General features: G+C 40.5%; 6 protein-coding genes, 1 long non-coding RNA gene, 1 other non-coding gene and 1 pseudogene across 9 annotated transcripts in view; 4 read left to right on the top strand and 5 right to left on the bottom strand.

The window, feature by feature from the left end:
• OR9Q2 (olfactory receptor family 9 subfamily Q member 2) overlaps positions 1-4,929 on the bottom strand; it is a 7,554-nt gene extending 2,625 nt beyond the window's left edge. The window contains exon 1 of the mRNA XM_035262775.3: positions 1-4,929. This exon is cut by the window's left edge and continues 2,625 nt beyond it. Within this exon, the coding sequence (XP_035118666.1) occupies positions 1-870 (870 nt within the window). The 5' untranslated portion in view covers positions 871-4,929.
• Positions 4,930-8,585: 3,656 nt separating this feature from the next.
• Positions 8,586-16,203, bottom strand: OR9Q1 (olfactory receptor, family 9, subfamily Q, member 1). The gene has a single exon (XM_035262776.3). The coding sequence runs from the start codon at positions 11,987-11,989 to the stop codon at positions 11,063-11,065; it is 927 nt and encodes a 308-aa protein (XP_035118667.3). The 5' UTR covers positions 11,990-16,203; the 3' UTR covers positions 8,586-11,062.
• Positions 16,204-37,764: 21,561 nt separating this feature from the next.
• On the bottom strand, positions 37,765-50,774 carry LOC100392608 (olfactory receptor 9I1-like). Its single transcript, XM_035262772.3, has one exon. The coding sequence runs from the start codon at positions 48,249-48,251 to the stop codon at positions 47,223-47,225; it is 1,029 nt and encodes a 342-aa protein (XP_035118663.3). The 5' UTR covers positions 48,252-50,774; the 3' UTR covers positions 37,765-47,222.
• Positions 50,775-70,560: 19,786 nt separating this feature from the next.
• On the top strand, positions 70,561-73,041 carry LOC100391741 (olfactory receptor 9I1). The gene has a single exon (XM_009008157.5). The coding sequence runs from the start codon at positions 70,561-70,563 to the stop codon at positions 71,503-71,505; it is 945 nt and encodes a 314-aa protein (XP_009006405.4). The 3' UTR covers positions 71,506-73,041.
• A 9,181-nt stretch (positions 73,042-82,222) lies between these two features.
• LOC100392236 (olfactory receptor 9I1-like) lies at positions 82,223-84,103 on the top strand. Its single transcript, XM_009008207.5, has one exon. It carries the CDS (start codon positions 82,773-82,775, stop codon positions 83,739-83,741), a length of 969 nt encoding a protein of 322 aa, XP_009006455.1. The 5' UTR covers positions 82,223-82,772; the 3' UTR covers positions 83,742-84,103.
• A 10,574-nt stretch (positions 84,104-94,677) lies between these two features.
• Positions 94,678-106,019, top strand: LOC103796319 (uncharacterized). Of its 2 annotated transcripts, none has more exons than XR_004730660.3 (3): positions 94,678-94,822; positions 95,365-95,472; positions 101,146-106,019. It is a non-coding gene; the product is annotated as an uncharacterized LOC103796319 (long non-coding RNA). The 2 variants fall into 2 exon arrangements; XR_004730659.3 differs by having other exon boundaries at positions 96,843-106,019.
• A 9,071-nt stretch (positions 106,020-115,090) lies between these two features.
• On the bottom strand, positions 115,091-119,158 carry OR6Q1 (olfactory receptor family 6 subfamily Q member 1). Its single transcript, XM_002755300.7, has one exon. It carries the CDS (start codon positions 117,957-117,959, stop codon positions 117,006-117,008), a length of 954 nt encoding a protein of 317 aa, XP_002755346.4. The 5' UTR covers positions 117,960-119,158; the 3' UTR covers positions 115,091-117,005.
• A 4,105-nt stretch (positions 119,159-123,263) lies between these two features.
• On the top strand, positions 123,264-123,367 carry LOC118145920 (U6 spliceosomal RNA). The gene has a single exon (XR_004731404.1). It is a non-coding gene; the product is annotated as a U6 spliceosomal RNA (small nuclear RNA).
• Positions 123,368-141,576: 18,209 nt separating this feature from the next.
• Positions 141,577-142,143, bottom strand: LOC108593928 (cytochrome c pseudogene; annotated as a pseudogene).
• Positions 142,144-144,179: the final 2,036 nt, after the last annotated feature.

The following is a 144,179-nucleotide window of genomic DNA, read 5'->3' as shown; positions in this document are numbered from 1 at the left end:
GTAGATGAGGGGATTCAGCATTGGGGTCACCATCGTGTAGAGCACAGACACCACTCGGTCTCCCTCCAAGGACTGGCCCACGTTGTCTCGCAGGTACATGAAGATGAGGGTGCCAAAGAAAAGAGTGACGGCAGTGAGGTGGGAGGCGCAGGTGGAAAAGGTCTTGGCCCGGCCTCCAGCAGAGTGGATCTGCAGGATGGCCATGATGATAAACAGGTAGGACACCAAGATCACCAAGATACAGACAGGCATGACGAAAACAGCAAACACAATAATCACCACTTCCTGAGTGTAGCTGTCCCCACAAGAGAGTTTTAATAGAGGAGGGAGGTCACAGAAAATGAAATTGATCTCATTGTTTCCACAAAAGGAGAGAGTGAAGGCTGTGACCGTTCGAACAAAGGCACTGAAGAAACCAGCAACATAAGCCCCCGTGACTAAGCCCCAGTGGGCCTTCTCGGTCATGATGGTGACATAAAGCAGGGGCTGGCACACGGCTGCGTAGCGGTCATAGGACATGATGGCCAGAAGGTAGCAGTCAATGGAGGCAAAGAAGGTGAAGAGGAAGAATTGAACGGCACAGCGAGCCTGGGAGATGACTGCACCATGCTCCCACAGCACAGCCAGCATCTGAGGGATGATGGTGGATGAGTAGCAGATGTCCACCAAGGAAAGGTGGCTGAGAAAGAAGTACATTGGGGTGTGGAGTCGACGATCTCCGCGGATCAGGATGATCATGGCTGTGTTCCCTAACACAGTGGCAAGATAGAAACTCAAAAATATGAGGAAAAGAGGAAGCCGCCACTCCGGATGCTCAGTAAATGCAGTAAGGAAGAACTCCGTCACTACGGTGTAATTCCTTTCAGCCATCCATCCAGTGGTTCACCTGCCGTGGCTAAGACAAGAGCCAGACGAGGAGACCCCTCAAAAGGAATTCAAATGATTTCAAGTAACAAAAGCTTTAAATTGAGTGTCTTACATGTTGGCACTCAACTTCAACAAACTTTGCAGTCGAAGACATATATAGATATAGAGCTCACTATAATTTAAGATAAAAAGTGATGGATGCTTCTATTACAGAAAGAACAGAGAGCAAGTGATTCCCTGACTTACAAGTCCGCTCTTGTATTTGTAGCTTTGTCCCCAATTAGCTGTTTGATCTTACACAAGGCACTTAACCTCTCTGAACCTCAGTTTCCTCCTCTGCCAAAAGGGGATCATAATGCTTTCCCTGCTTATGACATACGGTTAATGCATAGATTAAAACAGATGCAAAAGCACATTGGAAAGCTAAAAGCACTCCACGTATATAAGGTGGCTATTTAAAATTTTAAATGAATGTTTTAAGGAAGGAAAATTTATATTCTCTCAACAAAAACATATGAACAAAAAATCTATCAGCAATCAGCAATGGGCTCTGCTTGTAGGAATATTACTATTCTCAGTCTAACAACATGCAAGTTTAATGAACAGCTGTTATCCTAATTAGAGTTGGCTGGCTTATTAAGGGTGTGCATACACACACATAAACACACCCTCAAGCATTAACCTTGAAATCAAAAGAGCAAACATAAGTTTTTTCAGGCACCTAACAAAGCCCCATAAGCCTTGTTTGGTTGTTTTCAAAGCCCCTAATAAAAACAGTAGCTTGAAAATAAACAGCATCCAAAGCTGAAAGCAGAAATATTTTTGTAGTCTGGTGTTGTCTGAGTGCTGTTAGAGGAAATTGGGTTCATAAATTTGGGGGTCCTTGGAACAGTTCTAGAACAGGGCTGTAAAGGAGGGCTTTGATCGTGTTTGAATACCTGATGCACCTGCAGCCAGACCAGTACTGAGCTGACCCATTAAGGAGAACAAGAAAGAAAATAAACGAGATCTGAAAGCCATGAGCTGGGCACAAACTGTGCTCACCTGAATTCTAATGACCTCTTCTTTTGGATAGTGTGTTGTCTGCCCATCACCTGCCAATCCAAAGGACACCTGGCTTCTGGTTTACCCACACGGCATGTAAGACCCTGGGCAAGTCACTTTTCCTCTCTGGGTTTCAGTTACCTTGTCTTTGTTCCCATTCCAGAAAGAAAATTGTACATATGCCCATAATCATAGCAACCTTGTGAGATGGGGTCACTTTCAATACTTCTGTGTCTTATTAACACTTCCAGGAGTCTCTCTCTTTCCTCTACCCCTTGACAAAACAATATATCCCTGACACGACCATTGCCCTAGATTTTTTGTATACTTACTTCGAAACACAAGGATATGGGGCCAACCTTTCTCCCTGAGCTTCCCATCTAGCATGATACCTTGCTGATATGCTTCTTATATTCACTGTCCCAGCATCACATCCTAATTGGTTCTTTAGGTGACTCTCCAGGGGGGGGTGATGTATCTTCGTATGACTTCCTAACAAGGTGTCTAATTAATGTCTTTGAAAGTCTCTCTTTAATTTCAAACTTCCAAAGCCCCATCCCTCAGCAAGGTCTGATGGAGCTGGTTCCCAGTCTTGCCTTCTTCCTGCCTTATATGAAAAGATATGTACTTCTTTGAAGGTTTCCTATATTTCAGTTAGCAATTTCGTCAGGGGTTTCACACAGTGCCACCCTAGCCAGCTATGAACTGATCCCTGAAGGAGGTTTTCATAAGCATAAGCTTTTTTCTCCCCATTGCCAAAGCATGCCGTAATTGGTGACTTCGAAAGTTCACCATTTGGCAGAAGCAGAGAATGGTGCAGGTGGGGAATCATAAGATAAAATGTTGGAGAGGCCGGTGTGGGCGGGCTGTGAACAGACTTTCGCCAGGCATGCTGAGCAAATTCTTGATAGTGACCAACTCCTCTACCACAACACTAGCTCTCAAACTTCAGTGTGCATAAGAATTTGGTGACAGAATTTGTTTAAAATGTGAATAGTAGCAGCCCTCCTCCATAGATTGATGCAGATGAAGTACATCTGACATGGGAGCAGTATCTACATTTTGATAGGGGATTTTGATACAATTAATCTCCAAAAATTGTGGGAACAATGCCTTGTGATTGGGAGCTCTAGGCCTGCCTAGCCCTCTGTGTGTCCTGCCATAAACTAAAGTAAAATAATAAAGACATGTTCTTGAAAAGCATGATTACTCCCAAGCCCTGTCAGTGCCTTTCTTCCTCACAGAAGACCTGAGATAGGGTGAATGTGATGTTTCCCTGTCTTATAAATTTTAAAAATCTAGATACAGAGAGTACTGTGGAGCTTCTTGGTGACAAAACAATGACTTGGACCAGGTCAGTGCTCAGTTGACTGAGCCTATCTGGAATATGGCGCTAGACAAAAGGACCCCAGGGCAGTGGTTCTCAAACTTCACTGCACATTAGAATCACCTGGGAAGCAATTCCTGAGGCCCAAATTATCCCCCTTAACAATTGAATCAGAATACCTGAACGCAGGAGCTGAACACCAGTAATTTTTGTAAATTCCCTGGTGATTATAACATGTAGCAAGTTTGAGAACCATACCGGAGGCTTCTACTTTGAAGGCTTTACCTTTCCCCAGGTGTCATAGGTAAATGTTCCAGCGAGAAAAACAGGTTCACTGTTCTCATAAATCTGGAGACCACTGCATACTATATTCTTCACATGGAAAATCACATTACATGTTAGCATATTAAAGGATCTATAAAGTCCTATAATTAAGAAGCCTTGTCAAACTAACGCAGGAACAGAAAAACAAATACCACATATTCTCACTTATACATGGGAGCTAAATGATGAGAAAGCATGAACGCAAAGAGGGGACCAACACACACTGGGGCCTATCAGAGCAGGGAAGGTGGGAGGCGGAAGAGGATCGGAAAAAACAGCTAATGGGTTATTAGCCATTAGTCTTAATACCTGGGTGATGAAATAATGTGTACAACAAACCCCCATGACACATGTTTACCTTTGTAACAAACCTGTACATGTGCCCCTGAACTTAAAAGTTAAGGAAAAATAAAAATAAAAAAGAAACTTTATTAACTTTTTCTTCACCCACCATCTCCCAACAGAATTTGAGCACAGAACCTCTTTTTCATTAGCATTCTACAGAACTAGAGTTATAAGGGAAGGATGTTCCTTAGGCAGTGTGGTTCTAAAGAGGCTCAGAAACTGTCCAAATGCCAAACAGCAAAATAGTAATTGTTCCAAGAAACAGCATCTCCTGATGACTCATTTCAGGATCTGGCTCCTTGAAGTCTCTGACTGGCTCCCCCAAGAGCAATAGGGAAAAGAATTAGGAGGGAGTCTGGGGGAGCAGCATCCTTCCAGATGGATCCCTCAGGAACAAGGGAAGAGAAAACCACCTTGCCCTTTAAAGAATGCCTCCCTCTTTGATTGTGAAGTGGATCCAATGGCTGAGTCCCTGTAGTTCTACTTTATAATTACAGCAACTCCCTCATTTCTACCCCATATGAAATAGACTGTGAGGCCATCATATCCTGCTTTCAGGAAACCATAGCCAATTTTAAAACAACCGGTTTAAGTGGCTTGATTGAATCATTCTATAATGTATACATGGACTAAAACACTACATTATACCCTATAAATATATAAACACAGTTATTATTTGTCAATTTAAAATTTTTATTTAAAAAAATGCTGTCAGAATGATTATTAAGATGATTCAGTCACCGTTTGGCCAGTCCCAGAAGAGAAGCAAAATGAACCTCAGAGTATAGACCAAAATTTCATATACCATGATTATTAGAGCCTATAAAATTAACGTAAAAGAAGTTTAGAGTTTTTTTTCTAAGACCTATAGATCTGACCAGAATTTAGAAAGGAAAGTCTAACAGAAAATCCAACAGCAAAGACCATTCTAAGAGATTATAGATGATGACAAATCAGATGACAGATATAGTTGATAGATAACAAACGGATAGATACATAGATGATTAGGTAGATAGATAATAGATGATAAATAGATGATAGACAATAAATAGGTAGATGACTGATAGTAAAAAGACAGATTAGATAGATAGATAGATAGATACATAGATACATAGATACATAGATGATAGACAGACTCATTTAATCCACAAAAAAATTCCATGAACTAGGCATCATTATTATCTTCATTTTAAGGAAATGAGAAAATTTAGGCACAGACTGTTGAAGTGGACCACCAATAATCCCACAGTAAGTGGCAGAGCTAGGGCTTAACCCAAGTGCTCTGTCTCCAGAAGGCACACTCCTAATTCCTATAGTGTACTGCAAACTCTCATGAAGATGTCTCTGAACTCCATGTTTGGGAATCATTGAGGGGTTCTTCCTTTTATGTCTGTATTTTCTTTCTAGCTTTTTAGAATGAAGAAAACTCAGCTGACAGAGGAGACTTAAGTCTCAAACTGAATAGACTGTGGTAGGAAATTCTTGGTGCACTTGACCAGACAGGCCCTCACTCCTTCTATGAAGTATTACTATGCCCACTGGTGAAGGGCTGGCTTCACCTTTCCAGCCATAGTCGACTGGATCTGGAAAAGACCCAAGATGACTATATTTCAAGGGATAATCATCTCTTCTTCCGAAAAGATCTTTTATTGAGTTACTTTAAGTGTTTCTTATAGCTGAGAAGTCATGACTTGTGGCCTGGAGCAGGTACTAGGAAGTATTTAAGGAGAACGTTATCTTCGGCTCTTGACCTGAAATTCATCCTCACTACCTTCCTTCCATCCAGACATGGATGGATCTCATGCCAACTCAAGGCTGAGGAACACCTAGTGCCTATAAATTTGCTTTAGAAGGACTTTGGAAGGACTTATCCTACTGCAAATGTTCCCCTCTCAATTCGTCATTGGTATCCCTGCCCTCACTTTACATATTGTAGAACTGCGGAATTGTTTTAGGCTCCATAAGATGCTGGAACTGAAGGGGACATTAGAGGTCAAATAACCCAGGCTTTTCAACTCACAGATGAACGGACTGAGGCTTCCAAATAGGAAGATGTTTAATGATTACATCAGTAGTTAATTTGATTCTCAGTCTGTGACTTTTTAATGCCAAACTGGTTACACAGCACTGTACCCAGTGGTCCCTTCTTGCTCTTAAATGTAGACGGGGCCTCAAATAAGGATGACCAAATAATCAAGTGCATTAATCTTAATTTAGTCCAGTGCATATTTGTGCTTCTTCCAAATCCTCTCAGAGGTGTGCAATCCTGAGGTAAGCATCTTCCATTTCTTCCCTTATAAGGTACCTCCAAGTGTTTTCAGAGCCTTCATGTCTGAATTTTCCAGAATGATGAAGCTAAAAGGAACTTTGGAATCCAGTGAACCTTCTCATTTTACAGATGTGGAGAATGAAATCCCAAAGGAAGAATGACTTACAGTGCCAGGGTTTCTTAATGAGAATTTCTTAGTTGTAATTAGCAGAAGCCCAGCAGGTAACATGGCTTGAACCCATAAATGAATTCACTACCAGATTCTCAAACCCATCGGGAGAGCAGGCAGGGATGCAGCTAAGTCACGGGTCACACGCACAACTGTGACCAGCAGCTCCCATGATCCCAAGAATGTCTCTGTTGTCTATGATTGTTTCTATCAGCATTGTTTTCTTCAACAAAGTGGAACAAAAAAAAATACCCACTGGTTGTTTCTACTCTTCAAATGTTCTAGCTGTTTTGCCACAAAGAAGATGAAAATCACATTTTTAGGTTCCAACTTTTTAAAAATCCCAAGGAAGAACCCAGATGTTATGTGGCCAAAAAAAGGGGTACCAGGATTGGCCCGATGTCGGTCAGTTGCCAGTCAGTGAAGACCAGGAAGATGGAGTACTTATGTGACTCACATAGTTAAGTAAAGAATGGAGCATTTCCTAGATAAGAGAGCATACTGTTCTGGAAACGCAAAAGAATAGATTTTTACCACACAAAGATAAGAAGGATCAGAGAAATTTCCACTGCACCTGTGCTTCAGGGAACCCCACAGAGCTGTTGGCTGAGCAGTGGCTGAGGGAGGCAACAGGTGGCAGAGTGAAAAGCATGTCAGCCACTGGAGTCCAGTTTCTGTCACATTCTATCTTCCATGGACAAGGCATTGGGAAGACGATGGCTGCTTGATAATTCTTTTAAGCTTAAGCTCGATGTCTATGGCCAATGTAAGATGCAGAAAGTTTGTCTCTGGCCACTCCACCTTCCTTAGCCTTAGCCATTCCCATACTTCCCAGTTTCCAGGTTCTCACGTGCTCTCTCCATCCTAACCCATGCTCTGAGACAGCTCTCAGACATTTCCCTTCTGAACAAGATGACTGGCAATGCTTTATGCGAGATCTCTTCTCAAATAATTTAAAATTTAACAGGGCTAAATCTCAAACAGAAAGAATCTGAGACCACAGAGGGACTCAGAATTCTCTTAATCAACCTGATCCTTCATTTTTCAGGTGGAGAAATTGAGATACAGAACAAGGAAGTTGTTTTGTGGAAGGAGACACAGCTGATCTGGGACTGTCATCACCCAACACCTTCTATCATATCCTAAAGTCTCCAAGAAAAGGCCAAGCAGACAAATTTAAAGCAAAGAAAATGGAAACAAAAAATAGGGATTTAAGATGGACTCAGGCTCATTCTTGGCTACTCAAAAATCATGCCATATTGCTCATATCCACTGCAATCAAAATAAAGTAATATCTGCCAAATCACACTTGCCGGGGGAGGGTTATGGCTTTTCCTTTCTCCTTCTTGTATCAAGTAGTGTGGTCCCCAGAATATCTCATTCATGTTTGGGGAAGAAAAGGGTGGGAGGGTCCCCTGAGGTCCACTAGAAAGGTCATGCCACCACAAGTCCCTTCTTTGACAGCTCCTGAGGACCTGGCTCCTGATAGTGGAGCTCTCCTTGAAGGGCACCATGTATTGGCAGACTCTTGAGAAAGGTAATGGGAGGACCCAGGCTGAGTGCCTGGTGTGAGACCAGGCAGGATGCATGTGGGTGCCACCATTGCTATTACATTATGAGCTGGATGTCCAAGGCTTCTCTTTGGAAGAACTTGTTATTCCCCTTTTAAGTACTATAGCCACATTCAAAACGTTCCAGTAGATGGTGTTTCCTGGTTTGAGTAGCCCAGATTTCCCTTAAACAGGTATATCCAAAAGCAGATATTTTAAAGTTTCATTGAGATATAATTGCTATAAAAAAATTACAGTTATTTAATATATATGTTTTGATGAGTTTGGACATATGCATATCATATATCTGTCATCTCCAAAAAATTTCTAATGTTCTTCTTTGGGTTTTCTTTTTTGTTGTTTTCTGGGTTTGTGGGTTTTGGTTTGGTTGCCTGATTGGTCTTTTGGTGGTAAAACTACTTAGCATAAGATTTATTCTTTTAACATATTTTAAAGTATTCAACATATTGTTAACTATGGATATTACGTTGTACGACAGATCTCCAGAACTTATTCATCTTGCATAACTGAAACTTTATGCTGACTGGACAATCTCCCTGTTTCTTCCTCTCCCTAGCCAAGGCAATCACCATACAACTCTCTGCTTCTATAAGCTTGACTTAGGCTGGTGCAAAAGGAATTGCAGTTTTGCCAATGAAAGAAATGGTAAAAACTGCAATTCCTCTTCTTTCATTGGCAAAACTGCAATTCCTTTTGCACCAACCTAGTATTTTTAGATACTTCATATAAATCATGCCATATTTGTCTTTCTGTGACTTGCTTATTTAACTTAGCATAAAATCCTCTAGGTTAATCCATGTTGTCAGAAATGTTAGGATTTCCATTCCAGAATTACAATAACTGAACAAAAAGAATCAGAGGGTTTTTGTTTGAATGAATTCAACACAAGGTGTAGCAAAATGTAAGGAAATACTAACACCCATTTACAATCAGGTAACTTCCCTATTGTCAACTTTTCTTAAAAATTTCCTAATTGAACCCTTACTCACCTTCCATATATAAACCGAAAGCATTTTTTAAACTTTTCCTGAGCTCTACTTATAGACTAAAAGGTAGATGATGTTCCATATACAATGTGGGGTTACACAACCACTAGTTCCTACAGCCTTTTCATTTAATCAGAAGGAAGCATTATATTTTTTTCTTAGACCTGGCAACTTATTCTTAGTACCCCCTTCCCATTCATTGTGTACTTCCCAACTTCTGGTAGATTTAAGAGAGCAAATAACCCCTTAGAATACTGTTCTTATTCACACAGACACAACGTTGTCTTTTCCAACCAGGATGGAATTTCATATAACTGATTCACGCTTTCTTACATTTCCTTAACATTTTTTACACCATCTGTAACAATCGACACATATACTATTTATTAATATCCCCCTTAGTGAAGCTATACATTTTAAGCCTGGGTTTTAACAACCAGACAAAATACTATTAAAGGGATAAAATATTTCTTGTGAAAATTTCAATATATATATTTTTAATATCCTGTCTTCTAGAATAAACTTAATGTCTTTAAAGCTTCGGGCATGTTTTAGTTTGTTATAAATCACCTTCTATTGAATATCCTTTGGCCACTTGCGTGCTGAATCTCCTACCTTTCACATATCTGCTTCTTCCCATTTAAGGTCCTGTGACTGAAATTCCATGTTTGCCACAGCATTTTTGCCTGGCTGAGTTTAAATCAGCCTAGGTTTTGAAGATACTGTCACCCCTCTCTCCACATTTCCCCTTCCGCAATTGTTTACATCATTCACATACAGAGTTTTTGGTTTTTTTGTTGTTGGCTTTTGTTTTTGTTTGTTTTGTTTTTGGTAATCCAGGAAAAGAAGTGTGAGTTCCAGGATAAAAATTTGCTTCAATGAAGAAAAGATGAATTGATGGAGCCTATTGCCTTCCAGTGCCTTTGATTGAGACAAGTCCTCTGTAATTAGAGAAGTAAAAATTAAGAACAGACAGATTTTGTGAGGCTTTGGATGCAGGCTGAGCTGTTGCAGAGCTCAGGGACCCAGGATAGGCAAGGATCACCCTCCTGTCTATCCCCATGTGGAATTCAGCAATGTTCTGCCTCCCTGAGGGCGAGCTTTGAGAACACAGAGTCAATACCTATGATACAGACACTGAACACACCATTATGGGCAGTGGGAATGGTATAACTTTGCCAAGTGGATTTTTAGTTATGCCATAGGACAAGAGAGAGCTGGAATAGGTAGAGAACAACAACAACAAAAAAAAAACATAGCATATATCCAGAGGTGATAGCAATTGACAGACATGTTTTTATAGGCATTGTAGGCATTGTTTAGAACTTTGTATGAAGGCTTCTTGAGAACTACTACCAGTATATGAAAGAATACCTTGAGCAGGGTCAGCTTTACTAATAGGATCACCAAACAACCATAGTTTGATCATTAAAAATAAACGTAATCTAGGCTGGTCTGAAGGTAGTATGTTGCCTCAATTGATTGTTCACAGATCAAACTCCTTGTTCTACTCTTTCCCCCTTCTCACTACTGCACTTGACTAGTCTTAAAATAAAATAATAAAATAAATAAATAATAAATAAATAAGTGTAATCTAAATATTGAATCCTAATTGATGCTATAATTCCAAAGTGCATAGAAGCAAAGGGTACTAATGCTGATGTCTGTAACTCACCTTGAAAGGTGGAAAAAAGGTGGTTTGATGATGAATAAACTCATGGATAGACTACATCTATGTAACCAAGTAGAGATAGCAAATATTAGCAATTACACAATCTTAGTAGTGAGTATAGGAAATTTATTATACATTATTTTTAACATTTTTATATAATGAAAATCTTTCATTAAAATTTTTCTTTAAAAAAACCTACTGTTATAATCACAGACAGGTGAGGTGTGCCACATTTGGATTTAATTTCACAGGATTTAATTTCAAATCCTTTTGTCACTTGTCCTGGGAGTCAAGACTCCCACTCCAATCTCTTTTCAGACTGACTTTTCCTTGTCTTTCTTCCTCTCCCTGCAAAAGTTCTGGTTCTTTTTTACACCTTGTACCATAATATATTCATTTAAACATGGAGCATGCTATAAATAATGAGCATCCAGAACGCTGACACTACAGAGTAGGTGGTTCTCGGGATTTTCCAAGTTTGGAGATGGTTAGGACAACTTGACTCTATTGAGAAATTTTCTCAGGGCCTCCTTCACTTCCTTGTTCCTCAGGCTGTAGATGAGGGGATTTAACATGGGGATGACCCCTGTGTAAAGCACAGACACTACCTGATTCTTCTCCGAAGACTGGCCCGAGTTACCTCTGAGGTACATGAAGATGAGAGTACCAAAGAAGAGTGACACAGCAGTGAGGTGGGAGGTGCAGGTGGAGAAGGTCTTGGCCCGGCTTCCGGCAGAGGGCATCCTCATGATGGCCACAATGATAAACAGGTAGGACACCAAGATCACCACCATGGAGGCAGGGATGACAAAAATGGCGAACACAACAATCACCACTTCCTGAGTGTAGCTCTCCCCACAGGCCAGCTTTAACAGAGGAGGGAGGTCGCAGAAAATAAAGTCAATCTCATTGGCTCCACAGAAGGAGAGAGTGAAGGCCGAGACTGTCCGCACCAAGGCACTGAAGAGACCAGCAATGTAAGCCCCAGCCACAAGACTCAAGCGGGCTCGCTGTGTCATGATGGTGACATAAAGCAGGGGCTGGCACACAGCCAAGTAGCGGTCATAGGCCATGAGGGCCAAGAGGTAGCAGTCAATGGAACCAAAGAAGGTGAACAGGAAGAACTGAGCAGCACAGCATGTGTAGGATAAAGCTGCCCCGTGCTCCAGCAGCATGGCCAGCATCTGGGGGACAGTGACAGATGAGTAGCAGATATCCATGAAAGAGAGGTGACTCAGAAGGAAGTACATTGGGGTGTGGAGCCGGTGATCCATGCAGATCAGAATAATCATCCGTAAGTTCCCCAATAAGGTGATGAGATACATAAATAAAAACAAGAGGAAGAGAGGGAGTGCCCATTCAGGATATTCAGTGAATGCAATGAGGAAGAACTCAGTCACCAAGGTGAGGTTCATCTCTGCTGTGATGCCAGTGATCCCTGAGACATGTAGAATGGAAAGCAAGTTAGGAAGTTGCAAATAGGATTTGCCTGTATTTCTAGTTTACATTTATTAAACATATACTGTGGACAAAATATGCCAGGTACACCAGGCACAGTGGCTCACATCTGTAATGTCAGCACTTTGGGAGGCAAGGTGGATGGATCACTTGAGCCCAGGAGTTCGAGACCAGCCTTGCCAACATGGCAAAACTGTGTCTCTACTAAAAATACAAAAAAAAGATTAGCCATGTGTGGTTGTATGCACCTATAATCCCAGCTACTCAGGAGATGGAGGCACAAGAATTATTTGGTCCTAGGAGGTCAAGGCTGAAGTGAGCCAAGATAGCATCACTGTACTCCAGCCTGGGTGACAGAGCAAGAACCTGTCTCTCTCTCTCCCTCTCTCTCCCTCTCCCTCTCTCTCTCCCCACCCCCTACCTCCATATATATATTTTCCAGATGCTATGTGGGGCTTCAGAGATGACTGATCTTAGCTCCTGCCATCAAGGGAGTCCTGTGGCATAGAGTCATCTTAGCATGTCAAGAAAACAGGTACAGTTCAACATTATCAGAACAGGGGTGCACACTCTCCCTCTATTGCTAAGTAGCTGTGTGAGCCCTGCAAGCCAGAGCCATTCAGAGCCAAAACTTCCTTACTGCTCCACTAAGTGCTGACACATGGACCCTTGTCTACCATGGGAATATCCGTGTCAGGATTCTGTCCCTTTTTCCCCATGACCTCAGCTCCTCCCTGATATCAAATCCTCTTCAGCTCTCATCTGGATTAGAACAACAGCCATGGAACTAACTATTCTCCTTGTCTGTATATTTGCTCCTTGCAAATTCTTTCTCCTCACTATGATCAGAGTGATAATTCTAAGACTTTAATTTGATCACCTCTGATTCCCCTGTTAGAAACGCTGCCATGGTGCCCATCATAGAGAGGATATTTTTGGAAGGTACTTATGATAATTTAATGCATCCATATAATTTGTAAAGATCAAATCAGAGTAATTAGATGTCCATCACCTTAAATATTTATATTTTTAATGCTCTAAATATTCACATTATTTGCCTCTAGCTATATCAAAATATGCAAAGGATAACTGTAATCTAGGATGGGATGTTAGTTAGACTCCTCCACATGTTGGACATGCCCTCCATGAGATCTCCTCTGCTTATTTCTTCATGCTCCTTTTTTGCTTCTAAATCCTCATACCCACAGCCACAACTCACCCTCTCACACTTTTCTCCAAATGTACTGGATTATTGGCACCTTCTCTAATCTCCCCCAGGTTCTCCTACATCTCTGACTTTCAGCAGGACAAACCCTTTCTGCTTGAAATGCCTTCTCTTTTGCATCCTCCAAGTCCTTGTCAGCTGCTACCTACCCTACCTTCAGATCTCAGCCCAGATTGCACTTTGTACAGGAAAACTCTTTCCTGTCTGCCTTCCTTGGTCAGAGCATGTGCTCCTGAAGCTCAGCATATAGTAAGGGCTTAATATTTTCTCATGGAATAAAGTTACCAAATGATATATAAAGCATCTTGCAAAGGGAAGTGTGCTATACACATGTTCAACGGATTACTTTTATATTTGTGAAAGTGTTTAAAAACAGAAAATGCCTGAAGTCTAAGAACTCACTAAAATTGACAGTCACAAAGGTCATAAGCCTTTCTTGGGTTTACACTTCTATTCTCAGCCTAACAATGTACTTACTTAACAGATGGCTGTTGTCTTAATTAGAGCCTCTTCATTTACCAAATACAGTTTTATAAAAACTAATATTGCCCTTAATAACATAAAACCAATAAACACTCTTCTAAATGATTTATATATTAACTCATTTAATCCTCACAACCACTACATGCGGCAGGGACTTTTCTTATACTCATTTTATAGATAGAACTGAGAAAGAAAGGGTTTAAGTATCATTCCCAAGGTTGCAGAGCTCATAAGTAGTGGAACTGCCATTAGGAACAAAACTGCACACAGACGCTCTATATAGCTTATAACAAGATTTCGCTGCACCACCTGGCTATTCCAACAGCCCCTACTCAGAAGGGGTCCACCATTAATTAAACAAACTTAAATACCAGCTCTGCAGTCTATTAATACCTGAAGGCTGATAGAGGCTTTTGAGCTAACGGTAAGTTCTTTGGCAGAGTTGTAGTGCAGCAGGATAGAAAGGACACCGGATCATCATCTTTAAAGCATAAGACTTTGGCAGCTATGCTCGTGTCAGACTGACCGACTGGAAAAAATGATAATTAAAGGAAATTGGATCTGGAGATGTGAATGGGGCAAGAACCAAGAAAACCAGCTCAGTTTCTTCACCTGAATTCCACATCTTTAGCTGGCAGGTCCTCTTCTCTCTTTGTCTACTATTTTTCCTTAATATCTAAAAGGTCATTTCTTGCCCATTGCCTGGAGAAGTCCTAAGGGTGTAAGGGCAAAAGTATCGTGCTGAGCATCAGGAGGTGGGTGGTTCTTGTTGCCTTTGCAGACCTGCTCAGTTATAATGCTAAGCAAATCTCGGAGCCACGGTGTCCTCTGCCCTGCATTCCTCACACACTTGCACAAACAATGTGTGAATCAATATGGGGACAATAATAGCCTTGTGGAGTGAAAGTCAATCCCTGAACCCTACCATCCTCAAGATCCTTCTAGCCAGTTATTTTCTGCCAAAGATGCCATTTTATTCTTTTGGTTTCCAGATCTGCAAAATCTGACTAGGATGCATTCTTCACTCTGGTTTTTGTTCAATTCCAGGCAGGGACAGCCTCTTCTTGTGGGCTCCAACACAAATCTCTTTGGAGAAGACACTAATCAATGGCTAAAGTGGTCTCTAAGGAAAGGCAATTATTGCACATGTGGGTTTCTCACTACGGACCTAGTCCCTCTCATGGGAGGAGAAAAGACTTTCTTCCCAGTTAGAGTTTCCAAAGCCCTGTCATACACCCATTGAGTGGGGTTTAGAAGGCCTGAATCCTAGTTCTGCATGGTCCCTTGAGGAGTTAGATGTATCTAACTTTAATTTCTCCCATCAGAACAATGTCAGAAAATATACCCATTGCCATCCTCACCACTGTGGCCATATTTTGGAAGAAGAGTGCTTTGGAAACACAGAACTTTGCTCCACATTATCCGGGGGGCCAACTGGGTAGGCTACACAGTAACCTCAGCCTGACGCTCATGTCTTCTGTTTGCCCTCTCTGGGAGTCAAGTGCCTCATTAAAATCTCTCCCTGCTTTTTCTTTAAATGCAAATGAAAACATAGGGAAAACAAAAGCCTGGGATAGTGTGTGCAGAAGAGAAATGGACAAGTCCTTCTTGTTGGCGTAGCCTTTGCCAGCATTCCGAATCTTTAACACAATAGTATTGTTTTAGCCCCAAATTCATAGGCATTTTGTTAAGTCATTGAATTTCAACAAGTCTCGATTCAGAAAAAGAAATAAAAAGGAAGATAAGGAAAAACAGAGTAATTGCCCTCTTTGACAGTCACGATAACCAAGAGAAAATGGAACCATGTGGTTCATTGACTCGTCACTGTGCTAAGAGTTCTAAATGAGAGCAAGAAATGTGAAATGAAACAAAAAGACAGCCCAATACCTGCCTATGAGGAATATGCAGCCTAATAGGTGAAATTCGTATCCATTCTATAAGGCAGCAAGTACTAAACTCTTAAGCAAGGAGTCAGTACAGTACTATGCGAATACTATTCCCTCTACTGTGGGAATAGTAGTAAACAAGCAAGGAGCAGGTAAGATATGAGGCCAAGATTACTTCCAGGTAAGGTAAAGTGGGGAGGGCTTTCCAGAGGAGGTGGACTTTGACAGTTTGGACAGAAGAGAGAGTAGGAGAATGATGGGCAAAGCTCTCTGGGGAAGGGGGTTAGCACGGCCAAATGCGTATGGGCAGGAGAGCCCAAGGGCTACTCCAGGGACAGTGAGCGGCACTGCTCCTGACCTTGAGCTTGTCTGCTATCATCTGACTCCATTGCTTTCTCTACTGAGATCATCTTTTGTTTGTATCTCTCTTTTCCCAGTTCCAAAATCTTCCAAATCCCTATCTTACCCAATCTACTGAGAGACTAAAAATTCTTTATATGTTGGTAGTCTCTACATAATAATCTAAATAATCTAAATAGTCTGTACATAAGAATCTAAACCTTTTTTTTTTTTTTTTTTTTTTTTTTTTTTGAGAGTCTCACTCTGTCATCCAGGCTGGAGTGCACAGCACGATCTCAGGTCACTGTAACCTCCACATCCCAGGTTCAAGCAATTCTCGTGCCTCAGCCTCCCTAGCAGCTGGCATTACAGGGATGTGCCACCATGCCCAGCTAATGTTTTGTTTATTTGGTAGAAATGGGTTTCACTGTGTTGACAAGGCTGCTCTCGAACTCCTGGGCTCAAGTGATCTGCCCGCCGTGGCCTCCCAAAGTGCTGGGATTAGACGCATGACTCACTGCACCCAGCCTTAAATCTTTAAGTTCTAAATAGTTCCAATTTAGACCTTGCATTGGAAGCCCTTAAATTTCATGATGAAGATATCCTTTAAGATATTTTCCTCAAGAAAGGGGAAACTTTTTTCTACTACAGAAAAATTAAGTCAAACAAGAGTAATTTTTTTTTACTTGTAACATACCAAATAGGGATTCCGCAGTATTTCTGAAACCCTACCAGTAAAATATTGCTATGCCCTCCCACCCTGAGATAGAAAATATGTCTTGTTAGGCCATGAATCTGTTCCCTTGGCAGAGGGGGTGAGGGCTTAGGGGCCAGGAAGGAGCTCTCAGCTCAGTGTTTCTTGTGACTCTTAGAAAATACCATAACCGTGATGATTTTTTCATACCCAAGAGTACTTTAATACTAAATGTAAACAGCTTTTATTTTTTTACTTGTCCTTTTAAACCAGTAATTTTTTTTACCACTTATAATTTACTAGAGAGAGAGCATTATAGATTTTGGATACAATTATTGGGGCATGTGGGAAAAGGAGGGATGGTTAATGGGTACAAAATAATAGAAAGAATGAATAAGACCTAGTATTTGATAGAACAACAGGTAATTGTGCATTTTTAAATAATTGAAATAGTATACATGGATTGTTTGTAACATAAAGCATAAATGGTTGAGATGATGGACACCCCATTTACCCTGATGTGATTATTATGCACTGCATGCCTGTATCAAAATATCTCATGTACCCCATAAACATATACACCTACTATGTACCCACAGTTTTTTTTTTTAATCTTACAAATATGAGTTCCAGGTCAGGCTCCCTGGGCTTGAGTCCTGGATCCATCATTATCTGGAGCCAGGGATCTTGGGAAATATGTAAACTTTCTTAGAATTTTGACTTCCTCATCTATTAATTGGCAATAATAATGCCAACCTCAAAAAGGCATGGCGAAAAATAAAAAGAGAAAATAAAAACACTCTTTACTAACATACCCTGATATTTAGTAATCAGGATGGTGTTTCCCATGCAGTTTCCAAATTTAATCATTTTTCTGCTTCCTGGTCTGAATCTATGTACATTCAATGACGTCGTAGAGTTTACAACAGCCATTACTTTAAGATAGCTATAAAACTTTCTGTCTAGATTTTAATGAATGTAGAACACACTAATAATAAGTGTGAGGACACAGGAATAGCCAATATCCCTGTGCCCACTGTGTGCCAGGAAATATGCCATGCATTTCACATATAATTTCTCACTTAAGGACAAAATTGCAAATCATTCGAATGAAACATAACATTTTTATTCGTATAAGGAAATATCCTCAGAGATAATGAAGAGACATCTATTATGCAATTGTCTCCTCATCTTTTCATCCCATTTTGCTCTTCTCTAGTCAATGTTAATGTTCTATGGATGTCAGCCTTCCCTGTTGTTGTCATTACATAAGGGAATTTCAAATATTTATCAATATTTCTCACCATTAAAATATGGAATTTCTTTGTTGATATTGAGCCTCTGCCTTTCATTGCTTTCCCTAGAGCCAGACTTTATGGAAAACTTCTGGCTGGAAGATTCTCTACCTCTGGGGGCCTGGTTCCATGCCTAGTATGCATGAACACCTGCAAATGATAATGAGAGCCCAGATGGTTAGTACAACAGGGGAGGTTGTTGAGTGTTTTGCAGAGCTATGGAGGTAATTAGAAAAACTCGGCTTTATTAAGAGTTTTCCTCAGGGCCTCTTCTGCCGTTTTGTCCTCAGCCTATAAAATTGGAACGGTCAGACTGTGTAAAACATGGCCACAGCCCTCTCCCCTATAAGGGACTTGCCTACCACTGCACACATCAATCAAAGCTTTAGTCTCAACGATCAACCCAACTGCAGTTATGCATCAGGCAAAGGTAGAGAAAGGTTGAGAAATCTTTGCCTAGAAACCTGATTTTCAGGTGTTTAGATGGCCTGGGTGATGAACAGGTCAGAGAACAGGATCACAACTAGTCTGGTCAGAATCATACACAGAGCAAAGAGGAAAATCAGCAGCTGCTAGAGGAAGCTATCACCCAGTTCGGGGTCAGCAGCAATGGAGGTCACAGAGAGTGAAACCAATAGATAAGGGCACAAAAGGAGAGTAAGCAGGTGAAATGTATAGGTCAGATTACATTTGTCACACCCTCTGCAATATGCAGTCACCAGCTTCTTCCAGACATCTTGAGAGTTGTGATGGTGTCATAAAGCAAGGTTTGAGAGTCCCACAGAATAATCATAGACACATCTGAAAATCTATTAATATCTAGTATTTCCAAAGATTATCAATTTCAGATTTCAGTCAAATAATATCCTGAGATTTTAAGCACTAGCTTCCCACCAATGAGTACCAATGCCGCCACCACCCAGTATCCCGTGCTCCTTATAGCCATTGTTTTACCTCCATGATTCAGGAAGCAGTGATTACTTGTCATATAAAGAAAACTTTAGGACTAAAGGAACTAATTGAACTTATGAATAGATTTTAATGTGTATTAGTTCTTTTTCATGCTGCTGATAAAGACAAACCCAACACTGGGTAATTTATAAAGAAAAAGAGGTTTAATGGACTCACAGTTCCACATGGATCACAATTATGGCAGAAGGCAAAAGTCACATCTTACATGGTGGCAGGCAAGAGAGAAAATGAGAACCAAGTGAAAGAAGTTTCTCCTTATAAAACCATCAGATTTCATGAGACTTATTCAAAGAGAACAGTATGTGGGAAGCCACCCCCATGATTCAATTATCTCCACTGGTCCCTCCCATAAGACATGGGAATTATGGTAGCTGCAATTCAAGATGAGATTTGGGTGAGGACACAGCCAAACCATATCATAATGCATTAAAGAAATAATCATTTTGACAGCAAAACTTTTGATTGCAAGAGACACCATGTAGAAAGATACAAGGTTTTCTTTAGAATTCCTGAAAATGAATCTTAATGTAACAGCAATCATGAAAGACAGGAAGCAGAGAATTTGTACTATTGGGCATAAAATACACACTATTATAAAGAGTTGTTTTCTTACTTGAAAAAAGATGTTATGGGTAGGCTGGAGAGGAGAATTTCAGAGGATATCACAGATTATAGATGTTGCCTGGATTTTTATGAAGGAGTCAATGCCCCAGTACCCCCCAAACATGAGTGAGGTGGTCTATAAATGACACACATCCTCATCTCATTTTTAGAAGCATCTGAAGAAAGGGATACTTATGCCTCACTTCCTAGGATAATTTATGGCAAGCTGTCTAGAGATTTTCTGCACCCACCATGGCAGCAAAGCTATGTACCAACATGGTTGATGGGGATTTCTAAGCAGAGGAACCAAGATAATGTCACAGAATCCTAGCAACTCTATAGGGTTCAAAAACCAAAGGAGTTTGAAGGCCATAAAAAGAGAAATGCAGTGTATGTCTCTTAAAAGAGAATCCATGACCTGACCATGGATAGCAGCAGCATATGGGAGCAATGGCAATAAGAACCAGAAGAAGAAGAAGAAGGAAAAAAAAAAAAAAAGCTTTTTTTGTACAGAGGACAGTGAGAACAGAGGGAATTAGTTATACTAAATGTCCCACTCCTGATGCTGGTGCGATATGTAAAGCTTCTGAGAATTTAGATCACATCCTGTAAAAAGATGGGGACAAAAAGAAGAAGGGAACAAAAAGGAGAAAAAATTTTGAATTGACAGTTTAAATCCTGAATGGGCTATGTTTAAAACTGAAAGTGACTGAGTTGCCTTGGTTTGGAAAAGATTCATTTTATCTTCAGTGGAAAAGATTGAATTCAGTTAAAATGAAATTTTAAGAAGTTATTTTTGTGGCACACCTGTATTGAGACTGTAAATTATAAACCTGCAATACTTCCCAGAGTTTAAAGCAAAAAATGCCACCAGGGGGAATGAGAACCATGAAAACGTTAAGAGGCACAAAGATACATATCTGCTCAATAAAAGTTCTAAGAGAATGTAAAAAGAGGATGATAACATTCAAAAGAAAAAGGAGGAAATTTCTTTGAGCTTAAAAACAGATCTTAAGCCCTCAGATCCAAAGAGTTCACCAAGATTCTAATGCCAATACTGAAAAAAGCATACCTCTGGACTTGAGGATAAAAAGAATCCATTACATGTTTCTGGAGAGGGAAAAACAACCACAACAAAGCAAATGACTATATGGAAACAAGACTGTCATCAAATTCTGTATCTACTCTCCTGAATATTGGAAGCCAGAGGAAAGAAAAATGTCTGTAAAGATCAGAGAAAATTATTCTGAATTTAGAATTTAATATCCAATCAACTCTCAGTCAAATGTGTGTTAATCTGAGATACCATCTCACGCCAGTTAGAATGGCGATCATTAAAAAATCTGGAGACAACAGATGCTGGAGAGGATGTGGAGAAATAGGAACACTTTTACACTGTTGGTGGGAGTGTAAATTAGTTCAACTATTGTGGAAGACAGTGTGGCGATTCCTCAAGGCCTTAGAAATAGAAATTCCATTTGACCCAGCTATCCTATTACTGGGATTTATATCCCAAAGGACTATAAATCATTCTACTATAAGGACACATGCACACAAATGTTCATTGCAGCACTGTTTACAATAGCAAAGACCTGGAACCAACCCAAATACCCATCGATGATAGACTGGACTGGGAAAACGTGGCACATATACACCATGGAATACTATGCAGCAATCAAAAACGATGAGTTCATGTCCTTTGTAAGGACATGGATGAAACTGGAGAACATCATTCTCAGCAAACTGACACAAGAACAGAAAATGAAATACCACATATTCTCACTCATAGGCGGGTGATGAAAAATGAGAACACATGGACACAGGGAAGGGAATACTACACATCGGGGTCTATTGGGGGGAATGGGGAGGGACAGCAGGGAGGGGGGAGCTGGGGAGGGATAGCCTGGGAAGAAATGCCAAATGTGGGTGAGGGGCAGGAAGGCAGCAAAACACACTGCCATGTGTGTACCTATGCAACTATTTTGCACGTTCTGCACATGTAGCCCAAAACCTAAAATGCAATAAAAAAGAAAAAAAAAGTGGTATATATATAAATGAAATACTATTCAGCCGTTAACAAGTTAGGAAGCCCTGAAACACGGTATGATATTGACTAATATTTGAAGTATTATGTTAAGTGGGCCAGGTGCGGTGACTCATGCCTCTAATCCCAGCACTTTGGGAAGCTGAGGAGTGTGGATCACAAGGTCAGGAGTTCGAGACTAGCCTGGCCAATATAAAAAAACAAAAACAAAAACAACAAAAAAAATGTGTGTTAATGATACAAGACACATTGTCTGACTACAATATAAAGCACACAGAAATTAATAAAGGCTAAAAAGAGTATCAATCATTTTGACATATTAAAATGGCCTGCTCAGTTACACTTGAGATAATGTGAGGCTCATCCTAAAATTGCAAACTACTTAAAATTAATTGACATTGATACATACATATGAAAACCTGTGAATTGTAGCAACAACAATTAAGGGGGACAACTAGGCCTGGAAATGCATTTATTAGACAATATGGACAACAAAGAATAAAATATACACACAACCACAAGGAGCTAAAAAGAAATTTGAAAACTTTTAAGTAGAAAGTAATAATATATACAACAAAATTTGTAATGGATTTGATAAACCAGGAGCCGGCTACTTGCACTACAGTAGACAAACATATTGCCAGTCCAAAGGGAAAAAAGAGACATTGAAGAAAAAAAAAACAACACAAATCAGCGCCACTAGAACTGATTAATGAGAAAAAAACACAGTTTGTAGAGGTGATTTTAAATTATCAGAAGGAGCACTTCACCCACATTGGATAAACAAAAAAATTAAATATGACCTGAAGTTACATGTATCAATATGGGTAAATCTCAAAGCCGTCATGTTGAACAAATTGCTGGCAATTTGAACATAAGAACAGTATGGCACCACAGATGTCAAGTTTTTAAATAAACACAAATAAACTGTTGGTTATTCTGTAGACACAGATATGAAGTGAAAACATAATAGCATGTGTAGGAATGTTAACAGCAAATTCAGGGTCGTGGTTAGCTCTGCAGGAGAGCTAAAGTCTAGGAGCAGAGACTGGAACACAAAGGATTTCAATAATATCTTTACTGAGTTATTTTTTAAATCAAACACATTAAGCAAAATGTTAAGAGTTGAAAAATCTGGATGGTGGGTACATGAGTGTTTATCATGTGTCAGTTTTTATGGAATGAAATCTATTATTTTAATTCAAGTCCAGTGAAACTCCCAAGGAGCTTTTTGCCAAGGTTGTTTGGTTTTCGTGTTGATTGTATTGATGAATCAACAGTCTCCCTTTTGAATGCCTTTTGCAATGTGATGGCAGCTCCATCCTTCAAGAGGTGGAGTCCATTTCCCCATCCTTGAATATTTGCTGGTTTTATAGCTTCATCTAATAGCTTCATTAAATGCAGCTGAAGCAATGGTGTCCCATTTCAGAGACTAGACTTCAAGAGACCTTGCACACTTCTACTTTGACTCTTGGACCTTTGCCACTGTCATGGGAACAGCTTGGGCTGGCCCGTTGGAGGATAAGACACCACACGGAGGAAAGCACAGTTGTTTCAGCCAAGGACTGCTTACAGCCAGGCAACCCTCAAATATGTGAGATAACCTAGCCAAGCTACAACCTGATCCACAATTGACCATAGATGCAAGAGCCTACCCAGCTAAAACCAGAAGCACTAGTCACTTTACTAGTCGGTTGACCCAAAGATGCAACTGAAAAATTAAGCAATAATAAATTGCTTATTGCTTTAAGCCAGAAAGTTATTATGGCAATAGATGACTGATATATTGATAAAACATGACAAGCTGATTGAAAAGTTTATCTAGAACCCTAGATACATAAGAAAAGCAAAGAAATTTTTTAAAAAGAAAAATAAGGTATTTTTCCCTGTCAGATACCAAAATAAACCCCAAAGTTTCCAAACTTAAAGAAACTGAATTAAATAATAGAGTTAAAATATATCTGTGGAACAGAAAAGTACTAAAGCAAACTCAAGTAAATATAAAAATATATGAAGCTAGGAGTGGTGGCTCACACCTGTTAATTCCAGCACTTTGGGAGCCAAGGTGAGCAGATCACGAGGTCAGGAGTTTGAGACCAGCCTGGCCAACATGGTAAAATACTGTGTCTACTAAAAATACCAAAAATTAGCCGGTGTGTGGCAGGCATCTATAATCCCAGCTACTCAAAAGGCTGAGGCAGGAGAACTGCTTGAACCCAGGAGGCAGAGGTTGCAGTGAGCCGAGATTGTGCCACTGCACTCCCAGCTGGGTGACAGAGCAAGACTCCATTTCAGGGTGGAAAAAAAGAAATATAAAAAAATGAAGTGTCAAATTCAGGGGTAAATAAACCAATAAATAGTATTTTAACAATTGACATATCAAAAAATAAATCATGTGTCTGACTTGTTTCATTTAAGATAATGACCTCCAGTTTCATCCATGCTGCTGCAAATACCGCATATTCTCGCTTATAAGGTGAAGCTAATAAGGAAGCCAAGCCAACGTGTACACATGGACATAGACTGTAGAATACAATGTGTACACAGACAATGGAGACTTGGAAGGGTGAGGGAGTGGGAGATGGGCAGATGATGAGAATACTTAAAGGTACGACATATGTTGTTCAGGTGATGGATACCCTAAAAGCCCTGACTTCACCACTATACAATCTATGCATGTAACAAAATTGTACTTGCAACCCATATATTTATACAGATAAATAATGTGTGAAATCAATTACTTTTTATTTACAGAAATGGAAGAGAATTTTTTAATAACCCTATAAAAGGTAGAGAAGGGTGACAGGAAAGCTGGTGTTTTTCATCACAGAACTAAAGATGAACCTGGCCCAGGTGTTGAAGGAGCTTAAGGGAAGGACTGGCAAGTGAAGTGGCAACAGTCTAGGAATGATACTCCCATGACGAACAGTGAACCAGCAAGTAAGTGACAGCATGTTGCAGTATGTGAGCCTCAGCAGTCTCCTGTCCCGTGCAACTCCCAGTGCCCTGCACCAATCTTCAGAGCATGAAAAGAATACGGCTCCTACTTCATTTCGTTCCTCCTTTCAAATCTCATGCAAAATGTCTCCCACAGCCCACAGTGAACCAAAGTATGCAAAAAATAAAATGTTGGGAAATGGGCCTCCACCTTGACTAAATCAACACAAATCCACAAGAAATTCCACCTCTAATCATTTATCATCAGGAGGCTGAGCATGAGTACATAACCTGTCACATTCAAAGATGTCTATTGCAACATTGTTATTGGGAAAAAATTAGGGAAATAAATGAGTAAATGAACACTATGTAGCCTTTAATAAGAAGATATACTTGCCATTTACAAGTTACAATGGCATGCAAAATTGTAAAGTAAAATGGAAAGTTGCAGAAGATTGTATAAAATATGGTACAAGTTTTGTTGAAATACAAAAAGTAAATAAATGTTTGATGAGGATAAAAAGATTCACCAAAACTAATAGGAGTTACCTCTGGGTGAGAAAATTGGGAAACAGGTAAAAGAAGGGAGCCACTGTCCCTTTTTAAATTTGTATATATCCTTTATTATAACAAAAATATTATAATAATATCCTTTATTATAACCAATTAAGTCTTTAAAAGAAAGAGACCACCTAAAAATATAAATCATGGGAATTGATAAAATGCTAACAAAGATATTTGAGAATCCTAGCCTGTGCACTCAATGTATTTAACCAGATCCCATCTATTGCAATAAAGAGTAGCAATTATTATTAACATCATTATATGGTTAGTCCAAAGAGACTTTTTGATGACCCACCGACTCTGCCTCTTTCCTGCAAGCTAAAAGACATCAGAGAAATAATTTGTAAATACAGAGAAATCTGGGTAGCAGTTAATCATTTTCCTGTGCTGAATAAACAGCAGAACTCCTTTGTTCAATGTGATAACTTTCAAAGGCACATAATTTTGTAAATGTCAAATCTTCAGATGATGGAATTTCCCAAAAGATGTGCTCACCGAGTTACTTGGGAGCAGGGAATGTCCCTAAAGCATTACTCAGTCCAGTGCCTGGGGTCAAAGAACATATTTGAATCCCTCCTTGGCACTGCTAATGACACCTGGCCCCTTCAGTCAACAAATACTCATTTGCTGTCCACCAAGTGTCAGGTAGTGGACTGGAAGTGCGGGAAACAGCAGTGAGCAAGATTCACATGGATCCTGCCTTATTGAAACCTTTAAGGCCCATTGGGGAAAACAGACATCAAACAAGTAACAATAAGTGGTTTGTGTGTTTCAAAAAACAGCAGAGAGGGTACTGCAGGAGCAAACAATTCGGCAACTCAGTCTATTTGGGGAATCAAAGAACAGCTCAATAACGTCCACAGAATTTATTAGAGGGCTCTGAATGTGGGAAAGACTGTTGCCTAAACAGTCCCTTCACAAAAGGGATTGAGGAGTCATGAAGCCACAGGAGGTAGGTAATATTAAATGATCAGGGACAGTTTTAAATAGTTCTCCTGGAAGAAACACAATTTATCTTTCACTCCATAGGCATTAAGCATGTGTTAGATGCCAGGAACTATGATGTATGTGTCTAACCTGCCAGGGTACATTGACTCACTTGTCATTTAATCCACAAATATTTACTGGGCACTTACTATCCTCCAGAGACTGCTTTAGGCACTGAGGACATAGCAGAGAACCCTACTCTTATGAACTTGCATTCTAGTGGGGTGACAAGATAACATAAAAGGAAAATATATATCAGATAGTGATGTGCTATACAGAAAAATACAGCAGAAACGGAAGTTAGGGAGGCTGTTTGCTATTTTCAGTAGGGTGATCAGAGAAAGCCTCTTTAAAAGGTGATAGCTGAACAAAGATTTGAAGGAATCAAGAGAGCAAGTTATACAGACATGCGGAGGAATGGCATTCTAGCAGACGGAACAGCAAATGTAAGGGCCCTGAGGTGGGACCATGCCTGGTGTGTTCAGAGGACAGCAAGGAGTTCAGAGGCTAGCAGACAAAAGCAAGCATACGACAAAAGAATTATTTTATTATTCAACTTGACAAGTGATGATGCAAGAATTTTTGCTAATTAATCAAGAGCAGCCATGGCAAAATTCTAGTTTCGGACTACCAAGAGAATGTTTGATATTGCCGAAAACACTTGGGCAGCAAGATCAATGTGAAAGAGTCACTGTGCACATAACAAGTAAAAAAAGGTTTGTTTTGGTAGCATTGGAATGGGTGTGGACCAGATGAACCTGATCAGTTTCCTTACCTGAAACCTAGCTCACCATTCCCTGAAGAATCTCTTTCCCTCATTCATTGTTCTCTCTCTGCTCATGACCTCTGCTCTTTCACTGATTGTAATCTCAGGGTGAGGATGTAGAAAAGGAGCACTGCATGGGCAACCAGCCCCTGGTTCTTCATTCCCACCCCCTGCCCCATCCCCGACACCATCCTTGACTAGCTGTGTGGTCCCAGGTAAGTCTCTCATCACTCTGAGCTTCCATATCATCTGTTTTTCTTATCAACTCCTCAAAACAATATGAAATAATCATAATTTAGCCACCTAAAGACAGGAAGCTGGAAGGATTTCACTTTATCTTTCTCTTCTCCTCCTCTTTCCCTTCCCATAAATCCCTACATGCACATCCCCCCAACCCCCGCAAATGGAGGCAAGGAGGGGGAATAGCCTCTGTCTGTGGGCTTTGACTCCAGCATAAGACTTTACTAGTTTGTTCAACCCCAACACTGTCATAGCCAGTCCATGGCCAGTTTATTGCTGATATCAGGGTTATTTACATGCAAATAGCACCTTTCATGTAGGAATAGAGAGGTTTCTCTTCAATCTCCATTTCTAAATGTCACACACCCAGTTGTGCTATCACTAAGAATGGTTAAGGGAGCCTGAATTCTAGTTCTGGCTTGTCCCATGAGGAATCATCTATCTTTCAAGGTCCAGTTTCCTCTGTCAGAATAATGTCATGAATCACAGGCTCTGCCACTCTCACCAGTTGTGGCCTGGGAGAACAGGGCCTCCCCAGCTATTTACCTAGAGATGGTAGAATGGTAACCCTAGGAAAAGGCAAGGCCCGTTGTAGCCTCTAGTTTGCCCTCCCTGGAGTCAGGCACTTGATCAAGTTTCTCCTTTAATCTTTAACACAAGAGAAACCTTAGGGAAAAATAAATAGGACAAGCGCACTGCCCAGAAAAGCAACTGGCTCAGCCAGCAAGTTGGCATGACCTTTACCAGCTCTCTGCAGCTGAGAAATTGTGGCAATTATTCTTAGCATCAGATGCGCATGCATTTTTTTATGAGTTTCAAAATGTCCAGACAAGAGAAAGGAAGGGAGCAAGGTCAGGAGGAAACCCCTTTGACAAAGGTGGGGCCAGGAAGGGGACAGGTGGGAGTCATCTGCACATTTAGTCATTTCTCATTTTTGATTGAGAAAGGTGCTCTGGAGACCAGGGCTGAAATTTACACACACAAAACACACACACACAGATACATATACATATTTCTGCCTTCGAAAATTTTACACTCTCCTGTTAGAGGTAAGCCATATATGTAATCAATCATTCCCACACCAGGATAAAATTCAGGAGAGATGATTTCCAAGGAAGTGGCATTTGAGCTGAACCTTAAAATTAAAATTTGATACACAGATATCAAACCATAGCAACTAGCATATCTACCACCTCAAACATTCACAATTTTTTTGTGGTCTAAACATTCAAAATTCTCTCTTCTAGCTTTTTGAAAATATACAATGATTTATGGTTAACCATATTTATCCTGCAATGCTATGGAACCCTAGGACTTATTCCTCCCAGCTGGATGTAATTTGGTATCTGTTAACCAACTTCTCGCTACTCTCCCGTCTTCTTTACCCTTCTGGACCAGGAAATTTTTATCTATGGTTGCAGATAGGTAAGTTTCTCTTATTCACTGCACAAGCTTCCAAATATTTTCTTGATGTCAGAGTTTAGGCTTTTGGAACTCATAAATATGTACAATTATTATTTGTCAACTAAAAATATGAGGAAAATAAAATTAAAATAACATTTTTTTAAATTAAAATTTGAGCAAGACACTTCAAATTGCACATTCCCTATTCTCCTGACCCTGCCTTAGTTTTTCTCCATAGGAACTGTCACGTTCTAATATAGCATATAATGTACTTATTGTATTTACTGCCTATCTGCTTCACCCCTCTATAAATTCCAGCCAAAGCTTCTCCCTCACTTTCTTTCCACTCCATCTTTCTTACTAGAGAAAGAGGCAAAGAAAGAAAACGTGCTACGCTCTTATATTTACAGGGTACGTTTGACGTTTCAGAACAATGTCCCTTCCATTTTGCCCTCAGAAGAGCTCTGCAAAGAATGGCTCTCCTCATTCTGCTGAAGCAGTAACAAAGACATGAGGTAGGAGGGAGGAAGGTTACCCAACGTCACTCACCTGACACCTGCCAACCTTACAGAGATGTCATTAGTCTCTCATCTGGCACATAGGAAGCACTCAAAATATATAAATTAGTGTTTCATTTTTCTTATGTCACATTTTGTCAGAAAGAAGGTATTAAATTACCTTCTTAGTATTATCAGTTGGCGCTGTAGTGAACATTGTTCTCACTCCTTTGCCTTTCCTGGTCCTTACAGTGTCAGAAAATACAATCCCCCTTCACTCAGTGCCCTACCTTTGACAAAGACCCAGGAGGGTTTCCTTCCAACTACCATAGTGTGGCATAGACAGCTTCACTAATACAAGGCTCCCTCCTATTCCTCGCTCTGAAACCATTTTAATAGCACATATTCATTAACCACAAACTTGCTGCCATTGCAAGTTAGAGAGCCTGAGTTTTAACACCCTGAAAACCCATTATTAGAGCAAGTCTCCTTTTATGTATCATTGCATGAAACACATTCAGACAAAACATAGCATTTCCAAAAGATGAAAGGTGATTTCCTCAGAGAAGTTAGGACATTTTTATTTATTATGACTTCTTATTACTGGTAATGATGACAATAATGGTATGTTAGCATGTCACACCGTTACACAGAAGGTTAGTGTAACTGTTAGGAACCTTCTTCAAGAATCCCTCTTATTTTCTTGTTTCTCTAAAATATAAGTCAAAATTTTCCACCTAGGAATGGCATGAGTAATCTATTTAGCAAGCTTAACCAAGTCAGTGCGATCAGCACCCAGTTGCCAATTAGTACCATAACGTGGAGATCTGTACATGCTTTAAGGAGGCGAGGAGAGCTCTGGGTCTTTAGAAAGCCCTCTGAGCAACACTATTTCAAGGAGCCTTGAGCTTGGTTTCTCTTTCCAGAGAAACAAGGGGGTTCTGATTAATTGTACATATCAATTTCGATTCTCTACGTTCAAGTAACAAAAACCAATCAGAGAGCCGGACACGGTGGCTCATGCCTGTAATCCCAGCACTTTGGGAGACCAAGGAGGGAGGATCACCTGAGGTAAAAAGTTCAAGACCAGCCTGGCTAACATAACGAAACCCCGTTTCTACTAAAAATATAAAAATTATCCAGGCACCTGTAATCCCAGCTACTTGGGAGGCTGAGGCAGGAGAATCACTTAAGCCCAGGAGGAGGAGGTTACAGTGAGCCAAGATAGCACCATTGCACTCTAGCCTGAGCAACAGAGCAAGGCTCTGTTTCAAAAAATCAAACAAAAATACATACACCAAAAAAAATTAAAAAAAAAAAAACAGAACAAGCCTGAGCAAAACAAAAGGAAATTTATTATAAGGATATGTATATCCAGAAACCAAGCCACAATTATAGCTGGGCTGAAAATTTCCCACTGGAAATCCTGTGAGAATTCAGACAGTATTTTCTGTCCATCTATTATGCAATTGCCTCATTCATTCTCTCTCTCTCTCTCTCTCTCTCTCTCTCAAAGTCAGAGCCTTCTACCCCCTCTGCCTTGCAGAACATTTATTGTAGTTAAATTTTACAGGTGTAAAATCCATATGCATTATTAGGGTGGAGTTTCCAGAAAGAGAGGACTAAATTGTGTTACAATTAACTAAGAGAAAAAAAATGAGAGCACGTGTGTGTACATGCATGCGCAAGTGAACAAGTGACCAAACTGTTAGAGAGAAAGTGAGCTAAGAGAGAGTGTGTTAGAGAGTGTATGTGCTATGGTATAATAGAAAAAGCATGACACTGTTAGAAATTCTAATTTTTAACCTTGAATTTGATATTAATTTGCTGTATAATCTATAGACTATTACAATCTCTTTGCCCTCAGTTCCTTAACTGTAAAAACAATGGATTGAACCAAATCACTGACAGGAGTTTGAGTTTGAGCTATGATCATGGCACTGTATTCCAGCCCAGGTGACATGGCAAGACTCTACCTCTAATAACAACAACAACGACAACAACAACAACAAAATAATGTTCTCATTCAGATCAAAATTCTTGGAATCATCTTAGATTTATCTTTTTCCTCCTATAGCCCACACTCATTCTCTAGTTATCTATCACTACATAATAAATTATCTCAAATCTTAGTGGCTTAAAACTGCAATAATCATTTATTATCACTCATGGGTTCTCTGATCCAGGATTTCAGTTATGACATGTCAAGGCCTCAACTGGAATACCCAAGGACTGGGAGTTGAATTAACTGAAGGCTTATTTAATCACATGTCTAAAAGTTGGTGCTGGCTATGGCTGAGGGGCTAGTAGAGCTGTTGACCATAACACTCCACACATGGCCTCTTCATGTAGTCTGGGCTTCCTCACAAAATGGTGGCTGAGTTCTACAGGTAAACATGCCAAGTGAAAATGAGAGCCAGGCAGAAGCCATCTTGCCCTTCATGGCACAGCCTCAGCAGTCACAGAGCATCACTTCTGCAACATTTTACTGGTTGAACTTGTTATTAAGATTTGCACAGTTTCAAGAGAAAGGATCATAGACCCCACCTCTTGATGGAGGCATGTATCAACATCTTATTCCCAGAAGATAATATTGGATGGGATGTAATTTGGTATGAGTATCTTTAAAAAAGTAAGTCAGCTATACTACCCATCTGTAAATCCTTTTAAATCTACCTCCAAAAAATATTTTAAACCTGACCTCCATCTTCACTGCTATCAGTCTAGATCAGGTGACTATCAATTTGTTTTAGACTATAGCAATTACTTTCAAACCTATCTTTTTCACTTTTAAATTCTCTTCTGTCAATTTTTCAAATAAAGCCAAAATATTATTTCCCTGTGCTGCCAATTTCCTTACCTTTTGAATAAAATTTGAAGTCCATGAACTGGACTTCATGAATTGACTCATTGTTGGCTGCCTACAAGAAGAGTGAGCTCTGTTAAAGATTTCTCAATTCCTCCAAGCTACCACTAATATAATGACTAATATTTTTTTGAACTTTTGTGATTCTGTAAGCTGATGCTGGGTGGCTTCTGTATTTTCCCATATGAGGAAGTCCTAGACAAGAATTTGTTTCTATTTAGTTGCTCTCTACAAAAGCCTGCAAGGGGCAACCACACTCTAATATTTAATATTTAGCCAAGATCCCAAGCATCTCCATTTCTGGAGGTATGTGATCTGAGTCTCAGATGATAACAGGTGGATGGTAGTCCACCAATTCCTCTGACAGCACATACCAAGAGATAGTTTGAGGATGGGGAAGTTCCCAGTGTTCCCATCATTGTCTCAGATGACACTTTTTTTCTGAAAGTCTGATTTTGCACGTCATTCCTGATGCATCTGATTTTTATATTAGTCAAGATATTTGGATGCAAGTATCAGAAACCAATTCAAGTGAATGTAAGATGTTTAAAAAGTCCTTATTGTAAGGACTGGGAAGAATCTCACATAACTCACTGGCAAGAATGCAGGCAAGTCAAGAAAGCACTACTTATTTGTAAAGAGCTATCAGGAACCTAGGGAGTGTTCTTTGTCTCTCATTTCTGCTTCCCTCTGCACATCAGCTTCATATTTCTCTATTCCTGAAGAACTGATTCCTTTGCAACCCAGTATGCATGACAGAATATGGCTAACCACAGTTCCCAATTGTATATAGTACAATTCCAGCCCCTTAGAGAGACCAGTCTTTCATAGTTCCAATTCCAAATTCCTGCAGAAGGGTCTCAAACTAGCCCACCTTGAGTCAGGTGGGCTCCCCTGTTTCAGTGAACTATGGCCTGGCAGATGGGACCATCTTGGTCATAAAGTTCCCATTTCTGTCCTTTAGCTATTATGTATCCACTGCTGAAAGCAGAGGTATGCAAGAGATTTATGGCGAGGATTGGCAGTCTCTCCAAAGATGTGTGACACAGCAAGGACCTGGACTCCTGCTGTATAATAGACGTGATTGGGACTGATAGCCCACTTCTTCTAAAACTCTTCCTATGAAAAACATGTAAAGCACAGCAGACCTAAGCAGCCATGTTCATATCACATGACCCAGACCTTACTTGAATGTACAGTGGACAATCTACCTAATGGTGTGTCTGGCCTGTTGACCCAAGTTTATTCTCTGGAGAAATTTAACCAAAATAAGCAAGTACCATGGTCAGTTTTGTGGTGAGAGCTTGAACTGACTGCTTATGGATGTTTGTGGGCTGGTGGCTATGTTGAGACCTCATAGAAACAGAGGAAGTTGGTTTAAGGAAAGACAGAAAGAATCAGGGTGAAGCAGAGATAAATCGTACCATGACACCCCAGAGAGCTGAGAATGAAGCTTTGGTTCCCACTAACTCCTGGAGTCTAGTTTCCATGAGGTCTCACAGTAGTTCAGCTTCTTTATCCTTGATATTGCCTACTTTAGCTTTACAAAAAAAAAAAACTCTCACTTTACTGAGCTAGTTTGAATAGATTTCTATTTGCCATAGCCAACAATCCCTGACTAAGAGAGCCTGAGAAGGTGTCAAATAAGGAGTGAAGCCTGAGGAGTGGGAGAAAGTCTCATCTGCCATTTAGCTGAAGTGCTCAGAAAAGCATCAGCTAATGCACCTCCCTGCTCACGTCTGCTTCTCCAGTTTTTAGAAAATGAAGTTCTCAGAGTCCTTTAAAAACCTTCCATCTGTATATCAAGCCTCATTAGGAAAGGACCTGCTGGTAAGAGGCTGCTAGTCATTGAAACAGCAATACACAGTTCTTTCTAGACAGGATGGGCTATCCTCACCTGGCTTACAGGTCATCAAATAGAACTTCTAAGCCTGATGTGTAGCATTAAGCAGGGGCTACCCCAACCACTCCATAATCTTCCATCCTTTCTTCCTCTCTTTCTTTCTGTCTTTTCCTTTCTTTTTTTCTTCCTTATTTCCTTCTTTTCTTTCTTCCTTCTTTTTTTTGACTCAGGCATTATTTTTATTACTAGAGGATAAAGATTTAGCAATGAACAAAAGAGACACAGCCCTTGCCCCCATGATGTTTACAATCCTATTAGGGAAGTAGGCAGTAATTGAATATTCATCACTCAAAAATGTAAAATTACATTTATGTTAAGTGCTACAAAGGAGAAATATGTAAAGCTAGGAAGGAGAATAAGGGGTTCATAGACCTCATTAGGGAAGGCCTGGGAGGATTACTGAGCAAGTGAGCTGAGATCTGAATGTCAGTAGAAGTGACCCTGGTAAGAAAGTTTATAGAGGATGCAAAGTGGCCTGAGCAGACCCTGGACAAGAAGGAATTAGCTGTACTCATGTATTTAAGTGACTGAAAAGAGCCTTTAAGCCAGGGAAGGGCCAAGGAGAGTATGGTAACAGGCAAGCCTAGCAGTTGGTGGGGCTGGATTACATAGAGCCTTACAGGTCAGGTTCAGGATTTTGGTCTTCAATCTAAGACCAACTGAAACCATATGCTCCAAGGCATCAGGTTGACTCACAGGTTATTAAGGAAGATGCTTTATTACCTTTTTTTTATTATACTTCAAGTTCTGGGGTACATGTACAGAACATGCAGGCATTATATAGGTATACACGTGCCATGATGGTTTGCTGCACCCATCAACCTGTCATCTACATTAGATATTTCTCCTAATGCTATCCCTCCCCCAGGCTCCCACCCTGACTGCTATCCTTCCCCTAGCCCCCATCCCCCAACAGGTCCCAGTGTGTGATGTTCCCCTCCCTGTGTCCATATGTTCTCATTGTTCAACTCCCACTAACGAGTGAAAACATGAGATGTTTGATTTTCTGTTCTTATGTTAGTTTGCTGAGAATGATGGTTTCCAGCTTCATTCATGTCCCTGCAAAGGACATGAACTCATCCTTTTTTATGGCTGCATAGTAGTCCATGGTGTATACATGCCACATTTTCATTATCCAGTCTATCATTGATGGGCATTTTGGTTGGTTCCAAGTCTATGCTATTGTGAACAGTGCCACAATAAACATACCTGTGCATGTCTCTTTATAGTAGAATGATTTATAATCCTTTCAGTATATACCCAGTAATTGGATTGCTGGGTCATATGACATGTCTGGTTCAAGATCCTTGAGGAATCATCACACTGTCTTCCACAATGGTTGAACTAATTTACACTCCTACCAACAGTGTAAAAGGGAAATCGCTTTATTGTCATATTTAAAAGTTCAAATTTTCCTGCTCATCATCATCCACACCCTTTCCCTATTTCTCACGTGCTAATAGTTTATTAAACTATTCTGCAACTGAAATTGCAAAATGTAAAGTTTAAGTCTAGCAAAGGGCTCTACTATCCAGAAAATGAGCCAAAAAATATCAAGCGTATGGATAGATATACAAAGTGACAGAGAAAGATGGAGAGAGAGAGAGTATAGCTCAATACACACTACAAGTCTTGGGGAAATTTGTCTCCAAAATATTTGTGAGATATTACAATGTTGTTCCATTTGTTAAATAATGTATTTAATATCATAAAGAAAATAGATGTTTAATCCATATGGCCATAAATAAAATACCTATATTTTTATAGACATACAAGATGTATTTTTTTCTTAGTATCGTAAGATCTCACTAACCAAGAAAACCAATCTGAATTAGTGAAAAGATACAATTACAGAACTCCTATTTTATTACCTACACATCAGCTTTTATTTGAACTACTCACAAAGTAGTTTTGAAGCTGCCTTCCCCACTGTTTTAATGAGTGAACTTAAGGACTGTCCCACACAAGGTAACAGTAGATCACATGTCTCATGGTTCTGTTTGTGTGTGTCAGTCCTCTTCCCTCTACACAGGGCTTGGGGACAGGCTTGTGCTTTTTGTTTTGTTGAATTTCTGGGCTTTATAAATCAAGATGAAGCATCAAAGAATGCACAAAAGAAAGGCAACACTTGGCCATTTCACCTGCCAAAATTATAACAAAGGCTTAAAAAAAAAAAGGCTGCTATAATAAAAAAAGAATTTTCCATAGCAAATCATACTCTTCACCCTTGTGTCTGAGCTGATATTGTGTCACCTCCCAACAGTCCTGGAAAGCAGGTAATGTTATTATACCTATTACATGGTTAAGCAAACTGAGGCTCAGAATGATTATGCCACTTGTTCAATATCTCATACGAATAATGGAGGCAGGATTGAAATCTAGGTGTGTCTGACTCCAGCTCATACTACTGGAAGAAGACCCAGGCTAAAGACATTATCTTGAATCTTTTATGGAAAGCAGGGCCAGGACCAGGGTGAGGCAAGGGAAGCACAAAATTTAAGGAGATTCTCACTGTCAGGTACTGACCCTGCACTTATTCTGAGAGTGAGTACTTTCTTAAAATAAGTACTGACCCACATAAGCTTCAGGGACCTGTATGGTTCATTTTCTGTATGAACTTGGCTGGCCTATGGTGCCCAGTTATTGACTCAAACACCAGCCTAAGTAGTGCTGTCAAGGTATTTTTTTTTCTTTTTCTATGATTAACATTTAAATCAGTTGACTTTGAGTAGAGCAGAGTACCCTCTATAATGTGGGTCCACCTCATCCTGTAAGTTGAAGAACTTAAAGGAAAAGAGTAAGGTCTCCCAAAAAATAATGAATTCTCCCTCCACATAACTTAAGACTGAGAACTACAACATCATCTTTCCCCTGAGTCTTCAGCCTGCCACCTGCTCAGCAAATTTCAGACGTACCAGCCCCCACAACTACGTGAGCCAAATTCTCTAAAATAATTCTAGATAGATAGGTAGACAGGTAGGTAGTTAGGCAGGAGGATAGGTAGAAATATAAATGCTGTATATAGATAAAAATATATTTTCTATTGTTTCTTTAGAAAACATGGCTGACACAAGACCTTAAAATCACTATCATCTAAGTAATTAAAAGCAGGCATCTAACAGCTCCCCCTGATAAAAGAACCCAGTGTAGTGGGAGGTGAACCCCACAATGCTGAATGCAGCTCTAAAGACGAACTGCCAACATTCAATCCTAGCTCAGCTGCTGGCTATATTATGTGACCTTGGGAAACTTTCTTTTTAAATTTTCCTATTGATACATAATAATTGTACATATTAATGGGGTACATGTGACATTTGGCATATGCCTTCAACGTGTAATGATCAAAGCATAATTACAATATTCATCACCTCAAACATTTGTCATTTCTTTGTGTTGAGAATGTTTCAGATCTTCTCTTCTAGCTATTTTGAATATAGGATTAATTTTTGTTAACTATAGTCACACTACTGTAAATGGAGGAAAGCCATCTCTCTTACAGCTGTGCATTCAACCCTCTGCAATAATAGTTACAATGATGCAACAAAATAATGATGGATTGGGAAACAGTAACAATTCCCATTCCTTTTCAACCCTCTCAGCTTCATCACAGAACAAAAAAATCCATGGCACTGATTTTTATTGCCAAGCCAAAACACAATTTTATTAGTGGATAAGGCAGCCTGCAGAAGACCTTGTGTCTCCAGGCCACTGGGCTAAGAGCAGATTTCTCAATCTCTTAATTTCCTTTTATATACAAGGGAGGTTCAGTTCAAATTTGCTTTCTATTCTCCTTCTCCTCCTCTTTCTCCTCCTTCTCCTTTTTCTCCTCCTCCTTCTCCTTTTTCTCCTCCTCCTCCTCCTTTTCCTCCTCCTCCTTCTCCTCCTCCTCCTTCTCCTCCTCCTCCTCCTTCTCCTCCTCTTTCTCCTCCTTCTCCTTTTTCTTCTTCTCCTCCTCCTCCTTCTCCTCTTCCTCCTCCTCCTTCTCCTCCTCCTTTTCCTCCTCCTCCTTCTCCTCCTCCACCTCATTCTCCTTCTCCTGCTCCTCCTCCTTCTTCTTCGTATTCTTTTCTCTCTCTCTCTCTCTTGCTCTCTCTCTCTCTCCATTGTCACTTTAAATACTACTTCCTGGCCTTTTCTCTCCTTAAGACTTGCTTATATGACCCTCACACTCTATTATTACCAACAATTGATATTTATTGGTGTAAAATGATGATAGGTTGTATATAGTGTAGAGTAATTCCAGAAACAGCCTTCCTTCCATCAAATCCTAATTCTCCCTCCATCAAATCTGCTCTTCTCATATGCTGAGTCATATTCTAGTGATATAGTGACACTATTAATAATCTCTTACATTTATATAGCTCAGGAAGTCAGAGAGCCAAGGTTAGAGAAGTTTGAAAGGTCATATAATCTGGAAACTGTGCTACTCTCTATATACAATTCCACTTTTATCTGTGATAAGATTGCAAACTTCTGGGCCGCAAGAGAAATCCAGACATCAGATCAAGATTTTAAAACCCAAGTTTTAAAAATCAATAAACTTTCTATTGTTTTAATTCATTTTCAAATTTCTCTTGAAAAAAAATACAGATTTCTTGCAACACATGGCAACACTTGGTTAGAGCTGAGAGGTCATTTCATTGCTCCATGGAGCAGGATGCGCTCTTCCCTGTTGAATTACCCTTAGTTCAGAACACTCATCTGCTGGGCTCCTGATGTTTGAATCTTCCCCAACAGTCCCCAAGAAACCGTACATCTACGCTTGAGCCCTCCCAGGGAAAGAGAACTCACCATCTCCAAAGACAACCCATTCACCCTTTGAACAGTTCCTTCCAGACCTCTTCCTTAAACTCTAAAAGCCAAGGCATCCATCTCCTTAACACTAAACAAAGGAAGAGATTTCCTCACTGAGTTTTCTCCAAAGTGAGCATCCGCAGTGCCTCCTCTAATTTGGTTTCTGGTTCCTTTGCCACCTTGGTTTTCATTTTCTGGGCTTGCTTCAGTCTTTTTCTCTTTTTTTTTTTAGAGGATAAAATCCAGAAATAAAGGTTTTTTTTCTGCTAGATTCAGCTCATCCCTCTATCTTCTAGAATTTTATCATATACTAATTAAAGAAGAGCTTACTAAGTGCCTACCAGGTGGTAGGCTCTGTGCCAGGTACCAGCATCACTTTGGCAAGCAGCACAAGCTAAGTGCCTGCACTCCTGGAGCTCGGATTCCAGAGGGAGACATGTTGCCCAGCAATCTCCCAGAGAAATAGAAAGTTGCACTGTCATGTGTGCAAAATAAATTCAGGATGAATCAAAGATGTGAGATATAAACAATGAAATTATAGTAAATCTTTCTTTTAAAAAAAGGTAAATAATTTGTTTATCTTGGAGAAAAGACCTTTCTAATATCAACAGAAACCCTAGAAGCTATAAAAGAAAAAAAATTAATAAATCTAACTACATCAAATTTTAACATTTTTGGAGGCTAAAAGCACCATAAATAAACTCAAAAGGCAAATTCGTAAACATATTTGCAAAGCAAATGACAGACAAAGAACTGGTTTTTCTAATGTACTGTAGGGCACCAGCCCCACACCCCACCCATGGGTACCCTGAGTTTGATGGCAAAAAATGAATGAGAAAAAGACATATTGAGAGAGAGAGAGGGACCACGGGACCATTTCTTTTTACTGAACGCCCCGAGCTTCGGTTTTTATTATATTTATTAAGCACAATTACTATTATTATAGTGCAGGTGGCAGGGTAAATTGGTAAAGGAAGGCTGTGCATTAAACATAAAATTACTAACAGTGGCAGTTTACGTAAGTTTTTTTACAAACTAAAAGTGTATGCTTATTAATAAACAGTGCGGCTAGTAAAAGCGAGTTTTACAAAAAACCCACAAGTTTGGTTACTTTATAATCTTACATAAGGAGCCTTAAGCCCTTAAGCATGTTATGTACTGTAACAAAGTTAAAGTTACTTTGCACCCAAAACAAAAAGGCTCGAAAAAGTTTGCCTCCCCAAAGGCCTAACACAGTTTGGCTCAGTTTACTGTTCCCAGTACTTGCAGCCATTTTATGTAGGCACCGTGTAAGCCCTTCCTCCACTGCCATTTCCCCACCAACGTACAAGTTACTCTTACAAATTAATCAACAAAGCACATGAGAAATTTACAAAAGAAATATAAATGATGCAAACAAACGAGGTGATTCTGAACCTCATTAATAATCAAAGAAATAAATATTAAAATAATGGGATACTTTCCAAGCAAATACTGGCCATGATATTTTAAAAAGCGTGCTGTCAGCGTATAGGGGATCCAGCATTCTCACTCACTGCACATAGTAACAGCCCTTCTGGAGGGAATTCTGTGATTCCCTTATTTTAAATGTCGTGAATTTCATAAATATATAAAAATATTATCTGTGAATTATGAATAACTCTTTAAAAATAAAATAAATGTTCTGATTCTGCCATTTTATTTGTTCCTATTCTTTATCCTCTCATCCCACCCATCCCTGAGTCACATCATGGCTTCCAGAACTAGCTCCCACCTGCATCTCCCTGGGTCCTCATACTAATCCTCTTGTAATATCAATCACAAATTGAGTAGAATTATTTGGCTCCTGATGTTTGGCTTGTAGAATCACTACTCAATCTGTAATTTCTGGAGCTCAGGACTGCTGTTCTCCTGGCCTGTGAGGATTTCCCCATAGCCTGTCAGAGCTCCTGGGAAATGCATCAGTGGTCTGGTTAACTCAGTAGTCTCTATGTCAAGGTTCCTAATTAAGATCTAAACTGTCCTGGAGTCTTTCTTCCCCAATTCCCTTATCTACAGTATTATAACTGGAAAAGAAATGTAAGCACCCAGAGCAACAACAGAGACTGAGTAACTTCCGGTCCAAGGCAGTTACTATTATGCCTGGGGTAATACTGTGTGCAAGGTTAAAAAGTTGGGGGCTGAAAACTAAGACATAAATTCAGTGGCTTTATCATCTAGAAATGTCTTTTCTCAATAAGGACTGGTTGTGTACACATGGTTGTAATGAGCTAATACCCCGTAGCCCTGTGTTCCCCCAGCATTTTTAGCTTACAGTCATCCAACAGTGGCACTCTAACGTCTGTGCAGTCCCACAAGCTTTCAACAGAAGAGTTTCACTTTATGTTGTTTGTATTATGAAACAAGAGTCATGCCGAAGACAGTTTTTCAAACTGTCATTCACTCTTCTACAGATTTGGATTTGCCTTCCCTGAGGAAAATCCCCTTCCCTGGGTAAACTATGGAAGCAAATGATGCAGTACCCCCTTCTCAAAAGCAACATGAAGATACAGTTGCTACTTAACTGTGGTACTGGAACAGGGCACCTGGGGTCATTTAACTATCCCAGGCTTAATTTGCCCTACTGGTAAAAAGGAACCAACAATAGATGAGAAGGAAGAAGGGTGGGCCTGAAAATGAGTTTGAGAGCTCTTTTTTCTTAATCCTGAGCCTTTTTTTTTTTTTTTTTTTTTTTACGGTATCTCCTCTCATTGTATTAAGGATCTCAGTAAAAGTTGAGTGCCTCTTCTCAACAAACCGGATATCCACACACAAAAGAATAAAGTTGGGTCCTTAACTTTCATCTAGTATACCCCTACATATATGAACTCAAAATGGATAAAATACCTAAACATAAAGGCTAAAATGGCAAAACTCTTAGGATGAAACATAGAGGAAAAGCTTCATCACATTGGATGTGGCAATGATTTTTTAGGTATGATATCAAAAGCACATCTTGTCCCACTAGAAGGACATCAGGGGCGAATACATGCGTGGAGCTGTCATCTCCTATGGTGACAATGCCTTCTTCTGGAATACCTCCTGAAGGACCTGCATGAGGCTGTTTTAAGAGTTAACCTGCTTTTTGTGATTAGAAGGAGTACACTCTAAAATAACAACAAAATAGTATAGTGACTACGTAAACGAGTAACATAGTCTTATTATCATTATTAAGTATTATATACTGTACATAATAGTATGTTTCTATATGGCTGACAGTACAGTAGGTTTGTTAACACCAGCATCACCCCAAACATCTGAGTCATCTGTTGTCCTGTGATGTTAGGATGCTTATCATGGTCATAGGTGATGGAAATTTTCAGCTCCATGATAACCTCATGGAACCACCATTGAGATGTGATCCATCATTGATTGAAATATCCTTATGTGGTGCATGACTATATATAAAAAACTCATGCAACTCAACAATAAAAAAACAAACAACTCGGCCAGGCACGGTGGCTCAAGCCTGTAATCCCAGCACTTTGGGAGGCCGAGGCGTGTGGATCACGAGGTCAACAGATCGAGACCATCCTGGTCAACATGGTGAAACCCCGTCTCTACTAAAAATTACAAAAAATTAGCTGGGCACAGTGGCGCGTGCCTGTAATCCCAGCTACTCAGGAGGCTGAGGCAGGAGAATTGCCTGAACCCAGGGGGCGGAGGTTGCAGTGAGCCGAGATTGCACCATTGCACCCCAGCCTGGGTAACAAGAGCGAAACTCCATCTCAAAAAAAAAAAAAAAACTCAATTTATTTTTATTTTTTGTAGAGGCAGGGTCTCACCATGTTGCCCAGTGGTTGGGGAGGCCAAGGTAGGAGGATAGCTTGAGACCAGGGGTTCTCCCCAAACACTGGGATTATAGCAGTGAGCTGTCACACCAGGCCCAAACAACCCAATTTAAATATGAGTAAAGAACTTGAATAGATACTTCTCCAAGAAAATATATAAATTGCAAATAAGACAATAAGAAGATGAAAAGATGTTCAACATCACTAGTCATTAGGTAATGCAATTCAAAACCACAGTGAAATACCACTTCATACCCATTAGAATAGCAATTACCAAAAAAATGGAAAATAAGTGTTGAGCATGTGAAAATCTTAGAACCCTTATATATTGCCAGTAGGAATGTAAAACGGTACAGCTGCTGTGAAAAACAGTAGGTGGTTCCTCAAAAAGTTAAGCAGAGATGTACCATATGAGCCAACAATTCCACTTTTAAGTAGTATATACTATGCAAAAGAATAGAAAACAGGAGTTTAGACAAATCTTTGTTCACCCACGTTTATAGCAACATTATTCACAGTAGACGAAAGGTAGAAACAACCCAAGGGTCCACCAACAGATAAATGGATAAAATGTGGTATATCCATGCAATAGACTATTATTGATCTATAAAAAGCAATGGAGTTCTATACATGCTATAAAATGCATGAACCTTGAGAACATTATGCTAAATGAAAGAAGACTAGACACAGAAAGATAAGTATTATATGATCCCACTTTTACAAAGTACTTAGAAGCAGCAAATCCATAGAAACAGAACTAGAATGGTGATTGCCAGGAGTAGGGGGACAGGGAAATGGGGAGTGATTTAATGGGAATAGAGTTTCAGTTTGGGATGATGAAAAAGTTCTGCAGAGGGATCATGGTGATGGTTGTAAGATGATATGAATGCACTTAATGCCATCATATTCAACCACCTAAGTTTCAATATTATGTGTACCAAAAACAACTTTTAAACAATTAAAGGGAATATTTTTAAGTTCGTTAAGTGCCATCTATGTGCCAAGTACTAAGGTACACACAGGAATACAGTGAGGAGCAACGTCCCTGCCCGTGCACAGTGCCCAGCCTATACTAGCTCCTCAATAAAGAGCTAATGTAGTGAATTAATGAATAAAATGTTTTAGGCTCTGTCTATATATAAAACAACAGATGTCGACAGGCTATTTTTACAATACTTTTTTCAGGGGTTTTAATCCCCAAAGAAGCAAATTTAGTAAAGGGTAGAATTAGAAACAGTGTAGATATTCATTCCGTTACAAGCTCAACAGCGCTTTTTTTGCTGCTGTTGCTGTCATTTTTTATTTTTGTGTTTCACTATTATGTTTTAAATAAGGACAAAGATGTTGAGAAAAAGAAAAAGACACAATGTTCTTTTCAACTATTTTCAGAAAACCTCATAATTTTTGAAGAAGAGATGAGTGGAAATAGCTGAGAGTTTCTTTCCCAATAGGACTAAAAGGATGAATTGTATAATGTCCGTGAAGCATCTTGATCTCCACAAGCAACTTCGTGGATTCACTACAGGGAAGCAGACAGCCTACTTTCTTTTCAACTTCTGTCGGCTCTCCCCAATTTCTCAGGTGATTTATCCTCCCCACATTCTCTAAGTAAGATTCAGAAGAAAATTTAGTTTGAGGTTTGAATTCAGCATCAGGCGAAATGAGATTCAAAAACCAGAGCTGCTAACCTTCTTTGAACTCATCACCAGTAAAAACCTTCAAACCAAAATGCTTTGTTTCTTTTTTGCCCTTTAGCCCACAGCCACCAAAAAAGCATGGGAGATCCACGGGGATGGTGTCACGGGGGCTTGGGCAGCTCTGTTCTTGTGGTCATTTGCACGTGGCTTTGATGGCATTCTCCCTTCCCTGTAGCTTAGACAAATAGAACTGGAGCAAGGAGAAAAAAAATCTGATAAGTATTTCTATGTGTCTGGAATTGATCTTCATGACAAAAGAAAAATTGTGTGTGGTTGTTTTTGCTCTTATCTGAAGCACTGTGGCTCCCCCAGACAAAATGCATTCCCATACGCAAAAAGTAAATATATACATACATGCTTCTGCCAAAGGCCCTAGATGATGTGTTGCATGGTTTATGCTCCATCATTCTACCCTAGTCCCATGCCCTTATGCTGATAATCTAGTTGATTTGTCTTTGTCCCTACACTCAATCAACTTAATGCATGTGAAAAATACAAATCCATAATTAAAGTTTTGGTGTTGCTCTAAGTGATCAAGAACATAGTACTTTGGCCTTTGGTGAACTGATTTTAATGGGTCAGTTCAGAGTTTGAGGGTCTGCTTTTTTTCATCTTTCCAATATCACTGTCGGTAAATTGAGGCCAAAGTATTATAGCTAAAAATGTATAATTCCAAAGCCTAGTTCCCAAAAGAAATACACTTAGAAGTGAGAGGGTAAAAAAGAAAACAACACCAGAATTCCTGACTGAATTCTATTTCTAAAACAGTATGTGTAGAGTCTATTTTAAGGATGAGACTTTTTTATTTTAAGAATGAAATCTTTAAATGAAATAAGTGAAAAGTCAGCACAGAATCTGACACAAATTAGGAAATTTATGTATGTTTTTATTCATTTATTAATATATGTAATTAGCAATACTACATATGCCATTCTCCAGTGGTTTTTACATTAATCAGAAGATAATTCCCTAAAACACACTAAAACTTCATTTTATTTTTATCCATTTGGTGCATATATGAGGCAATTGTATAAACATAAAATACTGCAGATATATCAAAGATCACTCATTTATAGGCAGAATTGGTTGCCACCCACAAAGTAGAAATTGGTAGGGGTATGAGGTTGTTCCTGCCACTATCAAAATAGCAAACCCACTGTCTAGCATTTTGCTGATTTCTTTGTTTTTACATTTGAAGGCTTTCCCTGCCTTTAAGCACAGAAGAAGCCCTGTAAGGGATGGTTTTTCTTAAGCTCATTAACTCAGTCTTGCATAGAGTAGGACGTTAATGAAAACATGCTGACCCCTTAAGGAGTAGTTGATGATCATTTGGATGAAGGGACAGTTAGTGTCTACCTGTGTCTACCTCTGTCTACCTGAGAAAGGTCAGTTTATGGAAGGAAAAGTGCACCAATGAAAAGGTGGGCATTACCAAAAACATATTTCCCTAATTTTGCCACTTGGCCAAGAATCAGTCCTAAACCAACATCAAAGTCATGCACCTGCTATCCTTCTCTAACATAACAAGCATACACTATAGCATGGAAATCAAAGGCCATGCACTGGGATGCACCCAGTGTTATTTAACAGACAAAGTGGTTCTATTTCCCTCTGTCTCTGCCACCAACAGCCTCCTTTCCACCCATCGCACTGCAGCCAAAGAAATCTTTTAAAAATTCATATCTGACCATTTCACACTCTACTTTTGAAATAAAGTCCACAAGTCCCTAAGCAAATCTGCAAGGCTCTGTGACCCAATTTCTCTGGAATTCACCAATTGCATCTCACACTAAGCCCCGCTCCCTCATGCTACAGCCAACCTCAGTTCCTCAGGGCATCCCTTTTCACAAGCCTTTGCATTTGCAACTCTTTCTGTCTAGAAGAGTCTTCACAACCCATGACTACGGCATACTTATTCTTGAAGCTTCTGCTTCAATGTTAATTCCTCTCGGAAGCCTTTTCTGACCACACCAAACTAGGTTGGAACCTTATTATTCAGTATACAATACCCCATGCTTCTTCTGTTTCACTTTGCAATATTGTAACAAATAATAATTAATTAATTAACAGTGCAATGGTGGAATATCTGTCTGTGTCCTAAGTTCTAATCTCTGTGCCAAAGGAACCATATCTATCTTATTTATTACTAGATTATAAACTTAATATTTGATACATAGCAGATAGTATATATTTGCTGAATTGATAAATAAAATTGTGGGGGTCTCCATGGAGATGTTTCCCAGGTAATATTTCTAGCAGATGAGGAAGTCATTGAAAAGTGGCAGTCAGATTCATTGTTATCTATCTTCTGACAATACAGTAAATGTCCTAGAGGAGATGAAAGTAGATAATGGTTTTTATTACTGGAGAATAGGAAATAACTTGAGTTAATTGAAGCAGATGGGCCATGAACAATGCTTCAGAAATAAAATAGAGCTTCTGATCTTTGGTGATCAAGAAATATTACCAAGTTATATATGCAACACACTTCAGCCCCACATCAAGATCAAATTGTTTCCAATAATTAATGCAAATCATTACATCCTTCTTTTTTTCCACAGTGTCTGAATCCTCTATGCCATCTTGGGAAGCAAGCTAACACACCTCCTTTCCCTTCTTTATTTTTTCTTCTTCTGTTTAGTTGCTTTTATTTTCCACGACAAATCCCAAATTAGGTATGACTGAATATTAAGAAAAATTTTCTTTCATCAAGGCTGATATCCACACTATGATCCACAACCAAAACTGTGACTTCCCTATACTGTGTAAACAATGAGCGACTGTTTTGTAATTATGCTAGGCCCAAAAACAAGCTTAATAGAAAAAAATGCAAATAGCTGAGAAAATGCTCCTCAATACCCAGAACAGATAAGAAAAAAAATCTATATTTTATAGCATGCTATTATTTCCAAAGCCTCTTGGCATTCCCTTTCTCTTGATCCTGGCTGAAGATCTCTTGACCTTTATCCATAGCAAGACAGAAATTTTTACTGATGAGAAAACTGAAGTGGAGCATTTCTGGCTCAAGATCATAGAGCCAATAAAGAAAGTACTAGAATCTAAATCTACCTTTTTCTCCCTCAGTATGTCTTTGTAATTATGAAATCTGGTTCATGTGTTAAGGGGATGAGACAAAAGCCCAGAGTAGGATTTGCAGAAACTTCTGGATTGATGGAGCTAAAGAGTTAATCTGCTTGGGAAACCCTCATCCTGTTGAAAACTTTCTTCAGAGCCTCCTTCACTTCTTTGTTTCTCAGGCTATAGATCACTGGATTTAGCATGGGGATCACCGCAGTATAAAATATTGACACAATCTTGTCTTCCTCAAGGGATGTGCCCATGTTGCCTTTCAGGTATATGAAAATGAGTGTCCCAAAGAAGAGAGCCACTGCAGTCATGTGAGAAGCACAGGTGGAGAAGGTCTTGGCTTTGCCACCTGCTGTACGAATCCTCAGAATGGCCTGAATGATGAGTAAGTAGGATATAAGAATCACTGAAATGCTGGTTGTGATGACCAGAAAAGCTAAGAGGTAGATTACCCACTCCCTTGGCCTGGTTTCACTACAGGCAAGCTTCAGCAGGGGTGGGAGGTCACAGAAAAAGAAGTCTACATGATTGGACTTACAGAAAGAGATAGAGAAGGTACATCCAGTCCGGATTACAGAATTGACCATGGCACCAGCATATGCCCCAGCCACCAGCCCCAGGCAGGTCTGTGGTGTCATGGCTGTGGCATAGAGGAGGGGCTTACACACAGCCATGTAGCGGTCATAGGCCATCACAGCCAAAAGGAAACACTCAGTGCTAGCACAGAGTGTGAAAAAGAAGAATTGGCTGGCACAGCGCTCATAGGTGATGACCATCTTATCAGTCCCCAAAGTCTCAAGCAACTGAGGAACAATAACAAAAGAGTAGCAAATGTCCAGGAAGGAAAGGTGACTGAGGAAGAAGTACATGGGAGTCTGGAGCCGAAGGTCACTCTGAATTAGCACAATCATGCCCAGGTTGCCCCCCATGGTGATGAGAAAAATGGCCAGAAACACAAAGAAGAGACCAATCTGTGGCTCTGCCTGCAACCGGAACCCCATCAGAACAAATTCTGTCACCATGGTGCCATTCTCTGCCATGAAGCCAACGTTATTCACTGAAATTAAAAAATAATAATAAAGTCTCATTAAAGATACATTGAGGTGGTAATAGCATGACTTGATCATTGCTCAGCAATGATAATTTTTTAGATATGTAAAGCACTTTATATTTTCACAAACTGTATTTTACTTGATTCTTCAGAAATCCTTGGAAACATATATTGTTTTTAATTTTCTTTATTTTATTTTTAAGTTCTGGGGTACATGTACAGGATGTCCAAGTTTGTTACATAGGTAAATGTGTGTTATGGTGGTTTGCGGCACCTATCAACCCATTACCTAAGTATTAAGCCCAGCATGCATTAGCTCTTTTTCCTAATCCTCTTCCCACCTCCCGCCCTCCCTCAACAGGCCCCAGCATGTGTTGTTCCCCTCCCTGTGTCCATGTGTTCGCATTGTTCAGCTCCCACTCTAAGTGAGAACATGCAGTGTTTGGTTTTCTGTTCCTGTGCGAAACACATATTGTTAACCCCATTTTTTACAGAAGAATTTGAGGGTCAAAGAAGTGAAGTGACCCAGATTTCACAATTAGTAAACAGGCAAATATTCCTAGGTTAGACCTCAGTTCCTTGGGCATTTCCAAAACTTCTGACAGGTCCCAAATTGGAAACCTTAATCAGCCTCACATGGAGGAAGAAAGAGCACTTTGTTGGAAAACCCCCAGTGGTATAGTATAAAAGACATTGGCTTTGAAGTAAGGTGTAGGTTTGAATACCTTCAGCCCTTGAGCAAGTTAATTAACCTTTCTGAACCTCAGCCTCCTTCTTGGTTAAATGAGGATTACACTGCCAAAGTCATAATATTATTGTGTAGGACATAAATTTCATAGTATGTTGCACATAATCTGACACACACTTAGAATTTTTTTTTTCTAAATTCTGAGATAATATGAGTGGCATGGTCTTTGGTTCACCTACATTCTAGAATCATCTCATCTCCAAGTCAACAGCCACCTGGAGTTCCAGCATCAACTCCACCTTTTTTTAGGGTTGTTTCCAATGTGCATATGTGCACAATGGATTTGTATGCCAGACAGTGAGCCATAAGGAACAAGCACTGTTAGGACCTCTGTAGCCCACTGCCTGCCAAGCCGCCTCTTCCTCTCTGTTCCTGCCAAGCAGCACAGCCTGGTTTCCAAGTTCTCCTCTTATTCCAAAGGATCTGTCCTCATTTTTTTAATGCCACATCATTATCAATCAGTGAGCTAATGAATCAAGCTCTTCCAGAATTAGCCTGAAAAACTCATTAACAGACAAAGCCATCACACTGAGTTTTGAATTCTAATACAGATGGGGTTCTTGCCAGGTGTTGGAAAAATACTATCTCTGTGCCTTTGAACACTGATAATTTAGAATAATGAACATAGTGAATGTGGACTTCAGTGGTGATTCTTCTTGTCCTCTTTCTATCCTTGAAACAAAAAGTGAATTTGAAAAAGATCTCACAGGACATTAGGTAAATAATAAAGCCAAACCTTGATCAATGTTTGGCAAAAGCTGATCTAATGATGGAATAATGTTTAGCATCTGGTGGGAGTTTCTTCCCCCCACTGAATTCTTGAGAGTGTAAACATTTAGGTTGTTTGCCTCTACTTAAGGCCAAACCTTATCCCGATCTTCTCCCAAAACAATGATTCACCATGTTCTTAAGAGGAGTTCATGCAAATCATCCTGGCCAAAGGAAAAAAGAGTCTGTATTCATCTGTTTATTGCTTTTAACAAAACAAAGGTTCCTGCCTTCATGGGGTGGTCATTCTAATGGAGCCTGGCATATATATGTTCAGAAAAGAATATATTCTTCTACCATGATAGAAGTTAATAAGTTCTATAGAAAAAATGCTTAAAAATATCAAGGGAAGAAGGATATTAAGACCATCAAAAAGACTCATTGAAAAGATGACATTTTAGCAGAAATTCTGGGAATCAGGTAACTATTTGTATGTACTTACATACGTCACTTAGCCACAACTAAAAGGAAATAAAGACATAAACCACCAACGATGGACCACCTGCTCCCATTACAAAATATATGGAGGTTTTCAGGTCTTTGGGAGACATGTTCCAGGCAACACTGATCAGAAGTGTTGGCCTCCTGGTAACAGAGAGAAGCCCCTAAGATGCTAGAGGCTCAATAATCAACCTAAGCTCACCTGGCACAAAGGTAAGTCTGGAATCCCACAAACATACACAGTGGCTAAGAAAATGAGCCCCGAAGACAGAGTTTGTTCCAAACTCAGACTCAGGCACTTCTGTTTGTGTGACTTTGTACAAGTCCTTGTACAAGACCTCAAGTCTCAGTGTCAACATCTAGGCACTGATAATAACAGCTGCACATGTACCTCTGAACTTAAAATAAAAGTTGAAGAAAAAAAATGTCCTGTATTTAGGATTATCCTCCTTTTGTGCAATATTGTTTATTTGTGCTAGAGATTTGCCCCCTTAGATTTTCTGATGGGCCAGACTTTGGTTTTGTTAATATTTGCTGTTTTTTTCATTTTCTGTTTACAATTTCTTCCTTTTTCCTTTTCCCTTTTCCTTTCTTCCTTCCTCCCACCCCTCAATCTTCCCAGGGCCCCACCCCTGCTTTGTCTTTCTGACTCCCCTCCTTCTTTAGCTTACTCTATTGCAAACTGAATTTGTTTTGGTTCCTTCTTGTAGCTTAGAAAATACAACACATATAACAGAGGTTGGGGGATGAAATGGGGACATGGTGGTCAAAGGGTACAAAGTTTCACTTAGGAAGAATAAATCCTTGAAATCTATGGTACAGCATGGTGACTATAGTTATTAATAATGTATATTTCAAAATTGTTAAGAGTACATTTTAAATGTCTCACCACAAAAAAAGGTTAAATGAGGTGATAGATATGCCAATTAGCTTGTTCAATCATTCCAAATTTTACACATTTATAAAAACATCACATTGTATTGCAGAAATATATTCAATTTTGTCAATTAAAATAAAAATACATGTATGACTGTAAAAAATAATACCACTGCTCTGCTATGAGAAGAAAAAAATATAATTTAAATTGATAGAAACCACATACTCTGTGCCTAGTAACATTCAGATGTTACTTTTTATATTTTTATCACAGAGTAAACATTCAAACATTAATCAAGATTTTGCTTTATTATTTATCTAACATCCTATAAGATGTTTTTCAACTTCAGTTTTTTTTTCAAGGATTGAAAGGGGACAAGAAATTGTTACAAAAAGTATATGTCAAACACTAGGCTTTTAAGTTGCTCCCAAGTTTAATTTAATCCCACTTTTTGGCTCACTAAAATGAGACTCAAAGTGGGTAAGCTACTTTCCCAGGGTCAGTCAATAAATGGCACCAGTTCTTCCAGCTCCAAATTCACTGTCCTTAACATTAACTTACACTGCAATCATCACTTTGGCCTGGGAACTGGGATGCCCCTGCCCAGCCTCAGGCAGCCCCAGCTGGGGAGGCACAAGTCAGGAGACCCATTTCATTCCACAACTGCCCTATGAGACACTCTTAGGTCTCTGCTCTGGGAAAAGAGGAGGGAGCATTTTCCTTTGTGGTGGGGGGGGTGGGGGGGAGTGACATGGTCAGAGAATGGCAGTTGACCACGATGAGCCAGAGAGAGCATGTGCTAGGAGGGCTAGAAACAGCACCAGGAGGTCTGGATTCAAGTGTGGGTGCTGCCACTAACACCCTCTTGTTGTGCACCCTCATATACAAAGATGGCACTGAAAGACCTCAAATGATGCATCCTTTACTATTGCCTCTCTCCTCCCTTAAATGTCTAATGACAGAGGAAAAGAATATCTATGAGTATTAATGACTGACATTCACTATGTGCTAAATACTATTCTAGGTATTTTATATAAACTGCCTCATATACTTCTCACAATACCCCAACACAGGACATATTTTTACTATCCCTATTTATAGACTGTGAAATGGGGGCTTGCAGAGATTAAGAAACTTGGTTTAGGTAATTCCTCTGCAGGGATTTGAACTATGTATGTATGTATGTCAGCCTCCAGGGTCATGTACCCAGCCACTGTCTCATGACTCATGATTACAGTAATGATGAGTTATTAATAATGCCCTGCAGTGAGCACTTTTCCATGCCCAGGACTTTTCTAGTGGCTTTACGTATATTTTCCTCTTACACTTGGGCAAGGAGGAAAGTAATATATGTTAATAAAGACTTTGGCAAATGACCACAATTCTGAGTTGGAAACACTGCCATGTTCTCCTTTTGTAGCGTCATTTTTATTCTTTGTGTCTTATCTGTAGGGATGAGTGGGTAGGAGAGATGCTCAAGGGTCTCATCAGAATCAAACTGTAACAAGGAGCCTGCATCCCCTGAGGGCCATCATCTCCAGCACAGATTTAGGCTGCAGGACAGAAGCCACGTGAACCAACCTTGCTTCCAGCTTCTCATTACTGTCTGCCCACCTGTACTTCCCCTTTGCCCAAATCTCAGTCCTCATTTTTAATTTATTTTGTCTTCCTACATGTTAAGCACTTTTATAAGCCACTTTAAATCTCTTTTGGAAAGAGGTATTGATGAATAAATAAATACAAAATAAAATCGCCCATTTGCCAGATGTCAGAATAATCAGCCCTCTCTGCATCAGACCAATAACAGTGCCGCCAGAGGACTTTGCCAAATGGGTTCTGGAAAGACAGTGGTTCAATCTAAATCAAACTCATCTATGGATGGCAGAAAAGGCAGATGCTCAGGGGAGAAAATGGAAACACTTAGGGAGGTCTCCAGGTCTGTGCTACTGCAGTCAGCTCCTGAAGTCTTTGTAAATCCAAATTCCAAAATCATGACCTAGGCTTTCTTTTTGAGACAGTGAACAGCCTGGAGGGGGATTGGAAGAGGGTCTTCTAACTCACAGTCCACTTTAATGAGATCCTTCTGAGCTTCAACTCTGTCCATTTTGCAATGGGCAGAGGAATATTTTAAGGACCAAGGTTGCCCAATGGTTGCTTATCTTCAGAGGACCTAAAAAGTTTTGTTCTCTCCAAAACCAGTTCCACCTTGCCATGTGATACATTGCCTAAATTCCTAAACTGGTCAGGAATGATTTCTCATTCTAGATAGAACCTCCAATCAATTTGTTAGTGATTAAGATTAGGGAAAACAAACAGTATCTCCTTAAGATTTCCAGGCAGGGAGAGGAACCATGAATTCATTTCACCTCAGAGGAAAAGATTTGATCCCGGGTGATTTAGATCAGCTGAGTTGCTGGGAAAGCGAATGGAACTCTGAAGCAACAGTTTTGAAATATTTGAAACTGCGGGATTTGAAAGATACACAGGAAGAAAGTGCATCCTTAACGCCATCATGAAACCACGGTGCTCCACAGTATTGAGCAATATTAGCATTTAACATTCTCAGCAATCTGTTATCTAATTGTTGTTCAGGCATAGAAACATTTCACTTCCAGGCAGACCTCTCCTGGTGGATGTCTGTAACTCCGGGTTATCTCTCCCCCACATTACTTATGTCTATCCAAAGCCCACAGCCTCATTTTTATATCAGCCAATAGTAAACACACCCAGGATTTGTTTGGTTATCCAAAAGCTAAAGGAGAAAGACCTCAAGAGCGTCTGCTCTTTGAAATTATTAATGCTCCCCAAAATCTCCACTACATCTCAGAAAACTAATGGGGATTTCAGGAAAGAGAAAGTCTAGCAGGCTTTAATAGGCTCCATCTGTCGTCCTTCGGTCAGCGAAAGCACTGGGATAAGAACCAAAAGGCTACTATGGATCGAACAAGAAAGTGCATGGGAAGATGATTCGGAAAGTGAAAGTATTCACATGCAAAGGATTTCTGTAAGTGCCCAGAGATCAGCTTGAAGACAGTACACACCATGGGAACTATACAGACATGGATCGGAAGAGTATTTATGTAACTCAGCAAAACTAATCCACTTAGAACCGCCAGGTCAGGTTTAAAGTTATTTAAAAATGGGGTGGCATAAAGGTTGTGTCATGCACCCAAAGTTATGAAGCCAAAGCACTTGGCTGGGATTATGCAACCTTTATAAATGTATAAAGTCTCTGCCTATTTGCTCTGTGCCAGGCACGATTCTGGACACTGAGATGTAGTGACAAATATATAGAACAAAACAGGCAGGGATGACAGTGATTCTCTCTCTGCCACTAAAATCAAACTGGTATCATCTGCCTGTGCTAACTTAAAGAGGAAAGAAGGAAAAGGAATGAGGTACAAGATGCCTTGGCTGCTATTCAATGTGTCAGGGTGGACTTGAGTGGACTCTGAATGTTTAAATGGTGAAAAACTAGAGCAGCTCCTTCCACCCACATGCTGTCTGTATTCAGGTAGAAAAGCGGTTCAAGTGAGAGATGAAAATAGAGTCTCTATTCAAGAGCACTCTGTTTCCCTCAAAATCTTGTTTGCAGAAAACTTTAGTTGGCCATTTTCTAGTTGAATAAAAACTCACAAAGACATAGAAAAATATTTTCTGGCAACACATTTACATTGAAAATAGCGGAAAGGTGGAACCAGCATGGTGTCAAGGAGCCCGAATGCTTTGAAGCTCTATCACAGCAGGGTCAACTTGTCAAATCCCAGTCAGTTGCTTAAACTCCCTGGATTCCGGTTCTTTCATCTATAAGATGGGTATGATATCACTTAACTCACAGGAGCGTTGTGAGGATGAAATGAGGTAACGTATTGTGTGTTCAACAAACGTTGGTTCTGTTACACATAGGGAAGATGTGACTTCCCTCTCTCAAAAATTCCAAATTACTTTCGTAATCCCTCACTTTAGAACATTATACGCCCATTATTTCATTTAATCTCCACACAACCCATTTTCAGATGAAGACAGTTGGAATCAGAAAGGTCAATAATTGACATGTCCAAGGGTCATATGGCTAGGAAGAAAAGCAGCCAGAATTGGGACCTAGACCCCTTCCACCATACCACAAAATCCCTTACCAAGGTGCTGTAGGAATACGGACACCCTGCCCAAAGACGGGGAAAGACACTGAAAGTTGGAATCCTGAGGCTCTTCCTCATTTTGCAATCCTGCAATAAACATCTAGAAGGATATAAAGTCTGCTCAAATGCTGACCCTAAATCTCTTCAATTTATCCTTCCCCAGTGCCTTCTTACTCTGACCCATCTGCTCTCCAGACTGACAGTGCAGTAGAATCTTGGAACTTAGAGTCTCTACAGTTCCTGGTTTCACACTTTGCCTTCAGGAAGACAAAGTAGCATCAGCCCCATCCTAGAGAGAGTCCCTGAGATGAGGAGGGCTTGTCCACCTACAAAGAGCCAATGGGAAAAGTTGGGGATGACTAGAGCCCAGGTCTCCTGCAGCCTAGTGAGGTGCTCTCTCTACCACCTGGGATGCTCCTCCTGACAGTATTAGCACAGCTGTTCTTATGCCCAGAGCTATTTGTGCTCTCTGCCTCTCAGAGACTGCTGGGTCTCTGAGATGAAAGAGATGAAATTCTCTTATTACAAGGCGAGTTAGGTAGAAGAGCCTTAATGATGGGAATTCCTAGGTAGAACAAGCCTTACAAAGCCTGAACATAGACATCAGGCCTCCTTAGCTCTGGCTGGGGCCCTTTTACCCCCAACCTCCTTAGATCTTCTCCCAAAGTTAGCACCCAGCTGACCAGTTTCTAAATGAGAGATCTCAATTAAGCTCAGTCAAGCACTCACAGAAAGTATCTTCATAGACTCCGAACTGCAGGAATCTGAGGCTTCACTTCCACCCAGAGCAGAAATACTCTCACCGGCGTCGCTGACGGCTGATCTTGGAGGTAGCAGTGACCCTTTCTGACCAAGTACACCTATGGGAACTGAACAATTCCAAAGATGGGGTAATCACTCATCCACAAACAGATTGTTCTGTTTTAGAGCCTACCTGTTTCTTCCAGCTCTCTCTATAATGCCAATGGCATCATGATGAATCATTCCCAACACCTGCCAGCGTTTCACAAGTTTCTTAGAAATTCGACAAGAGTTGCTGCTTGCCCTTTCCACTTTCTCAGTGTACCTGCTTACATGTAAATAGCCTGCCCACTTTTCCATGTGATCTCACCTATTTATTCTCTTCTGATTCTGAAAACAATCACCTGGAGCAGGTATGAGAGGCGTTATCAGTTCCATGTTATAGATGAGGAAACTGAGACACAAAGATGCTAAGTGCCTGGCATTACCGCAAGAGAGAAGCAAAAGTGTTAAGTCCCAGCTCATTGTGCTTCCAGAGGATCACATGTAGCTTTGACCCTGTACCCAAAGAACTATGAATTGTTCTACTATTAAGACACATGCACACGTATGTTCATTGCAGCCCTGTGCACAATAGCAAAGACCTGGAACCAACCTAAATGCCCACCAATGATAGACTGGACAAAGAAAATGTGGTACATATACACTATGCAACCATAAAAAATGATAAGTTCATGTCCTTTGTAGGGACTTGGATGAATCTGGAAACCATCATTCTCAGCAAACTGACACAAGAACAGAAAGCCAAACACTGCACATTCTCACTCATAGGTCGGTGTTGAACAATTAGAACATGTGGACTCAGGGAGAGGAGCATCACACACTGGGGGCAGTTGGGGGTAGGAGAGAGACAGAAGGTGGGGTGGGGGGTGGGGGATGGGGACGGTGGGGAGGAATAACATGGAGAGAAATGCCAGATATAGTATGCACCTAAAGTTAAAAAATTAATTTAAAAAAAAAGAAAAAGATAAAACCCCATTTCATATTAGAGGAAACTGAAGTTCAGGTTATCAAATACATTTCCAATCTGGACTGTAGTTAATTTTCTTTCTGATCTACTACGGCCATGCTTACCTTCAGCAGGACCAAAATGCCCTTCTGCAATCTGGAAGGCTGGGCCAAGCGCAGCTAGAATTTGGTATCTAAGTGGGGCTTTGGAGGGCCAAAGAAATAGACATCTTCAGCCCCTGTAGCTCACAGGCCTGGCATCCAGGGGAGCTAGATTAATAGAAACTGGAACTCTGCCCTATCCTAAGCTGGATCCTTCACTCCAGGAAGGCAATTAGAAGACTGGGGCAAAGGGATTTACTACTGATTGGGGTTTCTGGGATTTATAATTAGGCCCTAAGCTTCTAATTAGGCTTCTTAATGCCCAGCGGAAAGAAATCTTCATAAAAGGGCCTCTGCAAAGTTTGCTTTCTCAATTCCTCCTCACTCAGCCTTCATCTTGTCTGGCAGCCAGCACCGTAATCCGACCTCACCTTGGGGATGAAGGAGATACCTCTTGTGTTCTGCTCTCTGAGGAGCTGTCATCAACCCAAGGCGACCCTTTCTGACCAATCTCATTTACAGAACCTGGGTGAAATGTGACTGTGTGAAGCAGCCTACTGACTCATTTACTCAACTAATATTTAATTCGCTATAGATAAAGTACTCAGCAATGTCTGGTACATCGTATTTGTCCTATCTCTGTTTAACTCATTGAGTCTTTACAACAATCCTATGGGGTAGATACTATTTTTATTCTTTGCTACAAGTGAGGAATCTGAGACTCAGAGAGGTGAAGTAACCACTCATGGTCACCCAGGTAATAAGAGCTGAGACTGGAACTAGGGGAGGCTGGCTCCAGACCCCTTACTCTTAACCACTATCCTGTGCTTCCTGGTGTCATTTAGCTGATTGTAAACACAAATTATTTCATATAGAAAATTTGTACAATGCCACAGTCTAAAAGAAGAAATTTAAACCATTGAACCATTCCAACAAGCACTGTTAACAGCTGGAGGAAATACACTAGAACAGGGTTATTTAGAACATAAGCTCTGCAGGTAGATTGCTCTATCTTGCGATTTAAGAGAGTTATGTCACTTTTCTATGCCCACCTCCTGGGATGATCATGAAAGTTGAAGAAGATGATACATAGAAAACACTCAGAACATCCTAGTATTAGGTTGGTGCAAAAGTAATTGTGGTTTTGCCATTACTTTTAAAACTATTAATATTAAATAGTTATTAGTTTAATATTTAACTAAAAATATTAATAGTTTTAATATTAATAACTATTAATATCCTTCCAGAATTTTCTTCCCCAGGCATTTACAGGTTTTTTTAAAGATTGAAATCAAAGTTCATATTGTATTTTTATACTGTTCCCTTGAGGTGAGTTAATAAGAAGAAAAATGACTGTTGTAAAGTTTCTCAAGTGGGAGAGGCCTATAACCCACCCCAATGCCATGAAAAGTATCGAGATCTCTCATTGGAGGGCTCATGAATGTTGGGGGCATTGAACACCATATCCTGAGACTCCACACCCTAAAAGTCCAGGTGACCACAGGAAAAGAAAAAACTATCTCCCAATCTTGCCACAACGTTGGTGAGAAAGCCTTCTTCTAATGTACCACATGCTATTGAACAAACTCAAGGGTAGTCATCATAACCTGAAAGCAAGAGATTTTAGAATGTGGAAATGCTCAAATCTCTTAGGTAAAGGAGAGACCTCCACAAAAAAATTATATATATATGAAATTATATAAAACATCATTATAGGGTGTTATAAATGTTATATGAAACATTGTGATATATATCCTTCTAATCTTGACAGGCAATTTTGACACATGTAATTTAGAAAACTTACGAATAAAGATATATATATTTCTTATCCTTAAATGTGGTGAAGGAAATTTTTAGCCCCAAAAATGTAGATTCCTAATCCTGCTATTTTGCTATGTCTAACACCAACAGCCCCCACTGATGACAAGGTCCTGTACACCAGGAAGACCCTCCAGTCCTTTATGGTGATTTCCATACAGGCCAGCTTCCTGCCCAGGCCAGCTGAGAATAATTTGCATCTCTGAACCTCTGTGAAGGTCTAAGTTTGATCCCTTACCACAGCGGAAATTCTCCAGCTTCCTGTGTAGATTGGGGGTCCTTTTGTGCTCTAGCCCTGCAGCATTTAAGAGCCAAAAGCACATGTGTACACATGTTTACAGCATTTGAACTCCAGGCTTCTCACATCCAAAATATCCTATTGCATCTAAGTAATTTGGGTCACTTTGGTATTTTCCTTTTTTTATTATGAGTAACAGTACCGTGATTATAGATCTTTATAGACCTAATAATTACATCCTTTATAGACATTAATAATTATATCCTATTACAGACATTAATGATTATAGACATTAATGATTTTATCCTAGAAGTAATTTCCTAGAAGCAGAACTACGGGGAAAAGGGCTTTTTTTTTTGGAGAGAGTCTTACTCTGTCACCAGGGCTGGAGTGCAGTGGCATAATACGGGTTCACTGGAACCTCCTGGATTCAAGCGATTCTCCTGCTCAGCCTCCCAACATAGCAGGCATGTGCCAACACACCTGGCTAATCTTTCTTTTCTTTCTTTTTTTTTGCTTTATTTTGTTTTTGTTTTTGTTTTTGGCTGGTCTCAAACTCCTGGCCTCAAGGAATCTGTCCACCTTGACCTCCCAAAGTGCTGGGATTACAGGAGGGAGCCACCACACCCAGCTGGGAAAAGGGCACTTTTAAGGACTTGCATGTGAATTAGCCAACTGACTTCAAGATGCCCCCCAGCACTTCAGGGTGGGAGGGGCACTGTTTGCCTGCACTCCTGTTAATAATAAATATAATTTTCTTTCAAATATTTGGTGATTATATAGGCAAAAAGTATCTCATGACTACATAAATTTTTTTGTAATTTTTATTGCCTATGATGTTAAATTTTTCTCATATATTTAGCCATTTCTATTTGTTTGTAAATTCAGTGCTCATATATTTTGGACATTTTTCTATTGAAGTGTTTAACTTTTCTGATTGAATTATAGAAACATGAAGGCTCTCTCCTCTCATTGTTTGACAAATATTTATTGAATGCCTAGTGTAAACCAAGAGCTGGTCTATGCACTACAGATACAGCAGTGAACAAGGAAGACAAAATCCCTGCCCTTGAGGGAGAGCATTAGAACAAATACCTAATGCATGCAAGGCTTAAAACCTTGATGATGGGTTGATAGGTGCAGTAGAGCACCATGGCACCTGTATACCTATGTAAGAAACTTGCACATTTTGCATATGTATCCCAGAACTTTAAGCAAAATAAAATAAAATAAACTAACCTGCATTTATGTGTACCAGCAAAAAAATAATTTGAGAAAATGGGAAAAAAGTCCCTGCCCTTGGGTAGTGTATATTCTAATAGGCAGCAACAGAGAGATTCACGTTATTAAGAAATAGAGAAAGGCGCTGTGGCAGAAACTATTTGGAGTAGTGATGGTGAAAGGGAACTCCTAGGTCAGAAAAGGTCTTGCTGATGGGATATTTACACTGAGATCTGCATGAAAAGGGCATCTTCTTGTGTGAAGAGCATTTCAGGCAGCAGGAACAGTAAACGCAAAGGCTCTGTGGCCAGAATATGCTGGGATCTCAAGAGAGAGAAGACCAGTAGGAGATCAAGACTAGAGGGAGGCTGAGGGCAGATCACATAGGCCACAGTAAAAATATCAGGACTGAGTCTAAGTGCAATGGGAAGCCTGTGGAAGGTTTTTAATAGGGAACTTACAGCACCCGGTACAGGTTTTAACAATTTCTCTTGATTCTATGAGAAAAAATGGATAATAGAGAAGTAAGAGTAAAAGACATTTAGGAGGCTATTGTGGGAGTGTCCACAAATGAGGGACACCAAAAGAGGTAGTGCTAATGTTCTACCTCTACACACACACACACACACACACACACACACACACACACACACACTAGAATTGCAATGCCTGGACCTTTGTGGTTGGTTCAATCAGGCAGTGTGGCAACCACCCCCGTTGAGATGGCGGATGGGCCATGGGGATGGTAGATCCATCTGGGTTCCTGAGATACTGATAAGCAAAACTGTGAAGCATATGTACCTGGAGCAAGAAATAAATCTGTGCTGTTTTTAAGCCCTGAGGTTTTTATATTATTTAACAGTGCAGCATAACCAAGGATAATCTGGCTGAAAAACCTGAATAGTGGAAAATAAAAAGGAATGAATGAATTTAAGATGCTATGAAGTCAATCTAACAGGACATGCCTTCCATGTATGTCATAAATATCTTTTTAGTATTTTATTTGCCTTCTCATTTTTACATGATGTTTTGACACACAAAACTTTTAACATTTTTTATAGACACATAAAATTTAGTATTATATTTGCCTTTTTTATTTTTATGTGATGTTTTGACATGTGGAATTTTTAACATTTTATGTAGACACATACATATACCTTTATGGTATCTTTCTGTATTTTTAGGTTTGAAAAGCACATTTCCACATTTTCTTTATTCATTCATCTGTTGACGGGCACTTCCACAAATTTTTTTTAAGGTTAGGTACATCTCCCATTCTGAGCAACAACAAAGTGACAAAGATTCACTTACATTTGCTTTACAACATGTGATAGATCTGACATTTGTTTTGATATAAGCTGTGAGAGACAGTTCAAACTTCTCAAATCGGTAACCAGTCACTTCAATATCATTGATTTAATAAATGTGTCTTTCTCCACTAATGCAAAATGCCACCTTTATTATATACCAGCTTCTCTTGGATACTTGGATTTGTTTCTGAGCTTTGTAATTTGTCCTATTGATATATCTACCAATTCTCGCATCTGAAAAACACTGTTTGAATTATTAAAGCTTCATAGTAAGCTTTTATATCAGGCAGGTTAATTGCTCTCTCCCAACTATTCTTATTTTTTTAGTTTTTCTTGGCTGTTTTCACCCCATTTACCCCTACCATTCTACTATAAATATCGAAACATTGTCTTTCTAATGATATATCTTTCTAGCAAAGCCTCACAAAAAGATTAGGAAAATGACACCCTTTTCAGAATATCTAATGATACTCATTTTGGCAGTTTGGTGTACATTCTTCCAGATAGTCCAGTGTCTAATAAACATATAAATCCATGAATACTTCAGCATTGGTGTCAAAAATGTTTTTCAATTTAGATGGTAGAAAGCCAAATAAAATTGACTTGAAAATTAAAAAACAAAATCCGTCTATGTAACCAAAAACACTTTATCCGATGGCTCCAGGCAAGACTTGCTTCAGAAATTCAAATATCCTCAGGCTCCAGTCTTGGACTTTGGGGCTTTGCAGAAGTTCAAACAGTATCAGACCTCAGTCTTCCTTTCTCCCTCTCTTAAATTCTCTCTGGGCTATTTTCACTCATTTAGTGGCATCAGAAACCTCAGATATAAATACTCACAAGTCCATCAGAGAAAAAAGAGCATCTTTAAGTATCCCAGTTAACAGATCAGTACACCCACCTGCAGCTGCTATGAGTATTGGCTGCTAACCGCTCACAGCTCTCCTCTGGAGAATCGCCGTTAGCTAAGGGATCCACTTTTCCCAGAATGCTTGGGAAGTCACACCACTTGGAGGCAGCCCACAGTCAATGGATGGTTGGTGTGGGCTGCAAAAAGCCAAATCCCTTGTCTGGAGGCAGAACTAGGCCCGTGACCTAATTCACATTTCAGAGACCCCCTAAGAATTAGGCCAAAGCTAGACTCCAGCTGAAACTACATTTTTGCTTAGCTATTTCCTGTTTTATTCACTCCCTTAACAGGTTCTCTTTCAAGCACTCCCTCAGCAAAGCACTTGCCCAAAATTCTGTCTCCGGTCTTTTTTTAAGGAAGCTAACCTAAGATGCATCTCTTCCCAAAAGTCCAAACAGAAATTCTGGCATGAGGACGGGCATGGTGGTTCATGCCTATAATCCCAGCACTTTGGGAGGCAGAGGTGGGCGAATCACTTGAGGTCAGGAGTTCAAGACCAGCCTAACCAACTTGGTGAAACCCCATCTCTACAGAAATGGGGTGATGGCATGTGTCTGTAGTCCCAGCTACTAGGGAGGCAGAGGTGAACAAATTGCCTGAACCTGGGAGGCGGAGGTTGCAGTGAGCCGAGATTGCACTATTGCACTCCAGCCTGGGCAACAGAGCGAGACTCTGGCGTGATGCTTAACAATAACAATAAGAACACTATTGTGAAAACAATAGTAATGATCATGTTACACATTAAAGCACTCTAGATCCCCCAATGTGTCAAAAGTAGGGAAAGTAATATCTACTATATAGTTACCTCATTCTACAAGTTCCCCAAGGTATGTTGAATGGAATAGTCTTATTACTGGCATATTCCTCCACCCTGTCCCAATTACCATTCTACCTTCTATACCACTCCAAGAAGCATTTGAATACACTACATATACTCTTACCACGCAGTTATTCAATAGATATTTAATTATAAGAAATGGTAATAAATATTATCCAAAAATGCATTGGAAGTTAGCATTTCCAGTGCTAACTGCCAGGAGTCCCGATCTGTGTTTTCCACCATTCTTTGTAATATATTCTTGCATCATCTGCATCTGCAATTACAAAAGCCACCCTAGTTAGGCTGAATGCTTGCTGATTTTCAAAGAGTTTTATCCCAGCCATGTTACTTAGAAGCAAATGGAGCACATGGCCTCTTTGAGATTTCTTCTGCTGGAAGAGCTCTGATCCTGCAATAATGAGCAGATGAAAGTTTATAGGTACAGAGTGGTTCTACTGAATCAGGACTCAAGTTTTTAGTGGGAAGAAAGATGGGTTCTCCAGGAACCCCCAGTCCAACAGAGGAGATGGGACTATTTACTAAAGAATAACTATGGACAATGTAAGACAAGTGAAATTCAGTTGCAAATTATGTGGTTCTAACAAAGAGATTGTAGGTTTCAGAGACCAAAGAAGAGACAAGAGCTGGCATGGTTGGAGAAAGTAGATCTTTAAGGAAGGTGAGCTGACAAGCTCCTCAGTGTAGACATGAAAGAAATATGTTTAGACCACCACAGACTCATACCCTCCTGAGCCAATAATCACTCTTCCTTGAAATTAGCAGACAATCCAGCCAGGTTTCAGCCCCTGATATGGGACTTGACATCAGGACTAAAGGTGAGTGCATTGTAAAGAAAACTTCACCAGGAGTCCTAAGATCTGAGTTCCAGTCCTGACATTACCACTGAGTAACTTTGGGAATGGGGAGCAAGTGGCAAAGAAAAACCAAGTTCATTTCCAGCAGAGTCTGCAGTTGAGCTTTGAGACTAACAAGACTTAAGAGTTGTCATGAGCTCCCATAAGATTTGTTTTTATCCTCTCAGAAGTGTACAGAAGCTGAGATAATGAGCTGCTGCTGAAGTATGTTCTCCCTGATTGTGCTGGCTTTTCTCACGGGCTGTCCCAGGTGCTGATTCATGATTCAAGGAAAACCACTGAGATCACTGCATCCTTCCCATAAAACTATCCCCAAAGGCAATTTAAATATCCCCCTGGTTTGCTTAGTAAGAAGAAAACCTAAAGTCGGTCAGGTACAAACATCTATTTGAGCAATCTTAGCTGCATTCTACAAAATGCTTAAACAATCTCATTTGACTGCAAGCCCAAGATGAAACCAACTGAATTATTCCACCAGGTAGTTAAGGCTTAATTATTACCTTGGCTCTGAAGTAAGGTCCATGCAAACTAGAGAAAGTGAAACTGGGCAGAGAATCTTGCCTTTGTCATCAGAACTTGTCATCTGATAGGACCATTACCAGACTCGGATTTCAGCTCTTATGTGAAATATGCAAGTAAGAATGGATCAGTTTTGGGGGGTGGGAAACCTACAGCTTTAATCTCTTCGTGCTTTTGTGTCACTAGGTAAATTTTAGAAAATATAAATAGTTTCATGTGGGAGGTGTGGTATCAGACTGCAGAGCTTAGACAAGAGGTTTTCCTGTAAACGACTACACTTTTTGTAACTATGCTGGAGTAGAATTAATCATATGTGCTAGGACTCTGGCTTTGGAACAAGATAGAGCTGGATTAGACTCTGGGCTTTTCATTAACTAGTCATATGACGTTGGACAAGTTACTTAACTATTCAGAGTCTTAGTCTCCTCCAGGACAAAGCAATATCTTTTCCATCGGGTCATTGTATGAATTATATGAGCTAATGTGTGTACAACGCATAATATCGTGATCAGCACAGAGATGTTCAATAAATGGCTGCCAGGATTAGGAAAAGCAGCGCAGCATATTGGTTCAACACTCCAACTCCGGGGTCAGAGACCCAGGGTTAGAATCTAAACATATTTTCTTTCTAGCTGTGAAACCTCAAGCAAAACACTTAATGTCTCTAAGCCTTCGTTTCCTCATCTGTAAAATAAAGATAAATGTTTCTCTCTCATAATGTTATTGTCAGGTTGAAAGGAAACAAAAACCTTTAAAGTGCTTCGCATCTACCTGACCTGAGCTCGGTAAATGTTAATTTAACAACAATATTTTGAGACAGTGATTTCAGTAAGGTGAGAAACGTTAATTTGGTTGAGCTCCTTCACTCTCCCAAGGGACTTGATCTTTGGAGGCAAAATGAAGAAGAGTCTGGAGAAGGTTCCAAGTTAAAGAAAGTACGAGGATTAGGGACCATCTCTTCTGTAAAGGATTCCTCCTGAATCAGAGGAGTCTTTCCCTATGCCATCCAGAGGTCACATAGGTCACATATTCTATGTCACATATCATAATTTAAATATATTGCAGGTAATAATATGAATCCATAGTATTCCTCATCTTTCTTAAAAGGATCACTGGCCATAAACCATTGCTTTTCCTGTTGTAAACTGTCCTGGATTCAGGGAGTCAGTTGTCTGTCTCTCTACTCTGGGTCTTACCCAAGCTGATGTTACCCCAATCTCCTTCTTAAACAAGATCACACAAAACTGGGTGTCACCAGTCTGGTCCTAAAATTTTTCCCTCTGGGAAATATTTTGAAAATTGTCTTTCTGGAAAATATGCAAACTCTATCATAATAGATAAAAATCATTCTAAGTTTTCAAGAATTGTTATTATGTTGTCATTTTATTATTGAAAAAATTGAGGTTCCAATTGGTTGAGCCATTTTCTAAGGGCATATCAAGAAGGATATGGTCCAATTAAGTCTCTCTCAAGTTATAAAGAAAGAAAAAGAAGAAAAAACATGGTCCACAAAGAACCCCAAAATCAATCTTTATAATTTACTCCCATAGAAGTTGAGTATTTGACTAATGGTTTTAGAGAGGCGCTTTGATTTTAAAAGTTTGGGACTTGGGTCTGCAGAAGGGGTCTTTCTCTTCCCCTAAGAGGAGAGCACGATATGATGGAAAGAATACAGAATTTGGAGTTAGAATGTCCTAGGTTCAACTATCTATTCTGTTCCTTGCCAGGTGTATAACAAGATGGACAACTCTCTTAACCTCTCTGAATTCCACTTTGTTCATCCATAAAATAGCCATAGCTATACTCAACTTGGAGGGCTGCAGGAAGGACTAGAGCTAATGCATAAAACAGGCCTCACATTCATGTACCACAAACTCAGTGTGACTGCATCTGCACCCCAACAATCTGCCACCTAATCTCTGGTCAGGAGACTTGAACAATTGTCTCTAATCCGGAAATAGCCACGAGCTAGACATAAGATGGACTATAACAGTTTCAGAATTAGATGCTGAGAAAGGTGTTGAAATAACCAAGTTATCTCATGATTTGAAGGTAAAAAAAAAAAAGATCTGATTAACTGCAGGGAGATTTCTTTGGTTCCACAGATTATAAAGATATAAGAAAGATGTAGGGAGACAACAAAACAAATTTCTAGCTGAAAGCGGAGGATTTCCCACCAACTAACTCTTCTGCTTCTACTTTCACCAGGAGGTAATTTTAGACAAAGTAATCTCTCAGAGATTTAAAGTCCTCACTGGTAAAAATAAGATCCTAATGTCTGCTTAAAGGGCTGTTTTCAGGATTAAATAATATATGTGAAGCACTCACAGTCTCTAGTAGAATCAATAAATAAAATATGTCATAAGCATACCAAGGAAGACCATAACAAAATCAGAAAAAAACAAACTAAATTTACGAAAATTCATTAAAAAAATAATGAAAACACAGTGTAAGCTAAAAAAAAATGGGATTTATGTCACAATATCATGCACACAAATTTTAAAACATGCCACAGGCACTATATTTTAACATACATATATTATTAAACAAATATGAAAAGAAGAAACATGGAAGGATATATATTTTGAATACACTAGAGTGCACACTTAAAGAGAAACAGGGGAAGGAGTAGGGATGGGGCAGGACTAGCAAAAATCATAAAATAAAATGAAATGAAAAAGAGCCTTGCCCTAACCAATGATGATGGTTTATCAGAAACTGAGGTGTAAGGGTCATTTAATTTTGTAGCTAAGATCCCATAATATTATATTTAAGTAAATATAAATTACTTGAATTTGTGCCTGCATTGCTTTACATACTCAGTATTTAGTAGCTAACGAGCCTATATACTTAGGCATATAAATCATGGATTGTTAGAAACAAAAGATTTAGTGGTCATATAATCCAGCTCTACCATTTCGTGAAGCCCAAGTTGAGGGAGAATAAATGTTTGAGGGTTACTCAGCTAGTGAGTGGCTGTCGTAGAGGTGACAACCGTAGAGCTTGAACCATACCACGAAGGCCTTCCAAAGAAGCTGACTCATCCCCAGCCCCTGCTGCTGGAGCAAGGTGGACGAAATAGCCCTTCAACGTGCTTGACTTGATCTGTCAATGTCTCTCTCCCACTAGGACCCTGATTACAGCTGAAGTAAGCTCCAGACCCAAGAACAGCTATCATGAGCCCTTTCATGACACTGTGTGCTGCTTGTGTCTCTCTACCCATGTAGTGAATAGAGCAATCACAATGATTCTGTAGGCAGGGCCTCATCACAAGTTCAAAACCTCTTCCTGTCAGGTCCCAGTGGAATTAAACCTTAGGTGAAAGGGAAGCAAAAGAGGGAACCCATGGAAGCCAGAGGACCTGCCTGTTATCCCCAAGTCTGCCAACAACTAATTATTTGACTTTTGGGCAGGTCATTAACCTCTCTGAGTGTCAGTTTTCTCAATGCCAAAATAATGATAATATCAATCATGTCCACTTCACAGGGGTGTGGAGGCAATCACAGATATTTATGGATATAAAATGTATGAAAGGAAGTAGAAAAAGGTATTATGATGCATTCTTACTGCTATGGATTTTATCAAAAATAGCAATCCCCATGTTGCCATAGCAAAGGAAATTCCTAGTTGTGCTACATGGAAAAGTTTCCTAACAATCTAATTTTTATAGTCATGACTATCAAACACAGTTCTAGATTCAAGAACTCTGAATTGACGATTCCAACCTGAGGGAATTTGGGGTGTGAGATTAGGGCGGCCAGGTAAATAGTTCCAGGGGAGCAGTTTAGGATAATGGAATCAGGAGTCTTGGGTCTGGATCCTGGCTCCTCTACAATGTGGGTCAACAGATAGTTACCTGTCTCTAATCTCAATTTTTCAATCACAAACAAGACTAATGTCACCTCTCCAGTAGGATTGTTGCCAGATTTCCATAAGGTATTGTATGTGGAAGATCCTGGGAGTGTAGAGATGCCCTCAGGAAAACAAAAGAGAGAGAGAGATGGGAATCTAGGCTTCCCTGCAAAGGCCCCCAGGAAGCTTTTGGGCATCTTAATGAGTATCCTGAATGGACTTGGAACATGGTATTATGCAGTATTATAAGGTGACTCAAATCTGTATCATATGGCTAGAGGAAATCTTAGGAAATAAAAAATTTCCATGGCTCAAATATAAAGCAAACTAAACATAATTATTTTAAGCAGTTTGGTAGAGCAAAAGAAAGGAGCACTCATTTGACTTGATGTTTGAAAGCTTCTAGAAGCAGAAGTTTAGAGACATCTCCTCTTCTGTATATCCAGTCACAATATTTAGTCTTTTTGTGTATGGCATGCACATAATCATAATAGAGAAACATAACCTACTGATAGTAGAATCAACCCATCATCAAAATATAGAGAAGACTTAAATTATCAAGCATTGCCATATGAATGGGATAAAAGACCGATTTTTTTGTTAATGGGATGGAAGGGAGGAGAGAGGAAAGAACAAGGGAATAATTTCTTCATCTTACTTAGTGAGAGTCAAACTTAGTCAATTAGTGAAAAAAAGAACTTATATGTAGTATTGAAATAAAGATACAAATACATTGCTCAAAGATAGCAATATTAACAAAGTTTATGTGGGGTAAGTAGATTCTGTTTCAGAACAGAAAATCAAGAGCTACTATCTAAAATTCATGATGATAGCAACGACAAAAATAGCCAACATTATTTAGCTCTGTGTGCTGGGCACTGATCTACATCAGTTACAGGTATTAACTTATTTAATACTTAAAAGTCTACAAATTGAGTTCAGTGTATACTGCTCAGGCAATAGATACACCCAAATGTCACAAATTAGCTCTAAAGAACTCACTCATATAATCAAATATCATCTGTTTTTCAAAAACCTATGAAAATAAAAAATAAAAAGTTATATTCAAATTCAAAACAAAGATAATACATCTATGTTCTCTTCCTTAAAAAAATTAAGAGCCCTATGACGTAGGCATGTTTCTCTGTTATGAATAAGGAATTGAGGCACAAAGATGTTAGGTAACTTGCCCAAGGTCACATAAAGGTAGTGAGCCCACGAGTTTGAACATATTGTTTATAATCCTGGCGTATGAACAACCAAACAACTTTAGAATGCAATATGGTGAAGACGATGGCCTCTGAGCTGCGGTGGTGATGATAAAAGTAGAAAGAAAGACTTTTAGTTATCAGTTAATACTATTCGACTAGGCAATTTTTTTTACTGCCCACTAAATAATTATATAATAAGAAGGAAAATATATCAATGTGTACTATTAGGGAATAGTGGACAGGAAGAGCAGATTCATAAGCTTTCAAATTGTGAAAGGCTTTCCTGAGGAGAAGCGATTAAAATTGCTGTGAGTGTCTAGAAGGGGTAAATCTAAGACCAGTGTGTGAAAGGTACGGAAGGAGAGAGCCCAGGTCCACCAAGAGAATCAACAGGTGGAACAGTTCACAGATGGAGGCTCACATGGCAACTGAGTGACCGCGTGGTGGGCGTGCGGTACGTGAGACTCCAGCCCCAGATGGGATTCAAGCAGATGCTGTCTAGGTCTCTTCCAAACCTGAGAATTGTGTGCCTCTTATCTTTACAGAAATTTCCAAAAGTAAACTCGAATTAATTTGAATCAGAAATACCAGCTCAAGGCTCAGTTCCATAAAATGCAAGAGATGCCCAAGGAAAATCAGCCAGTTTCAGAACTGCTTAAAAACAAGCTCTACAAATAGGCCCAGAATTATAAACCAAAACTTCTACTACAGAGGGAAAGGCTCTGTCCTTCAATTCTGAAATTCTTTTTATTTCATTCTCATCCTCAGACCAACAGTCCACATTGTCTCCATGGCCAAGAATAATCTCACCATAGTAACTGAATTCATTCTCATGGGCTTTACAAACCACCCCAAATTGGAAATTCCCCTCTTCCTGGTGTTTATGAGTTTCTACCTAGTCACCCTTCTTGGGAACGTGGGGATGATTATTTTAATCCAAGTAGATGTCAAACTCCACACCCCAATGTACTTCTTTCTGAGCCACCTCTCCCTGCTGGATGCCTGTTACACCTCAGTCATCACCCCTCAGGTCCTAGCCACATTGGCCACAGGCAAAACGGTCATCTCCTACGGCCGCTGTGCTGCCCAGTTCTTTTTGTTCACCGTCTGTGCAGGGACAGAGTGCTTCCTGCTGGCAGTGATGGCCTATGACCGCTATGTTGCCATTCGCAACCCGCTGCTCTATACCGTGGCCATGAGTCCCAGACTCTGCTGGAGCCTGGTGGTAGGAGCTTATGTCTGTGGGGTGTCAGGGGCCATCCTGCGTACCACGTGCACCTTCACCCTCTCCTTCTGTGATGACAATCAAATCAACTTCTTCTTCTGTGACCTCCCGCCCCTGCTGAAGCTTGCCTGCAGTGACACAGCAAACATAGAGATTGCCATCATCTTCTTTGGCAATTTTGTGATTTTGGCCAATGCCTCGGTCATCCTGATTTCCTATCTGCTCATCATCAAGACCATTTTGAAAGTGAAGTCTTCAGGTGGTGGGGCCAAGGCTTTCTCCACATGCGCCTCCCACATCACTGCTGTGGCCCTTTTCTTTGGGACCCTTATCTTCATGTATCTGCGAAGTGGCTCGGGCAAATCCCTGGAGGAAGACAAGGTCGTGTCTGTCTTCTACACAGTGATCATCCCCATGCTGAACCCTCTGATCTACAGCTTAAGAAACAAAGATGTAAAAGACACCTTCAGAAAGGTCACTGGGAGACTCCAGGTGTCCCTGAGTATGTAGATCTGAGTGAGAGGAATTCTTGTTTTAGTCTGTTTTCTTCCCATATCAACATATTCTAATAGGCTCTATTATTAAATGCAGCCTATACCTACAATAGAGAACAGATAGAAGGTAGGTACCACCAGGCACACAGGAAAACCTACAATTGTGGTGAAATTAGTTTCCAACAATTCCATGTTCTTTCTTCCTATTCCCTTCTTCCACTTTCAATCCATTCCTTAGCACTCAGCAGTCTCTTGCTATTCTCTAATGTCACAACTTCTAGAATCTCAGGTCCCAGGAGTCTTGAGTTTATTTCATTCCACCCCAATACTCTCTGCACTCAGGCCTGGGCTTGCCATCCTTTCCCTCTTGTTTCTGCTTGCAGCAATCCCACCTTTTTCTCTGTGTCAAAGATTGTATCTGGGGAGCTCTGTGAATTGTACAAATTGGTCTTTTTTTTCTTTTAATATGAAGGACTGATCACCTCACTTAGCAGGGAGTATTGTGTAAGGCAAAACTCAGTCTCCAACCTGCCAAGGGAAGGAAGTTTGAGAAATGAACTTCTCTTTTCAGAAGTTTACCCCCTTAGAGTGTCTTCCTTCTTACTTAGGCCAGAACAATGGAACTTGAAAATTTCCTTATCAGTTGGCACCTTATTGGTTTTGTTGTTCCTGCTTTCATGTTACTTTGGTATCTTCAAGATGAACTGAACCATATTACCTTTGGGAATGTCTCCTCAAGATTTCTCATTTCTGAAGGCCATGGTGCATTTCTTCTCCTCCTCACCCTATTGCCTGTCTCATGAACAGTTCTCTGCTACCAAGTATCCAGTTTCCAGGAACAGCAAATCAGAGAGCACAGACAGATAAATAGAGAGACAACTGAACCCCGTATTACCCTCTCTAATGAAGATCTGAGGGTCATTCATCTGAGGGGAAAGTCATCATGACTCCTGCACCAGACTGCAAAACCCTTGAGAACAGAATGTTTTCTTCACTGCTAAGTCCAAAGCCTGTTGAAATAAGTTTTTTAGTACATGCTTGTTTCTATTTGAGCCTTCTGGCAACTCTATTGCAAATGGAAAAAGCATGGTTTAATGTAAAATTTCCATTTTGCAATTAGGGATTTCCTCATGAGTCAAAGAGTACTCAGAGTATACAGCAGTAGACAAGGAATGGAGTCAGACTTGAATTTGAATTCCACCACCGATTTATTATGGGGCTTGTGTAAATGATTTAATTTTGCAGACCTAAAGCAAGTATAACAATTCCCAATTCAAGAGGGGGGATATTGTAAAAGTTAAATAAAATGATGAATAAGAAATAGCCAAACACTAATCAGGCATTCAATATAGATTGCTCTCATATCTTCTCTTCCCTTTCCTTCACTTTCTGATGTCAACCCCGGACCCTTGCTAGAGTTTAATGGCCATTGACAAAAGCAAAATATATCACCAACCAATGATGGTAAAAGTCAATGAAAGCGATGAACTGAGGAAAATGTCTAACTCAATCTTTTGTACTAAGGAATAAAATAAGTGAGTATTTATCTGGATAGGTGGAGTGCATGTATCTGTGTCCCACATAGTCAAGGATAAGAAAAGGATGTGTTTTTAAGTGAATATGTTATTTTATGAATATATGAACTCCTCTACCCAACTTTGATTTCATGAAAAGTTGATCCTCATTGTCTCTCCATATGGAAACCACAGTTTTATTAAAATAATTCATTGTGGAAGACAGTGTGGCAATTCCTCAAGGATCTAGAAATAGAAATACCATTTGATCCAGCAACCCCATTACTGGTATATATCCAAGGGATTATAAAGCATTCTATTATAAAGGCATATGCACACATATGTTTATGGTGTCACTGTTCACAATACCAAAGACTTGAAACCAACCCAAATGCCCTTCAATGATAGACTGGATAAAGAAAATGTGGCACATATACAACATGGAATATTATGCAGCCATAAAAAAGGATAAGCTCATGATCTTTGCAGGGGCATGGATAAAGCTGGAAACCATCATTCTCAGCAAACTGATACAACAACAGGAAACCAAACACCACATGTTCTCACTCACAAGTGGGTGCTGAACAGTGAGAACACATGGACACAGGGAGGGGAACATCATACACTGGGGCCTGTCGGGGATAGGGGGCTAGGGGAGGGATAGCACGGGGTTGGGGGCTAGGGGAGGGATAGCATTAGAAGGAATATCTAATGTAGATGACAGGGTGATGGATGCAGCAAACCACCATGGCACGTGTATACCTATGTAACAAACCTGCATGATCTGCACATGTACCCCAGAACTTAAAGTAGAGTAATAATATAATCATTATTATTATTATTATTCACCACACATCTTGTAGTTGACTGATTCAGAAATAAGCACCTGATCCATGTTGGGCTAATAAAAATTTTTCATGGACATTGTGAAGTTGAACACGTAAAATAGATTCAGAATAGGAAACCAGATTGACAAAGGTAGAGAATACGCAAATAGCTACTAAAAGTAGGAAGAGCTGCTTATTTTCATGGGGAATTGAGAATAAGCATTATTCTCATGAGAATTATCAGGAAAATGCACACTTAAAATCACAACATGTTCACTAAGTTAGCAAAAATTTAAAACTATGACATCACTATGTTGACAAAGATAGGAAAAATGAGTCGTATAAATGGGTTTAACAACTTTATAAAGTAATTCGGTAATCCTTTAGGAATAAAAAATATACAACCAATGACCCAGATATTCCAGTGAGCTAGCCATACACACTGGAGAAACTCTTGCCCATGCACACTGGGATATGGGTTCAGAATGTTCATGAAGTATTGTTGTAATAGCACAAACCTCAAAACACTTTCCTTTGGTTTTTCTTTCTTCTGGCCTGGGGAATGGATGTGATGGCTGGAGCCCTGGCAGCTATTGTGGACCATAAAGTGACTTTAAAGATGAGAGCAATGCATAGAAAACAGCAGAGCAGGGAAAAAGAGAAGCCTAAGTCCCTGACGACCTTTTTAATCCACCATATGGGCCCTGGGCTGCTTATCCTCAGGTCTCTTTTATGTGAGAAAGAAGCATTCATCTTATTAAAGAAAGTAACTAGAAACAATATAATTTTTTTTGAAAAATAGGCTAAACAAAGTCATAATATAGGGATATATACACATATGACAAAGCTTTAAACCACATGAGTAAATTATTATAACCACAGCCAAGATATAGGAGCAAGGAGAGTTGTGAAGGGGGAGGACCTCATAGCGAACTTCTGGAGAGAGGAAGTATTCTATTTATCTTTGTCTGACAGCAATTGCCTGAGTATTTTTTTTAAGTTTTTTGATAAACTGTATTCATTTTAAGGCACTTTTTTGTATATGTATTATATTTCTTTTAAAAATACAAATAAATAAAAATGCAGACCCCACTGCACTCCTAAACTAGCATGGACCCCTGAGTCATGGGTTCTATTGCCATGTCAGACAGTAGCACACATCCCTCTTTCCTTGGCAACAACATAGTGGAATTCAAGGGGAGTTAGGAGACTCCTCCTCAGTTATGGCTTTTCTCTGCTCTGTTGTTTTGATTAATTTTCCACCATTAAAGCGGTCTTTCTCTCTTTTTCTTTTTCTTTTTTTTTTTTTTTTTTTTTTTTGGATGGAGTCTCACTCTGTCACCAGGCTGGAGTGCAGTGTTGCAATCTCGATTCACTGCACCCTCTGCCTCGTGGGTCCAAGCAATTTTCCTGGCTCAGCCTCCCAAGTAGCTGGGACTACAGGCACATGCCACCACGCCCAGCTAATTTGTGTATTTTAAGTAGAGACAGGGTTTCACCATGTTGGCCAAGGTGGTCTCGATCTCCTGACATTGAGGTTCGCCCACCTTGGCCTCCCAAAGTGTAAATATTTGTAGTGTACATCATGCTTTGATATAAGTATGCACTGTAGAACTACTAAATCAAGCTAATTTTTTTATATTATACTTTAAGTTCTAGTGTACACCTGCAGCTCATGCAGGATTGTTACATAGGTATACATATGCCACGGTGGTTTTCTGCATCCATCCTCGCATCATCTACATTAGGCATTTCTCCTAATGTTATCCCTCCCCAATCCCCCTACCCACTGCTATCCCTCCCCAACCCCCACCCTGCCCCCAACAGGCCCCATGTGTGATGTTCCCCTCCCTGTATCCATGTGTTCTCATTGTTCAACACCCACTTGTAAGAACATGTGGTGTTTGGTTTTCTGTTCTTGTGTCAGTTTGCTGAGAATGATGGTTTCCAGCTTCATCCATGTCCCTGCAAAGGATGCTAACTCAATCGTTTTTATGGCTGCATAGTATTCCATGGTGTATATGTGCCACATTTTCTTTATCCAGTCTATCATTGATGGGCATTTGGGTTGGTTCCAAGTCTTTGCTATTGTGAATAGTGCTGCAGTAAACACACATGTGCATGTGTCTTTATAATAGAATGCTTTGTAATCCTTTGGATATATACCCAGAAATGAAATTGCCAGGTCAAATGGTATTTCCAGTTCTAGATCCTTGAGGAATCACCACACTGTCCTCCACAATGGTTGAACCAATTTACACTCCAATCAACAGTGTAAAAATGTTCCTATTTCTCCACATTCTCTCCAGCATCTGTTGTCTCCTGACTTTTTTAATGATTGCCATTCTAACTAGCATGAGATGGCATCTCAATGTGGTTTAAATTTGCATTTCTCTAATGAACAGTGATGATGAGCATTTTTTCATGTTTGTTGGCTGCATAAATGTCTTCTTTTGAAAAGCATCTGTTCATATCCTTCACCCACTTTTTGAGGGGGTTGATTTTTTTCTTATAAATGTGTTTAATTTCTTTGTAGATTCTGGATATTAGCCCTTTGTCAGATGGGTAGATTGCAAAAATTTTTGCCCATTCTGTTGGTTATCAGTTCACGTTAATGATAGTTTCTTTTGCTGTGCAGAAACTCTTAAGTTTAATTAGATCCCATCTGTCTATTTTGGCTTTTGTTGCCATTGCTTTTGATGTCTTAGTCATTAAATCATTGCCTATGCCTATGTCCTGAATGATATTGCCTAGGTTTTCTCCCCGGGTTTTTATGGTGTTAGGTCTTATGTTTAAATCTTTAATCTATCTGGAGTTAATTTTTGTATAAGGTGTAAGAAAGGGGTCCAGTTTCAGCTTTCTGCATATGGCTAGCCAGTTTTCCCAACTCCATTTATTAAACAGGAAATCCTTTCCCATTGCTTGTTTTTGTCAGGTTTGTCAAAGATCAGATGGTTGTACATGTATGATGTTACTTCAGAGGCCTCTGTTCTGTTCCACTGGTCTATTTCTCTGTTTTGGTACTGGCACTAACTGTTTTGATTACTGTAGCCTTGTAGTATAGTTGGAAGTCAGATAACTTGATGCCTCCAGCTTTATTCTTTTTTCCTAGGATTGTCTTGGCTATGTGGGCTCTTCTTTGGTTCCATATGAAGTTTAAGGTGGTTTATTCCTGTTCTGTGGAGAAGATCAATGGTAGCTTGATGGGGATAATCAAGCTAATTTATAGACCCAGTGAGAGCTTGGCTACTTCTTATTTATTGTTTTAATTTAATTTTTACAATATCCTCTTGAATTAGGCATTGTTATACTTGCTTTAGACCTGAGGGAGTAAATCATTTACCCAAAGTCTCACAATAGTAACATTTTGCTATTGCATGTTAATTAACTTGATTTAGTAGTTCTACAATGCATACATATATCAATATGTACAATATTTATGTTATTGTTAATTACAATACACACTTTTGTGGTAAGAACATTTAAAACTACTCTCTTAGCTATTTTCAAGCTTCAATTCTCAAAGCAGTTTTTCTTTATGTCAAAGTTAAATATACTGTACGACTGAACACGTATCCCAGGGAATATTTAGAAGGCAGGTGATTAAACTGAAGAACACCTGGTGCTTAATGTTCTGCCACAGAGTAGAATGGACAGGTAAGCCATGTGGGCTTACTGAGGTCTGAAGAACTGCCTATGAGTTTAATCAGGCTTCCTGGAATCCAGGCTAATAGATGAGTCTATTCCTAGAATTAGGAGGAGTCCCAGTATCCTCCTCCTGATTGCCTTCACCACCTCTCTGAGCAACTCACACAACCTCCAGCTGCCATTGGAGAAGCTGTGTGACCTCAAGTGAGACACGCAACCCCATGGGTCTGCCTCTTCATCTGTAATGTGTCAAAGTATTAAATCACAATTACATTTGTACCAACCTAATAGATCTGGATTATCTCTTTACTTCTTTCTAGCTCTGAAGAAAGTAGCATAAAGGTGGCAGTGCTCACTCCCTGAAGAGCACACAGAGAAGCATGGGAAATGATGTCATTCAGGGTCTGCCACTTACCCTCGTGAGCCTTTTAATCCCCAGGCCCACTGTTTGCCTACCTAGATGAAGAGAAAGGAGGATTTAATATTCCTGCAGTCAGCTCTAACTGAAGGGAGCAGGCTTCTCCCAGAAATTGGAACCCCTGTCACATTCATTAATTAACAGTTTGCAGGCAAGAGTGGACTCACGCAACCCCCACTGAGGGCAGGTAAATCATCACAGTGACTTGCAGAGAAAAAGGGAGAGTCTCTCTTTCATTTAACATTATCATTTTTGTACATAAGCATCATCTTAGGTGTCGTACACAAGATGATAAAACCATTCAAGGATTCAATTGGATCAGAAAACTCGATGATTCAGAAACAAGATAATCTTAAGTGGGCTGTTTGGGCAAGAAGGCAAAACAGCTGGGCACCTAGAGGAACTCTGAGGTCCCAGGCTCTGAATTTTACCCAGCAATGCTGCGTAAAACCAGGTACACTGTCTGGCCCTGCTACCTGCTGCAGGTGTGTTCAAAGGTGGGTCTCCAGCATATGCATAAAATTGGCCAGAAGAAGATTTAGTAATTGCATTTTCTATGCATTTCAGATTTTCACAGCATCCATCTCATTCTCCTTGGACCTTCTCAGAAACAGGAGAAATATTAACAGTGCTTCACAGCAGTTCCTCACGGGAGCACAAGGACCAGCTCTTTCCCTATAAGGTAATGTAAATTCTAAAATTATATTCTGTTTGGAAAGAAAATACATTCCAGAGACTATTCAATGTGCTTTCCAAGTTTTGAACATAATTTAAACTTTATCTGTGAGACCTTTTAGACAAGTTATTTATCTTCCCCAACCTTCAATTCTGTCTTCCATAAAACAGGCACAGAAAGACACACCTTGCAGAGGCTGTGATCAGTAACAAACATGTCAAGTGCAGGGAACAATAGTTGGCATCGAGTTATATTATTACTTCCCTACACGACATCGTCACCAACTGCTCACAGCATGAACAGAGAATCATGCAGCCAGCTCTGAGGAGGTTGTCCCTGCTGGTGATATTTGTAAGAAAGACATTTGTAACAAGAACCTTTTGAGAAGATAATGTGGAAATAAATGTTATAGGAAGAGGGAGTAAAATGAGGCAGGTAATGAGTTGGGAAATGTCTCCCAACCTCTGAGTATCCTGGCTGTCCTGCACCAGTCCTCCCCACCCTATGGTCTCATCCTGGACTTGTTAGTTCTGGTTTGTAACATGAATCTGTTGCCTTTCTTGAGGCACCAAATGGGACACCAGTGTTGAGGTCCCACCAAGATTGGTTTCGGAGGGGATCTTTTTTGACTTAGTGGGTGAAAGTCACTTCTCTGGGCTTCATTTTCTCTTTTACAAAATGAAGAAAATATAGTAGACCAGGTGCATTAAATTTTTTAAACAGTAGAGCCCTGCTTCTAAAGCAAAATGAAATGAAGAACCTCATTGTTTATAAGAATTCTGAGGCTGAAATGGTGCACCCACCTGCTGAGCCTTCCCTTCACATCTCACTGCTGTGTCTCCTTGAGACAGCCCTGGAAGGCTGAGACTGAGAAACACAGCTGAAACCACAGAACCACATCACCAAGGTCCTTTCTGACTCTAGGGTTCTGTGTGTCCATAAGTCCTGGGTCTCTGGGGGCGATCGTGGGTATTTTCAACCAGTGTTGGGAGGGGCATAGTGAGCCACCACTCCCAGTGTGTCAGGATTTGCTGAGCCCACCCTGACAGCCATGTGCACAATGAGTAATCTCTAAACACTGGAAAGAGAAACAAGTCACTCAGGTGCTTGCCTGACATAATGCCACATCCAAATGTAGGGCATCAGACATATGTGGACACAGAAACTAACAGATAAGCTTGGGGTTTCCAGAAATGTTCTTATTGTGTAGGTTTTCCCATTGAGAAAATCACTGACTTGCATGGTTGAGACATTCCGAGTTGTAGCTACCACTCTCCAGGAGAAAGCGGACAGATGAATGTATTCCTCTAGGCAAAAGAGGTCAATCAGAGAGAGCATGACAGCATCTGTTCTCAGGCGGCATGAACAGAGTTATGCAAGTCCAATGGGACATGTCCAGAGCTGAACTAAAAGGTCATGGCCCTTCTAGGAAAAAAAGGTGCTGTGGTTGACCAATCATAACAGCATAAATCCTACTAACTAGTGAGATATCGCTATCAGTTTGTAAAGCATGTGATTATTTAGAAATCTGAATCTGTGATTATTTAGTTCACATATTGAAACATTTGATGTAATCTTTTAAGAGCCTCAAAGGAACATTTTTTTTTTTTTTTTTGAGACAAAGTCTCATTATTTCACTGAGGCTAGCAGGCAGTGGCATGGCCTCGGCTCACTGCAACCTCCACCTCCCGGGTAAGTAATTGAGACTACAGGCACACACATCCATGCCCGGCTAATATTTGTATTTTTAGTAAAACATGGTTTCACCTTGTTGACCAGGCCAGCCTCGAGCTCCTGACCTCAGGTGATCCAACTGCCTCAGCCTCCCAAAGTGCTAGGATTACAGTTGTGAGCCACCTCACCCAGCCCTTATTTATAATATTATGATTCAGAGAGAGGCACAGCAGAGAGTCCTGGGAGTTTCTCTAGTCAAGTATGTACTAAAGCATAGATTACACACCTCAAAATTTCCATATCCCCCCAAGAAAGGACTCTGTGGCTGAATAATCATGGAAAATGCTACTTCAGGAAGAGTTCTTAAGTCATAGAATAGGATAATAGATTGAAGTGATAATTCAAGATGTCTATACTAGAAAGTTTCAAAATGAGTCATGGTCATAGTAAGGACAAGTTCAGAAGAGATGCCAGTGTGTCAGTTCCAATCACAACCAGGCTGAAGGCATGAGCCATGTTTTGTGTCACATATGGTCCCTTTGGACACAATAGAGAATTAATATGTAGGTTGTCTACATACCTTCAACGTTCTAATTTATGTACTGGCTACTACCAAAAAAAGCAGCTGGATAAATCAAAATCTCTTTTTCAAGGTATTTGAATTAAGAAACCCTGAAAAATTGTTCTGTTTCAACAGAACTAAAGGTGTCAGACCTCCATGAGGTGATGAGCCACAGCCAAAAATAAGCCAAATTCCTGAGAAAGCAGAGAAGATTTTAAAACAATAGGAAACTCCTTTGACAGAGAATTAGAAAGGAGCAGACAGCTGGATCCCAGAACAATCACAGTAAAAGCAGGGCTCTGGAAGAAAGATGCGTAAACTTCTGTTCTTGAGATCCTGAGCATCTCCTTAAATTCAGTACTCCGGGACTCCCTTCCACCCTCAGTTTCCATTAGATCTGCCTCCATTAGACCAAAGGAGGTGAGAGCAATAGGAGAACCAGGGTTGTCCCTGCCCACGCTAACACTAATCAGTAGATTTTATATGCACCAATTCCCACACATTAGTGGAGTTGTTAATTATCAGGAACTCGGTGAATCTGGTATTCTTTCCAGGTCTGGAATACTAGCACTTTAGTTTTGGCTCATGAGCCATGAAATCCCTAGGATCAAAATCCACAGGCAGCCATGAAGGAGTTTGTGGAAGTTCTGTGTCTGGTAGGACCTAATATTTCACAAACAAGTCCCTAAACCTGTTTCCAACCAGCCTCCTAGTGAGTCTTAGAATCGCTGACGGAGCAGCCTCCACCTACTCTCCAGGGGCGTCATCCCGGAGAGCCCAGCCCAGAGCAGTCAGTAGCTGGCAAAGGAAGTCATTCCACTACCCAAAAGGGAAGAATCAACCTGGTCTGCAGAAAACTGATCCTACCGAACACTATGAACCCTTTCTATGAACTACCTCTGGAGTACAGAGGTAACACAGTACAAGGCGTACTGTCGAGAAGAACCAGTGTAGGATACAAGCAATGTCTTGCTGTTATGACATGATTGTTTAATCTTGGCTTCAGTACTTGCAGTTTTTTCTTTGACAAGTCACTTTAATTTCCTGAACCTCAGATAACACATTTCAACAGTGAAACACTCAACAGCTGTGCTAGGATTATTGGGAGGAATCAGTAAGTTAATGCAGAAACATTCAACACAGAATAAGGGATCCATGAACCTAATGGTTTCATAGAATCACCTTCTTTCACAGTCCCTCAAGAAAAGAAATTCAAGGCAGGTGATGACCTGGTTCATAGGAGAGCAAAAATAGATTATGAAAGTACTCACAAGGAATTGTTGAGACAGCTGGGAATGTCTGACTTGGAGAAGAGTCTAGGTAAAAGTAGGCATTACCACTATTTGTCTTAGAAGAGAGTTGGGTTTATCCAACACGCAGAGCCAAGCAGAATACTAATGCGTAGAAGGTATAGCAAGAGCAATCTGGCTTTCTTAACAGGCAGAATTTTCCAAAGGCAGAGTGGATAGAAAGCCCCCATCACATAAAGGGCCCTGCCTCTGACAACCCTGGAGGCACAATCACAGGACATCTGTATGAATGGCCCTGCCTGGAATCACAGAGGCACAGCCTAAGACGCCGCATAGAGGCAGCCCTGGAGCACACCTGGGCTAGATGACAATTTAGGGGAAGTATTCTAGCACAGAAAGACCCCTTATTGATCCCTTCCAGTCTTGATAGTCAAACATTCTCTGTTCTTAAAGAAAACATCCCAGATAATAATAAGCAAGTGAATTTGAAGAAAGACTGCACCAAGGTCTGGTTTCAGGTGGGATGCAGAGATAGGTAAAAGCTCTCCATAGTAACTTCCAGTTGTGGACTCTTAAGATGGTAAATACTTTTTTCTCTCTCTGAGCAGAGGCTGGGACATTTACTTAACACGTGACACTGAAGAAACCAAAGATCTTCAGTTCTGAAATCTCAATTTCATTCTCATCTTCAGGTCGACCAGCCATATTGAGCTTATGGCCAAAAGAAATCTTAGCGCTGTGACAGAGTTTATTCTTGTAGGCTTCACAGATCACCCTGAACTGGCAGTTCCTCTCTTCCTAGTGTTTCTCAGCTCCTATCTTGTCACTCTTCTGGGGAATGTAGGCATGATTATTCTAATCCAAGTGGATGTCCAACTCCATACCCCCATGTACTTCTTCCTGAGCCACCTTGCCTTCCTGGATGCCTGCTATGCCTCAGTAATCACCCCTCAGATTCTGGCCACACTGACCACAGACAAGTCGGTCATCTCCTATGGCCACTGTGCTGCACAGTTCTTTCTCTTCACCATCTGTGCAGGCACGGAGTGTTACCTGCTGTCAGTAATGGCCTATGACCGCTTTGTTGCCATTAGCAATCCACTGCGCTACAACATGACCATGACTCCAGGTACATGCAGGGTCTTATTGGCCATGGCCTACATCTGTGGGGTGTCAGGGGCCATTCTGCGTACCACGTGCACCTTCACCCTCTCCTTCTGTGGTGACAATCAGATCAACTTCTTCTTCTGTGACCTCCCACCCCTGCTGAAACTTGCCTGCAGCAGCATGACACAAACAGAGATTGTCATTCTCTTTTTTGCAAAATTCATGTTCCTAGCCAATGTCATGATTATCCTGATCTCCTACATGCTCATTATCAGAGCCATTTTGAGGGTGGAGTCAGCAGGTGGGCAAGCCAAGGCCTTCTCCACCTGCACTTCCCATCTCACCACTGTTGTCCTCTTCTTTGGGACACTTGCCTTCATGTACCAAAGAACTAACTCTGACAAATCCTCAGAGGAAGACAAGATAGTGTCTGTCTTTTACACTGTAATCATCCCTATGTTGAACCCCTTGATCTACAGTCTGAGGAACAAAGATGTAAAAGCTGCATTCAGAAAAGTCATTGGCAAATTCCAGTTTCCAAGGAATGTAGCTTTCAGCGAGGGTCCTTCATCGTGACCCATCTTTTCTACAGGTCTTCATATTCCAGTGGGCATCAACACCAGATGCTTTCCCCCACCAGTGTACAGTAGGTAGCTTTCTTCCTACTGCAGCTGGAAGTGTGCAGGAACTACCCATCCTTAGAGAAAAATACAAGTTTCATGATGTTTGTTTGGATGACTTCCTCTCCCTCCATTTTCTTCCCCCCTCTCTCTTTAGCCCTCTCAAACTTTGTGGGTTCTAGTGCTACTCCCTGGCACCACAGAAATAGAAAGTAGCATAGTCATAAGTGAACTGACACCACAGCTTACTTCCTAACTCAGCCATGGTTGGGTTTCTCAGTTGCTCTTACTTATTCTTTTGTTACTGTGCTCATTGATACTGACTTTTACTCTTTGTAGAAAATTATAGCTATAAATTGTACTAATTGAAGAATAAGGTGTTTTTTGTGGTATGGATAACCTGCCAACTCATTATGAAGTGAATGGAAAGAACTTGTGAACCCAGCGACATTTCTAATCGGAAAAAATTACAGTAGTTCAGGAAAGGGTGCTTTCTTTTGGCTACTCTTCCTCTAATGTCTTCCTAAATGGTTTCTGATATCTGCAGGACTATAATTTCTTCTTAAGTGACAATTCTCTAGATTCCAAATCTCCAAATTCTTTATTTTTTCCTCCTCCTAAACACAGTGCCTGCCTCATTTTAATTACTGCTTTCAGACTCATTCCCAGGGTCTACAAACTCAACAATGACAGATCTGTAGCAAATAGTCTCAGTTGATACTACTTTCTCAGGTAAAAATACTCTCTATGATAATAGAAGTAAGTAATTACTGTCCACAGCAGAAGGTGAACTCCTTGAGGATAGGGTCATAATGCTTCACTTAATACTTTCTTCTATATTGCTGCTTCTGATACACTGAAAACTACTATATATTTATCAAAGAAATTAAAGAGACAAATAAATAGAAAGGTATCCCACATTCATGAATTGGAAAACTTAATATTACTAAAATATTCATTTTATCCAAAGCATTCTACAGATTCAATGCTATTCCTATCAAAATCACAATGGCATTTCTTAAATAAATAGAAAAATAGAAATCATATATGAAATAATAAAACACCTAGGACAGCCAAGGCAATCTTGATAAAGAATAAGCTGGAGGCATCACATTTTCTGATTTCAAAATATGTTATGAAGTTATAGTAATTTGAACAGTATGGTACTGGCATAAAAATATACATATACAGCAATGGAACAGAATACACAGCCCAGAAATAAACTCACACATATATGGTCAACTGATCTTTGACAAAGGTGCCAAGAATACACACTGGGGAGAGAGACCATCTCTTCAAAAACTAGTGTTAGGAAAACTGCATGTCCATATACAAAAGAATGGCATTTGATCCTATATTTATGCATACACAAAAATCAACTCTAGATAGATTAAAATCTTAAATGTAAGTTTTTAATTACATTTGAAACTGTAAAATTCCTTAAAAAGAATAGGAGAAAAACTATGACATTGGTCTTCACAATAATTTCATAAATAATAACACCAAAAACACAAACTGATAAGGTTAAAGAATCAGACTCCAGGCTGAACTCCAAGGACCTGACCTCATAAGCACTTCTGCCTCTGCCACAATATACAATGAATAAATAAGTAAACAAACAAACAAGTCAGGAAGCCAACACAACTTCTGGCTTCAAGACTCTGTTTCTGCTGAGAGAGGACAATGAATGCTCCATATCCTACCTTTTTAAAACAAAGTTAGTTTTAAAAAATAAAATCCAAAATTGATGAGTGGTGCTACAACAAACCAAATATCTTCAGCACAGGAAAGAAAATAATCATCAGAGTGAAAAAGCTACCCAAAGCATAGGAAAAATATTTGCAAGCCATATGTTTAATAAGAAGTTAATTGCTAAAATATATATATGAAACTCCTGCAACTCAATTGTAATAAAATAAATAATCCAATTTAAAGATGAACAAAGGAACTGAATAGACATTTCTACAAAGAAGACCTACGAATGGCCAGCAGATATGCTCAGCATCACTAACCATAAGGGAAATGCAAATCAAAACTCCAATGAGATATTACTTTGCACCTATTATGAAGGCTATTACCACAAAAAAGATAACAAATGTTATTGTTGAGAATGTACAAAACAACATTCTGTAACAATTGTTGAGAATGTACAAAAATTGAAACCCTTGGACATGTTCCAGTGTCCAGGAGGATGGAACATGTTTGGGGAAATGTTAAATGGTACAGCCACTATGGAAAACAGTAGAGCGCTTCCACAAAAAATTAAAAATAGAATTATCAAATGATTCAGCAGTCCCACTCCTGGGCATATATCCAAAAGAGTTTAAATTAGGGTATCAAAGGAAGATCTGCACTCCCACATTCATTGCATCATTATTCACAATAGCCTAAATATGGAAACAATCCAAGCATTTATCAACAGATGAATGGGTAAACAAAATATTGTATAGACAAAAAAGAAATATTAGTCAGCCTTAAAAAAGGAAATCTTACCATTTGCTACAGGCTGATGAACCTGGAAGACATGTACTTAGTCACATAAGTTAATCACAGAAGGAAAATACTGTATGATTCCACTTTTAGGAGAGGTATCTAAAATATTTAAACTTACAGAAGCAGAAAATACAATGATGGTTGACACAGCACGAAGGGAAGGGGAAATGGGCAGTTGTTTTTGAGTGGATATAAAGTTACAGTGATAAAAGAGGAATAAGTCCTAGAGATCTACTGCACAACCTAGAACCTATAGTTAACAATACAGTGTTGCACACTTGAAAGTTTATTAAGAGGGTAGATCTCATGCAATTGTTCTTCCACAGGAAAGAAAAAGGGACAAAAGTAAACTTTTGAAGGTAATGAATATGTTTGATATTTTTATTTTGGTGATGGTATTATATGTAAGCATATGACCAAACTCATTACATTTTATATAGTAAATATGTATAGTTTTGGGTATATCAATTATACCTCAGAAAAGTATAAATTAATTCATTGCTGCTTCAGAAAAAATCTTAAAGAGCATTGTCATAATTTCATTTGCATGTTATGGCAATGCTAAGCATTGAGTAATAAAATATTATTAGTGTCTATTTTACCTTCTCTACACAATTTCTTAAAGAAATTGTTTACCAGGAGTGTAAATGCAGAAATGCATAGAATTTATAATAAAAGTGGACTTGCATCCTCTCTGCTATTTAATAACTGTGCAAATTACCAAAACAAATCTACCTTCTCAGAACATCAGTTTTCTCAAGTCACAAAAGAATATTTCCTACCTGAAAGAATTATTACAAAAATTAAAGATTATGAAAATTAAATTTTAAGTTACCATTAGTCAGAATTGGTTAGGTTTTCTGTAGCAACAATCAACTCCATAAAAGATTTTATTGTTCACAATGCTTGACTCAGGCAAATTGACAGGTGGCTCTGCTTCATGTAGTCATTCAGGCACCCAGGATTAAGAAGCTCCACCATTTTAATAGCTTTACTGCCTGGAACATGCAAACTTCTCAGTCACCAGAGCAGAGGATAAAAGACTACGAAGTTACACATGGACATTTACTGCTTAAGCACATTGGTTAAAACTAATCACATGGTCCTGCCTCACTAAAAGGAGCCCATTAAAGATAAAAGAAAAATGTTATATTGGATAAGCAATACTGACTGTCCTAGGGATTATCTGTAGTTACAATTATTAACGTTCCAAAAAAATCATGAATAATTAGATTACTTTATTATTATTCATTTTATTTCCTATAAATCATTCCTCCCATATTTGGGGAAATTGTTGTTTTTCCTGTACAAAAGCTTATTTTGTATTGGCAAAATTTACTTGTTTTTGGATACCTCAGATGGTACTGGAGAAGATTTGGAGAAAAGCAACTTTAGGGGTAGGGAATAAAGTCTTCTGTTTTGGGTATGTTTTACACACACACACACACACACACATACAAACTACCAGCCAACTGAGAATTGGCCTTTCTTAATCTCTCATCCTTCTAATTCTTTGTCCAGGGGCTTCTTTCTTTTCTTTCTTCACTACTTCTTCAGTTCATATGGCAGGGGTCATGGCCTTGTACAAAATATAGGTTTCATATATTTTAGTTTTACTCAGTATACATTTTTTCATATTTTTGGATTCAGCTAGTAAAGTGTTTTAGGCTACATTGTATTTCACTAATAATATCCCCAGAGAAGGACTCTGATTAAATGAGTTTGGTTTAGATGCCAATGCATGTTTCAGTGAAATGTGGCCTGGTAGAAAGAACATTGTGTACAAATTACTACTCCAAAAGTATCCATGCTGCTGACACATTGCATGCACATGCCCACTCCTAGCCTGAGAACCAGTCCAGTGAGCCCATCCCTGGCAAAGCCACACCACTACTACTACAGTTTAACCACTGAGACACTCACAAACTCTACTAACATGGCTTATAGCTGAAGAAGCTGCTAAAGCATACTACTGTGCTTACCCAAAATCAAAGCCAGTGTACCCCTGCCCAATTGACATCCTAGGACCCATCTATAGCAATAATTCTTTCCTTATGAAAACTACTCCAGTAAATTGAAAGAGGTAACTATTCCACCAGATGCACTGATAATGTAGCAGCATGAGAAACATTAAAAAGTTAAAAGAGAAATGATGCCTCCAAAGAATCACAATAATTTTCCATTAGCAGACCTCAAAAAAAAAAAAAGAAAATTTATGGAATGCCAAAAAATTTAAAATAATAATCTTCATGAAATTCAGTGAAATATGCAATTCAACAAAATAAGGAAACAATTCATGATCTGAGTGAAAAAATTAATGAAGAAATAGATGTCATAAAAAAGGTAACAAAAAAGAAATCTTGGATGCTAATAAAGTTTGGCTTTGTCCCCACCCAAATCTCATCTTGAACTGTAATTCCCATAATCCCTGCATGTTGTGGGAGGGGCTCAGTAGGAGATAACTGAATCATGGGGATGGTTACCTCCACGCTGTTCTCAGGATAGCAATTGAATTCTCATTAGATATGATGGTTTTATATGGGGGTTTCCCCCTCTTCACTCTGCACTTCTCCTTGCTGCCACCATGTGAAGCAGAACATGTTTGCCTCTCCTTCTGCCATGATTGTAAGTCTCCTAAGGCCTCCCCAGCCCTTTGGAACTGTGCATGAGTTCAACCTGTTTCCCTTATAAATTACCTAGTCTCAGGTATGTACATCCTCATAGCAATGTGAGACTGGACTAATATAGATGCAAAGAATTCAATGAATCAAATCAAATCATATAAACAAGTGAGAGCTTCAACAGTGGATTAGATCAAGCAGAAGAAAGAATTTATGAATCTGAATACAAGTCTTTTGAAATAATCCAGGCAGACAAAACAAAGAATAAAGGAGAATGAAGACCACTTACATAGTTATGCACACCACTAAGTGAACAAATATTCCAAATATTCATGCTACAGGTGTTAAAGAAGAAGAAGAGATGGAGGGAAATGTAAAAAAACCTGTTTAATGAAATAACAGCTGAAAATTGCCCCAGTCTTGAGAGAGATATGAACATCTAGATCCAGGAAACTTAAAAGCCCCTAAATAGATTCAACCCAAAAGATCCTCTCCAGGGCACGTTTTAGTCAAACTTTTAAAAGTCAAAGAGAATTATAAAAATAGCAAGAGAATATGTCAAGTCATTTATAAGGGAATCCCCATTACACTCACAGAAGACTTCTCAGCAGAAACTTTGGAGGTCAAGAGAATATAGAATAATTCAAAATGCTTTTTAAAAATGCCACCCAAGAATACTATACCCAGCAAAGTTTTCTTCAGAAATGATAGGAAAATAAAATATTTTCAGGAAAGAAAAGACTGAGGACATTTATCAACACCAGACTGGCTTTACAAGAGAAACTTAAGGGAGTCTCACATCTGGAAGTGAAAGTACAGTAACTACCATCATGAAAATATAAAATTCACAGGAAGAGCAGATACACAAAGGAGAAAGAGAAAGGAATCAAACCTTATCAATACAGAAAAACACTAAACTGCAAAGATAAATAATGAGAAGAAAAAAGTTTAAAAAGAGTATACAAAACAACCAGAAAACAATTGACAAAATGACAGAAGTCCTCACCTGTCAATAATCATCTTGAATGTAAATAAATTATCTAATTAAAAAAGATATACTAGCCAAATTGGAAACAAAGAAAAAAAGATCTAACTGTAGGCTATGGATTAAAAACTTAAATCTAAGATTCAAAACCGTAAAAATTCTAGAAGGTAACCTAGGAAACCTCTTCAGGATGTTGACCTGGGCAAAGAATTTATAACTAAGACCTCCAAAACCAAATGCAACCAAAACAAGAATAGATAAATGGGGCCTAATTAAACTAAAAAGCTCTGTACAGCAAAAGAAATTATCAACAGAGTAAACAGACAACTCACAGAATAGAAGAAAATATTTAAAACTATATGTCTAACAAAGGACTAATAACCTGAATCTACACAGAACTCAAATCAGAAAAAAGGAAAAACAATCTCATCAAAAAGTGGGCAAAAGGCTGGGTGCGGTGGCTCACGCCTATAATCCCAGCACTTTGGGAGGCCGAGGCGGGTGGATCACGAGGTCAAGAGATCAAGACCATCCTGGTCAACAGGGTGAAACCCCATCTCTACTAAAAATACAAAAAATAGCTGGGACCCCGTCTCTACTAAAAATACAAAAATTAGCTGGGCATGGTGGTGCGCACCTGTAGTCCCAGCTACTTGGGAGGCTGAGGCAGGAGAATTGCTTGAACCCAGAAGGCGGAGGTGCGGTGAGCCGAAATCGTGCCATTGCACTCCAGTCTGGGTAACAACAGCGAAACTCCGTCTCAAAAAATTAAAAATAAAAAAATAAAGTGGGCAAAAGACATGAATAGACATTTCTCAAAAGAAGATTTATAAATAGCCAACAAACATGTGAAAAAATGTTCTCACTAAGCATGAGGGAAATGCAAATTAAAAGCACGATGAGATACTTCTTCATCAGAGCCAGAACAGCCATTATTAAAAAGTCAAAAAACAATAAATATTGGCATGGATGTGGCAAAAGGGAATGCTTACACACGGCTGGTAAAAATGTACATTAGTTCAACCTCTATGGAAAACAGTATGAAGATATCTTGAGGAACAGAACAAGATCCAATCTCAAGACCCTATCTCATGTATATACATATATATATATGTTTATTTATTTATAAAAATATAAATATATGTAGAGTCATTCTATCATATTATCAAAAACTAGAACTTAATTATTCTAACTGTATTTTTGTTCCCATTAACCAACCCACCTTTTTCTTCCATCCCCACTACACTTCTCAGGTTCTGATAATCACCATTCAACTCACTACTTCCAGGATATCAATTTTTTAGCTCCCACATATGAGTGAGAACATATGATAGTTATCTTTCTGTGCCTGGCTTGTTTTACCTAACATAATGTTCTCCAGTTCTATCCATGTTGCTGCTAATGAAAAAATGTTATTCTCTTACATGGATAAACAGCCATATAAAATTCCACAATATATATATATATATATATATATATATCATGTTTTCTTCATCCATTCATTCATTGATGACCACCTAGAATTCAGTACTCTGTAAAAATATCACTTAATAATAAATTCTAAATAGACTTCTTCAGATAAATTGAAGTTGAGAGAAATCGTTTCCACAAGACCCAAACTATAAGAAATATTAAATGTAAATATAACCACACAGAAAATAAACATAAAAGAAATAGTGTCAAATGAATGCTTTTATCTATAAGAAGGGGTAAAAAACACTATAAGAGGTAAACATCTGTAACATAAAAAACTGCTTTTTCAAATTTTTAAGAAACTATTGACTGTCTAATTAAAATAACAATTTATGGTAAAGTTTATGACACATACAAAAGCAACATATATTTAATTATAGCACAAAGAACAAAGGGAAAAAGTAAATGAAATTATACCATCGTAAGATTTTTACATTGAATATGAAATGGCATAAAATTAACTCAAAGCAATCTATAATAAATTAAGAATATGTATTGCCATTTTTAGAGCAACCACTATGTGATAAACAAAAAATAGCCATATATTGTCTAGAGATCCTTCCCTTGAGAGTTAGAATCTACTTCCCCACTTTTTGAATCACGGTTATCCTACGCTGACCAATAAATGTGTTAAAGTGATGTTCTATGAGTTCTGAGCCAAGGTCTCAAGAAGGCTTACAGATTCTGCTCTTACTCTCTTGAAATGCTGCTCCAGGGTTAGCATTCTTAATGATGAGACACTACCTGGAATGAGCGACCTAGCCAACCCAGCCCACCTCACTTTGTCACCAGCCTACACTATGTGGAACAGAGACTAAGGCACCCCATCTAATGTGATTCACAAAATATTATGAGTCAATAAGTGCATGTCATTTTAAGTCACTACATTTGGGAGTAGCTGATAGTCACCAAAAGGATGTATGTTGTAACTTAAAAGCAGCTATTTTTTAAAAAATGATACAACAAGTATGGCTAAAAAGCCAAAAGACAAGCTAAAACAAAATACTAAGGAAAAAAACTTGATTAATTCAAAAGAAAGGAAAAGAGAAACAAGAAAATTTGACAAATAGGAAATTGCCAGGTAAAAAAACTTAAAGATTCATATCAGTAATTCCATTAGATGCAAATAGATGAAGCAGATCAACCAAAAGATAAAGATTGCCATACTATTAAAAATAAGAAGATCCATCTATATGCTATTTACAAGGGACACAGTTCAATGAAAAGGACACAAATGGGTTGAAAAGAAAAGAATGAAAAATTATATGTCATGCAAACACTAAGCATAAGAGAGCCAGGGTGCCTATATTAATGTTAGACAAAAGAGACTTTGGAACAAAGAATATAACCGGAGAAAAAGAAGAACATCTCATGATAACAAGATGATGAATTTATCAGGTAGACACAACAACCTTACATATCTGTGCACCCAAAAACATAGCTTCAAAATACAATAATATATAATGTAAAGAAATAACATGTGATATATTATATATATTATGTTACATATTATGTTATGTATGTTTTATATATTATGTTATATATATGTTATATATTTTATATAATGTATAGAAATATATACTGTATAGAAAAAGTAGGCAAAAACATCATTTAGGATAATAAGATTTGAGAAACACTATTAAGCAACCTTGCCTAATCGATATATAGGAAATGCTACATCCCAAGCCAGCAGACTTCAAATTCCATTCCAGTGTATAGAATATTCACCAAAATGAATTACATGTTGGTCAGGTTTAATACATTACAAAGGACTGAAATCAAGCCAAATATGTTATTTTGCCAGAATGGAATAAAACTAGTAATATAAGTAATTAATAATAAAAAGAAGTTGAACAACACACTCCTAAATAACTCAGGCATGGATGAATAAATCATGCACAGGAATAGGAAAATACTTTAAAATGAACACAAGTGAAATAAACATGATTTTTTTCATTAGTGTTTTTTTCATTAGTAGTGTTTAGAGTTCTAAATAACTATAAAAAAGAAAAGAAAAATCTAGAATCAATAATCTAAGCTTCCAACTCAAGAAGCTAGAAAAAGAAAATCAAATTAAATCCAAAGAAAATCAAATAAAATAAGAATGAGAAGACATAAATAAAACAGTAAACAGATAAATGTCAATTATACCTCAACAAAGCTGCAAATAAAAATAGATTTTTGAAAATCCAACAAAGTCCATTTTTGTTCCTTGAAAAGATTAGTAAAAGTCATAATAACCAATAATATAAATGAAAAAGGACATTACTACAGATTCTACTTGTATCATAGAATATGAGATATTATAACTAGCAGGACAAAAAATTTGACAACTTATGAAACAAATTCCTTAATAAAGTTAACTTTCACAAACTAAAACAAGAAGAAATAGAATCTGAATAGTCATATATCTGTTAAAGAGTCATATATCCTGTTAAAGAAATTGAATCTATAATTAAGAACACTTCACTCCCACTCCATCCCCACGATGGGATAAAAACCCTGGATGCAGATGATTTCTTTTAGACATTAAGGAAAAAATGCCAGTTCTATACATATTTCTTCAAAAAAATAGAAAAGGAAAGAACAATGTTCAACTTATTTTTTCAGTTAGTTTTATCAAGATTTAATCGATGTGAAGAGTTTTGCCACATATATATACCATCACCACAATCAACATAAAGGACATATCCATCACTCCAAAAAGTTTCTTCATGCACCTTGGTAATCCATCTCCCTCCCATCTTCCATTTTCATACACTTACCTGCTTTGTGTCATTATCGATCACTCCGTTCTGCATTTTTTAGAATTTGACATAAATTGAATCAAAAGCACTTCCTCACCTTTGTCTGGTGAGAATTTCTTATCGCCCTTTTTGCAGGGCAAATAACAGAGCTCAAACGCAGTGAATACTGAAACTAGGAAAAGATCCTTCTCACATCTTGTGGATTGGGGCAGCCTTGGGACTCCAGGAAGCAGTACTCCGGGCAAGAGAGCCACAATCCAAGCAGAACCAGCCTCCCCAGGTGTAGCTGAGAAGGAGGATGTGCCTCCTTCAGAGGTCTGCACACTGCAGGTATCATAGGCAGAGAGGAAGGGGACAGTGAACTTGTTCCATCCACATATGAAACATCCGCCGGGGCCTCCCAGACAGTTTAGAAAAGGCTACAAGACTGGCCCTCAGGTCTGCTCTGGAGCTGGCAAGGACAATAGGGCCCACGAATCCAGGGTGTTAACTCCAGGTAAGGCATGGAGTTTCCAACGTGTGAGGCACGTCACAAAGCAAATCCCTGTGAGTGGACACCCCCAAGCTTCAAGCAGCCATTAGAGTCACCGGACTGTCACTCACAGGCAGAGACAGTCCCCACGTGGCTGGACAAACAAGCAGAATTTCCCCTGGGCCGGTTGCTCGGCCTTTCCAAGGTTCCTGAACATGTTCTCAGGGCTGGCATGGGCAGAATAAGGTGTTGGACAATTTCTTTTTTTTTTTTTTTTTTAATTTTTTTATTGGATTTTAGGTTTTGGGGTACATGAGCAGAGCATGTAAGACAGTTGCGTAGGTACACACATGGCAGTGTGCTTTTTTTCCTTCTCCCCTTCACCCACGTTTGGCATTTCTCCCCAGGCTATCCCTCCCCACTTCTCCCTCCCACTGGCCCTCCCCTTTTCCCCCCAATAGACCCCAGTGTTTAGTACTCCCCTTTCTGTGTCCATGTGTTCTCATTTTTCATCACCCACCCAAGAGTGAGAATATGCGGTGTTTCATCTCACGCCAGTTAGAATGGTGTTGGACAATTTCTATTCATGGACCCGAATCTCCAGCGCTGCACTTTTCCTGCTCACTTGTGCCCCCTTCAGGCCAATCAGTGTATAGTCCCTGCGATTAATCTTCCCACTTGCCTCCCACCAAACTGCTCTCTGGAGTGCCCCGAGAGCCACAGTTACACCACTATGCTGTTGTTACTGAATTTCCAATCTCGGAATAACCACCTCTTATTTTTCACAGCACTTGAAAATTGACAAACCTCTTTTGATGACCTAATGATCACATTGAAGCTTCACAACAGCCAAGTGGGCAGGAAAGGCAATCACTCCCATTTTACGTGAGACAAAGGTGAGGCCCACAGACGTGAAATATCTGGCCCTGGGCTAGGAGTTGAATCCTGGGGACTATCTATGGTGTCACTTGGGAAGTGTCTGAGGGCTCACTAGGAGGATCTTTCTTCATGGCATGGGCTCATTCCAGTGGGCAGTTGGAGGGATGCTGTCTAACAGAGGAATCTCAGGCTTCAGCCAGCAACCCCGCATGGACACCGTGGCGTTGGGTGTCCTGGGCTTTTTTGTTTGCTTGCTTGTTTTTTCAGACAGAGTCTTTCTCTGTCTTCCGGGCTGGAATGCAATGACAATCTCAGCTCACTGCAACCTGTACCTCACAAGTTCAAGTGATTCTCCTGCCTCAGCTTCCTGAGTAGCTGGGATTACAGGCACCTGCCATCATGCCCAGCTAATTCTTTTTGTTTTTTTGTAGAGACAGGGTTTCACCATATTGGTCAGGCTGGTCTCGAACTCCTGACTTCAGGTGATCCACCCACCTCAACCTTCCAAAGTGCTGGGATTACAGGCGTGAGCCACGGTGCCCGGCAGAGTGTCCTGGGCTTTATTGGAGCTCATGGCCGGTTGTCTCTCTTGCTGTGTAAGGCAGCATGGGTGAAAAAGGACACAGTGCATGGTCCTTCTACCCACCCCTGTAGGGAAATACTTCAAAACACTCAGCAGCCCAGCTGCATCAATGCTCACCCAGCAAGTCAACAGGCAGTCATTGCGGAAGATGACCTTCCCTGTTTCTTCAAGGCCACCTTGAAACTCAGTGCAGGTCTGGGGCAGGATCCAGGAGACTCAAGTCCTGTTTACTGCCTGTGTGACTGAAGCAAATCACCCGAACTCTCTGCACTTCCATTTCCCACCTGTATGTGGACCCTCATGGGGACTAAATAGGAAAGAGGTTGGAGGAGGCTTTGGACACTGTACCACAGTTACAGCCCCGATACTGGCCTTCTGAAGCCCTGACAGCAGCCGTCCTCTTACCTGCCCTCAGGTGCTCACCTGGACCTTTCTGGAGCCTTGACTGTGTTTGTCTCAGAGTCCATTATCTCAATCCACACTGTAGAGTGTGTTATGGAAGGGTTTTGCTGTTGAACTCGAGTTTGCAAACCACCAATTGAAGCCAATATTTTCCCATCACAGAAGGGGAAACTGAGGCCCAAAAAGAGAAAGGGATTTGCCCAAGATCACTCAGAGAATTCACAATTAGGAATAGAATTCAAGCCAAAACCAAATTACAGCTGAACCCTGCAACCAGCTCTCCCCTAGCCTGTGTCCCACTGAGGGCACAATGGCCAGCACACACACCCCAGTGCCAGTGACACTGAGAAGGGGCCTTCAGCCACAGACTCAGGAAAGCTGCTTTGCTGGTTTGTTTTACAGCCTCTCCCTGGAGACTCTGGCCTCTCCTGTGCATCAGCAGATTATTCCTGGCTTTGAAGATTATGGATTCCCCTGGAATCCCCGGGATTGATAATCCCTGAAGGCTCTGCATTCTCCAACAGCCTATGATCTGAGGGTTGATGGTGGCATCTAAGATTTATAACCCAGTCTAGGATCAGCTCATTCCTCTTTTGCAGCCTTCCCAGAAATTTGGAAAGTTGAACAAGTGACAAACCATTCCACTGGATTTCTTGATGTGTCTATGAAACATTTGCCTAGATTTTAATTCTGCTTGATCTTCAATATATACTAAATCAGTTAGGCAGGGAAGCAATGTTTATGAAATTATTTCCCAGGTGAAGAATATTTATTTCCCCTAGCATGCCTGAAAGGTAACTGACTGCCTGATTGTGACCTTTAAAACTCACCCCCAAAAATTAAATATCTTCCCAACCAAATTCTACTGAGACCTCAAATGCCACAGTTAAAAATATCCAGTTAGATGCAAACACTGTATTCTCTAGGAGGCGGGATAGGTTCATGTCATCAGTCATCCACACCCTAGTAGAAATGAGCTCATCACCTGCTTTTTTTCCTTCTGCAATATTGGCTGAGAGTGACACTAATAATAACTGTATCTATCATTTACTGGATATTTACTATTAGTAGATCCTTTGCATGGGCCAAGATCTTTAAGATTAAATAAATTAATACATGTAAAACATTTAGAAAAATGACTGGCTTACGGTAAGTGCTATATCAGTATTTCATATGACTGTTCTTCGCTTTTATTATCTCATTTAGTCTTCACAGCCCTATAAAAGATACTGTAATTAGTCCCATTTTACAGATGATGACATTGAGGCTGAGAGGAAATGCCACTCGTCCAAAGTCACATAGCTAATAAATAATAGTGTGAGATTGAAGCCCACGCACCTTGATTCCAGGGGAAAAAGAAAGTGCAGAAGCAAAGAGGAGGGAAACTGCCCTAAATAAAACTGCTCCCTATTTTATACTGGTTACTATTTCCAAATGCTTTCTGAGCACACCACTACTAGTGGTGTAGAGAACTGTGCTACAGCCACATGTACCATAGGCATGTGTGAGGCCCTAGCCCTGTCCTTAGAGACGCCTGCACTCTGGAAGAAGAGACAAGCACGAACTCAGATAATTATAACTCCAGGGTACCTGCATGGCTCTCAAAAGGCCTGTCCTGGGAGAACTCAGGGCAGAACAATGCAGCCTCAGGCCTCCAAATTAGAATGTTAGGTTACAGGGGCTTAGAATGATGTCTTCTAAGTCAGACCTCAAGACATCTAGCTGACAGGATAGCTTTTTCTACTTTTTTATTTATATGAAAAGTCTTACAAAGGCATGAAAGTAAGACACATTTTTTTATCTTGATTTCCTTAATTTAAAAAGTTGAAGTGCATGAAATGAGTCCATAATTTAAAAAGTTGAAGTGCATGAAATGAGTCCACTCCCCATGCCTGCAGGCTGCTTTGAGGTCCCATTCAGCACAGCAGGTAGTATTACACCCAAGACCCTTCTCCCCACAGTGCCAGAGAGAAGATGCCTACATCCTAAGCGAGTTCAGTTTTCAGGGGCTCTAGACCTAGGACTGTGTGACCTCCAAAGCTGATCCAGAGGAAAATGAATTTAAATTGCCTGAGGTTAACCTCTTCACAAAGGACCCTTGGGACTGATGTCGGGGAGATGCTGGAGGTGAGCCAGGCGTAGCCTTGGGACTGGAACGTAACAAAGAGAATCTGTCTCCTATATAGATGATAACCCAAGCAACCAAAAAATGGCTCGACCTATCTGGGTGTTCCGTCCTTTGTAAGGAAGAGGATGTCTCAGCTGAGCTGAACTCTGTTTGTCTAGGCAGGTCTGACTTCAAAGCAACAATGGTCGAGTCATTTCTTTGTGCCATGATGCTAAGCTCATGGATAATCCTTCTGAGAAGAATTTGACTCCAGATAGAGGCCTTCTGTAGGGAAAGAACCCACTGACCAGCCAATGCAATGTGGGTCACACTAGAAGTTACATTTCTCACTCTTAGCAAGTGATGTCTGGTCTTGGCAATGACTTTGGGAAGGCTGCAGCAGTCACCTCTATACCAGTCATTTCTGGCTGAGTTCCTCGTTCTTGAAACTATGACGCCATCTTGTTGCTCATGCACCACTCACTATGAGATCTTTGAGACTGGCAACTGCATCTTGCTCATGTTAGTATATGAACTGGCATGTAGCTGTCACTCAGAGCACATCTGTTGAATGGGTGTGAACTGAGACTTTTCTGAAGCGACAAAGCAGACTGTAACCACCACCGGCACCTCAATGTTTAACATATGCTAAGTGCTACATTTAATTTGCTAAAAATCCAAGGGAATTCCAACTTTGTTACCTCTTAAGAAATTCCTGAGCATTTTGAAATAGCCCTTGCTATTGCCAACTCCGGTTTTGCAAAAACCCAGAGATCATTAAAAAATCAAAGGACCCACCTCATTTCACACAACTCACCAACAGAGATAACTGGACAGAGGTGGGCTGGGAAGCCAACGAGCTAGAAATGATGACGGGCACTGCCTCGACAGCCAGCAAACCTGAATCTTAAGAATGCTACTTACTAATCATGTGACTTTGACAAACTGGGCCATCTGTCTGAGCTTCACATTCCTCATCTATAAATCAGAGGTAACAGAAGTTAATGACCATGTATCTGACTCTTTGAGTCACTGTGGATATTAACAGTGGAATAATCAGGGCCTGGCAATTAACAAACCCTCGATGACTGTTAGTTGGAATTGCTATTAGTGATGATGATACAATGCAACTCTGGAAGGAGCAGTTAACTTCTGAGGAAAACCAGCTCCCACATCCTCTGTGTAATTTTGCCCAATATAAGGCCAAGCGTTGCCAAAAGCTTAGAAGTAAAAGAACTTGTCTGCACATATCTGGTGGGACCACTTCCTTATGGTGGGCTGGCAAGTCTGAGAGTAAGCCCCTGCACTGAGTGACCCGGGAGCTATCGTATAGGGGAAGGAGAGCAGGAGGAAGATGAGCAGCAGAGAAGAGAAAAGAACAGGCATTCACTCATGCACCCAGCAACTAAGACAAATTGAATGGATCCTATTTAAAATCTGATCAGAGAGGAAAAGGCATGAACTCGAACAGGCTGAAGTAGAAAGAGCTGGTGATGATGTGATGAAGGCGATGATCCCAGGGCTGGCATAAACCGAGAATTGAGAACTAGACCTCAGCTTGAGGAGCAGGGATCAGGGAAGGCTGCATAGCAGGCGTGGAACTCTTCAATAAACAGGCCATACTGTGTTTTACTCTTATCATCCTCTATCAAAAAAAAAAAAAAAAACATGTGTCCTTGGCCAGGTGCAGTGGTTCATGTCTGTAATCCCGGCACTTTGGAAGGCTGAGGAGGGTGGATCACAAGGTCAAAAGATCGAGACCATCCTGGCCAATATGGTGAAACCCTGTCTCTACTAAAAATACAATAATTAGCTGGACATGGTGGCGGGCACCTATAGTCCCGGCTACTCCAGAGGCTGAGGCAGGAGAATCAATTGAACCAGGAGGGCGAAGGTTGCAGTGAACAGAGATCTCACCACTGCACTCTGGTGACAGAATGAGACTCTCAAAAAAAAAAAAAAAAAAAAAAGTACTCTCTTAATTCATGACTGTTTCTTATCTTTAATATTCAGCTGACATAACACCATCCAGTCATTGCTTCTGAAAAGGTTTTTGCTAATAAACAGGTTAAAGGAAACCTACTACATCATATGGGCACACACGCTGCCCACCAGAAATCACACTGCTCCAACAAACCCTGCCCCTCTGCTACAAAAGCTTTACTGCTTTCCTTAGGTCAGGAGGGCTGGAGAGACTCCAGGTCAAGTGGACTCACTGGATTTTTATGTCACCCATCCCCTGATATTAGATTTTCTTATTTTGCTTTACTTATGTTTCTTCTAAATAGCAAATAACTGACTAGATTTTTAACCAGTCTGAAAATTTCCATCTAGTATAGTCAAAATCTTTACCCAGCTGCCATATGACAGGAGAGCTCAATCCTCCCCTCTTTGCCTCTGAAAAGGAAAAACCCAGATGAAGGGACTGTTTTCAAAGGAGTGGGAAGTGGTAAGGGTGAAACACCTGAAGGTCAGCCACAGTAGGAAGCTGTTCTCATCTGTGGGGGAGGAGGCAGAGCTGAGGAAGGCAGCCACTGCCCACCCATGGCTGAGCAGAGAAGAATGAATATCCTCAGCCTCACTTTCCCCTACCCCCAGACTCCTATCAAGCCTCCCACCAGAAGGCAGAGGGCAGAGCAGCCACTTGACACAGCCCACCAAGATCAGCCCTTCAGGAGCTCAGAGCATAGAGAAGCCTGGAGAGTGCATCTAGACAGGCAAGTAGAGAATACAGCATACTCTTCTTAAGGAGGGTAACGTAACCTATCATTTAAGCTGACTGCTGATATGGTTTGATGCTATTCTGCCCTCTTACATAATTTCTATTTATTATGCTGAGTCATTACTTTCTATTGATAGAAATAATAGAGATTTTTATTTCGTTTTCTAGTTCTTATGCTTTCTCCTTTTCTTTTCTTTTCCTTTTTTTTTTTTTTGAGATACAGTCTCACTCTGTCACCCAGGCAGGAGTGCAGTGGCGCAATCTTGACTCATTGCAACCTCTGTCTCCCTGCCTCAGACTTCCACATAACTGGAATTACAGACACGCATCACTACACCCATCTTCTTTTTGTACTTTTAGTAGAGACAGGGTTTCACCATGCTGGCCAGGCTGGTCTCAAATTCCTGACCTCAAGTGATCCACCCAACTCAGCCTCCCAAAGTACTGGGATTACAGGCGTGAGACACCACGCGCCACGCGCAGACCTGAACTTTATTTAATTTGATCTTTTCTTTTTTTTCCTTCTGCTGCTTTGAAATTTATATATCTTGTTTTTATTCTACTAACAACTATGTAAGTTTTTAATTCACTTGAGCCTCCCTCTTTCAAATAATGCCAAGAATTATACAATGTATAGAGAGAAACAAAGCTGTTAGCCCATCTCTATCTCTCTGCTTCTCCCACCCCCACTGGAAGCTATGCTGTCATTCTTTAGTCCATCGCATTCCTTTCTAAAAACATCAATTGGTTTCTTAGGCCTGAGCCCACAGGCTTTCAAAGGAACTGGAAACAGCATATATCAAAGGCCAGTGAGATAGTAATTAGGAATAAAAAGCAGAGAGGGAAAAATGAGGCCAACTTACAAGCCTGGTGAGAGCATCTGTGGATCCTGAGCAAGTGTGTTCAGGCCAGGAATATATAGCCCTATTCCTTCCCCAGATCAGCAATGGATCTCAGCCACACACCCCACCCCTGCCAGTTCTCCAACTCCCAGTTTCCAGTTCCCATCTTCCTCCACACAGTGTCCAGCAGCGCCCACCAGCCCTGGGTCCCGGCCAAGCTCTTGAGTCGCTTTAACTGGACCTGGGTAGGCCTGGTCAGTTCTGACAACAACAACTTTGAGTGGCTGGATCAGCAGCTGCAGAAGCAGATCGGGGACAAAGGTGGCTGCATGGCCATCTCAAAGAAGATCAGTATCAACAGTGAGGCCAGTGTCATTGTCTCAACCCCTGATGCCCCGGTCTTCGTCTGTGACTGCTACCATTTTCACTTCAGGCTCCTGGTCGAGGCCCTTTAGGAAAACAATATCACCGGGAGGACATGGGTCTTTTTCACCTCTTTCGCATATAACCCCTGAGTGCTGGGTCCCAGAACCCATGAGTTGCTGAATGGCAGCTTGAGCCTGACCATAGATTCAAGAATAATACCTGGCTTTGAGGACTTCCTATTGGCAATGTGCCTAGCCGCGTACCCCAGCAACAGCCTGATGAGGAAGCTATGGGAAAAGCTGCAGGGATGCAGGTGGTCTGGATTAGGGGCTTCCATCCAAAGAGCTAAAGAAGGGGCTTACCATCGCATAGGGCTGGAGAACATGACCACTGCCCACTTCTCTGCCTTCAAACTTCCTGATCTAACTGCCACTCACCAAGCCTACCTGGCAGCCAAAGCCCCGTGGGTCACCTATTGGAAACTGATGTCCTGCTCTCAGGGAGAGGGACCATTCCTGTAAGGCACATATGCCAATGCACAGGAAGCCATGCCTTGTCAGATGAGCAGCCAAGACCCCTTTCCCAGTCCCTGTCCGTTCAGCTTTCTGTGAGCCTTAGACTAGAGAAAGGCCGTGTGGCATAATGAAAGGATTTGGAGTAAATCTTAATATGGGATTTCTCTGGGCCTTGGCACTTACCTTTCCTGAGTTTCAGCTTTCTCCTATGTCGATTGAGTATAATACATTGTGTGTTGTGATGAAAACAAGCAATCATGCATATGAATGCTGGCTGGTGATTAGTGCACGTTATGGGTTACAGCTTTCCCACCACTGCTAATCATGGTGATGACGTCAAAACTGCCAAGGATCTCAGGAATCTGCTGGTCCAGCACGAAGCAGGGAGATCACAGAAAAGGGGAGGCAGAGCTGGAAGAGAACACAATTGTCCTGATATCCAGGCCACGACATGCCGATGCTGACATGCTACAAAGACCATATGAGATTCACAGTAGGAAAGAGTTAACCACAAAGTTAGAAAACTGATAAATCTGCAATGTAGAACACGCAATCCAGCACCGCCACCCATTCTTCATGGCCGATAAGGACAGGAAGAGAAGGGAGGTGGTCTTCTCCTCGTAGTCAGAGAGAGAATGCTGGAACAAGCTCAAAGAGATGAGACAGAGTTAAAAGGACAAAGGCCTCAGCCAACAACATCAAGAGAAGAACACTGGGTTTTCAGCTAGAAGAAGAGCTGGGTCTGGGTGCTTGGTCTACTCCTCAGCCTTCTGTGTGTTCGAGGTCTCTTTTCCTCTCTGGTCATTAGGTACTTTCGTCAAAAAGACCTTGGACTGGGCAAGGTGGCTCACACCTGTAATCCCAGCACTTTGGGAGGCTGAGGTGGGTGGATCACTTGGGGTCAGGAGTTCAAGACCAGCCTGGCCAACCTGGTGAAACTTCATCTCTATTAAAAGTGGTGGGGGCAGATCAGTACTTTTTACAGTCTGTTAAGAGCCTTCTTGCTGCCTCTCATGGCTGAAGATAAAAGGGCAAAAAGGTCTAAGTTAGTTACTTCCAGCCCTTTTTTTTTTCAGGGTCTCGCTCTGTCACCCAGGCTGCAGTGCAGTGGTGCGATCACAGCTCACTGCAGCTTCCTGTGCAGGCCTCTTCCCCTGTCTGCAACAAAAAGTGTCCTGTGGGAACCAGGAAGTCAACCCTATTTGATAAGTCAAAATGCTGCTACAAAAGCCTTCCCTGCCCCAGAGGAGAAATCACTATGTCACCAGGTTAGGAGGGAGACTGGTCCTTGGTCAGAGGGCGGCCAGCCAACAGACAGAGTAGGCTTCAGATGAAAGCTATGTCCACATCAGGGGACAATTCCTTCAAAGGACAAGTCCAGGGAAGTGGAGACCAAAAAGAAGATGTCAATGTGACCTTCCCAGATGCTGCGTTAAAGCCATTTGAGGCTATTACATTCTTTCTTTATCGACCACGAGTTTGTCCAAACCCTGTACTTAGTTTAACATTTGGCACATGGTAGGCATTTCACAAACGTTTAAAAAGAATTCTTCTAATGACTTAATCTGTATTTTCCTAAGATGTCATTCATTCAACAGATATCAACTGGCACCAATCATATACAACCACGGTGCTGGATGCCAGGGTACCAACAAATAAGGCATGGCCCTGAACCCACAGAGCTCAGGATATACTAAAAGAGAGTGATACTGTCCCCCACAGCTAGCACAGCTCATCTCTCAATAAAGAAACTAGACTACAAACGGAAGTCGATGCTGTAATAAATGTTCAAGCTTTGAGCCATGAAAGCACATTGGAACAATTAATTCTAACAAAGGATAGGCAGGGGGACTTTGCAATGTAGAGGGTGGCATGTGATACAGGCCTTAAACAATAAGCAAGCTTTCAAAGGCAATGGAGCATAATAAGGATATTCCAAGCCAAGGAATAAATTATAGCAAAGCATTAAAGCAATAAGGAGCCAAGAGTGGTTTCAGCATCAACTGTGATATGAGATGTAGGAAGAAGGTGGTCAGATCCTAGAGGACCTTACCTGCTGGACTCAGGAGCGTGGACTCTGTTCTATAGAAAATGAGGAGGAGCCCCTGAATTACTTCAGTATAAAAGCAATGTGTATTTTGGCCAGGCTTGGTGGCTCATGCCTGTTAAGACCAGCACTTTGGGAGGCCAAGGTGGGTGGATCACAAGGTCAGGAGTTCAAGACCAGCCTGGCCAACATGGTGAAACCCTGTATCTACTAAAAATACAAGAAATTAGCTGGGCATAGTGGTGGGCACCTGTAATCCCAGCTATTTGGGAGTCTGAGGCAGGAAAATCACTTGAACTTGGGAGGTGGAGGCTGCAGTGAGCCACGATCATGCCACTGCACTCCAGCCTAGGCAACAGAGTAAGACTCTGTCTCAAAAAAAAAAAAAATGTGTATTTCAATAGGTATCTGGTGGAAATGAATAGACAATAGATGTACTGAAAAGGAAGGAGATTAGAGCAGGAAGACCAGGTTCAGAATCCAGGTAATTGTTGTAGCCACAGGTTTGGACGAAGTGCCTTCAAAACTCTCCCTGGGAAGGTAGAGACTTTGGAAATATCTTTGCCCTTTTGAAGAGAAATGTGCCACTGAATGAAGCTGAGAAGGAACTACCAGGTGCTGAAGAGAGGATGACAGAAATGAGAAATCCTTGAACTTGGAGACTAGGAAGAAATGGAATCAAAGTATCTAGGAAGATACAAATATATCCAAATCAAGGAAAGAGATCAAATAAGAATAAATGACTCTTCCAGGGCTCAGGCCACAAAATACATCCTTAAAATCACTATGGAATACAAAACTGTTAAGTGTTATTAACGTCGTTATTTGGAGAATGGTAGCATGGTTAAAAAGAGAGAATCTGTGTGCATACTAAGCACTCCATAAGCATTCCTTAAACTAAAAAGGCTGATGCATGAATAAATCTGTAAATTAATTAGCTGTAACTATGAGTTACAGCATTACCACAATGGTTGGTCAATTTAAAGGGATCCTAGATAGGAGTTGGAGCTTCCATAGGTGGTTGTCTCAGTGTTATTTCATGGTAGTCTGATGCATGATAAGCAGCTGCTGTCAGGATTTCTGCCATCTGTGTCTTTGGCCCTGAATCCGAGGACATCAGGCAGTCTGGAAGGCCCATCCAATTGCACACTGAGCCTGCCGAAAAGCCATGACAAGCTGTAGAACTGCTTGACCATGGAAAAATTTCCAAAAGCTTCCCCACTCTGTTCTCTGACCCAGTTTCTCTTTCTCCCTTCAGATAGTGTTGCATGTCAGAAGAGCTCTGACAACCAGTGGCCCAGTGTAGAGAAGAACCAGTGCATCCCCAAAACCCTTGACTTTGTGACCTATCATGAGCCGCTTGTCACAGCATTTGCTATTTGCACAGCCCTGCTCTTCCTCCTTACCCTGGCCATCTTAGGCATCCTCAGCTGATGCCACCACACGCCCATTGTCTGAGCCAATAACTGCCAGCTCAGACAGCTCCTGCTGTCCTCCTTGGCCCTCAGCTTCCTCTGTCCTTTTATGTTCATTGGCCAACCAGGCTCTGTCACCTGTGCTGAGCACCAGGCAGCCTTTGGGGTCACCTTCATGGTCAGCATGTCCACTGTGCTGGCCAAGACCATCATAGTAGTGGCAGCCTTCCATGCCACCCAGCCAGACACCCGGCTTAGGAGGTGGGCAGGGCCAGTCCTCCCTAGCACCATCCTCACTGTCTGTTCCCTGACCCAGGCACTCTGGGTGACCAGATGGCCCCCACAGCCTGTGGCCTCTACAGAACCCGGGCCCACGGTGACTGTGAAGTGTGATAAAGTCTCCTTGGAACCATTCTATGCCATGCTGGGCTACTTGGGTTTGCTAGGTCTGGTCAGTTGCTGGTGGCCTTCCCCACCCACTGGCTGCCTGACACCTTCAATGAAGCAAAGCATATCACTCTCAGCACATTGGTTTGCTCCTGTGTCTGCGTGTCCTTCATACCTGCCCATATAAGTGCCCAGGACAAAGACACCATGGCTGTGGAAGTCTTTGTCATCTTGGCATCAGGAGGAGATCTCATGTCCTCCCTCTTCTTTCTGAAATGCTATATCATCCTTCTCCACCCTGAAAAGAACACAAATGAACAAATGTCTGGCCAGCATCATCTCAAGTGGGAAAAACAGAAGTGAACCATGAGGAGTGTAGCCTTCTCAGGGATGCCTCCTGAACTCCCCACCAGGAGGAAAAGCCTTCTTCTGAGCCCCATCACACAGGTCTGAACCCCTCCCTGACCCTGAGCTCCATCTATTTTATATTTAATTCTATCAAGGGGAGAGGAGACATGTTCGCAAAGAATATCGTCTTTGATGGAAGCATCTGCTCTAATTCATTCTATGGCCTCTCAGCACCTATCCAGCACCTCATACAGTGAGGAGACAGAATATGTGGTTGATAAATGAATGAATCAACTTATGCAAAATGAGCATTGGAAGAGGTCTTTGAGAGGAGAAGGGTAGCGTGGTTGAGTGGCCCCAGACAGACCTGGTTCGCGTCCTCCTTCTGTTGTAGCTACATAAACCTGGGCAGGTTACCTCACCTCTCCGAGCCTCAGTTCGCTCCAATATAAAATGAGACTAAGACTTTATCTTCAGGTTGTTGGATGGTAAAACAAGAAACTGTATGAAACATCTCGGCACATGACAAACGCTCAAAAGGTAGATACTTAAAGTCACCCAATCCACTCTGTCCTTTTATAGATAAGGGAACTGATGCCAAGAGAGGGGATCAGTTTATTCAGAGCATCATTGTACAGAGGTTAAGAGTCACTGAACAGATTTCAAGCCCTAGTTTTGCCACTTGCTTTGTTGTAAGTGGGTGACCATGGACACGCTGCTTAGCTTCTCTGTCCCTCAGTTTTCTCATCCACAAAGGAGGATAATAATAGTACTGACTTCATAATATTATCAATGTGTAAATAAATTTAGGAGTCATAAATTTAGTAAAACATTTAGGAAAGTATCTGGCACAGAACAAACACTAAACAAGCATTTGTTAAATCAATAAAATCATACCCAGTGGCAAAACCTGCACCTTGATTTATTTCCAAATAACTGAAACTTTTACAGGACATCTGCTCTAAACTAGGTCCTGGGAGGAACCTTCAGAGAGTCTAAACTATAATCCTTACAAGCAAAGCGTCTGTGATCTACCATCACCAACCTACCCTGAGTGGAGTGGGCTAAATATACCCGTTGTGAAACTGTTTCATAAGTAAATAACCTGTAGCTGCTTGCCTTGGAGTAAATGAGGACAGGTGACTGTCACAGACCCAGTGGAGTGACCACCTATGCAAAGTCTGCTCTAAAGGAAGCCCATCCACTTCCATGAGATTGTGAGGATGCTAAAGAAGCCCACAAAATACTGGGCATCAACTAATTAAATGAAAGTGCTCCTGGGTAGCAACCTCTCTCTCTCTCTGGGGAGAGACAGAGCTTACTGGAGTTACACAAAATGTCTCAAGGTATCAAGGCAACCACGTTTCTGGGCAACGAGATCCATTTTAAGTTCCTTCCACCAGGTGTTGAAAATCATACCTTGCCAAGGATGGCCAAAGATGTTATTGGAACCAATGAGAATGAAGCCACCAAAGAAAACAAGGATATGAAGAAGATTCCGCTTAGGCCAGGTGTGGTGGCCCACCCCTGTAATCCCAGAACTTTTGGAAGCCAAGGTGAGTGGATCACCTGAGGTCATGAGTTTGAGTCCAGCCTGGCCAACATAGTGAAACTCCATCTCTACTAAAAAATATAAAAAGTTAGGCAGGCAAGGTGGTGCACCTATAGTCCCAGCTACTTGGGAGGCTGAAGCAGGAAAATCACTTGAACCCGGGAGGCAGATATTGCAATGAGCCAAGATTGTGCCACTGCACGGCAGCCTGGGCATTGGAGTGAGACCCTGTCTCAAAACATAATTAACTAATTAATTTTTAAAAATTTTAAAAAGACTCAAGTTAGAGGAACAAAGCATTCCACAGCCAAAGCCAACATTTTGACAGACACACCCTAGAAATCAACTGCTAAGGACTTCGCATGTAAAAATAGAAAAGCAAGAGACTAACCAAAAAGACTGAGAACCCTGAAAAATGAAATAAGAATCCCAGAACAGAATCCCATGCAAGGGACAAGAACAACATGGAGCCATAAAAGAGAGACCAGAAGAATGTTAGTGAAGGAGAGTTATACCAGAGCTTTTGACAATAGTGACGTAATGGTACACAGAAAACTGTAGGGTTCTGATTTCAAAGTGTAGATCCAGTCATTCTCAACAAGTCCCAAGTCAAAGGACCTCCCCAAAGATGGTTACCAGATAATTGCCACCTAACAAATCAGTATCCTAATACCCAGACATTCTCTGGGTAACAGTGAAGTAGCATCTATGCAAGGTTACTCCTTCGTGTGACAATGTTTCACTCTATAATAAATATGTCCCCAAAGAAGAAACTACATTTTTGGAAATTCCCTATTTACAAAGATATGCATTTTCTACAACATGATTGCATGGTTTATTCTCATTGCAGATTGATCTGCCATTAGTAGTGGCTTTAAAGCTTTAGCCATCAATACCTGCACCTATCATGCACCTCAAATGCTAGTAGGTAGGACTGGTTTTTAAGGGAGTTATTGTTTTAATTTGTAATGTAAATAATCACATTCACAAAAGTGGGTTTTTTCCGAGTTTTGTTACTTGTATCACATTTTATTAAAGCAAGACTCACATTAACATGCTTAGGATCCTTTCTAAGAGTATGCATCAGAGTTTTTACCATTTTATGTAATTTGTCTCAAAAATATATTCTTAAAGAAGCTCAAATTGGCAACCTTAACTGACACTCCCATATAGTTACCCTTAGAATACTTCTCAAAATTTAGAAAACACTCCCTGTATTAGAATTTGAATTTTTTCTGCTACAATAAATGAAAACTACATAACCCAGGATGTTTTGCCTACTTTCCATCTTTCCATTTTGTTCAGAAACCCAAAAGTCTAAATCATTTTGTGTTCACACCTAGTCAGGTCAGGTGCCTGAAAGCCCACAGGCATACCTCAGACATATTGTGGGTTCGGTTTCAGACCATGGGGATAAGTGAAAAAAGTAAGTTCTCACACAAATTTTTAGCTTCCCAGTACATACAAAAGTTATGTTTATACTATAGTGTCCTTTATTTAGTGTGCAATAGCATTGTCTAAGAAAAGGTACATATTTTACTTTAAAAAATACTTTATTGCTAAAAAAAAGCTAACAATAATCTGAGTCTCCAGAGAATCTTAATCTTTTTCTGATAGAGGGACATGCCTTGATATTGATGGCTGCTGTCCAGTTAGGGTGGTGGTTGCTGGAGGTGGAGGTGGCTTTATTAAAACAAGACCACGATGAAGTTTGCTGTATTGATTGACTCTTCTTTTTGAGAAAATTTTCTCTGTAACATGTGATGTCGTTTAACAGTATTTCACCCACAGGAGAACTTTCAAAATTCAAGTCAACTCTTTCAAACCCTGCTGGTGCTTTAGCACCTAAGTTTATAGGATATTCTAAGTCCTTTGCTGTCATTTCAATAACGTTCACAGCATCTTCACCAGGAGTAGATTCCATCTCAAGAAACTACTTTCTTTGCTCATCCATAAGAAGCAACTCCTCATCCATTCAAGTTTTGTCAAGAGACTGCAGCAATTCAGTCACATCTTTGGGCTCCACTTCTAATTCTAATTAACTTGCTGTTTCTACCACATCTGCAGTTACTTCTTCCACTAAAGTCTTGAACCCCTCAAACTCAGCCATGAAGGCTGGAATCAATTTCTTCCAAACTCCTGATCATGTTGATATTTTGACCTCCTACCATGAGTCATGAATGCTTTTAATGGCATCTAGAATGATCAATTCTTTCCAGAAGATTTTGAATTTACTTTGTCCAGATCCATCAGAGAAATCGCTGTCTATGGCAGCAATAGTCTTGCAATATGTATGTCTTAAATAAGACTTGAAATCAAAAACTACTTGATCCATGGGCTATAGAATGAATGTTATGTTAGGAGATATGAAAACAACATGAATCTCCTTGTACATCTCCATCAGAGCTCTTGTGTCATCAGGTGCATTGTCAATGAGCAGTAATATTTCGGAAGAAATATTTTTTCCCGAGCAGTAGGTCTCAAGAGTAGAGTAAAAATATTCAGTAAAGCATGACATAAACAGAATGAGACAGGGAAATGTACACTCAGTGAAGCAGTCAGAACACACATATTTATGAATTAAGTGCACAGTTCATGGCTCCCCAAAACAATGACAATAGTAACATCAAAATTTATTACTCACAGATCATTATACAGATATAATAGTAATAGTAAATTTTAAAATGTGAGAATTACTAAAACGTGACACACAGATGCAAAGTGAGCACATGCTGTTGAAAAAATGGCCTGACAGACTTAACACAGAATTGCTACAAACTTTTTGTTTGTAAAACACACACACACACACAATTATATATGTGAATCACAATAACACAAAACACAATAAAATGAAGTATGTTTATATACTACTTGTATTTCTTTCACATGGATTATTATATTTGGTCTGGTAAGGTTCTTACCTCTGCATTGTTTTTGCATCTTTCTTTCATCCAAAAGAATCTAAAGCACTGATACAATAGTCAATAAATGAAATGATTTTCAAAATATGTCCTTCCTGTTAACTATAGAAAATGCAACTCCCTATTCAGGGAGTCTGTGACGACAAGGGACACCATAATGTAATATGCTCATTACTGGCCAGCTGAGGAAAATCTGTCTTTCCTCCCAATTCAGTCCCAAGCTCAACATTTTCCTCTTCCATATTCTATAGTTTCTGGAATCCACATTGAAATGATGATTATAAATGTCTTTTTAAATGCATCTACCTGCATGTAAGGAACTACCTGCCTTATAATTGTCCTTTTAAGCCTTACTTCAAAAGAGCTGACAATGCCATAAAGATCTCCTTTAATTTCCAAAACACCAACTGATATAGGGGAATGCTCTATATATCAAATAAGCAAATATAGATAAAGTGCATTGTTAAGTGTATGGATCACATGAAAAACCAGCTTTTACTCCGGGGACTTAGTTTGTCCAAGAAACTGCAGATTGTCTACCACGATTTGTTGTTTTCTATTTCTACAATAATTAAATGGTGACTGGGCATCTGGCTACCTAACTACAGACTATTTTTACTACCTTTGCAGTTAGATTTGACCTAAGGCTCACTTTTCACCAAAGAGGTCAGTGGAAGTGATGATTGCTACATCTAATGGTACTGGTACCAAAACAGAGATATAGACCAATGGAACAGAACAGAAGCCTCGGAAGTAATGCCACACATCTACAACCATCTGATTTTTGACAAATCCACCAAAAACAAGCAACAGGGAAAGGATTCCCTGTTTAATAAATGGTGTTGGGAAAACTGACTAGCCATAGGCAAAAAGCTGCAACTGGACCCCTTTCTTATACCTTATACAAAAATTAACTCTATATGAATTAAAGATTTAAACATAAGACCTAACACCATAAAAACCCTAGAAGAAAACCTATGCAAAACCATTCAGGACACAGGCATAGGCAAGAACTTAATGACTAAAACACCAAAAGCAATCATAACAAAAGCCAAAATAGAAAAATGAGATCTAATTAAACTTAAGAGTCTCTGTGCAGCAAAAGAAACTATCATTAGAGTGAACCAGCAACCAACAGAATGGGAAAAAATTGTTGCAATCTACCCTTCTGACAAAGGGCTAATATCCAGAATCTACAGAGAACTTAAACAAATTTACAAGAAAAAAAAAACCCCATCGAAAAGTGGGCAAAGGATATGAACAGATACTTTTCAAAAGAAGACATTTATGCAGCCAACAAACATATGAAAAAATGCTCATCATCACTAGTCATTAGAGAAATGCAAATCAAAACCACATTGAGATACCATCTCATGCCAGTTAGAATGGTGATCATTAAAAAATCTGGAGACAACAGATGCTGCAGAAGATAAGGAGAAACAGAAAGGCTTGTACACTGTTGGTGGGAGTGTAAATTAGTTCAACCATTGTGGAAGACAGTCTGGCAATTTCTCAAGGATCTAGAACCAGAAATACCATTTGCCCAGCAATCTCATTACTGGGTATATACCCAAAGGATTATAAATCATTCTATTATAAAGACACATGCACATGTATGTTGATTGTGGCACTGTTTAGAATAGCGAAGAATTGGAACCAACCCAAATGCTGATCAGTGATAGACTGGATAAAGAAAATGTGGCATATATACACCATGGAATACTATGCAGCCATAAAAAGGATGAGTTCGTGTCCTTTGCAGGGACATGGATGAAGCTGGAAACCATCATTCTCAGCAAACTGACACAAGAACAGAAAACCAAACACCACATGTTCTCACTTATAAGTGGGTGTTGAACAATGAGAACACATGGACCCAGGGAGGGGTACATCACACACTGGGGCCTTTGGGGGTTGGGGATGTGAGGGGAAGGATAGCAGGGGGTGGGGGCATTTGGGATGGATAACATTAGGAGAAATACCTAATGTAGATGACAGGGGGATGGATGAAGCAAACCACCATGGCATGTGTATACTTATGTAACAATCCTGCACAATCTGCACATGTACCCCAGAACCTAAAGTATAATAATAAAATAAAAATAAATAAATAATTTTAAAAAGACATCTTAATTCATTCCTGTAGTCCCAGTACTTTGGGAGGCTGAGGTGGGCAGATTGCTTGAGCCCAGAAGTTTGAGACTAGCCTGGGAAACAACCTGATGAAACTATCTCTACAAAAAATACAAAAATTAGCCAGGTTTGGTGCTATGCACCTGTACTTCCTGCTACTCAGGAGGGGTGGCAGGAGTGCTTAGGTCCAGGAGGTAGAGTTGCAATGAGCCAAGGTTATGCCACCACACTCCAGCCTGGGCGACAGAGTGAGACCCTGTCTCTCTCTCTCTCTCTCTCTCTCTCTCTCTCTCTCTCTCTCTCTCTCTCTCTCTCTCTCACACACACACACACACACACACACACACACAAGAAGAGGAAGGAAGGGAAGAAAGGAGGGAGGGCGAGAGGGAGGGAGGGAGGGAGGGAGGGAGGAAGGAAGGAAGGAAGGAAGGAAGGAAGGAAGGAAGGAAGGAAGGAAGGAAACCTTAAGACAGACAGCATGTCTCCTCCATGCTCTTTCTCACCCTTCTTTCCCACTGGGACCCAGTGTTGACCATGTAAATAACAAGAGGCTCTAAACAAGGGTTGGCAAATGGTTTCTGCCACAACTACTGCATTCAACTCTGCCATTAGCACAAAAGCAACCTCAGATGATACATATGGATGTGACTCTGTTCCAATTAAACTTGATTTATGGGCACTGAAATTTGAATTTTATAAAACTTTTGTGTGTTATGAAGTAGTATTCTTTCAATTTGTCTTCAATCATTTAAAAATGTAAAAATCATTATTAGTTCACAGGCCATTAAAAAAGCAAGTGTTGAGCTGGATTTGGCCAGCAGAACCTTCTTAGCCAATATCCTAGGAGATGTCGATCCTGCAAGATGGAATGAACTTGCATCCTTAAAGGTGAACAGAGGCCGGGCACGGTGGCTCATGCCTGTAATCCCAGCACTTTGGGAGGCCAAGTTGGGTGGATCACAAGGTCAAGAGATCGAGACCATCCTGGTCAACATGGTGAAACCCTGTCTCTACTAAAAATACAAAAAATTAGCTGGGCATGGTGACACGTGCCTGTAATCTCAGCTACTCAGGAGGGTGAGGCAGGAGAATTGCCTGAACCCAGGAGGCAGAGGTTGCGGTGAGCCAAGATAGCACCATTGCACTCCAGCCTGGGCAATAAGAGCGAAAATTCGTCTCAAAAAAAAAAAAAAAAAAGGTGAACAGAGCCACTCACCAACCTGAAACCCTCCCTTTGGACTCTTGCCAGAAAAAAAAATCTTCTTCATTCTTTAAGTTACACTATAGTTAAGTCTCTCCTGTAATAGAGCTTAGCATTTTACTTTATCTAATATATAGTCCTTAACTCCTGACTATTCAGACCATAGTCCTCACCACTGTTTTTTTTACTTTTTTTATTTCAATTTTTATTTCAGATTCAGGGGGTACATGTGCATATCTGTTACAAGGATATATTGTGGGATGTTGAGGTTTGGACTTCTGCAGTTTTTCAGCCATTTCCCCCTCCCTTTCTCCCTCCTTTTGGGGTCCCCAGTATCTCTTATTCCCATCTCTATGTTTGTGTGTACCCAAGATTTAGCTCCTACTTACAAGTGAGAAAATGAAATGTTTGATTTCTAGTTTCTGCATTAATTTCCTTAAGATAATGGCCTTCCTCTACATCTATGTTGCTGCATATAATACAATTTCACTCTTTTTCGTGACTGCATAATATTCCATGGTGTATATGGACTGCATTTTCTTTATTCAATCTACCATTGACAGACACCTTGGTTAATTCCATCTCTTTGTTACTGTGAATAGTGTCATGATGACATACAAGTGCATGTGTCATTTTTTTATAGAACAATTTATTTTACTTTGGGTGTATACCTAGTAATGGGATTGCTAGCTTGAATTGTAGTTATATTTTTAGTTCTTTAAGAAATCTTCAAACTGCTTTCCATGTGGCTTTACTAATTTACACTCCCACCAACAGTGCATAAGCATTCCCTTTTCTCTGCAACCTTGCCAACATCTGTTATTATTTGACTTTTTGATAATAGCCATTCTAACTGGTGTGAGATGGTATCTCATTATGGTTTTCATTTGCACTTCTCTTATGATTAGTGATGATGAGAAATTTTCTTATGTTTGTTTACAACTTGGATATCTTCTTTTGAGAAGTGTCTGTTCATGTCCTTTGCCCACTTTTTAATGGGGTTGCTTTTTTCTTGTTAATTCCCTTATAGATTCTGGATATTAAACCTTTCCCAGATGCATAGTTTGTGAACATTTTCTTCCATTTGGTAGATTACCTGTTTATTGTGTCAATAGTTTATTTTACTGCGCAGAAGCTCTTTAATTAAGTCCCACTTGTCAATTTTTGTTTTCATTGCAATTACTTTTGAGAACTTGGTAATAAAATCTTTCCCAATACCAGTGTCCAGAAGGGTATTTCCTGGGCCTTCTTCCAGGACTTTTTCATAGTTTGAGGTCTTACATTTAAGTCTTTAAACCATCTTAAGTTAATTTTTGTATATGGTGATAAGTAGAGGTCCAGTTTCAATCTTCCACATATGGCTAGCCAGTTTTCCCAGCATCATTTATTGAATAGGGAATCCTTTTTCCAGTGCTTATTTTTTGTCAACTTTTTCAAATATCAGTTGGTAGCAATGTGAAGCTTTATTTCTGGGTCTCTCTTCTGTTCCATTGGTCTATGTGTCTGTTTTTAATACTAGTACCATGCTGTTTTGTTTACTGTAGCCTTATAGTATAGTTTTAAGTCAAATAATGTAATGCCTCCAGGTTTGTTCTTTTTGCTTAGGATTGCTTTGGCAATTTGGGATCCTTTTTTGCTTTCATATGAATTTTAGAATAGCTTTTCCTAATTCTGTGAAAAATGACACTGATAGTTTGATAGGAATAGCATTGAATCTGTGGATTGCTTTGGGCGGTATGATCATTTTAATGATATCAATTCTTTCAATCTGTGAACATGGAATGTTTTTTCATTTGTTTGTGTCATCTCTGATTGCTTTTAGCAGTGTATTGTAGTTCCCCTTATAAATATGTTTCACCTCCTTAGTTAGTTGTATTCCTAAGTATTGCACTTTTTGTGGCTGTTATAAATGGAACTGCATTCTTGATTTGGTCTCAGCTTAAATGTTATTGACCAACCTCTTCTTAAATATCCAAGGCAAGGAAACTGGGTTCCCAACTGCCTCCTCACTGTCCCTTCCAAGACTTGAGAGAAAAGACTCTACACAGAGTTCCCTTCACCTCCTTGTTCCTAAGGCTGTAGATGAGAGGATTGATCATGGGTGTGACAATGGAGTAGAAGACAGATACCACCTTGTTGAAGTTGATGGAAGAAGTCACCTTGGTCCGGACATACATAAAAAAAAGAGTGCCATAGAAGAGGCTCACCACCGTCAGGTGAGCTGCACAGGTAGAGAAGGCCTTCTGGCGCTCGGCAGCTGAGCAGATGTGTAGCAGTGTCCAGAAAATGTTGCCATAGGACACAACAATGACCACAGAGGAGTCCAATAGCACAGCCAGAGACACCAGAAAATCCACAGTCTCATTCCAAGTGACATCTGAGCACGACAAGGCTAGCAAGGGTGCAGCATCACAGAAAAAGTGGTCAATGACATTTGGACCACAAAATGTCAGCTGAGACATGAGGTAGCTTGGCAAGATGGGTGTGAGGAAGCCTACCAGCCAACAAGCAGCTGCCAGACGGATGCAGGTGCCCCAGGACACCAAGGCCCCATAGTGGAGAGGCATACAAATGGCCACATAACGGTCATAGGCCATGGCAGCCAGTAGGAAACACTCAGTTGCCCCAAGGAAGGTGAAGATAAAGAGCTGGGACAGGCAGCCAGCATAAGAGATATGCTTTCCACCATCCACCCAAATAAAACCAGCCAGCATCTTGGGCACTGTAACAGAGGTGTACCAGATTTCAAGGCAGGACAAATGTGTCAGGAAGAAATACATGGGTCTCCGTAGTTGGTGGTCCAAGGCCACCACTAAAATGATGACCAAATTCTCCACCAAGGTGAACAGGTATATGGTGAGGAAGAATGTGAACAAGAGGAGGTGCACTTCATGGTTGCCAGCAAAGCCCATCATGACAAACTCAGTTACCTGGGTCCAGTTTTTGGTATGTGGCTGCATATGTGGCAGTAAGAGCTCAGCAAACTCATAGCCTCTTAGATGATGAAAGCTCAAAGAGAACCTGTGAGGTTGGAGGATGTGGTACTCAAATGCCTTTCACTTCAGAAAAGAAACCTGACATCAAGACACTGTTCTAACCTTCAAAGAATTTACAATCCATGAGGGACATGAGAAAACAAACAATATCAGTACAAAACAAAATGCACTGGCTAGGAATAAGACAGGATACAATGGGCAGAAATAGAAGGGAAGCTCAACCAGTCTTGAGAAATCTTCCTGGGAGGAAAACTGTCTAAAGCTGAACCTGAAAAGGAAGTATAAGTTAGTGAGACAAAAGGTAGAGACAGAGAGAAGATATAGCAAGTAAAATATTCCAAGCACCAGAGAGGAGATTGTACATTAGGGAAACTTCAAGTAGAGACAGTTTACCATAGAGTTCAAGTGCTTGATTTCCAAGCAAGCATACCTGGCTTCAAATAAAACAGAACCTAACAGAGCTGTTGTGAAAATGTAAATTGTAAAACACTTAGCATCATGTTTGAGTCAGTAAATGTCCAAGGGGAAATCTACATGTTGACTTCTCCTGGAATAAAATAGAGAGAGAAAATGACTGTTTCTGAGCCTGAGGAGTAGGTGAGACACCACGAGGGCTAGCAACCAAATTAAGGGAAAGGAAGAAGCTGAGCTTCAGTCTGAAGGTTACCGGGAGTCTTTAAGAATTATAAGCACATGGACAGAGGGAGGGGAACATCACACATCGGGGCCTGTTGGGGGTGGAGGGACTAGGGGAGGAACAGCAGTGGGTGGGGGGATTGGGGAGGGATAACATTAGGAGAAAAACCTAATGTAGATGATGGGGAAATGGATGCAGCAAACCACCATGGCATGTATATACTTATGTAATAATCCTGCACGATCTGCATGTGTACCCCAGAACTTAAAATATAATTTTGAAAAATTATGGCAAAAACAAGAATTATAAGCAGATGAGCAATGCTATTCTTTTTGCCCCTTTGAAGGGGCAGGTTTGGAGGGGAACACGATAAGAAGTAAAGGCCAGGAATGATGGCTCACACGTGTAATCCCTCACACATGTAATCCCAGCATTCTGGGAGTCCGAGGCCGGTGGACCACCTGAGGTCAGGAGTCCAAGGTCAGCTGGCCAACGTGGTGAAACCCAGTCTCCACTAAAAATACAAAATTTAGCCAGGCATGGTGGTGGGCACCTGTAATCCCAGCTACTTGAGAAGCTGGGCAGGAGAATCACTTAAACCCAGGAGGCGGAGGTTACAGTGAGCCGATATTGTGCCACTGCACTCAAGCCTGGGCAACACAGAGAGACTTCATGTCAAAAACAAAAAAGATAGGAGGCAGGAAGGCTGGGTTGGAAGGTTGTTGCAAGTATAGCATGGAGTGATGGTGACTTGACCTGAGGAAATGTCAGTAGGAGAGTGAAGATGGCTGTAAAGAGATAGAATCAACATAACTGGGTTTGAATCCATACTGGGTTTGAATTTGAGTTCCATCATCAACTTGAAATATGTGACCACAAGTAAATCACTAAATAATCCCATTTAAAAAACAAAACAGATAATACAAAAGAGTTCCAAAGAGATGACCTCCTATCTCATTTTAGAATTAAATGAGAAAATATAATATCTCCATTGTTGTGCCAGTTTTATAATACAGCCCCAAATTCTTGAACAAAAGTGGGGTCTATGGCCGCTCCCATTGCATCTGGGTTCTGTGACTGCTTAACAACAGGATGAAAGGGAAGTCATGCTGCACCAGTTTCCAGGCCTGGGATTGGAAACCAGCAGTTTCCTCTTCCTGCTTCTTGAAACCCAGTCACAATAGCGTGAGGAAGCCTATGCAGCCTGTGGAAAGGCCTAGGTGGAGAGGAACTAAGTCCCTCAGCCCTCAGCCCTGGCCAAGCTTCCACTGACAGCCAGCGCCAGCGTGCCAGCAGGTGAATAAGCTGTCTGAGAAATAGATCATTCAGCCCCCAGTTGAGCTAGCCAAGCTGACACCAGCCCTCTCTGCTGAGCCCTCCTCAAACTAAAAATCTGTAAGCTAAATAACTGAGTGTTGTTACTTTAAACCGCTAAGTGTTAGGCTGCTTGGTTACGCAGTAACATAAAGCAATTGCATCCTAGTTGTGTAACTTGGGCAAATTATTTACTATTTCTGACCCTTTGGAGAAAAAGAAATTGTGTTTTGCTGCAGTCACAAATTCCTATACTGGAATTTGGATCCAAGTCTGCCAAGGTCTAAAGCCCTTGCCCTTTCCCCTATAAATAATTAAGCAAGTTCTTTCTGGCTTCGGCATTCCTGGCACTGAAAGCATGTAGAGATACCGAATCAGAAATAAACAAGTTCAACGACTTCAGATTTCTGCGTGCGTCCTCACCATGCCTAACATCCCCACAGTGGGCAGTCTGTAAACAGTGGCTTCCTTTCACATAATTGCATTGCAGCCCCAGACACTTCAGGCTTCTGTTGGCCAAGGAAATTTCAGGACGCAATTCCCACCCATTTATCTCATTTGCAACCTCGCTTACAATGTGGTGGCCTCCAGACAATGATCACCTTCTTGGTAGAGATACTGCACGCAGATGCTGCAGAAGTTTGACTCGACTTAATGTGTTGATAGACAGTTTCACTGTCAAATTCTCTGAAAAATTCATTATTTGAATTTTCTCTGGAGAGAATGAGATTTAGAGCCAAATAGCTCTGGGATGGAGCCCTGGGTCTGCAATTTACTAGCCTGGTTGTGTCATCCATAAATTCTTACTATTCTTTCTAAATCTTCCTGTCCTTTTAGCTGTGAATCAAGTATGATAGTGCTGTCTTCACTAGGAAATCTTTTTCCTTACCTCATTCCTCCCAACTTGTATGCAGGTCAAGCAAACAAATGCACAGGGTACCTGCTCTGACCTAGGAACCATGGTGAAGCGTACAGTTGCCCCTAGCATCTACCCTAGGGCCTGGTACAGAGCAAGTACCCCAGCATCCATCCTGAGGCTTGGTGCACAGCAAGTGCCCCCAGCATCCACCCCAGGGCCTGGTACAGAGCAGGTACCCCAGCATCCATCCTGAGGCTTGGTGCAGAGCAGGTGCCCCCAGCATCCACCCTGGGGCCTGGTGCAGAGCAGATGCCCCCAGCATCCACCCTGAGGCCTGGTGCAGAGCAGGTGCCTCCAGAATCCACCCTGGGGCCTGGTGCAGAGCAGATGCCCCCAGCATCCACCCTGAGGCCTGGTGCAGAGCAGGTGCCTCCAGCATCCACCCTGGGGCCTGGTGCAGAGCAGGTGCCCCCAGCATCCACCCTGGGGCCTGGTACAGAGAAGGTACCCCAGCATCCATCCTGAGGCCTGGTGCAGAGCAGATGCTCCCAGCATCCACCCTGAGGCCTGGTGCAGAGCAGGTGCCCCCAGCATCTACCCTGGGGCCTGGTACAGAGCAGGTACCCCAGCATCCACCCTGAGGCCTGGTGCAGAGAAGATGTCCCCAGCATCCACCCTGAGGCCTGGTGTAGAGCAGGTTTCTCCAGCATCACCACAGGGCCTGGTACAGAGCAGATTTCCCCACCATCTGCCCCAGGACCTGGTACAAAGCAAGTGCCCCGAGCATCTATCCCAGGGCCTGGTACAGAGCAGGTGGCCCCACATCCACCATGGGGCCTGATACAGATATCTCATATCCATCCCAGGTTCTAGTATAGAGCAGGTGCTCCCAACATCCACCCTGGGGCCTGGTACAGAGCAGGTGCCCCCAGCATCCACCCTGGGGCCTGGTACAGAGCAGGTGCCCCCAGCATCCACCCTGGGGCCTGGTACAGAGCAGGTGCCCCCAGCATCCACCCTGGGGCCTGGTACAGAGCAGGTGCCCCAGCATCCACCCTGGGGCCTGGTACAGATGCCCCCCTCAACATCCACCACGGGGCCTGATACAGATATCTCATATCCATCCCGGGGTCTAGTATAGAGCAGGTGCCTCCAGCATCCACCCTGGGGACTGGTACAGAGCAGGTGCCCCCAGCATCCACCTTGGGGCCTGGTAGAGATATCTCATATCCATCCAAGGGTCTAGTATAGAGCAGGTGCCCCCAGCATCCACCCTGGGGCCTGGTACCGATGCCCCCCTCAACATCTACCATTGGGCCTGGTACAGAGCACATATTAACTTTTTAATACTTTCAGCTCTCTGATCCCTGGCTTAGAGAGAGGGTGCCAGAACCTGTGGGCTTTGTTTCAGGCCCAGATTAGCTACATTGAAAGGATATTCTCTTGTTTCCCAAAAGCTGAAAGAAAGGTAAAGAAGTAGGATATAAGAGAGAAGGAGAGAGGGAGAGCCAAGGATTACCTTTTTATCCCCTTGCATCTAGGCAATGATGCACTTCACCTGTGGGCTGAGAAATTTAAGAAGCAGGAGTGTCTTCCCCATGATCTCTTTCCCCATCATAAAGCCAAGAGCCGGCAGGATCCTAGATCTCTGAGGAAAACGACTCTTCTTCCTGGAGCAGAGATTACCCAACATTTTCTGTAAGGGATCAGATTTAAATAGTTCAAGCCTATGAGCCACAGGCAGTCTCTGCCACATATTCTTCCTTGTGTTTTTTTGTTTGTTGGTTTGGTTTTGTTTTCGCAACTCTTTAAAATGTAAAGCCTTTACTTAGCTCATGGGTCATACACAAACAGGCTACAAGCTGGATTTGGACCACAGGCTGTCATTTACCAATCTCTGCCCTGGACTCACATAGGACTGTTATATGAGTGAAAAAGAACACCACCTTACTGTGGTAAGCAGTAGTTACCCTACTTTATGGACACATATACCACCTCTGCCACCACCAAGCAGCCAAACTGCCCCCAAATTCTCTGTTGTCCCTTGTTCTGCAGAGAGATGGGGGTGGGGAAGAACTGATACCCAGGGTTTGGTTGGACACACATAGGCTATTGCACCTGCACAGAAGCCCAGGGAGTTATTGCCCCTGCTACCCTAATACTAATTAACAAACTGCAAAGGAACCTTTTCTTGAATTCCAAATCCAAAACCCAAAATCTAAACTAAATGATTCTAGAAAAATGCTTGAATCTCCATCGGCTCTTCCTCTACTGCCTGGCACCCAATTGCATTCTTTGAGAGACTCAAGAAAGGAACCCAAGTCATTAAATAGATTGGATTGATATACGGAGAAAAACATTCAAAGAGTTTAAATGAATAAAATAAATTTTAAATGTCTCCTTACTTCTTTTGCTAGTGTATATTAATTCACATTCATTCATTAAAAAGATTAAGAGAGTGCTCGCTTCAGCAGCACATATACTAAAATTGGAATGAGACAAAGATTAGCATGGGCCCTGTGCAAGAATGACACGCAAATTTGTAAAGCATTCCATATATTTTTTTGAAACAGAGTCTCGCTCTGTTTCCCAGGCTGTAGTGCAGTAGCCCAATCTCAGCTTACTGCAACCTCTGCCTTCTGGGTTCAAGCAATTCTCCTGTCTCAGCCTCCCAAGTAAGTGGGATTACAGGCATCTGCCACCATATCCGGCTAATTTTTGTATTTTCAGTAGAGACAGGGTTTCACTATATTGGCCAGGCTGGTCTTGAACTCCTGACCTCAAATGATTCACTCATCTTGACCTCCCACAGTGCTGGGATTACAGGCATGAGCCACCACGCCCAGCCAGGTTCCATATTTTTAACAAGACTGTACATGTACCCCCTGGATATAAAATTTGAAAAAAAAAAAAAGATTCAAAGAGAGACTCCCACAACTAGCTAACTCCCGGAAATTTTTGAACCTATTAATTTGTTAACTCAGTGAAGTGGTTTACCCACAGTTCTATGCCTGCCAGTTCCTCACTCAAGCATTCATCAAGCAGACCCTGAGTGCTAGGCATGATACTGGGCATCAGGCCTTTAACCCAAAAGGAGTTGCAAGTCCTGTCTTTTAAGAATCGTGTCTTTTCAGAAAGAGAAGTACCCAAGGGGTAGGACAGAGATGCGATGGGTCTGGTAGAATAAAGTAGGGGCAGTGAAGTTGGCATAGAAGGAGGAAGACCAGACAGATAAGATCAAGAAACAATTTTCCAATTAAATCACACTGAGGGTGGGGGATGACAGATAGAAGGCAATCCTTAACTGACAAAACCAAGCGCAGTAGAGGGACGGGGAGGCACCTCAGTAAGCCAGGGGAGAGAGAGGTGAAGTAGCTAATATGCCCAGAGGAATTGTGAGGAGAGGTTGTGAGGTCCACGGACATGCAGGAGAGTGCAGGAGTTAAGGCTGCATTCAGGCGTTAGGCCACCTGATGCCTTCAAATCTCAGCTCGACCACCTTCTAACTGAAATAAAATGAAAGCAATCTAGATGGGAGGCAATGGCTAACCCTACAGAATGAACTTCTGATGGAATCATTTAAGTCATCAGAGACGAGTCTAATGAGAAACACTTTCTAAATAAGAGTTTCAGAGCATCCAAATTCTACTCATCTTCCCTCCCCCTCACACACTGGTTCGGGTCATGTGTTGGCAGGAAGATGAGGATCTCCCCCCTAAAAAAAAGGAGAATGGGTCATTTATGGAACCCCTCCCATGGGCTAGATTCTGATGGGCTGATACTATCTCACTTAATCCCCACAATACCATACAATGATTCTATGAACTATTCTTGATATAAAGGTGATAATGTCTTGGTTTTCATGCAATTGAAATAACTAAAGACTCAGAGAGACAGTGAGTAACTTGCACAAGATCAAAGAACTACATGGCACAGAGAAGAGCCAAACCCCAGAGCATCTGACACAAATGCCTGTGCTTTCCCTCCACACCATGCCATTTTCCCCTGCCATTTCATTTTACCCAATGACGACGTGCCTGCAGCCCTGGCTCCCTGCCCTGACTCTGAGGTTAATGTCCCTGCAGCTCGGAGCCCCGCCGAGGCTAGAGGAATCCCCCACAGGCTCCAGTGCACTGCAGGAGCACAGTCACACTCCCAGGGCTATTAACAGCATCCGCTTCCTCTCCAAGGTTCAAGGAACTTTATCCACCAAGTGTCATGTAGGGAAAAAGCGGTCAACCAGAGAGGAGAGGGTCATATGGGGCAATGGCTAAATAAGGAGAAAGGCCACCCAGGAATTTGGCCCAATTTGGTGTCCTCAAAAGATGGTGCTCCCTGGCTAAGATTTTCCCTAACAAATATGGAAAAACAGTTTGAGGCCCATGCATGAAAATTAAAACTTGGTTCCTGCAGCTATTTGCTTGTGTAGCTACGTGACAAGCCTGGTAGGAGGAGCTGGATTTTTCTCCCTTATCAGTTCTCTCCTCCTGGCTTCTGGGGAACTGATCCCAAAAAGTGAAACGAACTGGAAAATAAACTTACTAAGATCCAGGAAGTGATTTCAAAAGAACAGCCAGCAAACCGAGGTGAGCAGGCAGCAGTGGGTGGGTGCCACGAGACAGACTGAGGGGCTACGAGGTGCCCAGGAATGAAGCCCAGACACCTGCTCTCTGATTCCCCTTGGGTCTAGCTCATTGCATGCCTGCTTCCCTGCTCCCACTGCAACGTGACAGCAACAGCACATCTCACTTTCCAGCATGCAGACAGCACCCTGTGGGTACAGCACCATTTCTGAAATCAGTGGAGCTGCATTTGACCCTACCTCCATCAGGCAGTAGTTGTGAGTTTGGGAAAGGTGTCTGATCTTGCTGAGGCTCAGTGTCTTCATCTTCAAATGGAGAGGATAACATGTACATTGCTGGGCTGGACTAAAGATGGAAGGAGGCAGCATTCAGTGAAATTCAGGGCCTTTGCTCCTTTTACTCCCTCTACCATTTCTGTGTGGCTTCCTTCTGCATTTTCTTCAATTCCCTGCACAAGGCCACCTTAACAAAGAGGCCCTTTCTGAGCACTTATCTGAAAATGCAACTCCTTTCACTCTCCGACCCTCTTCTCTGTTTGATTTTTTGGGTCACAGCCTCATTGCCATCTGGTAGATATTTGTTTGTCTATAACATCTCTCTCTCTCTGTCTCTCTCTCTCTCTGTCTCTCTCTCTCTCTCTCTCTCTCTCACACACACACACACACACACACACACACACACACGAGCACGCAAAAGGAAACTTTTTGAAGATAGTGCCTTTGTTTGTTCATCATTGTGTTGCCAATCACGCAAAGATTCCCTGGCATGTAGTCTACATGCAATAAATACATATTGATGTAATAAAAGGACGGTTGCAGCTCCTGGCATCCAGCTGACCTAGTGTAGTTTCCTTTCCATTTCTAGCTACCTGTTTTCAAGGAAATTGAAATGAAAGGAAGCTCACCAATACTTACAGAAAAGTCGGTCAACGTGGGTGTTGTCCATGCAATGACTGCCAATGAACTACAAGATTGACAATGCCTACAGGAATGATGTCGTGTACATCCGGAGCAGCCTGCTCTCATAGCCTTGGGTGGGAGGCAAATTGAATTGATTTCTACATATAATTTTTTCTCTTAGTTACCGAATTTAATTTTAAATTTCCTGGAAAGCTGTACTCTTATCAGCTGTTTTCAAACTCTGTTCCACCAAGCCCTAGATTTGCTCAGTTGACAGGTAGCTGGGAAGAGGAAGGGACCTAGTATGTGAGGCTCTCAAAAGCCCTGCTTCAACCAGCTAGTAAGTGACACAATCCAGATGAGAGTCCAGCCCAGTCTGACCCCAGAGCCCACCATCATCCCATCATACCACCTCCCTAGGGAGGTTGGCATTCCTAAAATGAAATCTGATCAATTAACTGGGTACTTCCCTCACTATTCCAGGGGCTTCAATACTGAGGAGGTACATCTGTTCCTCAAAGGTACTGACATATATAGTCTCCCTATGATTGAAACAAATGGGAAATTGAGGCACAAGAAAATAAATGGGAGGCTTCTCCAGTCATATACATGACAGAGAACCCAGACCCAAACCAAGCCAGAGAGTCCACTAGAGCAGACAGGAACCAAGGTGAGAATCAAGATTTCTGAGCTTCCAGCTCCTAATCTCTAGGCAGGAATAACACCTCTTCGTGCCATCTCTCAGAACATCCTGTGAATTGATGAGATAGCGGATGTGCAGGTTCTTTGAAATTTTAAAGGTACATTCTGGGAAGACCTTCTTATTCTTTTGCTTATATTGCTTATAGACTAGGTGAGATCACAAAATTTCAATAAAGGGACAGCATGGGAATGGCCCTCTGGCGGGACATGAGGCTTCCCTGGAATAACAAAAGCAGATTGATTTTGTTTAGACTGTAGGTTTATTTGAGGTAGCTTGAGGAGGCTGAGGAGGCAGATGGAGACGAAGGAGAACTAAGACCCCACAAAGTCCCTTAGCACCCCTACTCTACATAAGCTGAAGCAAATCACCTGAATTATGTGTGTCTCCATTTTCCCACTTGAAAACTGAGTTGATACTTAAAACCACATGACCCCATAAAGAGCTTTTGGGCTGGGCGCAGTGGCTCACACCTGTAATCCCAGCACTTTGGGAGGCCGAGGCAGGCAGATCACTTGAGGTCAGGAGCCTGAGACCAGCCTGGCCAACATGGTGAAACCCTGTCTCTACTAAAAACACAGAAACTATCCAGTGGTGTTACACACATGGTAACACCAGCTACTCGGGAGGCTGAGGCAGGAGTACTGCTTGAACCCAGGAGGCAGAGATTGCAGTGAGCCAATATTGTGCGACTGCACCCCAGCCAGGGTGACAGAATGAGACTTTGACTCAAAAAAATAAAGTAAATAAATAAAACTATAAAATTTTTCAAAAAGAGATTTTGAACAAAACTAAAATGAGATCACAAACTGGGAAACTTCGAAAAAAAGATTGGGCTATGCCGAAGTCAGGAACCATACTTCTAGATTTGGTATCTATTTGATTGACAGCATCCCTTCCATATACCACCCCTTGCACGCTCTTTGCATATGGGCCTCTAGAGGAGCCACTTACCTGTCCCCCACTGCTTCTCTAGTTTCCTAGTGTCTTCTCTGGGTGAAGCACCAAGGCCAAGCATACCCAGAACCTTGGAACTGGTGGCCAGGACAGGTTATTGAAACCCACTGCAGAACAGAGACCCCAAATTCAAAGATCACAGCTTCTCTGAACCAAAGATAGAGGGCAGAGATCTGCCACTGTCTGAACAGGAAAGGGAAGAAACAGGAGTTGTCGCTGGCTATAAGATGCCTTGTACTCCACACTTATGCCTATAACTCCCCCAGGGGTGACCCATGGGACCAGCTCTCAGACCACAAAGGAAAAATAATAATAAATTATGAAAAACTTTGCCCCAGGGGGTGTGCAGAAGTGACATGGGAGTCCCAAATCTGTTGACTAGGAGGACTGATGCCTCACAGTGGAGGATGAGGGGCCAACCAGGGAAGATTCTGTGACAGCTAGATTCTTTGCCAAGGTCTCTGGCTCCAAACTACTCTAGAATACAGTAATACAAAGTCTCTAGGGTTCAGCTTTGTCATGACTGCAGTGAGGCCTTCCTCACTAGAGTGGGTTAGATATCACCACCCACCTACCTCCCTCCTGTCCCAACTCCTGGAAAATAATCTGCAATGATAACGCCAGACATTACTGAGTAGCCACTCTAGGCCAGGCTCTGTGAAATACAGATATGAAGCACCCAGCCTCAACCCTTAGGGAGCTTACAATTCTGTAGAGGCTGTGACTTCAGGTCACTTTTACCCTGAATGTTAACTATGCCAAACTGCCTTCCTTTCAGAGAGTTACTCTGGGGAATTCGACGATTGTTTACAGGCTGGGCAATTGTTTTCTCCAAAAGGGAAATATGGTGTTATTTCAATATAAAGCAAAAAGAACGTCAGGGATGGTGAGTATTCACTGTGTTTGATTACAGAAGGCAGCCAGACCAAAGCTGCAAAGCCCAAAGGCAATGTGGATGACTGTTCTTTACACATCCTCAACTCATAGGATCATTTTCTTTGATTTTGTATGACTTGGTCCAGTCTTAATGTTTTAGGTGCAAATATCATGTCTTTCCAACTAAACAAGAAAGATCTTTTATGACAGGGCCATATCTTATATTTTCAGCATTCCCAAAAAGCCTACAGCAGTACTGCTTAGTGTAAAACACCATAGGTATGATGAAAGAAAAACTGGCTGGGGGCAGTGGCTCAAGCCTGTAATCCCAGCACTTTGGGAGGCCAAGATTGGCAGATCACAAGTCAGGTGTTTGAGACCAGCCTGGCCAATGTGGTGAAACCCCATTTCTACTAAAAATACAAAGTTAGCCAGCTGTGGTGGCACACACCTGTAGTCCCAGCTACCCAGGAGGCTGAGCCAGGAGAATCACTTGTACCAGGGAGGCAGAAGTTGCAGTGAGCCAAGATTGTGACACTGCACTCCAGCCTGAGAGACTCTGTCTCAAAAAAAAAAAAAAAAAAAAAGATAAAGGAGTTTAATTGGGCAATGAACCATTTGCAAATTGGGAAGCCCCCAGAATCACAGCAGGTTCACGGAGACTCCAGGGGCGCCTTGTGGTCAGAACAAATTTATAGACAAAAAGGTAACGTGACCATACAGAAATCGGAAGTGAGGTACAGAAACAGTGAGATTGGTTACAGTTCGGCGTTTGCCTCATTTGAATGCAGTTTGAACATTCAGTAGTCTGTGAGTGTTTGAAGTATGGCTGCTGGGATTAGCCAATGCTCAGCTATTGTTACAGGTGCACACTATTAAGTTAGGTTTTCAATTTTATATATTATGATGATGAGGTCTACAAAATTGTATATAATTCTCATTCCACTGTAACCTATTACGCTGGATTGCAGCTCATCCACAAGGACTCAGCTATAGAAGTACTGAGTCCTTCTCAGGCCGTGTTTAGATTGCTTTGACACTTGGATTTGAATACTACATGAGCCTCTTCACAGACTTGCTACCTTTCTAAAATTAGGAAAATAAAGCTACATGACAGGATGTGGTTAGAGATAAATAAGAAAACAAAGTTGAGGGCTTTGTCCACCTGAGAGTAGACACGAGATCATTATACCATGACACTTCAGGCTGCTCTAGGCAGGAAGGATGTTGAACCGTGCCAGATTTGCATTCCCACTCAAAGGAAAAACCTCTTTGCAGCTCTAACCCAATCTGTCAATGACTCTTACTCTGCAAATCAAAAAAAAAAACACCCTCTTCTGCACTCATATATGAGGCTGATCAAAAGCAACTAGGAAGACCACCATGTCTGCAGGCCAAGGACATTCAGAGGGAAACAGCCCCCTGGAGGGCCAAGAAAACAGGGGCAAACGCCAAACCTCTGCTCTCCAACCCAGGCCCCACTGGGTCTTGTCTTTCTTCTCTCCTTTCACCTTCTGGAACACTATGTGTCTCTGCCTTTACAATGTAAACCACTCCAGGCTTGATAGCTCCTTGAGTTTGGCCACTCTATCTGTTGTCCCAGTTTCACATCACAAAAGTTCAGAAACTGAGCAATGAAAGGCAGAATTCTCTTCTGTGTGTGAAGGTAATAAAAGAGGCTTCGAATGATCATATTTCTATTATTTTCCTCTTGCCCGAGGACTCAAATATCCCAACCTAGAAACCAGGACACATCGGAGGAGGGGCCACAGAACCAACACTGACAAAGGGAAAACAGACTAAAGCAAAAAGCCAAGAGCCTTTACCACCCCGCTAAGAAGAGATTTGAAATCATTCGTTGTACTTCTAATTTTAATATATTATCATGATGAGGTCTACAAAATCATCCAATTCTCATTCCACAGTAGAGGTTCATTCTCAATCTGATGTTTTTCAGCTTTAACAGCATTAGGAAACAGAGACTGGCATGGTATTTTTTGCAGGCATTTCTTTTCATTGTATTTTTATCATGAAACAATTCAACTTTATACACAAGAAGGAACATTATATAATGTTTACTATTATCCACTTTATCAATTAACTTTTAGCAATATTTAATCCACATCCTTTTCTGTAAAAATATGATTGATAGAGAGACACACAGACACATATATTTATAGATGATGATAGATAAATAGATAATTGACAGATACCAAAATAGATGATAGATAGATGATAGACAGATAGATGATAGATAGATAGATAGATAGAGATGATAGACAGAAAAATGTAGATACAGCTGAGGCCTTTTGTTTGTTTTCACTCCCATCACCCTTGCCTCCTCCTTAGAATTAGCCAATATGGTCAATTTAGTATTTATTATGCTCACAAATGGTTCATACTATTTGTTATCCATGAACATTATTTTATTTTGCATATCTTATTTTGCATATTTTAAGACGGATATAGTGGATTAACCTCTACATTTTCCATTTTGCTTTCTGTTAGAGCATTGTTTTTAATATATTTATGTTGATACTTGCAGATCTAGCTTATTCATTTTAATTTCCATGTATATTCTGTTGTATTTGTTAAAATTATACACTTATACTTATTCATTCTCCCATTAGTAGGCACTGAAGATGTATTAATTTTCTACTATTCCTCACAGTAAACATTCTCATTACTCGTCTCATTGTGCGTATCTGCAAAAGGCTGTCTAAGGAGTGGTTCTCAACGTGTGGTCCCCTGCGGCAGCAGCATCACCTAGGAACATGCTGGGAATGCAAATCCCCTGCTTCCTCGGGCCTACTGAACCAGAAACTCTCGGAGTGGGGTCTAGTAATATGTGCTTTAACAAGCCCTCCAGCTGATTCTGAGTCAAGCTAAAGTTTGCAAACCGCTGCTTGAGGGTGACCTAAATGAACACCTCTCACATCCCTAAACAATGCTGAATTGCTCTCCAAAGGGGTTGCCCCAACTATATTCCCACCAGCAGTGTCTGAGAGTTACCGCATTTCTCATACAAAACCAGAACAATGCAATTGCCTGCCTCTGACAGTTTCGACCATCTGTGGGTTAGGCATCTTGTCAAATGCTTATTGGCCAAATGGATTCCCGTTCTTGTGCACTTTCATTTTTCTATTGAGTAGTTTTTAAACCTTTTTCTAAATAATTTGTAGAAATTGTGTTTTCTAAAACTCATAGTTTTATAATCAATGTGCTCCCAGTCCTTTAACTTTGTTTATATTGAGTTTTTTGTTGTTTTCATTTAACATCTTTAAGTTTTACATAGTAAAATGTACAAATCTTTTTATGTGTGGCTTGTGCTTTTCCAACTTCACTAAAATGTATTCTAAAAACTGTTTAGGTTTTGCTTTGTATACTTAGTCCTTAATGCAACTAGACTTGATCTTTGTGTATACTATGAAGTGGAGATTTAAGTTTAGGGGTTTTCTTCATACTGATAATATCCTTCTCCATCAATTGGTAATGCCACCTCTCATAAATCCAAATATTCAAGATATTTAACATCATCTGTGTTGACTCTTGCTAGAGTTTGCCTATTTTATTGTTTTCCGTTTTTACAAGAACAAACATTTTGTTTTGTACCTTCTCTAATTTTCTATTTTATTAGTTTCTCCTCATATTTATTATTTCCCTCCTTCCACCTTCATAGATTATTCTTCTTTTAAAGCTATTTTTAGTATAACGTACTTATTTTCAATTTGTGTTTATAATAAATGCAATTAAGCTATATATTTACCTGTAGACACCACTTTAATTAGATCACTCAAATATGTATACATTTATTATTGTTCACTTATAAATATTTTATTAGTATAGTATTTATTTTTCTTTAATTCATGAGTTATTCAGAATGTCACTCTTCAATTTCCTGATAAGAAGAAAAAGAGAGTAGGATTGTTAAACTGTTTTTTATCATTTAAATTATTTCTAATTTAATTGTGTGGTAAGATATTGTGATCAGTATGATAGCAATTCTTTGAAAGTTGTTGAAAATTCCTTTTTGCCTTCATGTTCAAATTTTAAAAAGGTTCTATCTATACTTGAAAATAACCTATATGCACTTAAATGTAAAGTTTTTAGATATGTACATGCACATATTATATCATACTTGGTAATTTTATTGTTCAAACTCCCATTCCCACTCTAATTTTTGTCTGCTGGATTTATAAGTTGTGTTCATCTCCTACTATGGTTTTTTTACTTTCTTCTTATAATATTGCCAATGTTTGCTTCATTCTTTCAATGTTAAAATATATGATTATTGTATTAGAAGCATGTAATTTCATTATTCTTATATCTTCTTGATCTGTGGTTACCTTTTTGCATATGTGGTTTCTCTCTTTATCCCAGAAATGTTATTTGTCTTAAGAACTATTTTGTCAATCCAAGATAACTAAATAGGAACAGCTCTGGAGTGCAGGTCCCAGCAAGAACAACTCAGAGGGTAAATGATCACCTCATTTCCAAACGAGTTTTCAAGGCCACAAACCAGGAGATTCCCAGGCTGAAAAGCACCAGGAGTTTCCAGCATGGCTGTTTCAGCCAGTGCCGTGGGTTGCTGCACAGAAACTCACACAAATCTGGGTAGCTGTTTCAACTGGCACTGGAATGCCTGGGAGACAGAGCCACCCAATCAACTGAAAGGGAGGGGCTGAGACACGGAGCCAGGTGATCTGGCTCAGTGGATATCACCCCCACAAAACAAGCAATCTGAAATGCTTTGGATTGAGAGTTTCGCAGCAAGTGCAGCTAGACCCAGGATGGTCCAGATCGGTGGGGGTAGGGCATCCACCACTATAGAGGCAGTCTGCCAATACCAAGGCAGTTCTAACTGTACCTCTATAAACAACACCTCAAGGAAGTTCACACAGCAGCTGGGCAGAGCCCACAGCAGCTCAGCAATGTATCTGTGGGCAGACTGTGACTAGACTATCTCTGTGCTGGGCAGGGCATCTATGAAAAAAGGTAGCAGCACATCAGGAACATAAAAATAAAGTCCAACCTTCCTAGGATAGAGCACCTGGGAAAAGAGGGTTATGATTTCTGCTGCAGCAGACTTAAAAGTATCTGCCCAGCAGCTCTGCACAAAACAACAGAATTCCCGTCACAGCACTTGAGCTCCTATAAGGAACAGACTGTCTCCTCAAGCAGCTCTCTGACCCCATATATCCAAAGAGACACCTCATAAAGGAGAGCTTAGGCCAACATCTGGTGGGTACCCTTCTGGGACAAAGATAACTGAAGAAGAAACTGACAGCAACCCTTACTGTTCTGCAGACCCCGCAGGTGATCCCCAGACAAGCACAGTCTGGAGTAGACCTCCAGCAGTCCTGCAGCAGAGGGGCCTGACTGTTAGAAGGAAACAAAAAAACAGAAAGAAATAATTTCAACATCAACAAAAAGGACATCCACTCAGAGACTCCATCTGGAAGTCACCAACTACAAAGGCCACAGGTAGATAAAGCCATGAAGATGGGAAGAAACCAGCACAAAAAGGATGAAAACACCAAAAAACAGAACACCTCTTCTCCTCCAAGGGGTCACAACTCCTCACCAGCAAGGGAACAAAGCTGGATGGAGAATAAGTCTGATGAATTGACAAAAACAGGCTTCAGAAAGTGGCTAATAAGAAACTTCTCTGAGCTAAAAGAACATGTTCTAACCAAGTGCAAAGAAACTAAGAACCTTGAAAAAAGGTTAGAAGAAATGTTAACTAGAATGAACAGCTTAGAGAAGAATATAAACAACTCAATGGAGCTGAAAAACACCGCATGAGACCTTCACAAAGAATACACAAGTTTCAATAGCCAAATCAACTAAACAAGGATATCAGAGATTGAAGATCAACTCAATGAAATAAAATGAGAAGGCTAGATTAGAGAAAAAAGAGTGAAAAATAAATAAACAAAGCCTCCAAGAAATATGGGATTATGTGAAAAGACCTAATCTACGTTTGATAGGTGTACCTGAATGTAACGGAGAGAATGAATCCAAGATGGAAAACACTTTTCAGGATATTATCCAGGATAACTTCCCCAACCAAGCAAGTCAGGCCAACATTCAAGTCCAGGAAATACAGAGACCACAAAGTCCAGGAATACCTCAAGAAGAGGAACCCCAAGGCACATAATCATCAGATTCACCAGGGTTGAAATGAAGGAAAAAATGCTAAGGGCAGCCAGAGAGAAAGTTTGGATTACCCACAAAGGGAAGCCCATCAGACACACAGCGGATCTCTTGGCAGAAACTCTACAAGCCAGAAGAGAGTGGGGGGGCCAATATTCAACATCCTTAAGGGAAAGAACTTCCAACTTAGAATTTCATATCCAGCCAAACTAATCTTCACAAGCAAAGGAGAAATAAAATCCCTTATGAACAAGCAATAGCTGAGAGATTTCATAGTTTATTTTGCTGTGCAGCTCTTTAACTTAATTCGATCCCACTTACAAATTTTTATTTTTGTTGCAATTGCTTTTCATGGCTTAGCCATAAATTCTTTCCCAAGGCCTATGTCCAGAATGATGTTTCTTTATAAATTACCCAGTCACAGATAGGTCTTTAAGCAGTGCAAGAACAGACATGTACAAGAATACAACGTATGTGTCTTTTTTTTTTTTACCAGTACTATGCTGTTTTGGTTACCATAGCCTTGTAGTATAGTCTGAAGTCAGGTAATGGGATGCCTCCAGCTTTGTTCTTTTTGCTTAGTATTGCTTTGGTTACTCAGGCTTTTTGGCTCCATAGGAATTTTAAAATAGTTTTTTCTAATTCTGTGAAATGTGACACTGGTGGTTTGATAGAAACAGTACTGAATCTGTAGATTGCTTTGGGCAGTATGGCCATTTTAACAATATTGATTCTTCCAACTCAAAAGCATGAAATGTTTTTCCATTTGTATATATCACCTATGATTTCTTTCACCTGGAGTTTGTAGTTCTTGTAGAGATCTTTCACCTCCTTGGTTAAAGGTATTTCTAAGGGTGTGTGTGTGTGCATGTGTGCCCGCGCGCATGCGCGCACATGTACGTGTGTGTGTATTTACTGTGAATAGCATTATTTTCTTGACTTGGCTCTCAAATTCAAATGTTATTGGTGCATAGAAATGTTACTGATTTTCGTACACTGATTTTGTATCCTGAAACTTTACTGAAGTTATATATCCATTCTCAGGGGAGCCTTTTATTAGAGTATTTAAGGTTTTCTAAGTATGGAATATCAGTTTGAGATAGTTTGACTTCTTTTCCTATTTCAATATCTTTTTTTTTTTTTTTGAGATGGAGTTTCGCTCTTGTTACCCAGGCTGGAGTGCAATGGCGCGATCTCAGCTCACCGCAACCTCCGCCTCCTGGGTTCAGGCAATTCTCCTGCCTCAGCCTCCTGAGTAGCTGGGATTACAGGCACAAGCCACCATGCCCAGCTAATTTTTTGTATTTTTAGTAGAGACAGGGTTTCACCATGTTGACCAGGATGGTCTCGATTTCTTGACCTCGTGATCCACCCGCCTTGGCCTCCCAAAGTGCTGGGATTACAGGCTTGAGCCACCGCGCCCTGTCATCTTTTCTTTCTTTCTCATGCCTTTTTGCTCTGGCTAGAACGTCCCATCATTTTCCATTTTTTTATATTCAGCCCATGTGTGTGTGTATGCATGTGTGTTCATTCTATGTCTTGTAGAATGCCTAGAGTTGCATTTTGTTATTTATTCATCTGATTGCTTCTGTCTTCTAATAAATAAATTTGATACATTTACACTTTTTAATGTAGTCCTTTATTTAGATTTAATTATAGTACCCTATTTTGTGTTTTCTATTTACTGTCCATTGCTTTTCCTCTTTTCTACCTTCTTTTGTTTGATAATGTGTATTCCATTCTGATTTGGAAGCCATAACTTTTATTTCTATTATTTTAATAGCCACCCTGAATTTGTTAAACTACATACTTAACTAAAAATTTTTCTGTCAATGTTTATAGACATTTAATGTCTTCCAACTGCGGTAAGATCCTTCGTGTGCTTCAAGTCCCCCCCACCTTGAACGGCTTCTTCACCACGTTGTTATTGTTTTTTAAGTTATAATTCTTAGGCTCTAACCATTAATTAGGATTTCCAACACCTTTCATCAATCTCTGTGCTCACTAGAAGAACTTCCATTTTGGAGGTGAGAGAGAAGTTTGCTTCTTGTATTCCACATCTTCTGCACATTTCTGTTTCTGAAACAAATTTTAATAGTCTTACAGTCTTATGATGTGCAGTAAAATCTTTTAGTATGTATATGTCTACAAATGATTTTATTGAACCCTCTTTCTTGAATAATAGTTTCACTGATGGCAAAATTCTAGGTTGACAGCTTTTTCCTTCAGTATTTCTAAGTCAATATTCCTTATCTTCAAATATATGTTATTATGATAAGAAGTGAGCTGTCAGCCTGTCATTCCCCTGCATGTACCTTCTCTTTCATAGCTTTCATTTTTCTACTCTCTGTATTGCATTCTGAATAAGTTCTTATATTTTACATTCCAATTCTCTATTTATTTTCCTGTGTCTGATGTAGAGTTCATCTCATCCATTACCTATTTGAATACTTTTTAAAATTTATTTATTTTGTGAGATGGAGTCTTGCTCTGTCACCCAGGATGGAGAACAGTGGTGAGATCTCAGCTCACTGCAACCTCCGCCTCCCAAGTTCAAGCACTTGTCCTGCCTCAACCTCCTGAGTAGCTGGAATTACAGGCACACATGGCACCGTACCTGGCTAATTGTTTTGTATTTTTAGTAGAGATAGGGGTTCACCATGTTGGCCAGGCTGATCTTGAACTCCTGACCTCAAGTGATCCACATGCCTCGGCCTCCCAAAGTGCTAGGATTACAGGCGTGAGCCACCATGCCCAGCCTAATTTTTAATAGGTATTACATTCATATGGTTCAAATCCAAAGGTTAAATAGGGCAAATAATGAAAAGTTCAACTTCAACTTCTTGCCACCCAGTTTCTCTTCTAAAGGCAAACAATGTTATCAATTACTTTTATTCTTTCTGATAGCCTACCTTTCTGAATCTTTTATTCTGTGCATATATGTGGAAATCAATGCACATATTCACACACACAGAGAGACACACACACATGAGATTTTTTCTTGTTTTTTACACAAATGTGGCATACTCTGTGTATTTTTCATCTTGCTTTCATTCATTTGACAAAATATTGTAATGATTGTTTCACATCAATATATGAGTCTTCATCTACTAAAAGCCTTCATACAGTCTCATTGAATAGATAAACATTATTACTTCACGAGTTCCTTGTAAAAGTTGCTTCCACTGTTTTGTTATTAATTCTGTATTAAATGACCTTATATATACCATTTCCAAAAGGTGAGGTTTTATCTATACAATATTTCCCTACAAGTAAAATTATTGTTTCTAGATACATGTATTTACAATTATGGGCATTTGAATTAAAGTTTTAGAAAAGCTTTCATTGTATTCAATTTTTGAAGAAGTAATACATGCATACAGTAGAAAATTCAAAAGGAACCAAAGTATAAATACCAGATTATTATACTGTACATTCTTCTAGAGTTATTGCATGTATGTATGGGCATATTTGTATATGTAGGAATATTTCTTTGATTAAGACCAGTTAATATTTTCTTCTGCATTGGAGCCCATGGAAATCAGATGGCTCTCTCCTTCTGATGAAGGCTTTCTCCTTGTTGATTTTTAAAAAGACATGCCAAACTTTAGTATAATCATTCACATTAGGGCATATGTTTTATTGTCTTATTATTCTATCTCAGCCATAAAGACTCATCATTGTGGATACTGTCAGTAAAAGTAATGGTTCCTTCAATTTTCACAATGCCTTTCAGCTCACTCTGGAACAGTATAGATAAAAACTGCATTCTGCTTGGACACAAATTTTCAAATGCACCCTAATCTGAACTGCTTTTTGTTCTTGGTACATAGTGATTCCCCTCAGATCTACCCTTGGATTCGCCATCAGCATCATTTTAGATGTTGCCTTTATTGCTCCTCTGGATTAGATCTCATGTTTCCTGTATCCCGTTTATTTCCTTTTCTCGGTTTACTCTTTCATATTGATGGAGCACATCCTTCCATAGCTTCCTACAAAAGAGTACATAAGAGTTATATATTTTGAGATTTTGATTTTTTGAGTTTTAGAAATTTTATACTTTATTGATAGGCCGTCTAAATGTAGAATTCTAGATTGGAAATTCTTCCCATTTATGATGTAAAAAAAAAATTGCCATTGGAATACAGAAGCCATTTTGATTCCCAGTCCTCTGAATACGTGTTGTTGTTGTTATTGTCCTCTAAAAGCTGTTAGTATCATCTCTTTATCCCCAGGTTCTGAAATTCCACAAGAATATGCCTTAGTGTAGGTCTATTATTATCCATTGTACTGGGCATTTGTTGACCCCTTTCAATATCCAAAATCCATGTGTTTTAATCTGGTAAATTTTTGTGGATAATTTTATTAATTTTTTACTATGTACTTTTTCTGTTATTTTCCTCTAGAACTTCATATTGTTCACATGTTAAATTTCCTGGGCTGATCCTCCAATTTTCTTATGTCTCTCTCTTATTTTCCTCTCTGTATATTTTTGTTCTAATTTTTAGGCAAATTCCCCAACTTCAACTTCCAGCACTTTCATTGAATTTTTCCATTGCTGCCATCATGTTTTCAATTTCCAAATATTATTTTTTTTAAAGATTATCTGAACTTCTTAACATTCTGTCTGCTTCATAAGTACAGTATCTTGGTCAGGCACAATGGCTCACACATTGTAATCAAATGTAATCTCCTAGCACTTTGGGAGACTGAGGCAGGCAGATTGCTTGAGTTTAGGAGCTCAAGACCAGTCTGGGCAACATGAAAAAACCCCAAGTCTACAAAAAAAAAAAATACAGAAACAATTAGCCAGGCCTGGTGGCACTCGCCTGTAGTCCCAGCTACTCAGAGACTTTTACCCCAAGTCTAGAGGTTTCTAGAAGTGCTAGTTCCTGAAACTTAGAGAACTCTCTGCAGTAACTGGATTTTTCTCAACTTTCTGAGACTGTGATAACTTAAGGTCTGGCTTTCTCAGTTCTACTAGTCAGTTACCACTCTTCCATCTCCTTTCCAGAGTCCAAAATACTGTTGCCATTGTCTCCTCACCTAGTCTCCCATTCTTGTTGGTTTCTCCATCTCTTTATTGTAGTTTTACTGTGCATTTGAAAGACAGTGAACTTAGGTGCAGGCAGCCAAACAGCCATTCTAACTCAAAGCTCCATATTTTTTTTTCAATGACTATATTTTTTTTAATGTTTAAATTTTCTAATTGGTCCTTGTCATATCTCCTCATTCTGCTTTCAGCCTCTTTTTTCATAATTTTTTATTTTTCAATGGAAGCTTTGATTTCATTTATTTATTTGAAATAATCAATACATTTACTTTAAAGTTTTATCTGATCATTCTGTAAAATTAATTTTACCCAAAATGAATCCGCCTTCTGATTGTTAGTTTATTGACTTTTTTTTTTTTTTTGGTCACCCAGGGCTGAAGTGCAAGATCTCAACTCACTACAACCTCCATCTCCTGGGTTCAAGTGATTCTCCTGCCTCAGCCTCCTGAGTAGCTGGGATTATAGGCACCCATCACCATTCCTGGCTAATTTCTGCATTTAGTAGACATGGGGTTTCATCATGTGGGCCAGGCTGATTTCAAACTCCTGACCTCAGATGATCCACCCACCTCAGCCTCCTAAAGTGCTGGGATTACAGGTGTGAGCCACCGCCCCTAGCTGTTTTGTTGACTTTTTTTAGCATTAGCTTTTTCCCTTCAGTTTTGTATTTAGTTTACAGTCCCATTTGCAATTTGAAATAGTTTATTGTTTTCATTTTGTTTTTCATTCCCTCTCTCTCCCATAAGCTACCTTCATATTCAATTATCCTGTTGAAAGCTTTGGGGGTCCCCAATCCAGATCCGCTTGTGGTAAGGGCAGTGAGACGAACAGTCCTGCAGAGCCCCTGGGCCATGGCAATTTCAGGATGAGTCACAGGGGAAGTTTGACTCAGCTCCTGGTCACAAGGCTTTGTCTCATCCTTCTCTCCCAGCCTAGAGCTGGATGGGAGCTACTGCTCCTTCAGCACTTGGCACATGTTCATTTCCAGCCTCCTTCCATAGGGAAAGGGAATGAGACATGAATCCTACCTTAGCCCTGGGCTCCTGTAGGTGAGAGCCTGCCTCTGCTTTCCCGTCTCTCAGGGAACACTTTTGACTTCTTTGCCACCACTGACTGCCACTGCCTCCAAAACCAAGTCCCCCAAGACTTTCAGCCCTGATGGCAGTTTGTACTTCCGTGCCAGCCTGGATCTTCAAAAGTGCTTGTCTTGTAGTTGGGCCTGATTGAGACCAGCCTGGCCAACATGGTGAAACCCTGCCTCTACTAAAAACACAAAGATTAGCTGGGTGTGGTGGTAGGCGCCTGTAATCCCAGCTGCTCAGGAGACTGAGGCAGGAAAATCACTTAAACCCAGGAGGTGACGGTTGCGGTGAGCCGAGATCACAACGTTGCACTCCAGCCTGGGCAACAAGAGCGAAACTCCATCTCAAAAACAAACAAACAAAGAAAATTCCAAAAAACCAAACATATTAATTTAACCATAAGCCAATCTTAGTTCGTAATCAAGGCTACCCAATGAAAATATTTTGTCGGTCATTCATGATCTGAATTCTGGTGTATAAAATCTATTAAATTATGGTACACATAAAAAAAATGAGACATTTCTGCTTTGTAATAAATAAGGCGTGGCTATTACTCAGTAGCTTTTTTTTTTTTTTTTAGATAAGCTATCAAGTCTGCCCTTTCTGCCTTCTTCTTAATACTGGCAAAGATCATTTTTGTTCCAGGGATGTACTTCTTGGGATTCTCCAAATACTTCATTAGTGTATCCTCTCTCCAGGTGATGCCTTTGTTCTTATTGGTGTCTGTGTTAAGAGAATCCAACACCCTGATCTGTCTTCCAAGCAAAGAGGCCATGGAGATTAGGCCCAGTCTTTTGCTTGCCTCCCTTTTCCATGGTGTGGTACTGGACACACTTCTGAACAAAAATCTTGCCTTTCTCAACACCACCCATATTTAATTCTCTCTTTTATTGCTGGCGCTATGAAGCTTCCTGCTCAGAAGCCGATGTCCCACTCTCCTCAGTAGGTATCCTTAAGTTAGATCATTGAAGCGTGTGGACCCCAACCATGCTCATAACTTTGATGTCCAAAGTGGCCAGGCCAGGTCAGCAGTGGTCATGAATACACCTCTGGTTTAATGTTGTCTCTGCCTATTGCATATTACTGAAGCACAGGCATATAAGAGGCAGTCAAGGCTAAATATTAACCAAATCTAATTCTGAACCTTCAGAATTCAAAGACTAATAGAGTGAAATTGAATAAAATGAAAATAAATATTTGAGGTTAATTCACTTTAGAAAAATCCGCTTCTGAGACACAACTGTACAGTGCTGTAGTAAGGGTTAAATGAATGGTATGTGTAGGGCACTTAGTACACTGTTCAGCACGTATTAAGTCTGCTAGAATACTGTTGGTACTAGAAGGCACTACAAAGGGGCTAGAGGAGTCAGTCAGTAGGGAGGCCTTTAGAGGATCAACAGGAAGGGAGAAACAAAAGCGAACAGGAAATGACTCTCCAGCCAACGCGGGGGGGGGGGGGGGGAGGATTAAAAACAGAAAGATGATTATCACCAGTGAAATGTTTCCCTCCCTTCCAACAACCTTCACCCTGTACACAATAAGCAAAGAATTATCAACATCAATCTACAGGCTGTGTAAATCCAGAGAAGCTATGAGAAAGACAACATAGCTCCTAGACTCTCTGAAATGTACTGGGACCCTCTGTGAGGTCTGAGATTCATTGTTGTTGTTCATACCTTTGTGTCTAGCACATACTGAGCATTCAATAGCTGTTGAATGAATGAATAAAGGTTATCAGAAAGGAGTTGCCACAGAAGATCCCAATGCAAACACCTGTGAGAATAAATTTTATGTTCTGGATACAGAGAGGTGGCAAATCAGCAGAAAGAATATCCTCTCCACTTCCAGGATTTGGTACAATTAGAGTGCAAAAAAGGGAAGAACAAAACCAAATAAATGAATGACCAACATTGACCATGGGGAGCATTCAGGGACATATTTTTAAAACAGGAAAATGGTGACATCTGGATTTAAAAGTATCTCAGCCAGGCAGGGTGGCTCACATTTATAATCCCAGCATTTTGGAAGGCCAAGGCAGGTGGGTTACTTGAGCCCAGGAGTTTCAGACCTGCCTGGGCTATAGAGTGAGACCTCATCTCTGCCAAAAAAAAAAAAAAATAGTATTCCTCTCCCCAGATGTAAAGCATCACTCGTTAAATGTGTGTGTGTGTGTGTGAGAGAGAGAGAGAGATTATGTTCCCTGTCAATTACACATGTTAATTCAATTGTATTGTTAGAGTTTTTGACTCAATTCCAACTATTCCTAGAAGCTCTAGAATAGGAGAATATGATAACCAGGAACAACCCTTAAAACCAATTGTGAGGGAATTCAGAAATAAGTTGCATAGATTACAGGGCTATCTGTGCAATCTCCATGTATTCAGTGTGTAGCTGGTTTCCTGATTCTGAAGTACTATAGAAGTGAATAGCTGAGATGACGAATCCTACTTGTTATGCATGTGCCACTGGAGATGTCACTTCCTCTGCTCTAGTCCTCACATTCCCTATATCTACAAAATGAAACCATGTGTATCAGGAATATTCTGAGAAACCATGTGTATCGGGAATATCCTGATTGCAAATAGAAAATTCAACTCAATCTCACTCAGTTGAGCATTCTCGTTGATGGGTGAGTATGATTGAAGAACTCTAGCATGTAAACAAGACTCCTAGGGTCAATTTTTCTCTGTTCCCTGCTCTGTTCACCCCTACATGGGCTTCACTCTCAACAAACCCTCTCCTCTTGGTGGCAGAGTGACTGTTACCAGCTATGGTCTTACGTCTTTATTTGTATAAGTCCGGTGGCAAAAAGGACACACTTCTTCCACGGTTTTAGTGGGAATCCTGACACGGCATCTCACTGGCTCCAAAGGGGGCAGATGCACCACCCTAAGGACCCCCAAAACTTTCAACAGGATAATTGAATATGAAGGTGGATTGGGGGAGAGAGAGGGAATGAAAAACCAAACGAAAACGGTAAAATATTTCAAATTGCAAATGGGACTGTAAACTAAATACAAAACTGAAGGAAAAAAAACTAATGCTAAAAAAGTCAACAACCACTGTGG

The sequence above is a fragment of the Callithrix jacchus genome, chromosome 10 (genome assembly GCF_049354715.1).
Source record: "Callithrix jacchus isolate 240 chromosome 10, calJac240_pri, whole genome shotgun sequence".
NCBI classification, from domain to species: Eukaryota; Metazoa; Chordata; class Mammalia; order Primates; family Cebidae; genus Callithrix; species Callithrix jacchus.
Note: the sequence above shows the minus strand (reverse complement) of the source record. Positions and strands in the feature narration are given on the sequence as shown.

Coding starts and splice junctions, on each gene's coding strand:
- LOC100392236 (XM_009008207.5), top strand. CDS start 82,773: ATGGCCAAAAGAAATCTTAGCGCTGTGACAGAGTTTATTCTTGTAGGC.
- OR6Q1 (XM_002755300.7), bottom strand. CDS start 117,959: ATGCAGCCACATACCAAAAACTGGACCCAGGTAACTGAGTTTGTCATG.
- LOC100391741 (XM_009008157.5), top strand. CDS start 70,561: ATGGCCAAGAATAATCTCACCATAGTAACTGAATTCATTCTCATGGGC.
- OR9Q1 (XM_035262776.3), bottom strand. CDS start 11,989: ATGAACCTCACCTTGGTGACTGAGTTCTTCCTCATTGCATTCACTGAA.
- LOC100392608 (XM_035262772.3), bottom strand. CDS start 48,251: ATGATCAAGTCATGCTATTACCACCTCAATGTATCTTTAATGAGACTT.